At 41.1% G+C, this 144,179-nt stretch overlaps 1 long non-coding RNA gene across 1 annotated transcript; it reads left to right on the forward strand.

Moving 5' to 3' along the window:
* Positions 1-17,728: 17,728 nt before the first annotated feature.
* Positions 17,729-82,138, forward strand: LOC135973703 (uncharacterized). The gene is made up of 3 exons (XR_010590673.1): positions 17,729-18,084; positions 72,388-72,438; positions 78,686-82,138. It is a non-coding gene; the product is annotated as an uncharacterized LOC135973703 (long non-coding RNA).
* The last annotated feature ends 62,041 nt before the right edge of the window (positions 82,139-144,179 follow it).

Genomic DNA, 144,179 nt, shown 5'->3' on the forward strand with positions numbered 1-144,179 from the left:
AATCTAAAATGACACCAAAGTCTCTATAATACATTTAATACATAAAAACGTCACTCAGAACTTAGTAAAAACTCTCTTCTTCAGCACAGCATTAAAAGGGCAAAAATTGCCACAGATTTAATTACTACTAGGGATTAAGAAAATACTAAAAAAAAAATTGAGATGGTGATAAAGATTCTTTTTTATATAAAAGAGGTAAAATCCAGTGCAGTCTCAGAAACTGGAAAATTCTACAGTCCAAAGGATAATGAGGTAGCTCTTCCAATGCTTGAGATTTACATGAGCAAAAAAACAGATGTAAAGGACTTTTCCATATCTACCTTTAAGGATGGAAGTTTCCATGGTTTGGAATCTTAACTGAGTATAAGCCTTATATAAATGAAGATTTGAAAACTCATTCAAATACAGTTCAAAAACATGGGCCATCTTCAAAGCAGAAAACCAAAAAGGCAAACATAGAATCGCAAATCATAGCCAGATCTTTTTGTTGGGTAATCTCTGTCACTCTCTGTTTGGTCAGTTGATTACATTGATTAAAAGATATTGAGAAAAAACTGAGTAATAGAAATAGCCAACCTACTTATAATAAATTGAAGGGTCTTATACCATGGAAATAAGGAGTACACAGGTTGTTCCTCCATCTCCTGAAGGCAAAAATGGGTCAAAAGAGTACAGATCTTAGACCAAAATTTAGGAAAAGCAATACAAGCTCTACTACTTACAGAAAAAATACTTACATCAGCATTTTAAAACAAGGCAGAGGTAAAATTGGGTCCTGAATGATGGAACTTTATCCCTAAACAAGTAAAAGCAGATACTTGTTGTACAAAGTGGCATTCTATCTTCCACTCAATTTGAGAAGCGTGTGACGGGTTTGGTCACAGAGACCCCCTTGGGACTATTACCTGATGTGTTGAAACTACCTCTGAGCCCGTTTTCCCTATCAGCTTGGGACTCCAGAACCCTGCCTTTTTGAGCCAGTCATGCTAGTCTGCTGCAACACAGACCCAGGTCTGGTCCACGCCCCCAAAGCTGCAGACTTTAACCAAAAACTGCCCAGCAGGTCACCTATCTCCAGTACCCAGACACCCAGCTCCCAATGGGATCCAAACCCCAAAGCTTATACAGGGTAAACTCATAAATTGTCTGCTCTCTACAACATCGATCGAGAGATATGCACAGCTGTTTGCTCCTCCAGGTATTAATTATTTACTCTGGGTTAATTAATAAACAAAAGGGATTTTATTAAGTATAAAAAAGTAGGATTTAAATGATTTCAAATAATAACAGACGGAACAAAGTGAGTTACCAAGCAAAATAAAACACACAAGTCTAAGCCTAATACATTAAGAAACTGAATACAGGTAAATCTCACCCTCAGAGATGTTCCAATAAGCTTCTTTCACAGACTAGACTCCTTCCTAGTCTGGGCCCAATCCTTTCCCCTGGTACAGTTCTCGTTAGTTCCAGCTCAGGATTGGGGATTTCTCATGACTGGCCGCCACCTTTGTTCTGTTCCACTGTAATAGGTCCTTGCCGAGGCTCGACCCTTCCGGGCAGGAGGGGAGCCACACCGACTTACTACTGTGGGAACAAGCAGTCCGTTAGTCCAGAAGCTCCGGCCCTCTTGTGCAGGGGCGGAGCAAAGCCGACAGCTAGCTCAGGGCTCAGGCCCTCAGGCAGGGGCTGAGCAGACAACCGGGAGTTCGGGGCTCAGGCCCTCTGGTGCAGGGGCTGAGCCGACAATGGTTAATTCAGGGCTCAGGCCCTCTGGTGCAGGGACTGAGCCGACAGCAGTTAGTTCCAGGCTCAGGCCCTCTGGTGCAGGGGCGGAGCCGACAACAGTTAGTTCCAGGCTCAGGCCCTCTGGTTCAGGGGCTGAGCACACACAGTTATGGCTCAGGCCCTTGGTTGTAGGGGCTGAGCAGGCAAACAGTCAAAGAGCCCAGGCCCTGGATAAGGGCGGGGCACACACAGTTAGCTCAGACCCTTGGTTGTAGGGGCTGAGCAGGCAAACAGTCAAAGAGCCCAGGCCCTGGATAAGGGCGGGGCACACACAGTTAGCTCAGGCCCTTGGTTGCAGAGGCTGAGCAAGCAAACAGTCAAGGTACGCCTAGGCTCCTACAGCCGAGCGTTGGGTGAGGGGGAAGCCTGCCACCCGTGAGCGGGGGTGGCAGGGGGGAACGCAGGCCCACCCACTCCACTGCGTTCCAGCCCGGGGCCCTAGCAGCGGTTACTGCCGCTGCTGGTCAGTGGGGTATCCAGACCGCAACACACTGACATTGGCTCACATTCGTCTGCAGCCTGACCGGGGTCGGCTATCCCCGGGCTACTTCCAGGTTCCCCCTCAGGGCCTACCTCGTTCGTCGCACCGGGCTCGGGCCAGTCCAGCTGCATGGGCTCCTCTTGGCCAGGGCTTGGTGGCAGGTCCGGCAGCTCCATCGGGAAATCCGGCCAGTTGCACTCGGGCGGCTCCTCCGGGTAACAGCAGGGGCGGAGGGGTTCTGGTGTGGTCTCGCCTTCAGGGTTAGTGTGGGGGGGTTCCCAGGGTTCCTCCCAGCGACAGGAGCGGACGGGCTCCGGCGGCTCCTCCTCGTAGCGGGCCTGGGGTAGCTCTGGCCAGTTAGGGCTCGGAGGTCTCCCGGCCGGGAGCTCCCTGTCGCACGTCTGCTCCCTGTGGTGGCTGGCCGCTGACTGAGCTCTGGCGGCCGGCCTTTATACTTCCGGTCCCGCCCCTTGACTTCCGGGGGGCGGGAACAGGCGGCGGTGGCTCCACCCACTCCGGTGCCTGCGCGGGGGCTCCCTCTTCTGGGCAGGAGGGGAGCCACACCGACTCACTACATCCACCCCCTTTTATAGCTTTATAAGGTGGGAATCTTTTGTCTCTCTGGGTCCCTATCCTCCTACTAAAAGGAAAAGCACCAGGTTTAAGATGGATTCCAGTATCATGTGACATGTTCACATGTTCTGTGAGATCCCAGCCTACATTCTTCCTGGGCTGACTCACAGGAACACAGGAAGGTTGCAAGTAAACAGAACCATTTACAACTAATTTTTCTAGTTAATGGGAGCCATCAAGATTCCAAGACACCATTAATGGCCCACACTTTACATAGTTACAATAGGACTTCAGAGTAATACTTCATATTTCTAGCTTCAGATGCAAGAATGATACATTCATACAAATAGGATGAACACACTCAATAGATTATAAGCTTTGTAATTATACCTTACAAGAGACCTTTTGCATAAAGCATATTCCAGTTACATTATATTTACACTCATAAGCATATTTCCATAAACATATGGAGTGCAACATCACAGACTGTTCTTCCCGAAAATCTTGACCTTAGTCTTATAATTGAGAACTAGGTTTTAAGAATTACAATAAGAGGAAAAATGAGATAATAACCATCAGAGGCCTCTGGGAGTTGACAATAAAACAATCAAGTCATTGGCATATAACAACACTGGGATGGATTTAGCCTTAATTTATGGCTTAGAGAAATTTTCTTCCTTTAAAGCATCCACCATATCATATAAATTAAACAAAGGAGGCACTAGAAGGCATCGCTGGTGTATGCCTGTAGAAATAGGAAAAATGTTAAAACATTCTCCAAACAGTCTGAAAAACAAAAAAACAAATCAACTGAAAACTATTGGGAAATAATCCCACAGAATCTTTCCTCACTTTAGCCAGCCATGAGAGAAAGGCCACACTTCTCCTTTATGTTATACTCTGCCCTGAGCAGCCATGTGACCCACGAGCACTTGTTAACCCTTTACAGAATGCAGCACATGTACTTTGTCACACCCTCCCTAATTCCACAAAGCTTCCTTTTTCTTTGGTGATATTTCCATAAATGTGTCAAGATTTGCTGAGTAATCCTAAATCATTATAGCTCCAAACTTCCAACTACTCCCTGACCCCTGAAGAGCTCCAGAGACCATGAGATATGAAGACAACAGAAGGTTTAGAAGAGACTGCTGAAAATGGTAAGGCCTCACCAATGAATTGTGCAAGATTTCAGCAAAGGTAATGGAAGCAAATGAACTGTTGATTGGAGAGGGAATTACTTATTCAAGCATTTCAAGTTTGGGTTTAATTCCAATATTTTCGGCTAAGGTTCAGAAGAAATTTCATTTTTTTAAATTGATTTGCCTATCCCTACAACTCAGTGTACTGTAAACATTTCACATGCTACTTTCTCCCTTCTCAACCAACATGTAATTTAAACTGTTCCGTGTGATTTCATATAGAGGAATTTAGAAAGTTGCATGAAACATAGCTGCAAAATATAAATGTTTCACTACACTGAAGCTAAACACAAGTGTCGTCATGCAGCTCCCACATTCATACTCTTTTTGTGTGTATGTGTGTGTGTGTGTGCGTGCGTGCGTGATTCAGTGCTTGAAACTATATTAAACAGAATGTTGAATTTGAGGTTCAAACCCAAAAAGATAAATCTTCAGAATTTAGAAATCCTCTGTCTTCCTATATAAAGACATGGTTTTATTCTCATTGAAGGAGTTTGATCTGGTCCTAAATGCATATGATACATCTTAATTACACTGCTATATCCTACAATCCATTTTTAGTCTAATTATTGTATTCCTCCTATAGAAACCCACAGGGGGGTGGGGGGTTCCAAAAATCTATATCACACTCTGTTAAATTTCTGTAATCTCTGTTTCATTCAACTGGAGCTGCAGCCAGTGGTTGTGCAGGCATTAGAAATAACTGAAGAACTGTCAGACATCAGAAAAAAATGTTTTCTCCTTGATAAGAAATGGGTGTCAGGAATGTTGCTAGTCTGCCTCTGAGAACCTCTCCTCCCTCATGTATTGATGTGTGTGTTTTCATTGAACACACTCACTTGAGTTAAAATAATATCATCAGTGTAGGTCACAGTCTGTATCTGGGCATGTGGAGGGAGATACATTCTTGCTTCATGCTACAGTAGTTAGAGGAAACAAAGACAAAGTTCAAAGTCTGAGTGCTGTTGAAACTCATGGCTCCTGTATCGTGCATATGCTTCACAGATGCTGAGTCACTGAAGCCTCTGGAGACTCCCAAGCAACGGCACACCAGGGTTTTGCTCACTAGAGCCTCAAGTGATGTGACACTGTTGAGATGATGGTATCTACAGAAAGTATGAAAATTGGGGACTGATGACCTGAAAACTTCACTCCTCCAATGTGAACAATCTTATTCACTGCACACATTGTGGCTTATAATACAGTTGCTGGGTTATAGATAAAATTTTGCTTTTCAAGAAAATGCCTGCAAAAGCCTGCTATCAGGCAAGTGACCTTTCTTACGGTTGATATGATTGAAGTTCACAGCATCGTAGGTCATTATATTTCCATTTTATTTAAATTAGAGCAGTGTAGTTTATAACCTATGAAGATCTCATGCTAGAAAACTGAGGGTTTAGCCTCAGAGAAAATACACATCATTTTTTCATTTCCTTACTCTAGTGCTGTAGGTGGTCAGTTCCAATTGCTGGGTTTGGCACTGGGGGTTTGTTTAGTTTGAAGCCAAGTAAAACAGACAGTGGATAGCTAAATTGAAAAACTGAAATTAATATGCTAAGTATTATGGTGCAGTTTATATGATCTCAGCATTCCCAAGAGTTATGTATTATGGCTGCATTGTTCTTTGAAACAGATTGATATGAACCAGAAATGATTAAAGGGCAGGTAGAAACATTAGACTTTACTCTTGGAAGAAAAAAAGACCTTTAAAAACATTACAAAGCTAATCTAGTCGAGGAAGATGCTAGTGCAGAAGTATGTTAATGCATCTGATGGCGACTATGAATTTCCATACTGGCATAGCAGATTGTATCATAATTCACAGTAGTTTCAGGATTGCAAATGGCTTCTAGGTTTTAGTTCACCAATGAAAGACAACTTTCTTAGCAGGAAAAAGAGAGAGGAGAAAAAGAACACAGAGCGAAGAAAGACATATTTTAATATCATTAACTTGTGTCATGAAGTTGGAGCTACATAATTATGGCTATATCCAGTGGAATCAATGATATACTGTAGAACAAAATAATAAAGGAAAATGGATCAATGCAGTAGTTATTTGTAAATACAGAATAGCCTCTCTACAAATGAAGCGAATGGTGTTATGTAGCAGTCCACTGGATACTCTTTAAGACGTGAGCTTCTATCAAATTAGTGTTGTGTGATGATATGTGCAGCAACCTTCATATTATTCAGGCTGTGTCTTGGGCCTTCCTGCTGCTAATGAGTTTTATAAAATATTGCACAGTTTGTCTTGAGCTGCGAGAGATTGCAAAAAGGCATCCGGTAAGCAAAGCTCTGTGTTATAATTTAACATGTTTTGAGGGCAAGAGCCTCAGCTCCTGAAAACTGGGCTAGCTCCACTGACTCCAAAGGACTCAGAAGATTTATACCAGCTGATGATCTAGACCTGATTTTCTATCACTTGTAAGCTCTATTACTCGCCTCCAGCACTAACTTTGGTTCCAACAAACAGCATTCCAGGAATCCTCTTAGGCCTGATCTACACTCGGGGGGGGGGGGGGGGGGGGGGGGAGGATCGATCTAAGTTACGCAACTTCAGCTACGTGAATAACGTAGCTGAAGTCGACATACTTAGATCAACTTACCGTGGTGTCTTCACCGTGGTGAGTCGACTGCTGCCATTCCCCCGTCGACTCCACCTGTGCTTCTCCTGTACTCCACCTGTGCTTCTCACCGTCTAGACTAGATGCAATAAATCGATCCCCGCTGGATCGATCGCTGCCCGCCGATCCGGCTGGTAGTGAAGACATACCCTTAGTATATTCCCACCAAAGTGCTTTTCTCTGATTACTGCTTCACGCTGACCAATGGGAATTACCTAATGGGAATTCTTCCCCCTACCCTTCTGACCAATCCAATTTTGTATATTTTGTTTCTCCCTGCTCAGTAATGGCTCCCTCATATTCTGCACCCATTCTGCCCTAAATTTTTCTATCTCTGCTGACCCCACATTTGAGGCATTGAAAGGATTGTGGGCACAGCTGGGGAATTTCTTTCTTTCTTTCTTTCTTTCTTTCTTTCTTTCTTTCTTTCTTTCTTTCTTTCTTTCTTTCTTTCTTTCTACTGTCTCACTACTTAGCCCACTGCACAGGGTCACAAACTTGACAGGAATTTTTTCCTTTTGAGTCTAGGCAACTAAAAGCCCAACATGTGCTTAATGAGCAAATGGAAGGTTGAGCTTGGATTTTTTTTAGAGAGCCTTGAGGGGCTCTTTTACTAGAGTTTGAATATCTGGCTTGCAGATACGTAACAGCCAGCAAGTTCAATGAGTAGGAAAAGAGCTGGGACTAAGACTTGGCCAAATTTTCCATGACTTACACTAGTGTAAACGTGTTACTCCATATTTATACCAGTGTAAATGATGGTAGCATATGATCCTGTGCATTTTCATCTGTTTCATATTATTTATTCAATTTTGTTTAAAAAACTAAGGGTCCCACCCTGCGTATCTTGAATTCAAAGGCAAAAATTCCCATTGACTTCAATGGGAGCAGGATTAGGGCCAAACTTTGCTTTGTCCTATCGTTATTTAAATGTTAACTGTTATAAAGCTTTTCTTTTTGACATCTAAGCAGAATAAGAGGATGAGCAAATGATTATTCCAATCAGCTTAGAATAATGCTTTTCTGTTTAATATTTGAAAGTGACAACTTTGCAGTTCTATTCTCATTTTATCCATCATTCCTAATTGCAGACTAGAACTCCTCTTTCTCCATTGCTCTGCCACTTATTAGATCATTTACTCCAGGCAAAGTGGGTGTAAAACTACCAATTCTGAATGGCACAATGATCTCTCTCTCTCTCTCTCTCTCTCTCTCTCTCTCAACACATAATTTTCTCTATTGGAGGTTGATATTTATTTTCCTCATCTTGGTTTACAAAGAGTCTTAGCCCCAGACTGATCCATTACCTGAACGCATTCAGTGGCAACAAGACTAAAGGATATGAAAATAACTGCATTAGTTAAGAAATCAGAAATGTCAGTTTGAAGCACAATGTTAGCAGACTTAGCTCTGGCAGCTCTAATTGTACTCAGAGCTATTTCTCGTTTAGTTAGATTCGTGTAATGACCCGGTGATCATTTTTGAGCTAAATATCTCCTATGATTATGAAGGAGAATGTTCATTCCAGGTACATAAGTGGTCATTTGAAAAATAGACTTTAAGGTCAGATAGAAACAAACAAAAATTTTAATGCCCATTTCCACATTTTGAGTCCCCACCCAAGGAACCCAATGAATTTTGAACTACCAAAGAGCAAGCAATAATAAGTTTTTAAACTTATTTAAAGTTCTAAAACTTGCTATTTAAAACCAAAACCACCACATTATCTTAAAGGAAATAATTGTCACCTTTGCATTACAGTGCTGCAAAATAGAACACACCAGATCCTCAGCATAGCTCAATCAAAGCTAATTCCCACCAGCTGATGAGTAGGCCACATATCTTTGTATTGTAGACCTCACAATGGTGTGTGTCAAATATGAGGAGTGTGGGATTTCGTTCCGTGGTGCCATCACTTTGTTTCTGCTGTTCTGGCCCAATGTGGTCCACAAAGGGGTCACACCACCCCATAATCAATTCTTTCTAGCACAGTGGGAATCCCTGCCTAGAACAGCTGGCTCCACCAGCTCTCTGCTACCTTCAGAGAAGCCTCAGTGCAGAGGAGCATTCCAGGGCAAGGCCAGAGGGTGGGGCATGAGCAAACCTATGCACCAGCAATTTCCCTCTGCCACAAGTCACATACAGTCTATGGCAGTGGAAGGTGCAAATTAGAGTAGCCCCATAGATTTCCTAGTGGGCACCTTGATAGAGATGGGGAAGCACAAGCATTCTCCCTTTTATCCCTGTACCAGACCCAGCACTAACCAAGAAAGAAATCTGTGCCTATATTCAATAAATAAATAAACAATATTTCTCCTTTTGCACCCACAGCTGATGGTATTTGCAATAGTCAGATTTACAGTGAGTTAATTCCCTTCCCTTTGTGGTTTTGGTGGCTGAATGCATTGATTACATACAATGCAATTGCATTAACTGTCGCTATTATCAGGATTCATTGAATTGATTTGAAGTTGTCCAGATACTATGTTTTCACAAAGTGGTTGGAAATATTCTTTGGGGTTTTTTATACTTAATATCTACGTTATGTAGGGGACTCTGGATCAGATTTATTGATTGCAGGAATTGTGCCACAGTATCATAATGTCTATTTGACTTGTTTGAATTATCCCAGTGAGTACAAAACTGCTTCTGTGATCAGAGATGCTGAACCAGACCATGAGGTTGAAGTCAGCAGTTCTGCTCTGAGCAGCCGTCGTGGGTAATAAAAATGTTTCTTTTGAGTGTAACTATTTCTTTTAAATATGATTGGGATGATTTGTCACTGGTTATGCAGCAAATCTGTTCCCCACGTGAGCTAGTGAGCTCTTGAATCTAGCAGAGAAAGGTATAACATGATCCAATGGCTGGAAGTTGAAACTAAACAAATTCAGACTGTAAATAAAATGTTAATTTTTGACAGTGAGGGTAATTAACAACTAGAACAATTTACCAAAGGTCGTCGTGAATTCTCCATCATTGACCATTGATATGATGTTTTTGTAAAAGATTTTCTCTAGGAATTATGTTGGGGAAGTTCTATGGCCTGTGTTATACAGGAAGTCAGACTACATGATCACAATGGTCCCTTCTGGCCTTGGTATCTATGAATCATAATAAACATGACTCTTCGAAAACTAGATGTGGATGCTACAGTTTATGTACACTTTATTACCATTAGTTGACTGGCGACAGAACATAGTCTTTATAAGGTTAAAGGACCATCTGAAGATTTATTTGAAAGAGAATTTTAAAACATTCATTGACAACCCCTGATTTATACCTTTTGACAATTATTTTTATCTTTTTCAGAATATTTCTCCACTGCTAAAATTAGGCTCTAAAGATCCGATCCAAAGTTCACTGAAGTCAAGAGGAACCTTTCCACTGACTTCAATGATCTTTAGATTAGGCCCTAAAAGGCTAATAAAATATTGTGCCCCGAGGGACCAAAACCTCTCTGAACTGAGGGCTTGTCTACATGGGCAACTTACTGCATAGCAAGACTGGGTGTAAATTGACAGTGCACCAGATTGCCATGCTGTAACATCCCATGTGAGGATATAGTAAGCTGCGCTGCGCCCTGGGACTTTCAACGCACTATATCAGAGTTCACAAAGGTCATTATTATGCAACAAGCTGGTGCGCTATAGATTTACACCCTGGCTTGCTATGCAATAAAAGACGGTTACTCACCGTTGTAACTGTTGTTCTTCGAGATGTGTTGCTCATATCCATTCCAATCAGGTGTGCACGCGCCGCGTGCACGATCGTCAGAGAATTTTCTACCCTAGCAACACCGGCGGGTCGGCTGTGGAGCCCCCTAGAGTGGCGCCTTCATGGCGCTGAATATATACCCCAGCCGACCCGGCGCCCCCTCAGTTCCTTCTTGCCGGCTACTCCGACAGTGGGGAAGGGGGGCGGGTTTGGAATGGATATGAGCAACACATCTCGAAGAACAACAGTTACAACGGTGAGTAACCGTCTTTTCTTCTTCGAGTGCTTGCTCATATCGATTCCAATTAGGTGACTCCCAAGCCCAACTTAGGTGGTGGGGTCGGAGTGAGACATTGCTGTGTGCAAAACCGCTGATCCGAATGCAGCATCGTCCCTGGACTGCTGTACCAGTGCGTAGTGAGCCGCAAATGTGTGGACTGATGACCAAACTGCAGCTTTACAAATGTCCTGGATCGGAACTTGCGCCAGGAAAGCCGTCGAGGAAGCTTGGGCCCTCGTGGAGTGAGCGGTGAGGTGCGGTGTTGAGACACCTGCCAGGTCATAGCAAGTCCGGATGCAAGACGTAATCCAGGAGGATAGGCGTTGTGAGGAGACCGGTGAGCCTTTCATTCGGTCGGCCACTGCAACGAAGAGTTGCGTCGTCTTTCTAAAGTGCCTTGTGCGGTCAATATAGAAAGCCAGGGCCCTGCGTACGTCCAGAGAATGCAAACGTTGATCCTGGCGAGTAGCATGTGGTTTAGGATGAAAGACCGGGAGAAATATATCCTGATTGATATGAAATGGAGAAACCACCTTAGGGAGAAAGGCAGGATGTGGACGAAGCTGCACTTTATCCTTATGGAAAACTGTGTAAGGGGGCTCGGATGTAAGCGCCCTGAGTTCAGAAACGCGCCTTGCTGAAGTGATGGCTACGAGGAAGGCTGTCTTCCAGGATAGGTACAGAAGTGAACAGGTGGCCAGTGGCTCGAATGGAGGACCTGTGAGCTTGGAGAGAACCAGGTTGAGGTCCCACGTCGGAACGGGCTGACGTTGTTGTGGGTACATCCGGTCTAAGCCCTTGAGGAATCTAACGACCATCGGGTTAGAGAATACCGAGGACGCGAGTTCCCCTGGGTGAAAGGCCGATATAGCGGCCAGGTGGACTCTAATTGAAGATATCGCCAACCCCTGCTGTTTTAGGGAGAGGAGATATTCCAATATGAGAGGAATAGGTGCCTGTAACGGGGACGTGGCTCGTTGTTCGCACCAACAGGAGAACCGCTTCCACTTGGCCAAGTACGTGGCTCGTGTTGAGGGCTTCCTACTGCTCAACAGAATCTGTTGGACCGAGAGTGAGCATTGTTGCTCTGCCTGGGTGAACCATGGAGCAGCCACGCCGTGAGGTGAAGAGATTGCAGGTCGGGGTGACGCAGCCGGCCGTGGTCCTGAGAGATGAGATCTGGACATAATGGAAGCGGGATCGGTGTCTGAACCGAGAGTTCCAACAGTGTGGTGTACCAATGTTGTCTCGGCCACGCTGGAGCGACCAGAATTACCTGTGCCTGGTCTCTGCGCAATTTGAGCAGTACCTTGTGGACCAGAGGAAACGGAGGGAAGGCATAAAACAGGTGGTCTTTCCAGGGAAGGAGAAACGCATCCGAGAGGGAGCCCGGAGCTCGACCTTGCAGGGAGCAGAACACGTGGCACTTTCTGTTGTCTCGAGATGCAAACAGGTCTATCTGGGGAAACCCCCACTTCTGGAAGACGGAATGTATGATGTCCGGACGGATAGACCACTCGTGCGTCCGAAAGGACCTGCTGAGTCGGTCCGCTAAAGTGTTCTGGACTCCAGGGAGGAACGATGCCGTGAGATGGATTGAGTGGGCGATGCAGAAGTCCCACAGGCGAATGGCCTCTTGGCATAGAATTGACGAACGTGCTCCTCCTTGCTTGTTGATGTAAAACATGGCCGTGGTGTTGTCGATGAGAACTAACACACAGCGGCCACGTAGGAGATTGAGAAATGCCTGGCACGCCAGGCGCACCGCCATCAGTTCCCGAACATTGATGTGCAGGGCTAGCTGGGGTGCAGTCCACAGGCCCTGGGTATGGTGTTCGTTGAGATGGGTGCCCCAACCCAGAGATGAAGCGTCTGTGACCAGGTGCAGAGAGGGTTGTGGGGCGTGAAATGGCATCCCCTCGCAAACCACATTGTGATCTAGCCACCAGGTGAGGGAGGTCAGGACCGAGTTCGGGACCGTGACCACCATGTTCAGGCTGTCCCGATGTGGGCGGTATATCGATGACACCCAGGTCTGGAGTGGGCGAAGCCGAAGTCTGGCATGCCTGGTTACGTACGTGCAGGAAGCCATGTGACCCAGCAGGGTGAGGCACGACCTCACCGTGGTAGTTGGGAAGGCCCTGAGCCCTTGAATAAGGCTCGTGATGGTACAAAAGCGGTTGTCTGGCAGGATGGCTTGTGCATGTCTGGAGTCTAGGACTGCGCCGATGAATTCTATTCTCTGGGTAGGTTCTAAAGTGGATTTGTCCTTGTTGAGTAGGATGCCCAACTCGTTGAATGTGTGCACTATTATGTGGACGTGAGCTCGAACTTGCTCTTTGGTGCGACCGCGTACCAGCCAGTCGTCTAGGTACGGGAACACCTGTATCCCTTGCCGACGAAGGTATGCTGCCACGACAGCCATACATTTCGTGAACACTCTTGGGGCCGAGGATAGGCCGAAGGGAAGGACTGCAAATTGATAGTGCACCTTGCTTACCACGAATCGCAGGAAGCGTCTGTGAGGCGGGTAAATTGCAATATGAAAGTATGCGTCTTTCATGTCGAGGGCGGCGAACCAGTCTCCAGGATCGAGGGAAGGGATAATGGCCCCCAAAGAGACCATGCGGAACTTCAACTTTACTACGAATTTGTTGAGTCCGCGCAAGTCCAAGATGGGTCGCAGATCCCCTTTGGACTTGGGAATCAGGAAGTAGCGGGAATAAAATCCCCTGCCCCTTAACTCTAATGGAACCTCCTCTATGGCCCCCATCAATAGGAGCGTGGAAACCTCCTGTATAAGAAGTTGCTCGTGAGAAGGGTCCCTGAAGAGGGACGGGGAGGGGGGATGGGAGGGGGGGAATGAAGAAAACTGGATAGCGTATCCTCTCTCTACCGTGCGAAGGACCCAACGGTCCGAGGTTATAAGGGACCAAGCACGGTGGAAATGGGAAAGGCGATCCCGAAAGGAGGGGGCTGGATCCTGGGGGATGACTGGGGCGCCGTCCTCGACCGCACCTTCAAAAGTTCTGCCTGGGGCCTGAAGGTGGCCTTGGTGGCCCCTGGTTCTGACCGGGTTGAGGGCCAGTCCACCTTCTCCTACCACCTCGCCCCCGCCTTCTGGCAGAGTCCTGTCTCTGACGAGGTGGAGGGGGGTAGAAACGTTGAGGCTGGGGCCTAAATGGTCTGCGCTGGGGACCCGCAACATGCATCCCCAGGGAGCGCATGATTGTTCTCGAGTCCTTGAGGCTCTGCAGACGAGAGTCCGTCTTGTCCGAGAACAATCCGTGTCCCTCAAAGGGCAGATCCTGTAGGGTTTGCTGCAGTTCCGGAAGCAAACCCGAAACCTGAAGCCAGGAGATCCTCCGCATAGCGATACCTGAAGCCAGGGTTCTCGCAGCCGAGTCTGCTATGTCCAAGGAGGCCTGCAAGGAGGTCCGAGCCACCTTCTTACCCTCCTCTACCAAGGCCCCAAACTCCTCCCTGGAGTCTTGGGGAACCAATTCCTTGAACTTCCCCATAGAGTTCCAGGAATTAAAGTTATAGCGGCTCAGGAGCGCCTGCTGGTTAGCCACTCTAAGTTGCAGCCCTCCGGCTGAATAAACTTTACGGCCAAACAAATCGAGGCGCTTAGCCTCCTTCGATTTGGGCGCTGCGGCCTGTTGACCGTGGCGCTCCCTTGCATTCACCGATGACACCACCAGTGAACACGGCTGTGGATGAGTATACAGGTACTCATAGTCCTTTGAGGGGACAAAGTACTTTCTCTCCACCCCTCTGGCTGTGGGTGGAATAGAGGCAGGAGTTTGCCATATCATAGTGGCGTTAGCCTGGATCGTGCGGATCAGGGGCAACGCCACTCTGGATGGGGCATCCGCCGAGAGGATATTTACAATGGGGTCCTGCACCTCCACTATCTCCTCCGCCTGTAGGTCCATATTACGGGCCACCCTACGTAAGAGGTCCTGATGAGCCCGAAGATCTATCGGGGGTGGACCTGTGCACGACGTGCCCGCCACTGCCTCATCCGGAGAGGAAGAGGAAGATGCCTCCGGTGGTAAGGGGTCCAAGGGAGGGTCCTGTTCTCCCTGTTCCTGGGACGGAGCATCACCTGCCCTTGGGTCCAGGACGTCAGGTGGTGCGGGCACGGAAGTCTCCATGCCCCCTGGAGGAGGGCGAGAGATGGTGGACTCTGGGGCCCTTCTATCAGAGTGACCCGAGCGAGAGGCTGAAGTTAGTGGAGCCCCTTGCGCCTGATGGTACGCCCACGGGGTCCAGAAAGACCAGTGAGATGGGCCGTGAGCAGGGTCCTCTGCTACCTCCTGCCAGTGGCCTATATCTTGCTCCTCGGCTTGCCCCTGAGGGGGGTATGCCGATCTCGATATGTCCTCAGAGGAGCGAGACACCGATCTCGATGGCCATGGCGGTGCCGACTGCGCCGAGACGATTCCCGTGGGATACGGTGCCGCACGGTGCCGGTCTGGAGATGTTCTATCTCTGTGCGGCGCCGGCGATCGGTGCCGAGATCGCGATTGGTGCCGATGACCGCGCCGGTGCCGGGAGTCGGATCTGGACCTGAACGGTGACCTGGAGTAGGCCCGGTGCCGGGAGCGACCCCTCGACGTTGAGCGTCGATCGTAGCGGTGCCGAGAACTACGTCTCGATGTTGACCGGTACCGACGATCTTAGCGGTGCCGGGACGTAGAACGGTGCCGCGACGATGATCTTAGCCGCGAGTACGACCGGTGCCAAGGTGATATCCGGCGCCGGGACTGCGAGCGGCGTGGGGACCTGCTTCGGGACCTGGACCGGTGCCGTGGTTCCAGTCCCTGCGATGGAGGGCGCATCAAGGCAGGTTTCCCCCTGGACTGGACCGGACGAGTCAACGGTGCCGACGGTGCCGGTGGTTGGGGCGGTGCCGGCTCCGTGAGAGCGATCAAGTCTCTCGCCGTCGCGAAGGTCTCTGGGGTCGACGGGAGGCACTGTATCACCGCCGGTCGCGGTGGTGACCCTGTCTGCACCGGACTCAACGGCCTCGGAGCCGGAGTCGACGGTGCTGGAGGCACCTGTTTTTGGTGCTCCACAGGCGGACGCGGCTCTACCCCCGGCACCGGGGGAGCCGGCGTCTTCGGTACGGCAGTCCCCGTCTTATGGGATTTTTTATGTCCCGGGGATGATGAACGGCGCCGAGGCACTTGCTGTGAGTGCGGTGCCGACGGGGTCCGGTGCCGTGGAGGCTTGTCCGACGCCACTCGCGTAGTCGGAATGGTCGGTGCCGCCGGGGCACTGCGCACCGAGGCGCTTGGTGCCGGGGCTTGACGCGCCGATGGAGCGTCCGGGCTAAGTGCCGCCTCCATAAGGAGTTGCCGAAGCCGAAAGTCCCGCTCCTTCTTGGTCCTCGGTCTGAAGGCCTTACAGATCTTGCACTTATCTGTCTGATGGGACTCCCCCAGGCACTTCAGACACGAGTCGTGCGGGTCACTTGTTGGCATAGGCTTAGCGCAGGACGCGCACTGTTTGAAGCCGGGAGCCTTGGGCATGAGCCCGGCCACGCGCCGGGGGAAAAAGGGGGAGACAACCCCCTTAATCCCCTTTAACTATATAACAACTATTAACAAAGTGAATTAAACAACTATCTAACTATATACAACTAGAACTATAACTATAACTATCAATAAACGGAATAAGCTAGGGAGAGTGGAGAACAGCTACGCCGCGCTCCACAGTTCCAACGACCGTCAGGGGCGGTAAGAAGGAACTGAGGGGGCGCCGGGTCGGCTGGGGTATATATTCAGCGCCATGAAGGCGCCACTCTAGGGGGCTCCACAGCCGACCCGCCGGTGTTGCTAGGGTAGAAAATTCTCCGACGATCGTGCACGCGGCGCGCGCACACCTAATTGGAATCGATATGAGCAAGCACTCGAAGAAGAACTTGCTGTGTAGACAAGCCTTGAGTGACACCTCGCCCTCCCTGATTGAACTAACCTCGTTATCTCCGTACTGATTTATACCTGCCTCTGGAAATTTCCATTACTTGCATCTGAAGAAGTGAGGTTCTTACCCACGAAAGCTTATGCTCCCAATACTTCTGTTAGTCTTAAAGGTGCCACAGGACCCTCTGTTACTTTTTACAGATTCAGACTAACACGGCTACCCCTCTGATACTTGAGTGACAATGTGTATCACTGAGGTTATTCTTTAATATATACCTGTTTATTTCTTTTTCTACTGGCTTTAACTTTTTTATATGAGCTGTAACGTGGCATAGAAATCTAGAAAACTACTTTGCAATTACAATGAAAAGAGACAAATTTCTCTAATTGGTTTGCAACTTCAGCAGGTGATCCTGCCCCTTCTCTGTTTTATATTACACAGTTACCCTAAAAGTTCTTAGTTTTCTTCATGCATTGGCTGCTGATAGCACTGATAGCCTACTGATACTCAGCTTGAAATGCTTTCACTGTAGAAATCCTTAGTGATTTTCAGACGGTAATTGACATGCAAAGGTGCTTTTCACTGGTTATCAGTTTGAAATTTTATTAATGATCCTAGCAGGAATTTTAGTATCATTTTAGACTTCTAGCTCTGAAAAAAAAGCACATTATGGCTTATATTTTCCTCATTTGAAAGATGTGACCATGAGAATTATCCAGCATACGTTATCTTGTTGATGTTTGCCTTGTGAGGTGACCTCAACGAAAGATCAATAGATATTGTGAAAGGACCAAGCGAATTCATTTCACATTTCTCTTAAGTGAGAACATAAGTGGTCTGTGTGACGATGTATCCCTTAAGGCTTTATGGAAATATGCTTATGAATATATATGACATAACTGGAATATGTTCTGTGCTACATATGCCATGTAACATATCTATGTAAAGGTTATGATCTACTGAATCTATTAATCCTATTTGTATGCATGTATCATTTTTGTACTTAAAGTTATGAATATTGGCCGTGTACTGGCTTGATTTCTAAATAACCTTAGTAGAGCATTTGGTCAGTTCCTGGGGAAAGGAATTCGCAAAATTAAGTGCCCAATCAGGAAGCACTTAAGGAACAATGCATCTTGGAATGCTCCAATCCACATAAGAAGTCTTCCTGGAGACATTCAGGATACCATGTGGGCAATGGCTTCTGCTTGTAAAAAACTGAGAGTCATGCATGGACATGTGACTTGCTCAGGTGACTCCAGAACTCCATCTGGGAGCTGGACTTTGCATAGGAGAGAGGAGGGGGTATCCACCCACAAGAGAAAGTCTATTTAAACCTCCATTTTGTCTTCAGCTGACTAAAGAGAGAGCCTCTCCACCCCAAAGATACCTGAAAGAAACTGGAACAAAGGACAGTGACTGCAAGGGGTGTGAGTGATTGTTGGACCCAGACTAAAAGGAGATTAGTCTGTAAAAGGAAGCATTCTGGAACTGGTGAGGATCTTATCTGTATTCAGTTTCTTACTGTACTAGACATAGATTTGCGTGTTTTATTTTATTTTACTTAGTAATTCACTTTGTTCTGTCTGTCACTACTTGGAACCACTTAATACCTGGGGGTGGGGCAAACAGCTGTGCATACCTCTCTATCAGTATTATAGAGGGAGAACAATTCATGAGTTTACGCTGTATAAGCTTATACAGGGTAAAACGGATTTATTTGGGTTTAGACCCCATTGGGAGTTGGGCATCTAGTGTTAAAGACAAGAGCACTTCTGTAAACTGCTTTCAGTTAAGCCTGCAGCTGTTTGGAGCAAGTAATTCAGACCCTGGGTCTTTGTTAGAGCAGACGGGCGTGTCTGGCTCAGCAAGACAGGGTGCTGGGGTCCCGAGCTGGCAGGGAAAGCAGGGGCAAAGGCAGTCTTGGAACATCAGGTGGCAGCTCCCAAGGGGAGTTCAATGATTCAACCCATCATAGTCTGAGTGCCTCCATAGCTTGAAATATATTTGAAGTGATCATTAAAGTCTGACTTTCACAAAGAATGTAAAGAAAGGGATCTAGAAAGAGGTAACTGAAGGAATGACCAATGGGTAACTTTCTGTGAGACAGCATGAGAAGAACATTGATTATGGGAGCAGAATAACTAGATGAGAAAAGAGAGGTGTGAAATATCATTGTCTCCATCCACAGTCTGGACAAATCTTTGCCAGGTGCAAGAACTAATAAGAGGAGAAGTATGAATGAGTTGTTGGGCTTCGTCTATACTACAGAGTCTATGCCGACATAGCCCACTACTGTAGATGCTGCATATGCTGATAGAAGGAGGAGTTCTATGGTAAAGAAACACCTCCTCCCTGAACAACATTAGCTATGCCAGGGGTTCTCAAACTTCATTGCACCGTGACCCCCTTCTAACAACAAAAATTACTACTCTATCCCAGGAGGGGGGACCGAAGCCCGAGCCCCACTGCCCTGGGTGGGTGGGTGGGTGGAGGGGGCCTATAATCAAAGCTGAAGCTAAGGGCTTCAGGGGGCCTATAATCTGAGCCCCGACGTCTAGGGCTGAAGCTCTCAGGCTTCAGCTTCAGCCTCGGGTGGTGGGGCTCAGGCTTTGACTTTGGTACCAGGCCCAAGCAAATCTAAGCCAGAACTGGCAACCCCATTAAAATGGGGTCGTGACTCACTTTGGGGTCCTGACCCACAGTTTGAGTACCACTGAGCTATGCCAATAGAATCCCTCTGCTGATGGCATAGTTGCATCTACCCTGAGGAATTTGTCTTCATAACTATGTCGCTTGGGAGTATGTGGTTTTTCATATCCCTGACTGGCAGAGTTATATCAGTAAAAGTTTTAAGTGCAGACCAGGCCTAGAAATTTTATATCCATATCTTCCTAGAAAGACAGACTAAAACAGATACCATGATCCCCATTTTACTGATAGGTTACCTAGGTTATTCATAATGTCTGGATATCTCACAATGTTTAATATATTTACTCTCACAACAGTCTATGAAGTAGTGAGGAAAGTACTAATGTTTACATACAGAGCACTGAGGCAGAAAAAAACTCAATGATTACCTAAGGTCACACAGGATAATCTGTGGCAAACAGGCAATTGAACCTGGGTCTTCTAAGTCCCAGTCTTGGGCCCTGATCACTGGACCATCATTCCTCTCCTGTAAAAGGAAAACATTTTTAATAACTTACCCAAACGTCCTGGAACCCAAGCAAAATGGCAGGGAAGTACCATAGCCTGCTTTGCATCAGAGTGAATCCCTCTGGAAACAAGGAACCCGACTGGCAAAGGGATGGAGGTGTAAATGTATATTTCACTTCTCAAGTAAGAATGAATCTAAGGCCAATGTAATTTGTTATGGGTTTTCCTTCAAGAAACAAATTTGACGCTGTCGCTGTCTGACTGTGGTGTTAGCACACTATGCCAGATAAACCAGATAATATAATTTGCAAACATATGAGTTATAGTTAGGATATCAGGCCAATAGGTCACCACTAGATTGGATTACAAAGTGACATGCTACTGGTACAGCTTGCTGAATTGCATTAAATATTTGGAATATGTTGTTTTTTTTAAAACAGCTCCATTTTCAAATCCCTTAGAATTGGGTGTTTTCCCTGTAAGAAACCTAAAATTATAAACTGTTTGCAATTTTTCTATCCATTGGCAGCTCTGTAATAAACACGCAATTCTCTGTAAGACATGGGATACTCTGTTTATGCTAAGGCACTCTATGCTTTCCATGCCAGAAAATCAGAAAAGTGTGTGTTGGCATCTGGAAAGAACATACAGTGCTGATTCATGAAAGGAATGTACCAGAGTCTATTCTTGAACTAGTGGGGCTTCTGCCTACATCCTACCTACCCATGAGAACATTTATCTGTATAATGCAAAGTGTTTCACATGTAAAACAAAATGAGCACAACTTGGCTTTTGCATCACAGCAAAGCTTGGGCTGAATGTCATAGAAATTCTAAATGCTTCATTCATTTTTTGCCAGTTCTTACTCTTGTGATCATGAGCTAGGAGTCATCTTTGTGTCCTCCCTCTCTCTTGCCCTACACATGCAGGTTGTGTCCAGATCTTGCCACTTCTTTCTCCGTAACGTTCCTAAGACCACCATCTTCTTTCTGCTCACACAGCTGAAACTATCAGATAGGCCTCCATCATCTCCCATCTTGATTACTGTGCATGCTTCCTCTCTGGCTTTCCTAAAGATCACATCACCCCCTCCCCGTCAATGAGTTCAGAACTCCAATACCTAATTCATTATCCCTGTCCTATACCCCCTTTCTTCAGATCAGCCCTTCTTCCCTTTGCATTCACCCTATTTCACTACATCAAGTTTAGGCTTCTCATCCTTACTTTCCAGGCCCTTCACAATTTTGTCTCTCTCTACTTTGTCTGCTTCTGTCTCTTAAGGATAGCTCTTTAGAGGTATTTGAGTGCCTAAAGTCTATAGGCACCTAATTCCCAATAGGAGTTTGAAAATCTCACTAGGCATCTACCTGCATCTTTAGGCACCTAAATACCTTTAACAATCTAGCCCTTACTGCTTCAGTCCAAATGGCAGGCTTGTCAAAAACCAGCAGGAATGATCAGATTCCCCACTACCACATTCTGCACCACAAACACTGGCTGTTGCGTTCCAAAGATCTGTTTATTTGAAGGAAGCACATAATCCACCCACTGATTACCTTTGGGTCATCTGATAATCTCCTGTGCATATAGAACAACTGCAGAAATACAGTATCTACATAAAAAATCCTGCATGTATCCCCAGCAAAATCCTGTCCTAAACACTCACCCAGATGCTGGATTGGGAGGAAGGGAATATATCAGGAATGGCAGAGGAAGATCCACCATCCATCCACCTTGGGGCAGGGCAACATGATCTATAATACTCTTTACTGATCACTTAAAAAAAAAGCAACTATGTACACTGTTTTAGGGTATGTCTAGACTGCAAATAAATACATACACAAATAAAGACTCACAACAGCAAGTCTCAGAACTTGGATAAACAGACATGGGCTTACAGAGCTTATGCTGTAAGGCTAAAAATAGCAGTGTAAATTTTTGTGGTAGGGCTGGAGCCCAGGCTCTGAGACCCACCCCCCTCGCTGGATTTCAGACCTAGGCTCCAGCCTGAGTGGGAATATCAATGGACTCAGGCTCTGGGACTCACTGCCATGGGTCTTGTTTTGCAACGTAGACATACACCCTTAATATCTGCTGCCCACTACATTATGTGTCTGGAAGTCTGGCTGTAGAACTGATTGCATATGTGCAGCATATGGATTGCCAAGGGGCATTTTAACCATAGCCCTCTCCCAGAACTCCAGTGAGTGCTAAGCGCATATACTGTCCTCCTGTCCCCTTGTAACCTCTTCTCCCATTCCCAAGTGGAATCTTTTTTAAGGTTTATCAACTAGCACAACTAAGGAATTGTAAATAAGGAAGAGGTTAGCACCCCTTCATAGACTTAATATAGCCCCAAAGCAGCAACTTAAAAAGCAATGGATGAGGATGAGAGCTGGCCAGAGGATGACAATTCCATTTCACAACAACTTTTGAGATTTCAAAATTTGTTTTTGTTCCACATTGGAATGAAAACAAAACCTTGTGAAGGAGTTTGTGGAATGGAATTGTCAAAATGTCCATTTCGGGATTGAAAAGGTCAGGTTTACGATCTCTTGCTCATCCGCTAGAAAGTCCACTATGGACCCGATAAACCTTCCTGTTGAAACTTTGTCAAATCAATACGTGTTTCTGAAATGTTTTGCCTTTGACAAAACTGCAGATTTACTGCCCCTCCAACCACCGCCAAAAAAGGTTTTGAGCCAACTCTACTGAGGACATTCATTTCATTAAACCATATATGCATATACATGTGAAACAGTAGCTGAATTAGACATTTATTTACATAAATAAAGTCAACTTAAATATAGACTAAATTTATATTATGAAGTCAAACAGGACTCAAAGGTTGGTTGAGTAACAATGTTATATATTATAGTAACACGATTCTAACTTGATTCTCATTATAACATATCTATTAACAAAACTAATTGTGGTCAGAACACAAATGAATAACATTACCAAAAATTTGAAAGTATTTTAATAAATTTCCAATAAATGTGTTAGGATGATAGGGGAAATAAATGGGTATCTGGTGACCTGATACCTTCATCATATTCAAAACCAGAAAATAATTATTTATCAAAAGGATTCATTTTCTGCTGATTGTTAATATTAACCTTTATGTAACATATGAGAACCTAAAAATGGAGTAACCTGGGCTTGATTCTGAACTCACTAACACCAGTGTAATGAGGAGTAATTCCAGTGAAAGCAATGAAGTTACACCAATGTAAAACACATGTAAAAGAGACTGGAATTAGACCCTTTAAGTTGTTTCACTTTGATTAGTCTGTTACTGTAAATATGGTGTAGTCAAGGCTCCCTATTCTCAGTAAGGCCATCTGTGAACAAACACATGGAGTTTGCATCCATCTCCTGCCACATTTTTGGCAGAGTTCCTTCACCATTTTCCTTCTCTCTTTCTCTCTCTCTCACACACACACATGCATGTGTGCACACACACACACACACAGAAAGAGACAGAGCCACTTTCTGCCAGTCTGAGATCCCCTTCCTCACCTGTTCATGAGGCTCTATAATCTTTTGTGGCCCTTTCCCTCTTATTTGAACCAGAAAGGCAGATGATTAAGATGGAGCAGCATTCTCATGGGAGGAATGCTCAGTCTTTCAGAATATGCTGTAATTCCAATAGGCTTCTCTGTTCAGTCTCTCAGGTGGCAGCTTACCAACCAATGGAATGAAAATCTGAGACTTCTAGAACTGCTTCAGACTGTGTTGGAATATGCTGAATGTAAGATAAATAGAAGCAATGGCGATGCTGGTCCCTATAGCAAATCTCAATTCTCAGACCCTTACCTGCCTACCTATGCAGCAGATACCAGTTTGCTTTACAAAAGCATAGGTAGGGTGTATTCTGGCTTCACAACTGTGTTTGTCCCCAAGGACAAGTAACTAGGGACCCCTGCGATTGCATGGGTTGAAGTCCCTTCTTAAGGGATTACACCCCTCTACCCCTCTTGCCCTAGCTGCAGCCATGTGGTCAAATTATCCACAAGATCTCAGGGAGCTCCTGTGTGTGCCTGGCAGAGGAGAGCACCAACAAAAGTTTTCCCTGTCTGGCAGGAAGGGGCTAGGGAGAGAGAATCCCCACTGAGGCAGAGGTGAGTGCATAAAAGTGGATCACCATGTATCCAGGAGAGTGACCACAGATGTAGAAGATATGGCTGGGGCTGTAGAGAGTGAGTACTAAATTAAATTAGAGCATAAGCTTTCGTGGACTACAGCCCACTTCTTCGGATGCATCCGAAGAAGTGGGCTGTAGTCCACGAAAGCTTATGCTCTAATAAATCTGTTAGTCTCTAAGGTGCCACAAGTACTCCTGTTCTTTTTGCGGATACAGACTAACACGGCTGCTACTCTGAAACCTAAATTAAATTCTCTCTCCCATTCAGGCAGGAGCAATAGCAGGGAGCCAGGCTTGATCTCGCTCCTCTACTGACAGGATCAGCTGCTGCCTGGAATCTAATTGCTCCTTCTCCTCTGTGCAGAGGAGCCATAGCAGTAGCAGGAGAATGGACTAGACCAGGGGTCGGCAGCCTTTCAGAAGTGGTGTGCCGAGTCCAGGGCCAGTTCCAGCATTTCTGCCGCCCCAAGCAAAAAAAAAAAAAAAAAAAAAGCCGCGATTGGCGGCGGCAGTTCAGCGGCAGATCCTTCGCTCCTAGAGGGAGTGAGGGACCTTCCGCCCCCGAATTGCCGCAGGTGCCGCCCCTCTCCCTTGGCCGCCCCAAGCACCTGCTTGTTAAGCTGGTGCCTGGAGCCGGCCCTGGCCGAGTCTTCATTTATTCACTCTGATTTAAGGTTTCACGTGCCAGTAATACATTTTAACGTTTTTAGAAGGTCTTTTTCTATAAGTCTATAATATATAACTAAACTATTTTTGTATGTAAAGTAAATAAGATATTTTAAAATGTTTAAGAAGCTTCATTTAAAATTAAATTAAAATGCAGAGCCCCCCGGACCGGTGGCCAGGACCCGGGCAGTGTGAGTGCCACTGAAAATCAGCTCACGTGCCGCCTCTGACATGCGTGCCGTAGGTTGCCTACCCCTGGACTAGAGACTCAATCAGCCACTTCCAGCATATAAGAGGATGTGACACTGGAAAGGGGACAGGGACTGACACTGAACTCCCTGCCCTCTACCACCGCCAAATGAGGATCCGGAGGCGAGCCAGGGTCAAGAGACAAGCAGCTTTGCTGCAGCAGGTACTGAGGGATCAGTGGAGTGAGGAGAGTCACTATTCTGCTGGTAGGAAGCAGAGCATCTCCATTGCCAATGAGAGAATGGGAGAATGCCTGCTGCTCTTGGTGGGAAACTGCTAGGGCCTGCAGACTCAAAACACCATCTCTTCAGAGCTAGCTTTAAGAAAAGAACCAGAACCTTATTCAGACTGGCTTAGACCTGTATAGAGGGATGAGTCAGACTGGATCAGACCCACCTAGAGAGTAAGAGCGGTCAAAGACTATATGTGCCAGAGAGGAGAAGCCTGACTTTTTGGGATTGGACTAGTGGGGCAACCCTGCATTTGTGGGGGAGCCAAGATATGCCTGTTTAGAGTCACAAACTTTAAGGTCAGAAGGGACCATTATGATCGTCTAGTCTGACCTCCTGCACAACGCAGGCCACAGAATCTCACCCACCCACTCCTGTAATAAACCCCTAACCTATGTCTGAGCTATTGAAGTCCTCAAATCATGGTTTAAAGACTTCCAAGGTGCAGAGAATCCTCCAGCAAGTGACACGTGCCCCACGCTGCAGAGGAAGGCGAAACCCACCCAGGGCCTCTGCCAATCTGCCCTGGAGGAAAATTCCTTCCCGACACCAAATAAGGTGATCAGCTAAACCCTGAGCATGTGGGCAAGACTCACCAGCCAGACACCCAGGAAACAATTCTCTGCAGTAACTCAGATCCCACCCCATCTAACATCCCATCACAGGCCACTGGGCATATTTACTGTTAATAGTCAAAGATCAATTAATTGCCAAAATTAGGCTATCCCATCATACCATCCCCTCCATAAACTTATCAAGCTTAGTCTTGAAGCCAGATATGTCTTTTGCCCCCACTGCTTCCCTTGGAAGGCTGTTCCAGAACTTCACTCCTCTGATGGTTAGAAACCTTCATCCAATTTCAAGTCTAAACTTCCTGATGGCCAGTTTATATCCATTTGTTCTTGTGTTCACATTGGTACTGAGCTTAAATAGTTCCTCTCCCTCCCTGGTATTTATCCCTCTGATATATTTATAGAGAGCAATCATATCTCCTCTCAGCCTTCTTTTGGTTAGGCTAAACAAGCCAAGATCTTTGAGTCTCCTTTCATTAAGACAGGTTTTCCATTCTTCGAATCATCCTAGTAGCCCTTCTCTGTACCTTTTTCAGTTTGAATTCATCCTTCTTAAACATGGGAGACCAGAACTGCACACAGTATTCCAGATGAGGTCTCACCAGTACCTTGTATAACAGTACTAACACCTCCTTATCTCTACTGGAAATACCTCGCCTGATGCATCCCAAGACCGCATTAGCTTTTTTCACGGCCATATCACATTGGCGGCTCATAGTCATCCTGTGATCAACCAATACTCCGAGGTCCTTCTCCTCCTATGTTACTTCCAACTGATGAGTCCCCAGCTTACAACAAAATTTCTTGTTATTAATCCCTAAATGCATGACCTTGCACTTTTCACTATTAAATTTCATCCTATTACTATTACTCCAGTTTACAAGGTCATCTAGATCTTCCTGTATGATATCCCGGTCCGTCTCTGTATTGGCAATACCTCCCAGCTTTGTGTCATCTGCAAACTTTATTAGTACACTCCTACTTTTTGTGCCAAGGTCAGTAATAAAAAGATTAAATAAGATTGTTCCCAAAACCGATCTCTGAGGAACTCCACTAGTAACCTCCCTCCAGCCTGACAGTTCACCTTTCAGTATGACCCGTTGTAATCTCCCCTTTAACCAGTTCCTTATGCACCTTTCAATTTTCATATTGATCCCCATCTTTTCCAATTTAGCTAATAATTCCCCATGTGGAACAATAGCAAATGCCTTACTGAAATCAAGATAAATTAGATCCACGCGTTTATAGGCAAGCCACCAAGTAACCAGTCCTGAAGGTCAGGTCAGGCAGGAGCTCTTTAGATAGGCAGTGGTTACCAATGAAACTGAGGTGGTACAAACAGATGAGACTGTGCCACAGGACCTGGGAGGGGCAAATCACTGGTGGCCTGGGGTATACACAAGGTAGTTTTAAGCCGTTTTATAAATTTGTTCTGAATAAACTGATTGTTCTCAGAGTGCATTTGTGTATTCCTGGGTTGACTGTAGAATAACAGTCATTGCTCTGTGTGTATGGGGTGATCAGGCCACCATTCTAGAATTTCCCCTCTGGGTGAAGATTAATACAGTTCTATGCAAAGTCATTCTGGATTCCTCCTCCGTATAAACCTGGGAGTTGTTGCTGCTCTCAGAATTTATCTAAACATAAAAGAAAACATAAAAAGATTTGAAGTTCAGTCTGGAGAGTTGCCTTAAAAGTTTAGGATGAAATATTTTAATTTGGGGTATCTATAGGTGAGCACCTAAACTGATATTTAGGCACCTATATAAAAGAAGCCTTGTTTTCAAAGGTATTGAGTCACCTGTAGCTCCCATTTGCGGGCAATCAGTGCACCTGAAAAATCAGGACACTTATTTAGGTGCCTAAACTTTTAAATATGGATTCAGGAGCCTAATTCTAGGCATCCAAATTTGATGCCTGTATGTTCATACCAACTATGTGAACCTCTTGAGTGCGCAAAATAGATCTGGAATTGGCATGAGAAGATCCTTGTTGCTAGCATTTTGATGTTTCTGCTTCAGTTCCCAAATACAGAACAAGCGTGCAAATGAAATAATTTATAATAAAATTAATTGAACTTCTTCAGATCGCAAAGCTTCAGTGAAGTGTTGAATTTCTTTTTTTAATGTGAACTGTAAGCCCCATGGGGCAGATTCTCAGCTAGTGTAAGTCGTCATCACTCTATTCACAGCTGAGACTGTGCCTCCATAAACGTACATCATGTATACAGCACAGAACATTGTTTATACCAAAGAATTTAATTTGCATAATTTGAGGATACAGTGTAATTTTTCAGGAAAGAAACTGTGACTAGCCAGCAGTAATCTAAACTGTTGTTGAAACGTATCCTAAAACTGGAAATCTATGGAAGCTTAGACATTTACTTCAATAATCACAGGATTGGGACCTAAGTAAATCTTTGGCCAATGAGGTTGAATCTAATTGGGATTTTTTTTTTTTTTTTTGCAGTATCCACCCAGCTCCCTTCAAACAATCACTGTATGGTGATAAACTACTAGGAACATGGGGAGAATAGCCAGTCTTATGATTTTTATGGCCATGCCCTCTGTCACCTTACTTAGGAAACTCATGAATTGGCCAAGTCTATATGGAAAGGCCACATCAGGGTCACAATACAAAGGCTACCTTTTTTGTGCTGCTGAGAGGATATGTTTTCAGCCATATAAATGAAAGGGCACATGTGCAGGCAAACCAGGCACATTGAGGTGTGTGTGTTCATGAAAAATTGGGGAGGATATTCTAAAATGATGTCAGGATAAAGGGAGAAAAAAAGATGTGCCAAGAAATTATGCTATGTACCTACATAGAGTGTGTCGATTTTTCAGCCCACTGCTGGTCTTCATATGTTGTTTTGATGCTTTAATAAGGCTTCTTTAAAGATTGTAGGCCTGACATTCCCCATTATGTAGTCACTTAGACCCTCAGAGTACAATGACTTCACATGGGTGGACTACATAGAGCCCTTGATGTAGGGCTCTATGCAGGGACAGGGATCTGCCCACAAGAAGCTCATTGCCAGACTGGGCCTCTACACCCAGGCAATGTGGGTAAAAAGTTCTACCAAGTCAGAACAATAAGAGTTTTACTCTCACTTTGGTCTCAGTTTTCACCAGAGTAAATGATGGCACAGGCACAGAGCAATGGAGAATGAAGCCCTATGTAATGAATGTGTGCACATCTGACATGATGTCCAGTTTTGTACTAGATATTGTCACACAGAAATGCTTCCCAGACCAGCTCAAAACTGATGAACCTCATTCCTGTTGAACCACTGCAGTAATCAAATTGTTATCCCCAAAACACATGGTGCCTCATGATTTTGGCAGTAGATCCTGTGCTGTGGGAGATTCTTCCATTAATGAGAGCACAGATACTTCAAATGGGCATATAATAAACAGAAAATAAATTACCCCCTCTCCCTTCAAAAGAACTAATCAAGTACTACAGGAAAATGAATGTAAATAAAATATTGATTAAGAACTAAAAGGATTTTAATTATATTACTTACAGAAATAATTTAATTTAACCTAAACAGACAACTGGGAGCAGATATTTTGCCTAAGCATTTTTCAGATCACTAATTAAAATTTCCAGGAGGAAATTTGAGTTTAGTGTCTGGATCTTAAAGATAAACAGTGTTTGTGTTTCTTTTCATTACATTTTTATGAAGGTTTATGCAGGGATGAAATGTAATTTTGCTTGTGCTCTCTTTAAAATAATATGATGACCTGGATGTTTCATACTCCATGCTTACCTTTTAATACAGGAAAGTTGAAAAATAAAACAGGATTTGGATTGGAGATGTGTCACACATATTTCCTTTTCATGGGGATTTATATCTACATTGCTTATGGGATCATGGATGTAAAGGCTTTTTGTTTTGTTCTGTTTTTTGCAAGAGAAAAACAATTACAGCTTTAGGGCTCCACCTTGTTCCCAATGACACCAAGTGGGCATTTTGCCACTAACTTCAGTGAGAACAGGATCAGATCCTTTATTTCAAGTCTTAAGGATTTGATCCAAAGCACACTGAAAACTCATATAGACTTCAGCAGATTTTGGGTCAGGCCCCAAGTGCCTGAAGTGTAATGAAGGACATCAGTGAATCTATATCTTTTGTTTTATATAGCATTTGGCTTTCCATGCTTCCTCCTGCTTTACAACAGGTTATTTACTAGACTTCTGATTATTTATTTCTACATTACTAAATGGGAAAGAGAGTCAATAATAATCTAATAAATAGAATAGGAAAGAGTTGCATAAAGAGGCATCTCATTTTCAAGATTTCTTTAGGAATCCTTCATAGCTACCAGTTCTGTAGAGATTCTTTATCTATCCATAGCTGTAATTTTACAAATCTGAATAAATCTCTCTTCTTCCCCTCAGGTGGGGAGAAGTGCTCTGTAGCCTCTCATGTGAAAGGTGAATGATAGGCTTCTGTTGAGTTACTCCACCACTACCTCACACATGAAGAAAAGGTGAATGAACTCCCCCTTGTTACTCTGAACTTCCTTATCCTCAGATTGGGAAGGAGGTAACAAAGAGATTCTTCCTCCCTGTGGATGGGAAGGATGTAAAACTGAAGCCCTTCTGGAGTCCACCTACCATCGGGAAGGAGAATGTGAAGGGGAGACAAGAGGAAAGGGAACAAGGACGAAGAAAGGGGTGGGATAGGAGACCTTGAGGGGCTGAGGAAGAGGGGAGGGTACAGTCAGAGTACGCAGACAGTGGGAAATACAAAGAGAAGGATAGACAATGATGAGAGAAGATGGAGGAAAAAGGGAGTCAGAAGGGAGGACAGAGAGAAGAAAAGTGGTGAGAGAACATAGGGAAGGAAAGAGGAAAAGACCAATCAAAAAGGAACACAAAGAAAAGAAGCACAGGGAAGGAGGGCGCTGACTGTGTAATCTTTTCACACATTGGGGAACAAATGAAGAAGTTAGTCCCATTGAGTAAGTGCTCCTTATGTAAGGACTAGGCACTAGAGCTCAGGGATAGAAGAGATGGAATGTGGAGAAAGTGATTAGGAGAGAGAATCAGGATAGGGAGAGATGACCAGGAGAGGAGATGGAGGGGCAGCAGTGGAGGCCTATTAGTTCAGTTTTCCCTCTGGAGGGTACGAGATGCCCCCCCAGTTTTTTTCCTTATTGTATAGGTTCACACTATTTATTTTTGGTAGAGCTTCTTTGTAAGGCTTGTCCTGATTTGTGGGACACTGACAAGGATATGGGTTTTTTAATAGATTTTTTTTAATAGAAAAAGTAGGTCTTTGCTATAGTGACTAACATTTTTATTACAGTAGCGCCTAGAGGCTCCAACAGAGATTGGTTCCCTATTGCATTAGGTGTTCTGCAAACAAGTACACCTCTACCCCAATATAACGCGACCCGATATAACATGAATTCCGATATAATGCGGCAAAGCAGCGCTTCGGGGGGGCGGGACTGCGCACTCCGGCGGATCAAAGCAAGTTCAAAGTAACGCAGTTTCACCTATAACACGGTAAGATTTTTTGGCTCCCAAGGACAGTGTTATATCAGGGTAGAGGTATAGTACGAAACAATAATCTCTGCCCCAAAGACAAGACAAAGAAGGGGGGAGGGGAAATAGAGGGGTGAAGTGAATTGACCAAGGTCGCACAGCAGGTCAACAGCAGAGCCAAGTAGAGTACCTGTGGCCTTCCAACTAACCCAGTGCCCCATCCTCTGTAATATACTGTCTCCCACTAGACCAAACTTCCTCCAAAGACTAGATATGGGTAGCATATGCCATATTGCAGTTGACACATAATATATACGTTGTGCATTTTTAATGGAAATGCATAACTGTCTCAGACAGGCATTATATGAATCAGTAAAATCAATCAATTAATAGAACAAAGAGCATCTTTTCACCATTTTATCTGAACATGTTTAAAATAACTACCCTAGTGTGGTTATATCAGTTATTCAGCCTTCTGTGGTTTATAAACTAAATTCCATGAAGTCTTCTGTGTATGATACTGTCCCAAAAAGCCTTGTAAACACAGGTCCTCTCAAGGCAGTTTTTATTGATGAGAGTGTGGGCATAGGAGGGGTCACATTGTGTCCATGCCATCATCTGTCCCTCCGCTCAGTGTTGCACATTTTATTTTATGCTATTAGCTGCTGTCTTCGAATTCAAAAGGGGTTGCATTTCAGCTCTACTGCATGTATATAGTTTTATCTCTCTAGATGAAAGATACTACTAAACTAATACCATAGTGTTGTGACTGTAGAATTAATACTTGATTGAACAATACAAATAGGGGAGCTGCACCAGTATGCATTAGTACATTGCATGTAAACCAAATGTGCGTGTGCTTACGAACTTTGGAGAAAGGGAGAGCTGTTTAGTGTGTTGGCTGACTGTTTGTTGTGTGTTGTGCATGTACATGAAGCTGCAATGTTAAGAAGTTGAGAGTGAAGTTGAAACATGAAGTGTAAGATAAAGGAAGTGTTTGAACTGCTAGATCTTTAATGATGTGTGGGGAGTCTGAGATGTCATTTGCAAATGTAAGTTGTATATTCTGTTTTCTTTTCTTGACCCTGTCTGAAAAACAATATTTTCTACCACCAGCCTACCGCAGGCAGAAAAAAAAAAAAGAAGAGGCAGAATTCTCATATTTAAATCACATTTTCCTTTCTTCTTTGGGTCGGCCCCACTCCAATCTTTTAACTTTATCCGCCTCCCTTTGTCTGTGTGTTCTATACACACTGAAAAACATAATAGACAAAAGATATACATACATAATATAAAATATGGTTTGTATTTAATCATGTATGGACTTTTGTTAAGAAAGGGTTGAAGAAATATGTGGGGTCTTCAGTACTCCTTTTTTATTCAATATAAAGTGAATATCTATATAAACCAGTCACATTCTTCACTATGATTTGTGTGGCAAATTCAGCCCCTTTTTTTCTATTCATGAAAATTCCAGATCAACTTTCTAATGAATTTGATTTGGTTGTTTTGTTGTGGTGAAAAATTGTTCTGTCCCAACATTTGCTAGTGTAAGAGGGGGAATGGTCCCGCTATTATGGGGAACTTTCCTGGCTTATACACTACCCATTGAAATGGTATAGCAAAAGGATCTGAGTCCTTGCTCCCACTTCCTTTACCCTGAGGCTTGCCTGACCTCAAGGGCTCCCCTTCCACTCAGGGCCGGCTCCAGGCACCAGCCCACCAAGCATGTGCTTGGGGCGGTGCCTGGAGGGGGGCGGTACGGCGGGGTGCTCCGGCCCGAGAGCGGGGAGGCGGAGGTGCTCCGGCCCGCAGCGGGCTTGCCATCCTCCCCCCGGCGCTCTGGCCGGTCGGGGATTGCAGGCCCATGGCCGGGCTCGGCGCCCTCCCCTGCCGCGCTGGGGTGAGGGGGGCGGCTTTTTTTGCCTAGCTTCCACTCTCCCGTCTGGCAGAGTCCTCATAACCCCAACAAGGCTGGGCCCAGATTTCTGGGGGGCTCGACCCCCAACCTTGTCATAGTCACTTAGGGCAGGGGCTAGGGTGTCCCCACTCCGGGGTGCTCTCTCTGCACTGGATGCTTCCGTGACCCACTGATCATTACATATAGTTCAAAGCAAATGCAAGGTATTAAACAGCAACCAAAAGAAAAAAATGGGAAAGGCTAAAGGAAAACACGTCACCCCCCTCTGTGGCACGGGGACATCACAACCAGCGTCTCTGGAATGTAAGGGAAGTTCAGCCTGTTCCTCACAAGTCCCAGGCCTCCTGCCCAGGCCCTGGCTGGGCTGCAGGGATGCTGTGGGTCAGACACTTGCTCTGGAAGTGGCCACACGCTCTCAGGCTCTAGGTAGCAAGACCTTCTTCCCAGCTTCGCCCCCATACTGTCAGGGTTACAATCCCCCTCCAAGTCTGGCCTGCAGGGCCTCTTGTCTGGAGGTGTCTCCCTGCACTGGTCCCGCTATCCAGAGTCCCCCTCGCTCTCCCCAGCTGCTCACTGCACCCCACTCCGGACTGCTCCAGCCCCAGCTCCAGCTCTGCTCTGCTCTGCCTCAGCTCCAGCTCCACTCTGCCTCAGCACTGCTGCTGCTCTGCCTCCAGCTCCCTGGGCTGCTTCTCTGGCCCCTCTGGCTCTGGTTGCTACAGCCGACTCCCAGCACAGGCCTGCTCTGTGGGCTGCTTCTGTGACTCTGCTCCCAGCTCTGACTTGCTTCCTGGGCTGCTTCTCTGGCCCCTCTGGCTGGCACAGCTCTGCTCCCCAGCTCAGCTTGGGCACCTGCTTTCTCCTTAGCGAGGCCCCACTCTGTCTAACCCAGGCAATTCCACGGAGGACAGGACCCCCCTGGCCTCCTGACTCCCTGATTAGCCTGCCTGCCCTGTCAATCAGGCTGACCTGGAGCATTGGCCTCTCCCCATTGTTCCTGGGGATTGTCAGTCTCAGGCTCCTGATTTCCCATGGACTCTTCTCCTTTCTTTTGGTATAGGGAGCTAGCCAACCAAAACACCCCCCTGCGTTTTAGTAAGGGGAGAACAGTTCCCTTATACGAGCATACATAAGAGCAAAACTTCCCTCATGCAAAAGATCATTAAACATGAACAGAACTGAATCAAAATGCCATTCCGAATTCACAAAAATGTCTGCGAATGACTTCCATGCCCATTATAGCCCTAACTATATCCTTAAGTGCTGTTGCTGAATCGGGGCCTAATTGCTGAGCTCTAGTATAAAGCTTGATGGGAGAGAAGGGATGGTCCTGTGGTTAGGGAACCAGTCTTGGATTTGGACAACTGAGGTTCAATTAATTCCCTGCTCTACTACAGACTTCCTCATGATGACCTGGGGGCAAATCACTTAGTATCTTTGTGTCCACATGCCCCATCCTTAAAATGGGGATAATAGCACTTTCCTATCTCCAGAGGAACACCCACGTGTATTGTGGTGAGGATAAATATATTAAATGTTGTAAAGTGCTTAGATACTACTGTAATTCAGCCCAAACATGTACCTAAAATAGATGACCAATGACTACAACCTGCGCTACTAACAGAATATCACAGTACTTCAAAGAGTGCTTAAAAGCAAATGATGCAGCATGGTGGCTTGTGTTCTGTCCTTTGAACCTGATAAGATATAGCATGGAGATCATTCAAAGGGCCAGAACCTACTCAAGTTAAAGTAGCATTGATCTCAGTGGGAATTTTGTCTCATTGAAGAGAACCTAGAACAAACCTATGTATGCAATTGAGTTCTAAAGTGATCTACACAAGGTGGAATTTATTTTAAATCAAGTATGTTAGGGATTACAAGTTGGCTAAGAGAGACCATGGTAAATCACACGTAGCATAGAAGAAATCAGATACAAAATACAGTTTAACTGGCTGGTGCTACAGGATAAAGCTGTGTACTTGAAATTATAGTACCATTTTATTAACAGGATTAGTGGGTTTTTTGTACTTTTGAATTCTGCTACCATTCTGGTACAGCCTCTGATTCTGCTTATCTCTTGGTACAGGTTGGTGGAGATATGTTTGTAATTTTTCCTTTGAAATATTTGCACTTACGCACAAAAGTCAATCCAGAATTCAAATAAATCACTATAAGGATGTACTGGTTGACAATACGTCTTACCTGAATGTGCCTGGTTTGCCTGCACATGTGCCCTTTCATTTATATGGCTGACAGCATATCTTCTCAGCAGCACAGAAAATGTAGCCTTTATATTGTGACCCTGATGTGGCCTTTTCATATAGACTTTGCCAATTCATGAGTTTCCTAAATAAGGTGACAGAGAGCATGGCCATAAAAATCATCAGACTGGGTATTCTCCCCATGTTCGTAGTAGTTTATCACCATACAGTGATTGTTTGAAGGGAGCTGGGTGGATATTGGGGAAAAAAAAAATCCCCATTAGGATTCATTCACTCTTTTAAGCCAAATCGCTGTGATTGTATTTGCCTGTTCTCTGTAAATATCCTAGTGAGTGATTTTACTATCAGGGATATTATCATAACAGCAGACTTTGAGAAATATTTCAGACTTTTCCTGGAAAACGTAACAGAAGCCAGTCTGGTCTGGCTTTGGGCCTATCCACTGCCTCAATTCCCCTCTCTGTCAGGTTTTCCCAGCTTTCAGCATGGTTATTTTACACAGGTGCCTTAATCACAGGTTGCTTTTATTTTCGCAGAAGCATGTTCCTAGCAATGTGCTCCCCTGTCACATAACTTCACTAATTTCCTTCACCCTGACAGGTGAGCTACACCTGGCACAGGTGCAGCTGAGCTCTAGCCTGCTGGGAACTGGGAAAATATTATTATTTATTATCTGTATTCCAGTAGCACCTAGAAGTCTCAACTGAGATTAGGCCCCATTGTGCTAGGTGCTGTACTTATCCATAGTAAGAGAGAATCTGTGCCCTGGAAAGTTTATAATCTAAGGCACCTAAATAAGTACTTTCAACAGGATTTAGATACTTTTGAAAATGCCACCCTAGACTATCTTTCCAGCTTGAGTCAAATGGTGTAGTTTAGCCGTGCTTTAATGGCTGTGCAGAGTTCACTCCTTCTCAGAGCTCCCACGATCAGTAATTGTGCCCATTCTTTGCAGGATGGATGAAGGTGGGGAAGGGAGTTTCTTTCTGCCTCTCTTACACCATGCACCTACAGAGAGGTCAGACATAAGCTGGTTCTCTATATCCTGGACAGACCCAAGCACATTGCTGATGCTTACCTAATACATAATGATGATAATGTATTTAAGATTGTGAGTGTTCACACTAGAACTCTCATTCTGTGGTGTATGCTAATCCAATAAGGTGACAGAAACTTACCATGTGACATGTGTCCACTCAAAACAGGTTGAATGTTAAGTACTGACTATTCCTGAAGGAATGCTCACGAACAAGTTGCAGTTGAAAAAATATTTGCAGAAGTTATTCAGAGCCTAATTTCAAATAAGACATGAATAAGAGAAAGCTATTATTTGTTGGTGCACTATTTACAAACAGGAAAAGAGCTAAAATTAGTTTAATAAATTACTCACCTAGCTCTAGTGTGTTGGCCTTAGTTATTTTGTCATCTTAATTCCCTGTGCTCTGTCTTTTGCTGTTGAAAGTCAGTTTTCACATCCGGTAAGGCATGTTCTGAGATTTTAGCCGCCCCTGTGGAGCTATTATCTGATTCCTCATTGTTGCAGGTATGAATGGGGAAAAGTCAATTATTGTATTCATGACTGTAGTGGCTTTTCTTTCTGTATAAATGTCAATTAATCCTAGATCAGCTATATATACTTTTTCAAGGATTTCAGTGCTTGTGTAAGCGGGGGAATGGTCCCGCTATTGTGGGGGAACTTTCCTGGCTTCTGCACTACCCCGGTGAAGTGGGCTAGTGAAAGGATCTGAGTCCTCGCTCCCACTTTATTTACCCAGATGTCTCCCTGCCCTCGAGGACACCCCTTCCACTCTCCTGTCTGGCAGAGTCCTTGTAACCCTAACAAGGCTGGGCTCAGGATTCCTGGGGGGCTCAACCCCCAACCCTGCTGTGGTCACCTGGGACAGGGGCTAGGGTGTCCCCACTCCGGGGTACTCTCTCTGCACTGGGCACCTCCCTGACCCACTGATCATTTCATACAATTTAAAGCAAATACAAGTTGTTTAATTAACAATTAATTAAAAAAAAGAGTAAGGAAAAATGAGAAAAGTGAAAGGAAAACACATCACCCTGTTCTGTGGCAGGGAACATCACAAACAGTGTCTCTGGACATCAGGGCACTTCACAGTCTGTTCCTTGTAGGTCCCAGGTCTCCTTCTCAGGCCCTGGCTGTGCTGCAGGGATGCTGCAGGTTGGACACTTGCAATGGTGGTGGCCACACACCTCCGGGCTTTGGGTGGTGGGACCCTTCTTCCCAGCATCAGCCCCCCATTGGGTTAAGATCCCCCTCCCAGTCTGGCCTGCAAGGACCCTTGGCTGGGGGTATCTTTCTGCACTGGGCCCTTTGCTCAAGGTCCCACTCTGGCTGGCGCCAGTTGCTCACCACACCTGACTCTGTGGCTGCAGCTCTGCTCCTAGCACAGGATCTGCTCTCCCTGGGCTGTCTCTGGCTCTGCTCCCAACTCTGACCTGCTTCCTGAGCTGCTTTTCTGGCCCCTCTGGATCTGGCACTGCTCTGCTTGGGCCCCTGCTTTCTCCTTAGCTCGGCCCCACTCTGTCTGACCCTGGCAATTCCAGCTCACATGGAGGACGGGACCCCCAAGCCTCCTGACTCCCTGATTAGCCTGCCCGCCCTGTCAATCAGGCTCAGAGGCTGAGGCTGACCTGGAGCATTGGCCTCTCCCCATTCTTTTAGTACTGGGAGCTAGCCAACCCAAACACGCCCACTGAATGTTAGTAAGGGGGCAACAGTCCCCTTACACTTGCTCCTTAGCTTGTGTGGTTGTCCTAGAGATCTCCCGCAAGCTGTGTAGGCAAAATCCTCAACCAAGAAGGAAAATTCCAGAATTTATGATTTAAAGAGATTAAAATTTAGTTTGTAAAATGATGACCAGACTTAGATACTGTGATTTCTTGTAAGGGAGCCATCAACCCAGATTTGTAGCAGTGTGGTTTGTTTATGACCTCCTAATGATTTTACAATTGGTTTCAAATCTCCTTTTTGTGGCACAAGATGGCTATTCTACATTCCTTATTTAAGATGTGCCAGAGAAACTCACCCATGCTCTTTAATCTCTTGCTGTAAATGATGCATTTCTTAAACATTGCCTTCCGTTTTCTTAGATTTTTTTTATGGGACTGTTTAGTCTGTTTACCGCTTTGCAATGTGTGTGATTGTCATTACATTTTGTCATTACATTTTCTCTGTGCTCTTATCGTTGTATTCAATCGACAGTGATTGCCATAAATAAGATAAGAAGAAAGGAAAATTGATTTGAAAAATAGCAGCAAAGACAGATACAGTATTGTATGAAATGGAGATAGTTGATCATGAAGGTCTAGTAAAACATAAAGATGAATAAGAATCACTTTCAGAACATTCAAAGCCATGTCCTTCTGCTATATGGGGGTCAGTGAATGCAATTTTAACTGCCATATTTCATGCCATAACATTATAATGGTCCTGAATCCCCTTTGTATGCCTGAGTGATGAAACAATATAATTATATTATACAAGTAGTAATTATTCAAGATACTAGAATTTTAGAATGCTAATATATTTCAAGGAACTTAAAATAAAAAGAGGGTTTTTAGTTATATAAATAGAAAGAGACTAAGGAACGACAAGGTTTGGCAGCTATGCAGTGTGGATAGGAAGGTGTTTAAAACTAATCTAGGAATGGTTCAAAAACTAAATAAATACTTTGCCTTGGTTTTCAATAAGAATGATAATATGGAACATGTGCATGAAGGCAGTATAGCTGATGGAAACGAGTGTCTAGAAATAGAAATTTGCACACCTGAGGTAGAAGTATAGCTTAAAGAGCTCAATGCATTCAAACTGGGTGGACTGGATAATTTCCATCCCAGAATACTGAAAGAACTGGCCTGTGAGATCGTTACACCAGTATCAAGATTTTTAATAAATCTATCTATTCTGGGGAAGTATCATAAGATTGGAGAATAGCTAACATCATACCTATATTTTAAAAAAAAGGGGAAAAAGCCATGTAGGTAATTGCAGACCTCTTAGTCTGACCTCAGTAGTAAGCAAGGCTTTAGAACGAATTGTGAAGGAAAAAATATTTAAATGAATGGAAGTAAAAGGTAAAGGGGATGTAATGAAAAATGGGTTTACCAAAAGTAGGTCATGCTAGACTAACCTGATTTCCTTCTTTGAGAAAATAACTGATTTTTTAGATACGGGAACTTCAGTGGAACTAATATACTAGGGGTATACACTGCAATAAAACACCCGTGGCTGGCCTGTGCCACTGGGCTCAGGCTGCAGGTCTATAAAATTGTAGTATATGTCCAAGCTCTGGGACCCAGAAGGCAATGGGTTGTGCTGAAAGATGAATTATTGGATTGGAGGGAGGTTACCAGCAGAGTTCCTCAAGGATCAGTCTTAGTCAATATTTTAATTAATGACTGTGGCACAAAAAGTAGGAGTGTGCTAATTAAATTAGCTAACAATACAAAGTTGGGATCCATTGTCAATATGGAGAAGGATCAGAATATTATACAGGAAGATCTGCATGACTTTGAAGACTGGCATGACAGAAATGGGATGAAATTCAATACTAAAAAGTGCAAGGTCATGTATTTAGAATCCAGTAATAAGAATTTCGGCTACAAGCTGGGTCTCATCAGGTGCAGGGCCGGCTCCAGGCACCAGTTGACCAAGCACGTGCTTGGGGCGGCACCTTAGAAGGGGCGGCCAATGTTGGGGTGGCAGGGGGCGCTCGCGGTGTTTTGTTGTTGTTGTTGTTGTTGGGCGGGGTGGCGCTCGAGGTTTTTTTTTTGTTTTTTTTGTTTTGTTTCGGTCGGGCAGCGCGGGGGGGGTGTTTCGGCGGCGCGGCACTGGGGGGCTTCGGCAGCGCGGCGCTGGGGGGTTTGGGCGGCGCGGCGCGGGTTTGGGCAGCGCGGCGCTCGGGGGCGGGGGGTTGGGCGGTGCGGCGCTCGCTCCGGGGGTTTGGCCGGCCCGGCCCGGCGCTGGGGTTTGGGCGGTCCGGCCCGGCCCGGCCCAGCCTGGCGCTCCAGGGGTTTGGCTGGTGCGGCGCTCCGGGGATTTGGGTGGCGCGGCGCGGCGCTGGGGGACGGGTTGAAGGGCCCGGCGCTCTGGGGGTTTGGGTGGCCCGGTGAGGCGCGGCGCTCGGGGGGGCGGGGGGTTGGGCGGTCCGGCTCGGTGGGGAGTGGGGGAAGGAAATGCCTCCAATAGTATATAGGTATTTCCAGATATAAGCACTGGGATAAGTCCTCATTTGGAATACTACGTACAATTCTGGTCACCCATGTTCAAGAAAGATTACTTTAAATTGGAATAGGTAAAGAGAAGAGCTACTGGGATGATTAGGGAAATGAAAGGCCTATCTTATGAGAGGAGACTAAAAGAGTTTGGCCTGTTTAGTCTAGCAAAAAGAAGGCTGAGAGGTGATATGATTGCTTTTTATAAATTGAGTGTGTGTGTGGGGGGATAAACACAGAGAATGTAAATAACTGATTTAAATTAAAATACAGTGTTGGCACGAGAACAAATGGATATAAACTGACCATGAACAAATTCAGACTGAAAATTAAAAGATGGTTTCTAACCATTAGAGGGGTGAGGTTCTGGAACAGCCTCCCTCCCTCCCCCCCCCCCGCAGGAATTGTGGGGGCAAACTACTTAATCAGTTTTAAGAGACAACTGGACAAATATATGAGTATGATGGGGTTGCTTTTGGTGGTAGAGGGCAGGATTCATTAGCCCTGGGATTCACTTCTGATTTCTGTCTTATGTTTCTAAAAGCTCATGCTTCCGGGTTTCAGCCTGCCACAGGAGTGGTCAGCAAGGGATTTTCTTACCACCCCTAATGTATTCTGTTGTTGCTGGTTTTATTATTAATAATTTTGCCCTGGGTTTACTGGAGGCCATATCTATGGTAACCCCTACCTTTCATAGCTATGTCTGACCCTTGACCATCGACTTGGCTCGGACGGTTAGGGATTACATTGAAGTGGTGCTATTTATAGGAGTGGGGTGTGTCATTTCCCAACTCCATACACTGCCCATATGATTATATTTCTGTTCGGTTATCCGTGGGCACCGGGGTGGCTCTAGGCAGCAGCAAAGCAAGCAGGTGCTTGGGGCAGCCCATTTGCAGGGGCAGCAGCCGGCAGGGATCCAGCCTAGGAGCTGAGAACCAACAGGGGACCCTGGGAGCTGTAGTTCCTTGGTTAGCTCCCTGCCTATAGAGCCAGCCCTGGAGCAGGGAAAGAACCACATTTCCCACATTCCCTTGGCCACTATCAACAGAAAAGGGAGGGGGAGGGAGTATGGTAGCTGAAACCTCATGCTGCAGCTTGCTGTGAATGGAGAGCTCACTGCTAGAGTGAGGTGGCACTGTGAATGGGGAACAAGTATGCCCAAGGAGTAGAAGGCTTTGGCCCAGATATCCCCTTCAGAAGACATCCCCAGACTGGATTAGGGATACTGGTGTGACCTCACCTTGCAGCCCCCAAAGAAAGAATTGGGTGGACTAAATGGACAGTGCCCCTCTCTATCTGAAGCCTAGCAAGGGAGGTATGTGGATCCCACTAGAATTTAAAATGAAAAGTAAGGGAGGAGAGGCTCTACTGGACCTGGGCAGCTTTAGATACAGTACCAGGCACATAGGAGGATTTCCACTTCTGAGCCATGGAAGCAGAAATTGACTTTTCCTTTCCAGATTTAGCTAATATTCAGAAAGGGAATCTAGCATCTGCCTTCCAGATTTGAACACCTCAAAATTCAGGAGTGCTCAAGCTCAATTTCGGCAGCTGTTACTTGATTTCTCCCAAATCAAATATACGGATCCACTGTAACTTGCCGTAGAAAAACTAGGATAAAATTGAGCAAGAAATGCTTCCCAGTGGTTTTTAGGACTGGAATTGCTATTTTCAACAGCCATTGCCTTTTTTTTTTTTTTTTTTTTTAGTTTTATTTGTTTAAAAGGAAGACAGTGATATTGCATTGGCAAATTCCCCATAGAAACAAAGAGTGGAACAAAAGAATAATAAAGGCACCTCAACTTTTCCTCATGTATGGAGGACTGTCTTATAATATGCATCCAGATATCCTCCAATCACACAAGCTGAAAATTGTTCCACTTTACTGCAGTTCTGTAACCATATGGAAATCAATCCTGTCTGTGTTCTGTGCACATCCAAAATTCCTGCTGAATGACCCGCCCTGGGGGCAATTACCAGTGACCCAGGGCTGGGGCGGCAGGGGGTGCGGGTGGGGGGAGGCGCAGAAGCGGCAGGGGGTGCAGGTGGGGGGAGGCCCAGAGCTGGGGCGGCAGGGGGTGCAGGTGGCGGGGAGAGCCCAGGCTGGGGCAGCAGGGGGGTGCGGGGGGGAGCCCAGGGCTGGGGTGGGGGCAGCCACATTTTTTTTTGCTTGGGGCGGCAAAAAACCTAGAGCCGGCCCTGAGTGGGCCTGTTTAGAGTTATGGTCTTCCTTCAGATCCATTTCTTCTCTTGTCCTCATTTATAAGAGGATATTATGTTACACTAATGAATGACATCAACACCCATAATGACAGCTACCAAAATTGGTGAGCTCCCCTTCTATTTTGTTTAGCTTTAATCCAGTCTTAACAGGGTCAGCCACAATCTGGCCATTAATAAGCTGTATACAAAGTGCCCATTTACACCCTATCCAGCAAAGCACTTAAGCAATGCTTAACTTTAAGCATGTGAGTAATTGTTTATTGAAGTTCTGATTATAGATGGAAAAGATCTGTCAGAGTCTCTCCTTGCATGTAAATGTAGGATATAGAGCCTGACCCAAAGGCTGCCATGGGTTTCAATGGGCTTTGGATCAAGCTTAGAGTCCCCTGCGAAAGGATGTATTGGATATTAAACTAATACTGCAAGTAATCTTAATCAAACTTACTATGACAAGGCAAGATGAATTCTAAGTGATGCGGGGGCGGGGAATAAAACAGGTCTTTCAGCACTTTGTGTCTCTCACCAGTGAAGGTTAGAGCTTGCACACATATATCATACAAATATCTGGTAGTCTTTTTTTTATTTTTCTTTTACTCAAAAGCAGATTAATCTTCTTCCAATTTCTGCTCTTATTACAATCCTGAATTTATCATAAGCATTAAAAATGCAGTATGGATATTTTTCTTTTGTTGTTATAGTCCATCATAAAAAGGCATTAATGTTGTGCCATTCTTCACTCTATTTTATATAGTATATATATTATAGTATATCTATATTGGCCCTAAGAATTCAGTTTCAGACTGTGAACTCAACATAAGAAAGAAAATGGATCCAGGAAAAACAAGTTTTATGAGAAGGATCGTAATGGGAAAATGGTACAAAATTACCCACCCTCCTCTATGGCAACTACTGCAAAGAAGAATCTATTATTGTAGTTCTCTTTCAATGCTGTAACAGGGTTCTTCTCAACAGTTTGTATGAAAGTATGTTCAGTTAGTTGCTAAAGAAGAAGCAGATTATAACATTCTTTTACTAATCTCCTGCCTTTAATCAAAACAAATTGAAAATGTAATTAAAAAAAGCCATTCACAGAGGAAGCCAATACTATCGTTCATTTTCTAGGGTCTTATCTTAAGCTTCTGTGTACTCAGCACAATGAGGTGTAGCAATCAGTAATTCAATATAATTTTCTGTGGTTTTATTCTTTGACTAAGAGAAAGGTAAATTAATAACTGACGGGGGTGGTGAAATTGTTGCTTTATATGGAGACTCTGGAGGAACTGTTTTATTCAGGTAAAAGATGGCAGAATAGTGATGTAACAAATGGTATATGTACAGAGCTAAGAACAGAAAAATCTAAATAAACATTGCAAGGTAATTTTGCTCTGTTAAACCAGCAGCTAATACTATCCATGTACACCAGGGGTCGGCAACGTTCGGCACGCGGCTCGCCAGGGTAAGCACCCTGGCAGACCGGGCCAGTTTTATTTACCTGCTGATGCGGCAGGTTCGGCCGATCAAGGCCCCCACTGGCCGCGGTTCGCCTTCCCGAGCCAATGGGGGTGGCGAGAAGCCGCGGCCAGCACATCGCTCACCCGCGCCGCTTCTTGCCGCCCCCGTTGGCCCGGGATGGCGAACCGCGGCCAGTGGTGGCCGCGATCGGCCGAACCTGCCGCATCAGCAGGTAAATAAAACTGGCCCGGCCCGCCAGGGTGCTTACCCTGGCGAGCCGTGTGCCGAACGTTGCCGACCCCTGATGTACACTATGTGTCACAGTCAAGATCCTTACGGTATGTCTACCCTGCAATGTAAACCCAGGGTTAGTAGAATTTGAGTTCGCAGACCCTAGGTTTGTTAACATTGGGCTTGAATATCTACACTCATTTGTAACCCCAGTTTAGGAATTGTTAAACTCTGGGTCCCGTCCTGGGGCTCCAGGATCTATACTGCATTATGGGGGCACGAGTCCAACCGCCCACATCTCAGACTTCCTAGTGACCTCCCAAAATATGGCCACTCTAGCCCTTTATTCGTGGTGCAGTGTGGGAAAACTTGACTGTTCAGAGGACAAAGAAAGTCAGCCCTTGGGATTGTGGGATACTTTTGTTGGACTTCCAGCGAATGAGTCCAGTGGTCTGCATCTACATTGCAAAGCAATAGGACTTGAATCCTGAGTCCTAGCTTGACTTGGGCTCTGACCCAGGGTTTGAGCCCTGGGTTAGCATAATTTGCATTTAGATGGAAGGGGAGGGTAGGCTTGAGTCTGAGTTTAAACCCTGGGCTTACACTGCAGTGTAGACATACCCTATGTATTCTGTTGTATGTTGGGGTAGATTCAATCTCTCTCAATCTGCAACAAAATATAGCCTGGATTCTGTGTCATTTTGAACTGAACAATCTTACTCACCTTTTAGTGTAGGAGTATAAGAATTCACTTATGTACAAAAACCTGTGTGTTAGAAGATCATATATGGCCCTTAGAATTTTTTTTGTTTAAACTACAGAAAATGGACAATATTCTCTGCTTGATTCCAGTGAAGTCAATGCAGTTACACAGCAGAGCACTATGTATTATATGACTAACCAATATGGTTCAGTCTGCAAGAAAAGTGAATATGGTAAATAATGACCTTTTTATTGAATGTACAATTTTCCGGATTGCTCAACCACATCCAGTCAATTTTGAGGCTACCTGTCCCATTTAATCTTGCAGCAAACTTTGCTGTAACCATCATGTAGCCTGATCTTGCTCCCATTGGAGTCAACAGCAGTTTTGCCAATGGAAGCAGAACTTGGAACCATGATGTAAATTTCTCTGTGTGTTGCATTAATGAAAATCACAGCAAAAAGGCCTGTAAATATTTTATATACTTTTTATAATTTGTCAGCAGCTGGAGAGATTTTTGAATTCATTTTAATTTTGTAAACTCATGCACATCTCCCTCCCTGCTATATGTTAGGACTGTGGAGCATAAAATATGAACATCTAATTTTTGATTAACCACGTGCATGGGCACAATGAAAGCAGCTTCAGTGCTGGGTGATCTTCTTGACAGAGGGGGGCAGGTGTTAATTGCTGCAAAGCAGGTTCTAGGAACATTGTAAAATATTTCAGCCCTGGCTACTTTCTGAATAATTCATTCAAGGAGGCCCTTGTGGAAAAAGTGGTATCTAGGATCTGTGACATAAAAATCACACAAGAGGACAAATGAATATATTCAAAACATCATAATAACAGTGAAATCTATGAAAACAAGGATGTGCTGCATTTGCAGACTAATGGGGCCCTGACTGCAGTATAATTGAAATCAGATTTTTTTCGGCCTAAGCAATAGGATACTACAGCCTGTGTGATAGTATTAATTAAATGAACACCTCTGGTGCAGGGGGTAATTCCAAGGTTTTTTTGATACATCTGAGAAGCTCAATACTCAGCAGTTTCACACAGCCTGAAGAGTCTAATTATGGTGGTGGACTACAGCCAGGATTTATACAGTATTTTTATCAAAGATGTGTCCAAAATGGACCACTGCAGCCAAACCACTCTGAAGTCCAGGGAAGTTCAGATCCAGATCTAAAAAACATGTCTTTTTTTGTGTGTAGAATGAGCCAAAGGTGAGAATTTAATGCAAATACCTCTGAATTTTGGATAAATTTAGATTTGGATCCAAACTCTGCATGACTGGGATCCTCTCTTGTCATTATACACTGGATCACACAATACTCTGGAGCCAGAAGTAGTAAAGGAGGGTGGCACTATAGAGTTGTGTACTATGACATTTATACGTGGGGGAAATGTGTATGAGGATAGAGATAATGAAAAGAAAAAGATGAAATTAAAAAAAGCAATACAGTTGTAATTAAGCTTGAGTGCTTAGCTACTATGGTAATGGGTATTCTATAAATTGGAGATGGTGTGTGTGTGTGTGTGTGTGTGTAAAAGTTCAATAATTGGAAAAGGAATTGTGGGTGGTGCTTGGTGTCAATCATGGGATAAAGAGGAATTTTTTTTTCTTATTCTTTAAACTTCAACTTTGAGTGAAAAGTAAGAAATGATCGTGCACCAAGGGGCTCTGTTTCCCTTAACCCAGCACCACTAAACAGTCAGATCCATATAGTGATTGCATAAAAGGATATTCCTCTTACAGTCACTGGAGTGGTGTTTCCACTCCTTTTAGTTTGAGTGGTTTAGGCTACGTTTTGGGCTCAAGTTTAATTAAGGACTCTGGATTACACAGTGCTGGTCACTTTAACTGTTCACCTGATATGTCTCCATATGATGAACATCTTCCTCTTAAACACTGGAAAAATGGAAATTTGAGCTTTATCTAAACCAGAACTAGCAAATAGACCCCATCTGGATTTGGGTCCAACCTGGAACCCAAATCAATAGGTTGAGTTTAGATCCAGAGATTCAAAACTTTAAATGCCTCCCAACTCTAATGGGTGGAACTTTGGCAATGTGATTTTGGCTCATCTCTGATATTTTCCTTTATATCGTCTGAACTCTGTTATTTAGGATTAAGTAAACATGAAGCTGTTCTGGTTTTTTTGCTCATAGTTCATAAATTGTTGGGTTTTTAAATCAGATTGGAGAAATTTGTGAACCTGAATTGTAATAACATTTAACCAAGCTGTAAGAGTACACTGCACTCCAGAGCAAAAGGCTTGTGTCTCATACAGGGATCACAGCCCATTAAATATTATTTAACTAAGAACCATAGGCAGCAAAAGCCAGTTAATGAAACCCCATGCGCATTTCATTTTTATCCACAAAAACAAAACAAAAGCCACCTGACAATACAGCAGCCTGTAATTATTACATGAGTTGAATTGTAAGATTTTCAAATATACTTAAGACTGGGTGCAATTTAACTGCTCTAGTCTATCACGCAAAAGACAGCCAATTAGCACCTCTTTCAAAGTGCTAAGTGAATGTGCTCCCTTTGAAGTTAGAAATATTAGGGGAAAATTGGCTAATTTAATCTGGTTTCATACTTTCCGTTTAAAGTAAAATATATACAAATGTAGAGGAGGAAACCTGGTACATGCTGAAACTGCAACTCCAGATCAATCTCTGGCCCACTAAGCATCCCTTATTGTTAGGGAAAAGAGAGAATTAAAGGTATTTGTGATCTGGCAAATTTTTCAGCACATTTAAAATCCTAAACATTTGGGTAAAACCTTTTGAAGTCTACCAGGGCCAGTTAGTAATAACATTTTAAAACTTTATTTGGAGACCCCAGAGAAGAATTCAGCACAGACACAAACACAGCCAAACCACATGGCTCATTCCCGAGATCAGATTCCAGCACTTTATTTGAAGTCCATAGTTTCCATAATAATAATACTCTGAGAACCCTAATTTACACATTGCCAGTGAGCCACATTGTGTTATTCCTTGTAGCACCAGGGTGCATTGTTCATGTCACATTACATTTTGTGATACAATTAAAGTCATGGGCTGAGTCTGATGCAGCTGTGTGTGATTGTCAGAGTACCTCAAGTATTCAAAAAAAAATTTTTTTTAAAGGTTAACTAATAAAAAATCTGTGGGTTTTTTCCCCTCAGGGTGGGATACGTTTAAAAGAATGGTTTTTAGTTAAGAACAAACACAGCCTGGGTCTCATGAGATTTTCAGCATGTTATTTCTTGAATAATAATGTTTTACTCTCATATTACACTTTCATCAAGGATCTCAAAGCCATGTACAAATGTTAATTAACAAAGTCTCACAATCTAAGAATAATCTGATGGAATTAAGAAAGGGAAAATATTGGTATAATATCAAAAACACTATCTATCCTGTGATCAGTTAGCCTCTGGAATAGTCTCCTAAAGGAAGTAGTGGAAGCCCTTTGCTTGGTACATTTAAAACTAGACTCACCACAATAGTAGTAAATGTACAATAAAGAATTATCTCTCACTGATGAGCTGATGCCTAATTTTCTTAACCAGAGTCTGATTCTATAATTAACTCTGAGAGGTAGAAAAGAATTACTTCCCCCATTTTACATATAGAAATCAGAGATGTCGAGGGACTTATCCAAGACTGGGTGATGACAGCACACATAAAATATGGATTTTAGTAATAATAAGTACCGGTAATTAATTATAGTTATGTATATCAGTCGTGATTATAGGCCTGAATCCCTGAGAGAGCCAGCAGAAGCTGCTCCTGTGCTTTGCAGAGATGTGATTTCACATTGAAAAACAGCTATCTGACAGACAGCAGATTACTGGGCTGAAATGCTGGCCTCATTGAAGCCAATAAGAGTTTGCCATTGATATCAACAGGGTCAGGATTTCACCTCTGGTGTATTTGTGATGCAGGAATTACCCCTTTACCTCTTTGTGTGCTGGTTTAAACTGAGGTAAAAATGTTTTAAACTTTTAAGATATATATTTCTTATATGTGTTTTACTTGACACAGTAGCCTGGTGAGACAATGTAGAAATTTCATAGGAAGTCAAACTTATATAAAGAACAGGAATAGATCAAAGTTACATAAACTATATGGAGTATGTATTTATTTTTTTAAATTAGACACTATCCTTTCGATACTATCCTTCCAAGGATTAATACAAGAGGAAATGTTGCTGTTATAAGATCATAACGACATATTGCAATAAAATGTAATTGTTAATTTTAAATTATGAATGGACTAAGATATAACGTTGGTAAATGAATACACTTAACAGATAATGACCATTTGATTAAAACCATTTGAAGTCAAAATATCTTTCTCAAAGGTATGCTAAATCAAACAAGGTGAAACATTTACCCCGTGTTAAAATCTTCAAGATAAACCCAATAAAAAATTGTTGATACAGAAGTTGAAGATTTATATAGCTGTTTCATAATGTTGTAAGTTGGTAGCGTTGAACCAAGCTTAGGCCCAGGTTGTGATTCCCTTACTCGCGTTGGCCTTATATCGGTTATATTACTAGTCAAAATAAAGAGAAATTAGAAATAGCTTTGAATCATCAAAAGTGACCCACTGAGAGGTGAAGACTAGGGAGAGGGGAGCAGCCTTGTGTTGTTTGAGTTTACACAATTTATTTTCATATTATCTTTCAAGACTGATTTCCATTTTAAATAACCACATGTAACATGTTTCCCCAGCATTTCCCCTTTGCACCAGAAAGCTAAGTGGCCCTCTTTTGAAAAAGGAGGGAAGGTCTCTAGAACTCAGGGCTGAGTTGGACCTACTTAGAGGAGCTAGTACTAATCTGACCCATTTCTGGCTTGTCAGGAGCCACCTCCACTTTCTGTAACCTACATGTGTCACAGTGCAGTGATTTCAGAGCTTACGCTCTGTAACTGATCAATGAAGTCTCTACTGGTAGGCCATCTCCTCCCTTGTGTTGGGAAACAACAGGGGGAGGTGGGGCAAAGAAGCAGCATTGGGAAGGAGTTTCTGGCACTCAGAGTGACTGCATGCAGATAGAGCAGAAATGTATAGGGAGCATGAGGCTCTCCACTCACTTGGGGTGGTGAGTGATCCAGCGGATTCAGGGTGAGGCTATGGGCTATTCTTTTTGAGGGCAGAAGGAAGAGTGGGGAACAATGGAGTGGAAGGAAGCGCTCTTGTTTAGGATTAAATTAAGGTGAAATACCCAGAACGAGTCTATTTAGCTACAGTATCTCAGTATAAAATTCTGAGCCCTCCATATCCTGAGCAGTCCTCACCTGCTTGAAGCTGTTAGGAGAAACCTGACATTGACACTGATTTCATATGGTTCTGCCCTAGTATAAGTGGGCATAACTCCACTGAAGCCATTGGCGTTGCATCCATTTACACTAGTGCTGAATTTAGCCCATTGTGTCAAACAGGCATGCCATATGGAAGTTTTAAAAAAGAAAATCTTGCAGAAAACCCTAGTTAGGGCTGTCATTCTCATGCAACATTTGCCTATAAAATAGTACTTGCTAACTATTCCTGAAGCCATTAACCTTGAGTTGCATATCAGATAATGAGCAATTGGATATAAAAATAAACACTCTGCCCACAGATTGGTAGATATCATAGTTGTTGGAGGTAATTGGATTTTGGACCAACTATTTGGTTTCTTCCTATTGTCAAGGTACTGAAATATTCTGTCATGTTTAGGGATGGTGAGTCAGCTAATCATGACTGCATCAGATGCTAAGTGAAATTAATCATACTTTCTATTATAGTAGTTTTGAATTACAAAGCACAGATCTTTGTTCTTGAAAGAGATAAGTAGCAGATAACTGTGTTACTCAATCAATGTTTTTCTCACTGAAGTATCTTTCACAAAGTATATGGATACAGGGGTTTTGGTTTTTTGCCCAGAAAAACTTTTTTTTTTAAATGCATGGATATGTTTAACTTTCAGATATCGTAAAAGGAAGAATCAAATACCTGGCTTCTAGAATGTGATACAATTGTCCAAAGGAAAGACTTAAAACAGTGTGTGGTATTCTAATGTGTATGCAAATCCCTAAATCTTGCATTATAGTAGATAGACTTTGTAGATATTTGAACCAATTCGTATATTCAGGTCAAACATATGAACCTGAGAGAAAGAGATTTAGGCAAAAAAATCATGATTGCAAGTACTGTAAGTCTTATCCAAGTTAACGGTTTTGTCACAGGGAGAGCAAGTTGAAGACTAGGTTAGACATAAAACAGATCTAGTCTATTAAAGGTTTTCAGAGGAAATGGGAAAACGCTGGTGGATTTGTTTGGAGGATAGCAAATCTAAATCCCTTCCATTCCACCCCTGTTATCTTAGGCTCAGTCTTTAAAAATTATTCAGCTGAATTTCAGTGGTTTTGATCACTGTGTCTTATCTCCAAAGTAGCTATGTTTCTATAAAATTCCTAAGTCTAATTTCACAAATAGAGAACCAGTGATGTTTCATAAAGGGAATACCCACTGACCTGTTGTTAAAACTCTGTGTTTTGATAAAACTGTTTTGGTAAAACTGTATGAACTTGTATTTCTCCAACATCTGATGTGGAGTAGACTTCAATACTTAATAAAATTAGACAAACAACTCTGCAAAGTTATAACTAGTGTTAAAAAATTCGTTTCCCCTTTTATTCCTGTACATTCTCTTTAGTTAAGCAAATGTTGATCTCAACAGTGTAATTGCTGAAGATGTTGTGGCTAGAGATACTAGGCCTGATTTGGCACTTCATTACTAAACCCTCATTTCAATGGATTTACACCAATATACATCTAAAGTGTTACAGTGGTGAATCAGTGCTACTGTATTTTGTGCAACATGGCAACATTTTGTAGGCCTCCAAATTTGGAAGCACATTTCTCAGTTCAGTTTACTGAGGACAGGGTAACTGGTTCTTAAAAAAATAAGGGTTAAATGGTTAAAATAGTTCAGACAGGCATACAGATTTTGGGAGGTTTAGCCAAACTGAACTCAAACTGCAAATTAGGAGTGGATATAAACAGAAAAGCTAAAGGGGAAAGGAAGGTTTGGCATTCAAATCTTGATCCAAAGGTCATGGCTACGTTCTATTGCCATATGGGACAGATCCAGTAATTCAGATCCGGATTTAACACTACTCTGAAATTTTTGAGATTTGCTCATCCATCCCTTTAAAATTACCAGAAGCAATATGATCTAGTCATTAGCAGTAGGGACTGTGACTTTGAAGACCCATGTCCTAAGTTGAGCTCTGCCATTTAACACTGTGTAACCTTAAGCAAATCTCTTGGACCCAAATTCTCATAATATAGCCACTCTTTGTGTTTCACTTAGTGGAAGCCCAAATGGGGAGACATTGGTTCTGATTTTCAGAGGTGCTGAGTCTCAGCAAATCCCACTGACTTCAGAAGGAGTTATGGGTATTCAGCACTTCTGAAAATCAAGACTCCGAGGTTTTCAAGGTTGGGTACCCAAAATCAATGGCCATTCTTGTCTCGGTTTCTTCGTCTGTAGAAAAGGAATAACAATAATGCAGGTGGATTGTGATGCTGTTTGTAAAGTGTTTTGAGATTTCTCATTGGAAGGTGTTATTGAAGGGAAAACTATTTATTATTACTATTAGAATATTCAGTCTCCTGTCTTCTAACTGCACTTTGTGAGCAGAGATCCCGAATTCCATAGGTGGACAACTTTTACCTATCACCTGCTCTTCAGTGGTGATATGCCAGAGCCAGCTGCAGATGAATGATCACCTCTCTCTGCTTCTTCTGGTCTACAGATGGGTTCTTGGAGATGACATTTCTTTTGGTCCAGCCTGAAGAAAGCACCTTGCCCATTCCATTTTCATAGGGGATGAGGCTATGAAATTTATGCACTAGTGTCATGGCACTGTATCACAATGGCCTGAAAAGTTCCATCTAGGGCTTCATACCATGCCCCAGACTGTAGTGATGGACCAAAGATGATAGAAGCATAAAGTCTAAGTCCATAAGGGATCATTAGATCACCTAGTCTGACCTCCTCTAAATCACAGGCCATCAATGCTCCCCACAACCAAAATTACACCAAAGTCTGACAATCCTCAGGAGACCAAGTTGATGTGATAATAGCCTTGGTCTACGTCTTCCAAACCAAAGTCAATGTTTAGGGGGAGGTTAGCAGATCTGAATGCAGCTAATTAAGCTGAGCTCAGGTTTGCACTCAAACCTCTTCCCAGACTGGCCACTTACACACAGCTAGTTTGTTTTTCCTCCAGTGCAGCCAGGTTGTTCAGGTATTGAGATCTCATTACACTGTAAATGATATGAGTAACTTTTGCTGGTCCCTGCATTAGGGACTAGTTTTAAAAAACAAAATTAATCTCTGCCTTTGCAGGGGTTGAGGTCAATACTGATATAGTACAAAAGATTGTGCTTTCAAGAGCAATTTAGTTCCATTAAGTCAAATACAGTAATGAACTAGAACAAGCTAGTGAATAATTTTCCAGTTGCATTCTTCTCTTTAGTAACATTTTTCTCTCTCAAACTTCTGATTCTCAGAACAACTCTTACCAGCAAAACTCGAATTCCTCTGCAAACGACAACTGCAGTTTCTCGATTTCATTAGTGTCTCCAGCCAGCCAGCCAAACTGGCCACTTTGTAGTTTGTCATCATCCTGGAAACTAATTTAATATTGCCCCTTGCAAGGACCCTTTACTAGAATGCATTGCACACCTGCCATGGCACATAGCTTTTCCATTACAGACACAATAGAGATCATCTAATCACAAAGGAAATCATGAGAGCATTGTCAATGTCAGTCATGGGGGGCATTTTATACTAACTCATGCCAAAAGTGCTTTGAGTATCCAATAAAGAGCAGTGTTTCTCCATGATGTAGAAAATAATCCAGTTTAAAAGAGAAACCAATTATATAAACCCACTCTACATCAGTTGTCACCTCATCATCAGGCAAAATTAATTTTAGCTGTTCATCCAAACTCTGCATAGGGCAGGTTCTGGCATTTTAAAATCCCTAGGAAAGTAAAGCATACTTGGTGTTAAAAAGAAGACATGTAAGGGGCAGAACTTTGGCTCACGTAACATGGGAAAGTTGCTGCTACTATTTGAGGGATACATGTTTGTAACATTTGTGTATGGCAAACTGAGAAGAGGAGCAGATGCTTATGATTCATCCCTACATTTCCACAGAAATCTGTTCTCTCTGACACTATATTGGAAACTTAGTTTTGAAACTTTTTTTTTTGTTGCAAAGAGCTGAAATTGTACATTCATTATAAAAGCTATAAAATTACATCGCCACTAGAAGATGATACAGAGGAATGAGCAGGCAGTAACCACAATAAAAAATAACGATAATTAAACTGTGCACTGGGGCCTGATTATTTAAGAGTGATGAGTGATTTCAGGTGCCTCAGTTTCTGAATAACTAACTTGAGATATCTCAAAAAAGGGTCTGATTTTCAGAGGGCAGGAGCTCAGAACTCTCTGAAAATCTAGTCCCTTAGGGGATGCCAAGTTTGGCACCCCAAAATTGGTGGCATCCAAAATCGCTAGCTTCTTTCACAAGTATAGGCAAAGAAACATAATTGAATAGTTTTTCTATTATTGAGTATTATTACAGCATATCAATATGTATAGAGAGAATACGTAGCATGGCGGAATGATATAAAGGTATTCCCTGTATGACTTTGGGATCATCCAGCAGCTGCTATTGGCCTGACGGTGTTCTTGAAATCAGTGGGAGGTGCTGGATGCTTGGAATGTATGAAAATCTGCCACTTATTAAAGTGTCTAAATATGGATTTCAGAATCTAATTTTAGTCACCCCCCCTTATGAAAATCTTGGTCTGTGTTTTTTAGATTTGTGGACTGAACTGATTAGATCAAGTGAAATGCTGACATTTGGGATTATAGTGTTTTTCCAACATTCCATTATAAATATAAGGATAATGGATATTTTATATATATAATATCTTCAGTTTAGTTCAAAAGCATTATAAAAGACAGTGGAGTAAATTATTCTAACCAAAGGGTACATCTTCTACATCTGCATTCACTGAATTGCAACACATCCTTCTGTAACAAAGTTATTTAGTAAAATATGCTCCTTTTCACAGCGTTACATCTGCTAAAGTGAATCCATCCTCAAATAGGTAAAGGTAATGGCAATCTGGGGTTCAGTAATCAGCAAGATGCTAGTGGAACTGACATTTGAGGTGGAAGCTTTGCCAGTATACATTTTCTACCATAATCTGGAAAGCTGCAGGGGAGAAAAACCTGGAGAATATGATCACATTTAAGTGTAGCAGTTTTAGTAAAGCAGAAGTGCAAAAAGCATCTGAATAATGGATTTTATAATGGAAATGACAACAGGCTGAATGATAATGGGCCAAACAAAATCATTATAATTACCCATCCCAGATGTAAAATGAGAAGCTCATTAGACAATGCAATAAAGGTTAACAGATATAGTCAAGATTATAAATATTTTTGCACAGGTTAATATACATATTTAAAGCAGTTTTAGAATGCTTACCTACCTGTAATGCAGACAGCGATCAGCAGCACAGTAATTGAGTTCTACTTTGTGATGGTTTCCAATAAGCATTTAAAAGAGTGTTGATTGACCTTTCAGATATTGTCTGACATTGCATCACTGTGCAGCACAATTTAACCCCATGCACTAGGGTATTCAGAACTACCAATGCTCAGTGGGGAAAAAAGCATTGACATTTAGGATCAGAAAATCCTGATTGAAGGCATTGCAGAGTGATGGAAATTTAGTTTGGGTAAAAATGCATTTGAAAGTTTTGAAAAATGTTTTCTGCCTCCAAATATGGACTGGGCAGAAGGCTATGGCTAAAATTTGCAAACGTGCCTAAGTCCTATTGAAAATCAATGGGATTTAGGAGCCTTAGCCACTTAAGCACTTTTGAAAAATTTACCCTGCATCTCTGTTGATTAAATGGATAACTAATTCAGAATAGCTTGAAGAGACTCATTATTTCAGGTTGATTTTAATAGTTTTTAATAGATTTAAAAGTCTGGAGGCTTATAAGAATCTCCTTAACTTGAATAACTGTGATCACAGCCAGAAACCAGAAATGAACAAAAATTTCAAATCCAGATATTTAATAACTGGAGTAAATTCCCTTCACACAACATAAGTACTTCTTGCTGGTATAGACAGAAGGGGGCTTTTAGCTTTTTATTATGGTATATTGTACTTCTCTTGACATATATGGAATCACAGTCCTTAAACAGGAGACATTTATTAAAGGAAACATCAACAAGCACAGACACAAAGAGGCTTCCAGCAGCTTGAGTTTCAGCTTTGTCTGCCTTGTTTACGAATGACCGCCCTTTATATGGCATTCTGTGCAGCACACAGAGTCATCTGTTGACTGACTAATATACAGCAAGTAAACATAATTGCAGTATTCTGTAGCCTAAATTGGGCCAAAGCTGCAGTATCCAAGTCATGAAATTGGTGAGCCCAGCAGAGAGGAGCAGGTTTGAGTCCTGCTGCATGAGACTGAGGAAGGTTTTCTTGGGGCTAATAGGTCATAAAACTGCTCCCGAAGAAGGTAGGAGGCTGGGTTGGACAGCAGTTGATCACTTAAGAGAGAGCTCCATGAGCTTCTAGAGGGGGCTGCCTGCCCACTACCTATCCTAACCCCAAGAGGAGGCCAGACAGAGATGGAGTGGGCCTGGTGGAAGTTTCATAAAGGTTCCGATTATTCATATAAGCAATAGTTTGGAATGCACCTCTAAAATGATGCAAATCTCTGAACTTGTTGAGGTGTGCCCATCCCCATAGCTAATCCCACTCAACAGCTGTGATGCAAGAACAAGCACTACAGTGATTCATGTGAGCAAGGGAGACACTGTCGGCAATAAAGTTCACAGGGTTATTTTTTCCCTTTTGATGAAAGCATGGATAGGTTATGTAAAATAATTCAGCTGGTGATACACTCATGGGAACATATCACTGATGCATCACTACCATTTTACAACAGGCTTTACAAATGCTATGAGGAAATGGGTATTTTGTTCTTCTGCTTATGGATTTATCTTTCCCACAGATGTTTTAGCCAGATATGAAGTAGGGCTCATATACCCCCACCTTCCTTTTGTCCAGGAATCCCTATTGTAAACTGGACTTAGTTAGCTAGCCATGCAGAGGTTGGACACTTTTTAACTATTAATGACATGTTGCAAAGATTTATTTAAAATAATGACTGCACATTAAACCCTAAAGGAAGGGGCATGCTACATACGGGCTTAAATATAGTGAACGCTGCTACACTGGGCTAAAATATTTCCTGGCCTTTGTTATATCATATACAGTTTAATTAACCTTTCCCTTTTCAGTAGAATCTTTCATTCAGATTTAGCAACATTTAACTAGCATTTACCAAAAATCCCTCTCATTAGAGACATCCTCCTCAGATTTATTTTTTCACAAAACAGAGAATAAAAGGTAAATGTTAACAGTGTGCAGATTAATTTAGACCGAGGTTAACCTGAAAAGAACCCTTTTGTCATCCCGTGCTTTCTGGAAAACTACAAAACCCTATTTTTAATACAGTAAACCTTTTCTCTTTTCCCAAAATTTAGTTGACCTTTCAGCTGAGAACAACTTTTGCAATGACTGTCAAACCAAAAGGAGGAGGGAGAACGTGTCTGAAAATAGAGGCTTAGGTGGTGATTTATGCCTGCACTGAAATAGTGTCTGCTACAGAGGCAAGGTGGCTTGTGCCTAGAGATGCTGGGGGATGAATAAGCCCCCAGCACAAATTTAGGAAGCCCTCAGTTGTGCTCCTTATGGGCCATTACAGCATCCCAGAATTGCCAGGGTGGAAGAACACCCTAGACATTCTCCCACCTGTTCCTGATATGCCCCATCCCCTGCATCCAGACCTCCTTCTGCTGGGGCCAGGGCCCTCTGTGACCACAGAAGAGGGACAGGACTTTGCTCAGCATTCGTTTGATATTTTCTCCTTATAAGCATTAGTAATTTGATAAATGAGTCTTTTAAAAAGACCTTAAATTAACTGAGTCAGCTCTGGCAAAAGCTGCATTTTGGTTTTCAGCAGATGTCTCTCTGCAATATTGATTGTGTCAGCTTACTAAGTTACACACGTTAAGATGCTAAAAATGATGCATCATAATGTGGCTGGTTACTGGAGCTGTGGGGAAAGCTTTGCCCATAAAGCAAAACTGTCATATATTTTGTTTTCTGCCGAGTTTGTGAAAAGATGGAGTGAAAAAAATCAGCTTTTGTTGCCACATTTTTACCTCGTGGACTGACAGTCAAAGGATCAATTCCACTAGCTACAACAGGTTTTCATGAACTGAGTCTTGCCCACGTTATCAGCAGTGCTTATACTTACAATAAAAGAGTTAGAAAGGGAGGGAGAAATTATTTTATAATTAATACACAGCAAATATCCAGAAAATCCACACCCCACATGGAGATCTGGGAGGAGTGTGACATGAGAAGAAGAAGAAGAAGAAAAAGAAAAAGTTCTAATCAGGCTCTTAAAATACAAATATCCTTTACAGCAAGAGAACAAAAGACAGCTCAGTTAGAATCTATTTAAAGGACCAGAAGGTGGAAGGCAATAACAGGATTGAAACCAACTTTATGATATATCAGCATATGCACAATGTGCCCATCCTTTTGATGGTGTCATCATTAGTCAGGTGGAGAGCCAGTAGCCTGCTGTCGAAATAAGTCAGTAGGCACTCATCAAGAATATGCATAGTCTGACATTGACCGCAGCTGCATTGCGGGTCATTAGAAAATGACCCATTGAAGAGATTGGCTGCACAGTTCCTGTTAGAAACTGGTTCAGAGATGACCAGAGCTGCATTAGCAGGTCAAAACCTGGTGGACAGATGGTTGAGTAAGTGAAGAGAGAGTGATTAATGTTTGTCATCACTAACCACTCATTGCAACAAGCAGATTCCACCATCATGTCCTGTGGTGGCATAAATGACCATAAAGGGTGTCTAGAAGACAAGCGAGCTGACAGGTGGTTGAAGAGGTCTGTGTACAAAGGCAGGTCGCTATTGTCATGAATCTTAGCCAGCAGCATGACAGAGGCCTCCTCATCGCGAATATGGGGCAGTGCTATGTTACTAAGTATTGGTAGCCATGCCAACGGAGTTGCCTGTGAAGTCCCAGTTACAATACACATAGCTTTGTTAAGCTCTACATAGACCAGCCTGCTCTACATAGACCAGAGTAACGTGAGACAAGTGTCACCAGATAGGAGTACAGTAGTCTGCTGTTGAATAGCAGAGGGCAAGGGCTGATGTTCTAAGTGTCCAGACACTCCCACCCCAGGTTGAATCGGCCAATTTTCTGAGCAAGTTGTTTGAAGTGCTGACTTTGGCTGCCATGTTCCTCAAGTAGTTGTGATATGTTAATGACCTATCCAATGTTACACTGACATAAACCAGATTTGGATCACACTGCTGGCATTGGACGTTGAGGAAAACGTTGAGGAAAATGTTTAACTCTTGGCTTGTGCTTGCATTATGCAGATTAAATCCACTAGAAACCATCTTAAAAAAGCTCGGCTACAGGCACCATCGACTACAATAGTCTGCCATGAGCTTCATATCATCATTCAAGACTTGTCAATTTCTCAGCAGGACTGAGCTTGGTAGCTGCAGCAGATGTTGGCATAGATAAACTTGTCTGAGAGCATAGCTGGCAGGTCGTTAATGTACTCATTGAATAATATTGGCGAAAGAACTGAGCTTTGAGGAAGACCGTCGATCTGCCACTGCCAAGAGCTACAGCAGTTGCCCGTGTGTACTCTAAAACCACCTGTTTCGGAGAAAGAGCTTTACTACTTTGACCAGAGAGTTTAAGCAAAAAGCCTCTGCGATAAATAAGCAGTTTGAAAGGTGAAGTGAACATTTATCTTGTGTGACAACCTCAGAGCAGTTAACTGAATTGCGCCTCAGCCTTGATTCTGCATGTCCTTGGGTGCTGCACAGCAAGATATTCCAACATAAGTGGAATGGAAGCTATCTGAGGCTGCAAGCTTGGATAAGGATAAGGTGCAGTCTTCCATACTAATCAGTAGTAGGCCTCATGCTCCAATGTGCCTGCTTCTGTACTTGTGAGCCTGCAGGGCGGTGAGGAAAAACAGTGGACATGGGTGGAGAACTGGAAACCATCTGTAATGAGGTACTTATTTTTGCCTTTCTAGGCCCCAGTCCTGCAAGCAGCTCTGCATAAGTAAACACCTCCATTTTTGTGGATCCCCGTTGACTTTGATCATTGTATAGTTCACCCATACTAGCAGCTTGCAGGATTGGGGCCTTAGTCCTACTCATTGGCTGGAAAAACTTGGGTGACAGCACACTCATTAATGCAGGATCAAGTTTCTCACAACTCTTTTTACCTTGCACTTAAATGTGTAACACTCTACACACACCAACACTGGAGATCAAGCACCCACAGGCTTTATCTTCAGAAGGAAATAAGTTGTGTGCTTATATTTGAGTCAAGGGAAAGTCCAAGGTAGTTTATAGGTTTCACACAAGTTAGCAGGACAAATTAGAGATTATGGGGAAACCTACAGTTTACCTTGACCTGCCAACTCATGTGAAAATTCAAGCCCCCTTGTCTAATTTTCCCTCCAGTTAGTTGACTCATGTTAAGATTACACCTTTTTTTCCTAGTAAAGGTATAGCCAACATGTTAGCTGTAATTTTATTTGGTTTCTTACTTTGATTGTGAAAGTGCCCAGTGTTGTTTCTCTGTTTTAATGCAATTTATTATTATTATGGGTCAAGACAATCTTCTAGGTTTGGATCAACCATGTTCAGAATCTCCAAGTATAGCAGGTCCAATTTATTTATAGGAAAAACCAGTAATTTACTACTTTAACATCACTAGCCACAGCTGACTGTTCGAGTAGTGTGGATTTTCTTCTGAATTAATCCTGAAAAGACAGCAAAGATTTTATGAGCTGCAGATTCTGTTCCAGCTCCTGCCTCATCGATGGGGTGGAATTTTCAAATGGGCGGAGGTTCTATTGACTGAAAGTTAATGAGAACTTAAATCCCTTAGGAACTTTTGAAAATCCTACCTACAATTGTTTCAATCAGTGAGACTGTGTAAACCCATTGAAAGCAAGGGGGCCAGGTAGGTATCACGGGGAGTCTAATTTGGGGATAGGTATCAATGAGAGCATAATCTGGCCAGTAGGACTTTTATTTCTGTTGATGTTGAGCCAGGTGGGGGGGAAAACAGTTTTATTCTCAAGATTCCAGACTGAGTTTTCTGGGCTAGCACTTAGAAACAAATATATTTTTACTTGTCAACTAAGTACATTTGTCTGGAGTCACTGAGAAACATGAAGTCTTAAAGAGTATTGTTAAAGTCACTTTTTGGAGTAAAATTGCATTTTAAGTAGGCTTTGTCCTACTGTTTTCTGGTTACCAACTCAGTGCTCCCTTCTTAGGACATCCCTATGATAAAAGGACCATTAAAAGCATTTCCCCCTCCCATGATGGGAAACTGATCAGTTAATAATCCATTCTTTCACTTCTCAAAAGAATTCCAATCTCTTCAATTCGCCTTTCAGGAAAAACACCACCACCACCACCAACTAAATTACAAACAAATAATAATTTAAAAAAATGCAGGGTAAAGTCATATGACAGTGACATTCTCTGATAAAGCAGTGACACAGATGAACAACATAAAGAGTCTACTAACTCTTCCCCCTTCTCCTTTGAATTGATTGTTAAAAGATCAAGACACAGAACCATCACAGAGTAAAACAGATCTACAGAATTTTCAGTAGGTGTACCATCTGCACTGAACTAATGCCACCCTAAGCAATCTGCCACCCAGCTGTGCAAAAGGGCTAACAAGCTTTTCGTGACTCAGAATCAGAGACTTGAGATGGGAATGTGGGTTATTGGCTCCCTGACTCTGTTAAAGAGAAGGATTATTATTATTATTATTCCAACTAGTGCCAGTGGACATGGCCAGCTCCCCAGCTCTCTGTTCATATTGTCTACATTCTGCCAAGTAGCTGGAAAATGCCAACTAAAGCATGCATGTATGCTACTGTTGAAACATCTATCTCTGTTGAATTGCTGAAGGGGACTCCAATCAGTGAAAACTTATCACAAAATGATGGCCAAATATGTAGCACTTGCTGTACCAGAATGATAGCACTGGCTAATATACAAACATACCCCTGTCTACATACTGCTTATATTTGTTCATCACAGTGAAACCCTGCTAAATGGAATATTCAAAGGAGATCCATACTTGTCTTGGTAAAATCACCTGATGCTGCTACTGATTTACCTCAAAATGTTGCATTGTGAGTTAACACCATACTGCAAGCTACATTCTATCCTATGCCTTTCAGAAACATCAACATTGACTCCTTCAGAGGTCTGTTTAGGTGTTCTTAGGCAGCTTGTACCAGTTCACTTGGTGCACCAGCCTTGAAGAAGGCATAGCATAGTGCAGGTATGTCCAGCCAGCACTATGGGCCAATCGAAGAACTATGACAGCCCCTTTCCTCCCATCCTTCCCTGTCCCCTGCAAGCATCTAGTACTCACATGTAGATTACAAAGGTATTTTCTGCATCAGGATTCTGGCTATCCTCTGTGAAACAGTGCAAGAAGGATGGAACCCCTTGGTACCTGTCTCCTCTTGTGCCCTGAGCAAAGTCTTACCAGACTATGGTAGTGATAGATGAGTCTTACATTGGAGTGAGTTGTAATGTGAGCACAGTAAAACCCATTTGAGCAGTTCTTGTTAATGGGCTGCAAATATGACAACAGACCTATACTCTGTGAAGGCACACATTTATTCTGAATCATTAGAATACTCTTTCCAAAGCTAGCACGGTCAGTTATGGGTGGATGGGCTTTTGAGGGTCATGAGTTATCAATCACAGAGTAGTTTATATGAGTATTATGTATTTACCTGAAAAATCGGTTACCACACTGGGAAGAAATAAGCTTGTCCTCACCAGTCACCAGTCTGGAATTCTAAGAGCTACTTGGGAAAAGTCTCTTGGCAAAATTAGGACCTTATCCATATGCTTAACTTTACACATCTGAGCAATCCTGTTGAAGTCACAAAGTTTAATATATGTGTAAATTGATTACAAGCTCAGGACGTAACAGTGCTTCAAAACGTTGGTCGACCCAGGATGCTGACTTATGAGGTGACAGTGCATTCATTTGCAGCAAGACACTAACTTTGTTGTAACTACAATGACAATTATGTGGTAACCAGCTTCAATCTCATTGTGCTCTATACTAAACACGCTTAGTGACATTTGGCATAGCTACATCAAAGTTAGTTCATGTCAATTCATTGTGCTTCATGCTATGATGATGGCAGCATTATATGCAGATGGGAACACTTTCTACAGACCCAGCAGGTCATAATTTGTGAGTTGACCTGGACTTTTTGAGTTGACAGATCACTTAGTTACCTGATAAAATACCCGCTTTTAGGCAGTGCAAATAAGGGAATTTTAGTCCAGGGCTTATTGCTATAAATTATTCAGAGAAGAAAGGAGCATGCATGCACCAGCGTGATCTTCCTGGTGATTGCCTAGATTATATGGTTTTATTTAAAAAAAATACTTAGGTCATAACTGGGAAAGCAATTCCAAAGGTATTAATATAAAAAGATAATAGTTTTACCCTAGGATAAATGTAGTTAGGAGATGAACACATCAGGTAAACACAGCAAGTGTCAAATCTATTATAGACAAAAAAGTAGATGAAGGAATTGAAATAAGGGATTCATTATATTTAGATTACATGGGTGGAAATTTCCTTTCTTGTATGATCTCATGAAATAGGCCAATCTAATAATCTTCCTAGATAATCACAAAAGTACATTGCATTCTGGTTTTACCTTCTCTTACTTGTACAGTTTTCCAGTCCAATGGTTCTTAAAAATGTACACAATTATCTACTTGGCTATCTGAACTAATACATTGGATACAGTCAATCAATTTCTAATTCTGTTTTCGGGGGTAAATTACAATGCCTTTATGCCTTAGCTGTTCACATGTGGTATGTGTCCTGGCATAAAGAAAGTGCAAATAAGAAAAGTCAAGTGTGTTCCTGAGAAATGGGGTATCGATCGGCATGCAGTTGTGCGCACAAGGGACTGATCCTGCAGCCATTTCATAAGCAAATTCCCATAACTTCAGGCCTCCAAATTTCCCTGGTTTCTCATTGTAATCTGATAACAGATTCACCATTGGCATTTGTAGCTGAAGTAATCACATGTATGATGCACTGATGAAAATATTGTGATTAATTTGTACAACCAGCTATATATGAAACTGCACATTATAATGCATGTGAAATGTGTTATTTGAAAATGTAGCCCCATGAATATAACTTTCTTTAGTCTGACTGTGGTTATTTGAAATGATGCCCAGTTCTTTAAAAGAAACTAAGTTAAGGAGAAAGTATCTTTTTCACAATGTGCCTTATATTCTGCACCCACACAGTGGGGATGCTCCCGTACTTTCCCACCCGGGCTACCCACATTGGGGCAGCACTGTGTTGGGAACAGCCCCTACAGGAGTTCTACTCCCAGTCCAACACGGGTGAGCAAGGGGTGGGCAGACAGATTCAGGAGGTGGATGGAGCTGGATTGTTCAGAACTTGGAAAATGCCAATCTGTATTGCAGTGTTAAGGGTGGTTGTTATTAATATATGCAGTCTGGTAGTACACAAATGCACAAAGACTACCCAAGCATTGACCTTTGTCCTTCTCATCTCCTTTGGGAAGGCAAGCCCACAGATCCCTCTGCACTGGCCAGTGGAGCTAGGCTCACACAAGGGAGAGAGTGTGCTACAGCCTTCTGCAAAGAGCTGCTCAAGCTCATGCAACTCCACCACCCTTCAAAGATTTATGCCTGACTGAGATTTGTAGAGGTATTTCAACAGATTTTTAAAGGGTCTTAGGCACTAAAGATGCAGAAAAGTGCCAAGTATGATATTCACAAGAGTTTGTTGAATCCTAATATTTTGGCTGAGGTTTGTGAGGTTGACTTGCTCTCAATCACTTGTTAGTTGCTTTTTGCAACTGTCATTTAAATATTTCCTTTACTCATTCTGTGGCATTTCTCAGCACTCTTGCCTTGCTTTAGAGTGCTCCAAAAGTAACAGTCCCATATAATTTGTATTGTCATCTACAGCTGTTACCTCCATGAGGCATTTCCATAATAAAAGCTTATTCCAAAGACCAAAAGAGTATGACATTTTAATCTCAGCTCCCATACTTCACAGACAATGGTTTGAACTGTTCACCAGAAGTAATTTTAGTGAGTAGATATGCCAATAGGCAGGCACAAAAATTGTACAGACCTACTGAAAGAAGAACAGCTCCTCCTAGTCCAGGTGAGTGGCTCTTTCCCCCAGGGAGTCAAGAAGGACCATCCTTGAAACTATGGCAATCTATTCAGTGCAGTGATACTTTGCATATTTATATATTCAAATGTGAATTGGTGATGTGGTTATTTGGCTCATATTACACATGAAAAAGTAATGTGCCAAAATTATATTCTGATTCTACAATTAATATATTATTTGCCCTTATACATTGACTTTTAGCAGAGGATTTCTAACCACTTTACAAACTATTAAGTGATACCACAGTCCTTAATCCATCTGCAAACAATTCACCCAGCACTGAAATTGAGCTATTTCTGGATTAGCAGAATAGAGGAACACTCTACAATACTGCAGCAGCATGTACCCACAGAGCATTACAAATAGTCCTGCTCCCACCAGTAGTCTTGTTGAAATCAATGGGACTACTCATCTGAGTAAGGACTACTCAGATGATCAGAAGGCTGCAGGCTGAGACCCAGAAACAGCAGATGAAGTTGGGGGCAGGGTTGGATTTTGTTGGGCAAATTATACTTATGTGCCTCTGAATTTGGCCCCAACAGCAATTTATGAAAAATGCGATGGGATCCTTGAAGATCACAAGGAGTGAAGACCTTGTTTTTACATTTCTTAGGAAAGGTAACATCTCCAGCAGTGCAGTGTCCCCTAACTACATGGTACCGTACTGGTGTGGTGCTGACTCAGTGCCACCTATTGAATTACCAATACTGCTCTCCATTAGATTGAGGGGCACTTTGGAGGACTCATATCCAAGTACTAATCCATCCTAGAGTGTATGAACTGACAAGATCACAGCAGAAAGTAACAAATAAGTCTGAAGATATCTACCATATGCTTCCTGCAAGAACCCATATTTGTTGTATTTAGTTTAATCTCAAGTGAGCTACAGTACCTTACCATATTAGTTCACAAAAGTCACACATCTGATGCTAGGCATACCTGTAGAAATGTATCTCACAAGTCCTTTTAAAGGTTGAGCAGAGCTGGATAGATATTGAAATGCTCAAATCTCATGGGGTCTCTGGGGGAACCAATATATAAAATATGTAAGTGACCTGCTTGGTACCTGAAAAAGTGTGCCTCTGATGTTTATGTATTTGGACATTTTCACAATATTTTGCTGAGATTCAGCATCTCTCTAGGCAACAGTACGGAAAATTGCATTATGCCAAACGCCAGTAATTTGTGTAAACTAGTGTTTCGTATTTTGAATGATAAAATATAGTGTTTTCAAAAAGTCAGGTGTAAGCAAGCTAATATAACTTATTTCCAGGCCTCCAGGTACTGGATTTGGTCCAAATATATGAAAGATGCAAAGCATCTGCTTAGCCAAAACACTTCCTAAATTTGTCTTTTCACCAAATGAGGCCACCTAGAAGATTAAAAGCTTTTTCCTCTTCTCCCTTAAAAAACATAATTACATTCTAATTTAAAACTCTAATTGAGTGCACTTGTATTGGTAAGATATTCATTTTCCCTTTAGGGACAGTATTCCTATTAGTCACACAAGCTGTCTAATCATTTCATGGTAAGTCTTTTTTTCAAACCTTATACCTCTGCTACAAATGAGAAAGCAAATGCCTGTCATTTTTAAAAAAAGTATCTCAGTTCTGTCCTTATAATGATCAAATGCTTGAGTTAAAAACAATAAGCCAGATCTTTAGCTGGTGTTCACAGCTTCAATGGACTGATGACAATTTACACCAGCTGCAGATCTGGACCAAAGTGTTTAGAATACAGAAATTCTGAAAGGACTTAAAAGATGGTTATTTTATTCTGTTCAACCTAGATTCTCTCAAAAATGTTTCCTGAATATAAAAACCACAACAATCTATTTTATTATTTAATTATTAGTGTTTATTCATTAATCAACATTTAAAAATGGTTAGCCAGGGTGCATACTACCCAGGCTGTATGATGTACAAAGTAATAGTATGTTTTTTACTGGAGAAGAGATTGTATATCTTCTCAATCTCAAAACAGCATAACATGGGGAAACATTGTCACTGAATCAGAGGGGTAGCCGTGTTAGTCTGAATCTGTAAAAAGCAACAGAGGGTCCTGTGGCACCTTTAAGACTAACAGAAGTATTGGGAGCATAAGCTTTGGTGGGTAAGAACCTCACTTCTTCAGATGCAAGCCTAAGAAGTGAGGTTCTTACCCACGAAAGCTTATGCTCCCAATACTTCTGTTAGTCTTAAAGGTGCCACAGGACCCTCTGTTGATTGTCACTGAACTTTCCTTTGGCAGGATTGTTGAGTTCGTTTGAGCTCTGATCCCTCAATCAGACCTAGTATTGCAGACTTCTGTGCCCACACAGTCCATTGCTGTTATGTAGAATGTAGCTCACTAGTTCTTCCCTCCAATTACTATTGTTTTCTGTGAAACTTCACATAAGTGTAGGGGTCTGCACTAACCAGGCTGAGGCTTTACTAAGTTCTTTATTAAGGTGACACAGTTCATCTGCAACCGCAAGGAAATATTAATAATAGAATATTAGTAGACTGCATTGTTTTCTTTGTGCCAAATACCTTTAAAATCTGTGTATCCGTAATTCCACGACAGTGAAAAGTTTAGATATGTCTTTCTGATTTCTATAGTCAAGAGATGAGTTCTGGCCTCTATATTCATTCCCTGTTCTTTTGAAAAAGAAAAGACATCTTAACATTTAGGAATTATCTTTTATTATTTTCAGTACTATGCCTGGAGGTCTTAATTCATAAACATCATCTTTGTTCTAAGTTTAAAGCTTTTAAGGAGAAACAAACCTAATTACATACAGTATGTAGAAAATTCTGCTCTTAACCACTAATCAGTGGCTTGTGATGCATTTGGATGGAAGGAATTTAAGGCTGTAAAGTGTCATGTTTCTCATCCCTAACTGCATTGACTGCAGGAGTTCCAGGATTTTTGAGTGAAACTAATCATTTAGTTACATAAAAAAGAAAATTATCTGTCAAGGGTCTTCAAAGCTTTGGAGATCTCACATTTTTATTGTGCTTTTCTATTTAAAGACTATGGATGAGTGGGGTAAAAATCAAGAACCCAAATAGTTTTTAGAATAAAAGCTCCAGCTAAGAGATTTTTCTTTAATTCAACACTGATCTATATTCATCTGTAAGAAATCTGAGGTTTTCTGTTTGTGGTGCTTTGATTGTTGTTATTGTTAAAAATAAAAAGCAAAAAAAAAATCCTTTTCAAAAAGCAGATCCTCATGAGGCCAGATCCTCAGCTGGCATAAGATGACATAAACTAGTGTAAATGGAGCTATGCATATTAGGGTGACCAGATAGCAAGTGTGAAAAATCAGGACGGGAGTGAGGGGGCAATAGGCACCTATATAAGACAAAGCCCCAAAGATCGGGGCAGTTCCTATAAAATCAGGACATCTGGTCACCCTAATGCATATTTACACCAGCTGAGGATCCAGCCCAGAATATATCGATAGTTTTCTATCATGCTGCAAGGATGCCAGCAATAGCTATCTCTGTTTGGTCAGATTTAAGGGTATTTGGTCTTATCTTAAATAAGCACATCTGGCAATGAATCTAAACAATATGGTTTGTTTCAGAATCTGAACCCTCCTCACTAGCATATATGGACCCTGAGGATGTTTAATGCTATTAAGGAAAAATTTCAAGGCTGTAAGAGAGGCTAAAAATGAATAGTATTTTAGATTGTTAGCCCAGGGCTGTAGCATTTAATTGAATTCATAGAATTTCAGCTAAGTAGGCAACTATCTTTCTGACCTGGGGGAGGCCTGGATATATCAATAACATCAGTGTTATTAACAAAGAAGCTAACGTGGCACTAAAGACACATTAGCAAGTTTTATCTTTGTAGGAAAAAAGAATACTCTTGAGTGATGTGACTCCTGATCAGTCATTTACAGCTTACTGTTGTGACCTCATACTCATAGTTCTGCTTGTTTAGCTTTAATTGCTATAATGTATAATTGCCATGTGCTGCATACCATTGCCTATGTTGTACAATGACCATTTAAAGATGAGCATGCTTAATTAACATTAGAAAATTCTGTCTTTATAGAAACCTTGGACTGATTCAATTCACAAAGAATCATTTGCAGTTTAGTTCTTGTAACACTGTTCAGATGAAAAACGCTGGCCATTTAGAATCATTTGCTAGAGAGCACTGGGTGTTGCTCTATGCTAAGCAACAGGCATTTGGCAGATGAGTGGCAGGGTTTAAACTTTTGCATGGTCATAAATTGGATATTATTGTTGTCTCCAATAACTTCCAGATCACTATCATAAAAAGCTATCAGGGGAATAGTTTAATTTTTACCTGTTAATATGCTCACTTTGGTATGCCTATGGAAGTCAAGAGATGTAGAGTTCAATTAAGTTGATAGAGAATGAATTACCTACTGAGCTCACCTCATAGTACGTGCTGGGTTGGGAATGTTTAGAACAAACTGACAGGTGCTAATTTTCCAGAATACTAGTGACTTCCAGTAGTCTTCCATGGGAAACACTTCATTTGCCTAAATACTGTAGCTCACTCCTGTGAGCTGACATAATTGAGTAATGATGATGATGCCTCTACTCCCCATTGGGTTCAAACTCTATTACTGGTGGTCTTAAAGAATTACTGTCCTCACCAAAAAGAACAGGAGTACTTGTGGCACCTTAGAGAGTAACAAATTTATTTGAGTATAAGCTTTCGTGGGCTACAGCCTACTTCATCAGATGCATGTAGTGGAAAATACAGTAGGAAGATATATATATATACACAGAGAACATGAAACAATGGGTGTTACTATACACACTATAAGGAGAGTGATCAGTTAAGTTGAGCTTTTATCAGCAGGAGAGAAAAGAAACTGTTTGTAGTGGTAATGAAAATGGCCCATTTCCAGCAATTGACAAGGAGACATGAGGAACTGTTGGGGGTGGGGAGGAGGGAATAAGCATGGGGAAATAGTTTACTTTGTATAATGGCCCATCCACTCCCAGTCTTTGTCCAAGCCTAATTTAATGGTGTCCAATTTGCAAATTAATTCCAATTCCATCATGTGCCAGCAATGCCCCTCTGCCATGTACATTGGCCAAACCAGACAGTCTCTACGTAAAAGAATAAATGGACACAAATCAGACATCAAGAATTATAACATTCAAAAACCAGTTGGAGAACACTTCAATCTCCCTGGCCACTCGATTACAGACCTAAAAGTCGCAATATTACAAGAAAAAAACTTCAAAAACAGATTCCAACGAGAGACTGCTGAACTGGAATTAAGAATTAAGTATTCCTGTTCTTTTTGCGGATACAGACTAACACGGCTGCTACTCTGAAACCTGAAACCAAGGATTTGAGAGACTACAGAGATGTTCCCAAAAAGCTATCCTCACTCCTGTGATTCCAGTCTTAGAAGAAGGCTCCAGGCTTTTTAAAATCTCCTGCAGAAGGATCTATTAGGAAAGGTCACTGTTTTTTTGACAAGGGATATGCCTGCGAATGAGATATTTAGACATGATTGTGAGATGTAGGTTTCGTTTTATAAATACACTGTTGCTTTGCTATGGAATATAATTGGTGCGTACAATAACTGCACAGTGGGTATCTCTCAAGACAACAGGCTTAATTTTTACCTGTGAACTTGATACATTTGGAATTCTAAAGAAGCCATCAAAGGCAGCTGCTGTTGGTATAGTTGATGGAGAATCTGTCACTGATTGGGCAGTAGAGACATAAATAGATAAGTGCTCACTTTTCCCTAATGTGTCTCACGTTCACGTATTCTTTTTGGTCCAGAAGTTTTGTTTACTTTTACAATAATTTTTAAAAGCAGAATAAATTGCATTATTTGTTGTTGAGAGTGTTGGGGGGAATGTTTTTAGGGAGGAACAAACTCCATTTTTCTTATCCTTGTTGTATAGTTTGTGTTTAACAATGAACTGTTTCTATAAGTTGTCAATATCAGTAGTAGTTTATGGAGGGTCATTTTCTCATTACATTAGCATCAATGGACTCATGATAAATGACTTGGCAGTTAGCTCTGTTATACTGGTACCAAATCTCTTCTCAACCATACAACTCTCAATGGATTCAATGCACTTGATTAGGTTTTATTTATCTCTGTTGTGATACTCTAGAAATGTACTCTATACACCTTTAGCTTGTATTTGAAATGTCTTTGAGATGTAATCCTTGTTCATTATACAAGGGACTGCATTCTCTTTCATCATTAAGCTTATTGGAAGAAATTAAGTCATTGTAGATATGTCACGGTGCACAAATAACTATGTGGGTGTTATGTCGTAAAACCCTGCTTATTCTTTCTGCATAACAGAATCAATGATATGATGATTCAGGATATAATTTATAATTTGCTTTAAAATAAATAGGATATTTAGCCATACTGAGCAAAACTCATCCCACTGAAGTCAAATGGACTTAAACAAACATTGTTTGGCCCAGTTACTTCTTTTTATTCATGTGAGTTAAATGGCCATGCATTTTTATATTGACTATATTTGAAACCTGATGGAACATCAGTTATGTGATATTCAAAGTCAGCAGACAGTACACAGGAGATGTGAGGCTGGAGACAGTGTGACCTCATGTGAATCATTCAACTTTCCTGCACTTCAGCCGCCCTAGTAAGAAAATGGCAATAATTTTGTCTACCTACTTTTGTAAAGTAGTTTGAAATCTTTGGATAAAAAGAGCTTTCTTTACGTACTGTTTATATTATTATTCAGTATGATAATCGCAGTTGCCATCTCCTTTAATTATAGTGTCGAACACTCTGTTATTGTTCTTCCAGATGACAAACTAGGACTTGTGGATCAACATCGACATTGCAAAACAGCCCCATGTAAGTTGGTTGCTAAAATATTATTGCTTATGCAGAGCCATAGGCTGAATTATGTCTTGCTAACATTGGTTTCAACGTTACCCTTTTTTGTGTTTATGATCAACGCACACACCAGTTACATTTCTTGTGGTAGATTGTAGATATTTGCAAGGATTTAGCAAATATTTTATGCTAACAATTTTCAGTCTGTGGGTTTTTCATAAAATATTTGCTTTGACCATTTGTTATTCATGGTGGTTACCTAAGTAACATGTGACTGTTTCGGTTCCCTGGGTGAATTGGACTGAAACAGAAGAATAATGAATGCAAAATAGCACATGATAAACAATTGTACTTTCTGGATGGATTTTTAGGCAAACAGTCATTACTGCTAAAATTTGTGAAGCAAACAATGAATAGTAGAACAAATGACAGCAAATCAAATGTATTGCTTTTATTCATGAAAATATTTGTGGATCACTTTTGTGTGTGATGCGCGTGTGTTTTAATTGATGAGCTCTACTTACAGATAATTTCTTTCCTGAAATGACTTGGATACATTCAGATACCTGTTGTCATTTCTTTCTTTCTGTCTGTCTATAAAAGTTGAAAGAGCTATGTTAGTCCCATTTATTTTGCAATATTAGTTTACAACTCTGCCCAGTGTTTACATATTGGTGTATTGCATCCACTCATCACCTGAATATTAACTAGGGCTGTCAGGCAATTAAAAAATAATTGATTAATCGCATGATTAAAAAAAATAATTGTGATTAATTGTGTGATTAATTGCACTGTTAAACAATAATAGAATACCATTTATTTAAATATTTTGGATGTTTTCTACATTTTCAAATATATTGATTTCAATTACAACACAGAACACAAAGTGTATAGTGCTCATTTTATATTTATTTTTGATTACAAATATTTGTGCTATAAATTTATAAACAAAAGAAATAGTATTTTTCAATTCACCTCATACAAGTACTATCATACAATCTCTTTATTATGAAAGTTGAATTTACAAATGTAGAATTATGTACAAAAAATAACTGCATTCAAAAATAAAACCAGGTAAAACTTTAGAGCCTACAAGTCCACTCAGTTCAGTCAGTCACTCAGACAAACAAGTTTGTTTACATTTGCAGGAGATAATGCTGCCCACTTCTTGTTTACAGTGTCACCTGCAAGTGAGAACAGGTATTCACATGGCACTGTGATATTTACGTGCCAGATGCATTAAAGATTTATATGTGCCTTCATACTTCAACCAGCATTCCAAAGGATGCTAATGAGGGGTTCTGCTTGATAATGATCCATAGCAGTGCAGACTGACGCATGTTCACCTTAATAATCTGAGTCAGATGGCACCAGCAGAATGTTGATTTTCTTTTTTGGTGGTTCGGGTTCTGTAGTTTCCACATCAGAGTGTTGCTGATTTAAGACTTCTGAAAGCATGGTCCACACCTCATCCCTCTCAGATTTTGGAAGGCACTTCAGGTTCTTAAACCTTGAGTCGAGTACTGTAGCTATCTTTAAAAATCACACATTGGTACCTCCTTTTCCGTTTTGTCAAATCTGCAGTGAAAGTGTACTTAAAACGAACAACATGTGCTGGGTCACCATCCGAGAATGCTATAACATGAAATATATGGCAGATTGGGTAAAACAGAGCAGGAGACATACGATTCTCCCCCAAGGAGTTCAGTCACAAATTTAATAAACACATTATTTTTTTAATGAGCGTTATCAACATGGAAGCATGTCCTCTGGAATGGTGGCCGAAGCATGAAGGGACATACAAATGTTTAGCATATCTGGCACGTAAATACCTTGCAATGCCGGCTACAAAATGCCTGTTCTCACGTTCAGGTGACATTGTAAATAAGAAGCGGGCAGCATTATCTCCCATAAATGTAAACAAACATGTTTTTCTTATGATTGGCTAAACAAAAAGTAGGACTGAGTGGATTTGAGGGCTCTAAAGTTTTCCATTGTTTTGTTTTTGAGCGCAGTTATGTAACAAATAAAATCTACATTTGTAAATCTACGTTGTATTCTGTGTTGTAATTGAAATCAATATATTTGAAAATGTAGAAAAACATCCAAAAATATTTAATACATTTCAATGGGTATTTTATTGTTTAACAGTGTGATTAAAACTGCGATTAATCACAATTAATTTTTTAAATCACGATTAATTTTTTTGAGTTAATAGCGTGAGTTAACTGCGATTAATCGTCAGCCCCAATTAATACCCCTCTTGACTTTTCAAACAAAAACAATCTGGTTCACTAGATAATTTAAATTACTCACTCCCACCATGTCTGATTCAGCTGACATATTAACTTATGTATTGATACTTTTCATACCTTTTGAATGAAACCAGGCTGACGAAGTTATTAACTTTTTTGAGACCATCAGTAGGGCTTTTTAAAAAAAAAAACTGTTCGCAAGGTACAATATTTGTTATAAAAATGCAGTTCAGCCAGTTGTCTGATTTTTCTACTTGATCTCCAGCTAGTCAATAACAATGCCAAAAAGCATGACTATGATTACTAATTCAATTTTCTTTTTCCAGTCACAAACCAATCTGAGATTCTAATTTCTGCCGAACAGCTATATTACTGAATTCCTGAAGAGGCTCACTGTCTTTTCATGTAATTCATACTCATGCAAAATAATGCACCACATTTTGACAAGCCAAGCAGTCAAAAGCTCGAAGAAATTAAATAAGACTGATGAATAATGGTTTGGAGAAGCACGGTTTAATAATCTTTCTACGAGGTTTCTTCAGCAAAAAATCTGAGTTGATGAAAACCAGCCTGCTCTTCTTTTAAACATATTTAGCCAAACCCTGAAGCCCTTACTCGATGATAACTCCCATTCACTTCAATGGCAGTTTGGAATAAGTATATCTGGAATGGGCCCATTGATTCTGTTCAGCATGATAAAAGAAGTGGCATCAGATCAAGCTAACTGTCTCATCACTAACCTTTAACATCTCTTCTCAGAAAGAAAAATTCAGTTGCTTTCATATGCAAGAGATTTAATATATAATAAAAGCAAATAGCTCTGACCAACTGCTTGTTCTAGTTACTGTTTGTCTGACCTCAGGATTTCTTGGGCAGGAGGTGGACAGATTCTGAATCTCTAATGTTTGTCACTTCTCATTCCTTTGAAAATTTTCTGGGTCAGTTTTATCAATATTAATTTTCCTTATGACTTTCTAGTAGTTTTTCAGCATAAAATCTAACTGGATGTTGAGCAAAATTGAATATATTTATTACTTAATTGTTATTGAGTATATTTGTAAAATTTCAGGAATTGTTTACTTTTAAAATTTATTTTCCTAGTATCATGTGACATTTGAAAATCTATTCCCATCCAGTAATGAGTGTATCTTCTGTTACATATTTGCTCCATTAACTCAAATGCCGATATGAAAAGCCATAAAACAATCCCCAATATCTGCTACAAAAATGTTTTCTTGCTTTCCTCATCCTTCCTGCCTCTTTTCTAGGGAAGCCTGATCCAAAGCCTATTGAAGTCAATGGGAGTCTTTCCACTGGCTTCAGTGGTTTCAATCAGGCCCTGAGTGCACAGTACATGGGATAATGAGTGACATTACATTTGGGATCATAGTGTGGTTATTTTCCTAATGAGAGAATCCTCGACAACACACCAACCAGATTCAAATTCAGCTCTCAACCATTGTAAATTGATATTGTTCCATTGGCTTTAATGGAAGTATGCCAATTCACACCAGTTGAGAATCTTCTCTGTAATTATACTCCTGGGGAAGAACACTGTCACTTTAACAACACAAGTTGCCCGCAATAAAGATATGGCTGGTACATGATATTTCTATAAATAACAGACGAACCTTGAAATTTATTGTCTTTTTAAAAAAAAGAAATATTACAATTTGTAAGATGGAGAAGAATGATGTGACATAGAACAAGGGACTCACAGTGCAGCTATATGAGAAAGAAGAGAAATTAAAATAGAATAAACTGATTTATAGGCAAGTGTTTTTGACTGTGCAGTCAGATCTAGTAATGCATGCAACCACAATACAAATAAAAATATGTCCAGTTATCTGGAAAATATAACTGACTACAAATTCTATAGCATATGCAATATTGATTTGTTTAGCTCCAGATTTGTTTAATTTAAAGTAAACTGGAGTTTACAAGTGAATTCCTAATCCTAATCAGATCTGACAATGTGGCATATTAATCCTCTATTGTAGGCTAACTGATCACAAATGGAGTGTGGGAGTATAAAATAAGGGCCTGATTCTATCAATAATGCAGGCATACAAGTATCCATAGTCTGATTTGAAAAAAAACATACCAAATCCATCTGACTCTGACAGCAGAATTCCTGGGCTTTTGTGCCAAGACTAAGAGAATACTCCCACACAACTGGAAGTACAAATCATTGATAGCCTCCATTCTGGTTGCATACAATTTCACTCTGTGTCTTAAAATAAAAAGCCCTCCCATTAATTTATTATCTTATGTAATCATGAAGGGTTCAAAGAATGGTTTGTCCTTGTGAGGCTCCTAAAGGTTGCATTGGGTATATTCTTGAACTAACCAGAGTTATTATTTATGGAACAGATCTATTACTGTGCCACATAGTTTCTTCTTAAAAGTCCTCCCTTTTTCCTGTTGTGTACTATATACATACTGTTCACAAACTAAGCTCTGTCAAAATATTTTCTTCAGAGATATGATGGGGAGGGTGAGTAGCTTGAAAAGGGAGAATTCAGTTGCTGAATTTCTTTGCAACATCTACATTCTTAAGCTTCTAAGTACTAGAAAGCTATTTATACAGTTGAAAGATAGTTGGGAGGAAGGAAGAAAAGGACAGACAGTGATTAAAAAGACACAACACAACACCCCCCCCCCCCACACACACACAAACACGCAACTCCATACACAACAAGAGGAAAATGAGATTCCAGGAGGATGTACTGATAGCTGTAATATGTGTATCCATGTAAAGAAAACATCATATAAAGTGTGATACTGCTTGTTTCACTGAGTGAAGTTAAATTTCTGTGAAAATTTGGAGGAAAATACTTCATTAGAAAGCATACAAATTCTTTGCTCTTAATTACTTTAATGGATTGCAATATGCAGATTTGTCCTCAGCATTATTTTGTTATGTCAACTTACATCTGTGTGGTAATGTCTTTTTTTCCCTTTTTTTGGCAGATGTGTCCAAACAGTTATGTTTAAAGAAGCATGAGCACTTGGAGGCTAGCTAACTGAGTAACAATGGCAGAAACTACCTGTGTAGCTGAACTTAACACTCATTAAAATAAATATTTCTTTATATAAATGTAGGTGTGAAACTAGGGCAAGGACAGCCCATGCAGAGCTTCAGTTACACCAATGGTACTTGGGCACAAGGATCTGCCTGGGAAGGTCAGATTGTAGTACCGGGCAGGGCCTCTATGTAAGACATTGTGCAATGGATTGCAACAACAAACAACCAGAGTCTGAAGGGAGACACAGGCTGAAGGGAGAACAAAGTTAATATGACAAGGAAAGGGTCTGTTGTATCTCCATGTCTTAGGTTTAGATTAAGTGTTCCTCTAAAACTTGTTCCTAAAAACTACCCAGTAGCTTCTATATGCTACACTTAGTTGGACTCCACCCACTGTTGTATTTCTGTCCCTAGAGACAACTGAGAAAGATAGAGGAAAAAAGGCTTGGGGGTTCAGCGGTTAACCACAGTTTTCTCTTTTTCCATATAACATAACATATCCCTTCAGAATAAATACATCTTTATTCACCATTCCAAAGTGCACACTCAAAGTATGGTCATTTTAAGACAAATTGTACCTTCCAAGATTTTTTCTAAAAGCTTAAAATAGCAAATAGTATTCCAGTGACATGCTGTTATTATTAAGGTTATAAAGTACATTCCTATTAAAAATCAATACAGGATAAAATTGGGTAAGAAGGGCTTGTTCCAAGAAGGTTTAAAGGGATTATGATTTTGTTTTTAAATCAAGCCCTTTCTAAATTGGGAAAATGCAGCCTGCCTTCCAGCTGGGGATCCTGCTTCCACCCCTGAAAACAAAATGGAAGAAAATTGTTTCAGTTAGGCCTGGGGAATATTCCTGGTGAAACTTGAATGTGCTTAATCTGCTGAAATCAATGGAACGTTTTCCAGCGACTTAATTGAGCTTTAGATCAGACCCAAGCAGAGCTTTTATTTTAGATTCACTTTGTTTTGCAAATAGGTGGGGCATCCTGCGAACTACCTTTCCCTAACCAGCCAGGTGGGCTCCTTTTATCTCACTGTGTTAATTCCTGGCATAACCACTTTACTAGAGGCTCCATGAAGACGTGTTGGCCGTCTCCAACTGGCTGCCCCTGTTGATGATGGGTACTCTGGGGGCTACAAAGCAGGGCCACGCAACCACCCAATCCCAAGGATTTTGTGGAAGCCAGGGTCATCAGAAGGTCCCCAAAATGGGCTCTGCACTAATCCCAGGGTCAGTGAACTACCTGGTTACGTAACCCTCAGGGTTCTCTGGAACTCTGTGCTAAGAAGTGTCATATTAAGAACTGTATCTAAAGAGCCATACACAACAAAAAAGAAGTCACATTGATCCTGCACAACCCAAGAGTTATGATGCATATTCTAAAGCACCGTCTATTGGCACCTTATTCATTAACTATTTGCATGTATACAGACATCTGATTTATAGATCATTTTTGTAGCATACAGACCAGCTTTAACTCCTATCAGGCAGATGCTGATGGTCCTCTAGGCATCACACAAAGTATTATCCATACCTGATTTTCATATAGATCTGATTGTCTGCAGAGGCTGAGTATTTCATTTTCTCATTGCCATCTCTGGAGATAATATGGATGTTAGGCCTCTTCTTGGACCTTTCCAAAGATCCTTGGGAAATGGTCAGCGGGCATCCCCTGAAGATCCTGCGGAGGAAGCCTCAGTGAGATGGAATGAGGCACTGGGTCTCTCTGAAGTGACCAAAGATGATTAACCCAGGGAAAATATGCTGAGCATGTCTGGAGTGGAATATATCCCATATATGAAGTAAATCTGAAAGGGAGAGCTCACAACTAACCACTGTACACTGAATTGCAGGCTGTGAATCTCAGACCCAGCCTTTGCACTTCTGTCATTGTAACTGTTTTAAAATACTCTTGTATTATTTATTCTCCAATCAAGAATATTGGCTGTCACATTACACTGAAGTTTGACCCAATTATCTGTCATTTTCTGTCTGTCAATTTAAAAAAAATGAATTTGGTTTGTATGTTATGTGCCTGACATTTTTTTTTACATTGAAATCTATATTTATTTTTTCCTTTTGGAAATTATTGCATAAAGAGTTATGAAACCCATTGAAATATTGGAAAATGGATTATGTAAATGTCATCAAGCTTTTTACATTGCATGCAATGAGCTGCAGAATTCTTCAGTTGTATCCGCTATAATCACGGTAAATTCTCCACTCACTTCTTGACATATTTCCCCATAAAAACATAATCATGGCTAAAGCTGTGAGTCTGTCACTGAAGTCTTGGATTCTATGACTTTCCGCAACCTTCGTGACTTCTGCAGTGGCCGGTGCAACTGACCCCAGGGCCGCCCAGGTAGCTCGGGCAGTCTTGGGCCACTGTGTGTTTCCCTACCTCAGCAGCAGTGGTGGTCTCGGGCTGCATCCCCACCCCTCCTGGAGCAACAGCATCAGTCTAGGGCTGCACATCGTCCCCCCCCCTCCCCAGCGCCAGAGGCAGTCCTAGGCTGTGTGCCGCCACCCTTCACCCCCCCACCCGCCCCACCAGAGCACCAGCGGTGCAGTGGTCCCGGGACACATGCCACCCTCCCTCCCCCTGGAGCATCAGCAGTGGCCCCGGGCCGCCCCCCAGGGCCAGAGCACTCACGGCGGCCCTAGAACCTCCCTCCAGAGCAACCAAGATTTAGTCCTGGGGTATATAGTATAAGTCATGGACAAGTCACGGGCCATGAATTTTTGTTTACTGCCCGTGACCTGTCCATGACTTTTACTAAAAGTACCCATGACTAAATCTTAGCCTTAATCATGGCCTTGAAACCTGAATATATGAGACAAAGCTACAATTGTGAGAAATACAATGTTTAATGAAGTCATTCATGCCTGGTTAATGAATTACATCGAATTGTCAATTATGTTCCTCTTTATATCTGCCCTTAGATTGTGAGCAGAGTCCATCTTTCTTGAGTGTTTGGAAAACATGTAGTGGGTAAATAAATAAGACAGTAATAATTATTAATGATTTGTGTCTTTATGGGAAGCATTATTTGATTTTGTATTACTGTTCAATACTGAATTAGGCATATTTTATGAGAAAGAGGGAAATAATTTAGCTAATGGATATTTTAATATTTAGCTGAGAGGCACAAACAATGATACATGATATGAACTTAAACGGCGCAAATGTGGTTTCCTGGAAAAAGTTCAAGTTGAGTACTGAGCCTGCGTAAATTGTTCATCTGGATTTGTAAGTGGTATATCCTGGATAGCTCCTGCCAATTTATCTTCTGAGCATATATTACAAAGGATACAATAAACATCATAAGTCAATGTAACTAAAGCTCATTTGGAATAATTCAGTCCAGTCTTGGAGGGAGGGAGGAAAGAAGAAGCAGAAGAAAGAAAACAGCAATGAATTTAGTGCTAGTGAAATATGCCAGACTGAAACCCCTTGATATGGCAGTCCTCTTTTCAACTACAGAACAGACACAACAAACCCCATAGCATGCCAAGCTTTCCCACACTGCTCAAAATGTTCCCCAGCCCTTTCTGGAGAGACCCCCCCTTACAAGGTCAGTTCATTCTCAATGCTTGACTTCATGCCTGACATTGCCAAAAGTATGACAAATTTGTACAAATTATAGTGCTTTTCGTGATGTGGTCACTATCCATTAGAAACCACCAATTCATTTCACATAGGTGGCTAACTAGCTGCCAGATATTACCTGCTAGACACTACCAATATGGACTTAACCGGCATCCTAAAGCCAACAGGCTCTTTAGCCCATTTTCCCCGTCAGCCATACACTTTCGCCAATCCTTTCAATTATATTTTATATAAATGTAGGCAAGTTCTTACAATTTGCTAAGCCTCTGCTTGAGACACCTGGAAACAAGAAGCTGTGGGCTTACATCATTATTGGTAGGTCACCAACAACACTGCAGAATGAAAATTAGATGCTTCGCTTGTGTTCAAAGTTCAATGGAACGATTATATATGGTACATATATTATATATTTTGGGTTGTTTTGACAAAATTAAAATGTTTTATTTTAATTTTGACCATTTTAAAATGTTTTTTATTTTTTAAAAAAACAAAGATCTTTTCAAAGAAACTCAGTTCAAACAAAATAAAATCAAACCCATTTGTTTAAAAAATGCTGAAATGAAGCATTTTGCTATTTTTGGAATGTTTTGAGACACACGCTCGATATGAACAATGTGGTGAAACTGATGCCTCTTCATAAAATATTTGTGCCACCAAATCACCATTTTTCCTTAAAAAAAAAAAAAAGAGAAAAATGTTGCCTAGGTGTACTTACATATTACTATTTAATCAGGTAATTTATTTGGGGGGAAACCGTTTTTGTTGATTGCTGAAAACTAATGTAGCACAACTTTCTTTATTAACAGTTTTCAGCCCCCTCATAATCAATTTCTTCTAGGAAAAGTATCAGTATTGGTTTAATCAAAATAGCTTTCAATACATACATTTTTAAAACGATTTTGCTCATCTTTTGCACATCTGAAAGTTGTGCATGTTGTATTGTACTGTAAATTTGAGTTATAAACTGTTTGCTGTCCTACTTTACTTTAATGCTTCTGATTAAAAATGATCTGCTGAATAATGAAAAATACTGGTTTAAACAAACTGGAAATGAATGTTTTAAAATGATGTATATTAATTGTGATGAAACAGCTTGTATTTAATTTATATTAAAAATTGATTCCAGAAACAAATCATGATATGTATGAATATTTAATTACAGTGAAAAGCATGAGTGTAATCCTAAAAAAGCGTCGGACTTTGTTTTGAAATATTTACAATGATATTTGAAGGACAGTGTTACAGACACAAAACAAGAGCACAAGAAAATTGCTTTAATTCTGTGCTGATTTTAGGGCAAACAGTATTACATATTAATATTGAAATTAGCTAAGCTCATCCATGCTTTAAAGTCTGTTTGTGTGTGTTTATTTACACATGCTACATACATATATTTCATAATGTCCACTCTCCCACCCATGCACCCACTCATCCACCCACCCAGATCTTTAAAAGAATATTAAAATTGCACTGAGGCCCTGATAAGGTAGAAAATGCTAGAATTAAAGCTGCCTGTGGAACTTTAATTCTGCCTTCTTATGCGTATGCATCTTTATACAGTTTTAATTATGTGATCACATGATATTTTTCCACAGGTCCCCTGCATCAATCAATGCACAGGAGCGACTCAGTGCTCAATGAGTGAGGCAGCTGTTCAGTATTTCTTTTTATCCTCAGTGTTCAGTGTGTTGTTCTATGCTTTATTTATTTCACACTGGACTGAAGATAGATTTTTAAAAATGTCCTTATCATTTTTTCTATTGAGCATGTCCACTGTGTGTCAGGATTCCTGAGGACTAGTTGTAGCTCTGGGAGGTGGTGTCCACGTGAGAACTCTTGGGTGCTATTTATTTGTTATTGATGCTTCACATTTCTAAAGGGCTAGGTTGTGACATGCCGTGAAGGGAGTGAACATTCTTCTTACACAGGCTTTGGGTTTGGGCATGCAGGGCCAGTGGAGCTAGGTGCATGCTTACTTCCTCCCCATAGTACGTGGTCAGCAAATGTGCAGAGCCAGGATTCCATCTCCCTTATTCATTGGCTAGAACAGCTGAGCTAGTGCAGCAGTTGTCATAATTTGCAACTGGCCTATATCTAAACCTATTTCTTCACACCCTGCCTTGGAGCAGAGGAGGAAATTTGACTTGGAGTGTCTCCCTCGTTTAAGGCTGTGTACAAAGTCACAATCTAGGACCCAGTGTTCATTCATATGTGGGTCACAAGGAACCATGTGAAGTTGGGTATGCAAGAGTAGACTGGCTTTATAGACACTATAGTCAAATACATTTATGTAGTTTATTTTATTCTGTGACACAGAGTGGCTAAAGGGATTATGAGACTGGGGCTGGGGCTACATTCAGTCATATGTCACTGGCCCTTTGTACCTGAGCTAGGTCCTGAACCATCGCTCTGTTCTTCTTCCTGGTATAGGGGGCTGGGACAAGTCGTGACAGAGCAGAGTTCCATTATGCCTGTCTTCTATTGGCATACGGCCCATTAAGAATTAGCAGCCATCCCAAACTCATGCCAGTAAAAGCTTTGTGCTAAAGCAAGCCATCTTGTTCTCTCTAAATATGTGTAGAGGGGGAGACGTGTACATATATGCATAAACACCATTGAGGAAAACAAACTAATAATAAGTAAGGTGTAATACAATTTGTATGCAACATAATCACTTTAACCTCATTCCAGTTGCTTAATGCTGAATCGTCATGGCATAGTTTGATTGTATACTCTGCCCAATCAGACACTCATTAAGAAAGACAAAGATGCTGCAGTTTTTAAAGTTACTTTTCTATTAATGTAAGACAACCTCACCGATCTATTAGAATTTTCAAGGGTGTAAATAAACATGCAGGCAAGGGTGATCCTGTGGATATGCAAGATAGTTAAGTCGAAAGCAGACTGTGAAGAGTTACAAAGGGATCTCACAAAACTGAGTGACTGGCAAGAAAATGGCAGATGAAATTCAATGTTGATAAATGAAATGTAATGCACATGAGAAAATATAATCCCAACTATGCATACAAAATGATGGAGTCTAAATTAGTTCTTGCCATTCAAGAAAGAGACTTTGAACTCATTGTGGATAGTTCTCTGAAAACATCTGCTCAATGTGCAGCAGCAGTCAAAAAAGCGAACAGAATGTTAGGAACCATTAGGAAAGGGATAGATAATAAGACAGAAAATATTATATTGTCACTATATAAATCCATGGAATCCCATACCTTGAATACTGTGTGCTGTTTTGGTCACCCCATCTCAAAAAAGAATTGGTAAAAATACAGAGAAGGGCAACAAAAATGACTAGAGGTATAGAACAGCTTCCATATAAGGAGAGATTAAAAAGACTGGGACTGTTTAGCTTGGAAAAGAGATGACTAAGGGAGGATATGATAAAGGTCTATAAAATGGCATGGAGAAAGTGAATAAGGAAGAGTTGTTTACCCATTCACATAACACAAGAACCAGGGGTCACTCAATGAAATTAATAAGCAGCAGGTTTAATATGAACATAAGGAAGTACTTCTTCACACAACACATAGTCAACCTGTGGAACTAAGTGCCAGGGGATATTATGAAGCCCAAATGTATCATTGGATTAAAAAAAAGAATTAGATAAATTAATGGAGGATAGGTTTATCAATGCCTATTAGCCCAGATGGTCAGGGACACAACTCTTAATCTTGTTCTGTTCATTCTCTCTGAAGCATATTGCACTGGCTACTGTCAGAGGACAGGATATTGGGCTAGATGGAACATTGTTTTGACCCAGTATGGCCATTTTTATGTTCACCATCTATGCCACCATAGATCACTTTCTCATATGTCAACCTAAGAGATTCAGCTTCAGAAAATCTTCAGAAAATTTAGATTATTATAAGCATGGTTACTTGACAATTAATTCTGAAAAGCAAATAAGACTCTCACACTCCTTTAATCACACACTTTACATATATATAAACAAATTCCAAAGCACATTTCCACCAAGAATATTGAGAGCTCTCTGGTAAAGCTCCTCAGCTGGTTCAAATAGGTGTCACTCCACAAAAGTCAGTGGAACTATGCCTATTTACACCAGCTGAGAATCTGGCCTTAGAGTTTTAGCACATTTGTACTGGTAATCTTTTGGTGGAAAGTATGCAGAGCCAAATCTTCTAGTCCTTGCTCAAAGATAAATTCTCTCCTGAATGGAAATAACTCACATAAGGGGCAGGTAAGTGAGAAATTTACAAATTTCAACATATGGTGATTCTTCTGTTGAATAGGTTGCGCCACTGTCACGCTGTCTGAAGTGGATCATGACCGTGAGTGCCAAACTCAGGGCAGATTCTCAAAAAGCAGCATGGCAGATACCTCAAACTGGTGATATGTTCTATAATTAGATTCCACCAACCCAGTAACAAATGTGAATGCCTGAAGTACTATAACTGTCTTACCAGGGAGTCACAGACAGTCCCCATCAGGCACTTGCCACTCAGACAAACTGGACTTAGTAATAAATGGTCACTTATACCAAAGATCACAACATATTCAGGTTGCTCCCAGTCTCAAGAGCCCAGTCACTTACCCCAGGTGAATTTGTACCTTAGATCTCACTCACCAAAGACAGCACTTGTAGCCACTCCTGTAATAAGCTAACTAAAGGTTTATTGACTAGGAAAAGAAATGAAAGTTACTTACAGATTAAAGCAAGCAACATATACACACAAGTGAGTTTCAGTATATGATTTAAACGGTGACAGTTGTAGTAATCTGTCAATTCAAAATGTCTTTCAGGGCTAACCCATGCCAAGCAGCATCTCTTTGCCTCTGTTTAGGACTCTTTGCCCCGTAAGTCCGGACAGAGATAAAACAGATCTAGTTTCCCCTTGACAGAGATTTTTATCCCCTCCATTCCAGAGTCCAAAACTGATTGGATGAGTTCATGTGTAGGTCCCTCCTTCCAGGGGGTGGTTGGGGTTAGGAATGCAGTCAACAGTCTGTACTTTGATGCAACACAATATCCCATCAGCTTTAAGTTTCCATTCCTCCCTCCACACTGACATTCCATTAAAACAGCTCAAAAACTGTTCCCGCAGACCCAAATCCTCCTTCATCTCTCAAGTAACTTTTATAAAATGGTAATATCTAGCCATGCCTGTGATGGCACCTGCAATCCAGGTGCAAAATGCCTGCCTTGGGGCTACCACCTGGCAGGAAAGCTATAATGGTAGAGTGCAGCTCACAGAGTGTACCTTATCTGAAGGAATAGAGCTATCCCCACCAGATTGTTTACCTCAGTTTTTAGGTAGGTCAGTGGAGTGGAGCGCTCCTCCATTTTATCCTCCACTAGAGGTATCCCAATTTTTCTGACAGGACCTGAAAGGCATCCTCAGGTTAATAGACTCATCTATATTTGCCCTGCCCATAAACAAAAAGTCACTTAAGTAACATACTAGCTCTTAAACCAGCTTCTTGCATCACTGCCCAGTGTAGCATAGTACTAAATTTCTCAGATGCCGAACAGGATGTTGCACAGCCCATGGGCTTAGCTTTATCAAAATAAAACTGTCCTTCGAAAGAGAATCCCAGAAGGATGCACGGCAGCAGCTGAAAAGATGACTTCATATCACATTTGGCCATCAGCTCCCTGGGCCACAAGACCGAACCAGGCACACCGCCTCATCTAGGGAGGAATAGTGCACAGAACACAAGGCTGTGTCTCTCCATCCTTAACTGAGCTATCCTGTGGGTGTGATAGGTGGTGAATTATGCAATACTTGTCTGGAGCCTTCTTAGGGGCCAAGTCTCGGGAAGAAACCCATAAATTCTGTATAGATAAATGATTGTATGGCCCTGCTACTTTATTCTCTTTTAATTCTTGTGCAATCTTTATTTTCACAATATGACCTATTCCCACTAAGGACTTCACATTTTTGGACATTACATGACTTCTTTCTCCAGTAAAGGGGATATTCTAAACTCCTACGTAAACCCATCCTACAAACATGTCCTCTCTCTCTTGTTAGGGTCATCTCAAAGGAGCACCCTTAGAACCTCAAGCTTAACTGGAGCTGGTGATCTTATCCAATCCCTCATTTTCAGCTCATCCCCATACCTCAAACTGTTCCTGAACCCAGGGTCAGTGAGTGGCACCTGACTTATTTCCCACACTCTTTCCCCCACTGTGGCCCTCCCCACTGCTGTAGCAATTGGGGGTTGTATAGGCCCCCCAAAGCACATTTTGCAAGCATGCCTAAATTTGCAGAAGCTACAAAAACACCTGCTTTCGTTAAATGCCCAGCAAAGTCATTATGAGCCTTAGGTCTCTGGTGGGCTTGCTGCAGAATGAACAGGTTTTCACTGTCAGAGTGAAAACCTGTTCCCCATGGTGTCATCCAGTCAAACCACAGCATGTGATGAGGTATGTCCCACCAACTTCTGTCTTATGTTGCTGTCCGCAATCTAAACTGTTCTTCATAGTTAAACCAAGCCACGGCCTCAGACATATTAGTTGCCCTCCTGATTATATCCCTATATTTGAATAATACTGGGCTTCTGTCTGCATAAGACTCCCTAATAATGCTTGTATATACAAGGAAGATCGCTTCCTGATTTTCCCATGTTCTAGCCACACTGGTTGGCCACATGGGCATTTCATTGCTCTGCTTAGTCTCTGTGCAACAGTGATAATATGCCTATATAGTCACCTCAAATTTTTATCTTTAATAGTACCAAAAATGTGAACTCCCATTCAGTCAGTCATCCCAGCATACCCATAGTTGTGACTGGCCACCGTGACATCCTCAGTGCCCTGTTACCTCTGGGGCAGCAGTTCTATCCCACACATTCCTATTCCCTATCAATGGGTGCGTTGTAGGGTGCTCAGCAATTCCCCCCCCCCTCCCATAAGGGCTCCCACACTGATAAACTAACTCATGGTGAAGGGTACATTTCTCTCTTACTGTGAATAATCTTACTCCAATGAGTTAAATGAAAGTTCTTGTCAGTGTAGAAACTTCCATTTCTCTTTCCAAATTATGTGGTGTATGTGTGTATTTTTCTCTCTCCTACACTGAGGAAGAAGTGGAAAACCAGGGGGAAATATGCACAAAAAAACCCAGCAGCAAGTTATAATGTCACACAAATGAGATTTCCTATATTACTTATCACAAATGCTGTCTTAACACCTGTTAGCTAATTCTGAGCTAACCTCTACCTAAGTTAGACAAACCCTTAGACAGTAGTAAAAATCATTAATCAATGTTGACGAAGCAGTAAAAACAACATTATAAGCTGCCAACTGAATTAGAGAAACACATTTTGAAGACTAATCACTGGATAACTGACACACTTAACCTGTACAAATGTCACGCCTGATGGAGACTGCAAGCACATTCATAATAGTTAACAGGTCCGAATTAACTTTTGCTTGCAAAAATTTTCTGCTATGTAGCCTTTTATTCACTTCAGGTCAGATCTAAATCCTACAGAAGTTAATAGGAGTCTTTCCATTTACTGTAATGTGCTTTGTATTAAGCTGTACATACCACTTCACTAAATCTGATACAAATGTTTAATATTTTCTACTCTGTTCATTTTTAAAAGCAATTTATGAAACAGAAGTGAATATAAAACAGTGGAATTTATCCTATCAGCCCTGTAATTAGGTTACTTTTCATGCTTTTGTTTACACTATGGTCTGTTATGTCAGCTTTGACTGTATTTAAAAATGTAAAAATAAGATGTTTATTTATCAGTCTCTGTGTAATTTCCATTAAACTGTATGGATGCTGATCAAAAAGAAAACATTATTCTAATTGTTCTTTAGAAAAAACTGCTTTTGAAAATGTTTGATTTAAAAACAACCCCACTACTTGCTGGGCCAGATCCTCAGCTGTTTTAAATCACTGTAACTTCATTGACTTCAGTCAGTGAGCTGTGCTGATTTACAGCAGTTGAAGATTTTATTATTTAAATTGTCTGCTAATCTCCCAAACTGGTAGTTGTCCGGTGGTATGTGTTCTCCTTTCTGAGGGCAGAAGTAAGAAGAAGTAAGAAGAATAGAGTTTTGGGCTCTCTATACATTTCAAAGCTTGGTATCTGGTTTGAATAGGCTCTTCTAATTGTTCTGTGTCCCTAGCCTCTGTTTGCCAGAAGCTGGGAATGAGCGACAGAGGATGGCTCACTTGATGATTATCTGTTCTGTTCATTCCCTGGCACTGGCCACTGTTGGAAGACAGGATGCTGGGGTAGATGGACCTTTGGTCTGACCCAGTAGGGCCATTCTTATGTTCTTTTGTTCTTAGTGCTAAGGAGTCAGCTGTGATTTTTAAGCTTCATCCTGTGGTGAGGGCTGTGAGAAGCACACTGTCCCCGTCCCATCCCCCCAGCACTTCCTAGAAACATTGTGATTGAGGTAAAAAGTGCCGCCAGGAGTGCTGAGAGGCTCACACGGAGGTAGTCATTTCTACACTTTAACAGGGTACAGGCTGCATTCCCCCTATGTATGCTCAGCTCCAGCTGCATAGTACAGAAGGAGGAGGGTCCGTAGCCCAGTTCCTCCTCCTCTACATTTTACAGCAACACCAAAACCAGCTTGCTTTCCTGGTCTTTGCTCAGGACTGGGAGAACAGCCCAGACCTATGCAGTGGCAGAAGAGGAGCAAGTGCCCTCTTCTCATTCCCTGTGCAACGATTCAGGGCTAGTAACAATCTAGCTATAACTAGATTGTTAACTACAACAAGTATCTGCCATCCTTCTTGCTGAACATGCCCGAGAAAAGGAAGTATTATTTTCAAATAACCAATATCAAAACTAATGGATGGATATTATAAATAGCCATTTCTTGCACATTCAGCACGTAACCAGCTCTCCCTCATACAGCGTAGCAGAAACTATTTTCAATTACAGAACCAGTATGATTAGTGCATCTGACCTACGGGTGGGCCTGGTATGAGCAAGAACCCCAGCTATGCTTGCAACCCAAGAGCATTTCTGTTGGCAAGACCCCAAATTTAAATCACTCTAGTTCTAGTAAACATTTTCATTAAAGTTCATAACTAATACTGCTGATATATTACATTTTCCCCTCATGAATGTGTGAAAAACAAACAAAAAATTGAATAAAATAAGAAACTTTGAAGAGTAATGGACAAAGTTCACTTCCAACATCTCTATAGCATTCAGTGATTTCCCTAGTGGTCTTTGAGGTCACTTTGGGTGGCATGTTTTAAGTTTATGGCAAGTCTTCTGCTGGCCGTCAGGTTTTTAATTTCATATTGCAACTCAATTCAATGTACAGTGGGGCTGCTTTGTCATGTAAACTTCTGTTAAGAACACTGTATGTTGTTACTGTTAAAAATATGTTGGTCGTGGATATATAATGTATAGAATTCCTGTATAAATGTCTGTGTAGCTTGAGGTGTTGAAAATGTGGTCCAGTTTGTCAAAAACACAGCTGCTTTCCTTGGGGTTTCAGAATGCTCATAACAAATAGATTTTTTTTATGACCTTGTGAGAACACCCTGAGGAAAACAGCTGCATTATGGTAGAACTCATGAAATCTCAGATGAGATTGAACTATTGTAATTTAAATAAGAGTGCTATTTTCAGGCATATATATATGTTACACAGGCAAATATGATGGCAAATATTTCCAAGCTGGCTGGGACTAAAATACTAGCACTTAAAGGTTCTGATTGTCAGTGTCAATAACTAAGCTTCACCTTTTGATATGGTTCCAAGATCAATATTTGTCAATGTGCTCTGATAATTAAACAGCAGTTGTTTGTGCTATTAGGGACAAACCCTCTGTCCAGCACCCAAATCCAAGTAAGCAGCCTGGGTGTGGACAGATATAAGATGTTGTGTGGTTGATGGAATTACTGGTCCATTGCTCCACAGGCCTGTATGTCTCCCTCTATTTGTTTACTCCTTCTCCCCTTCGATGGCGCAAGAGGGGAGGATCCATGCAGCTGTATACCACCTCTCCTCAACCCACCAGTGCCCCACAGAAGAGTTTTGACAGTGTGTGAGGTTCGGAAAGATGCTTCCTCATTTCTTTGGCTTCCCTCAGCCTTCCCCTCAGCCTGGCCAGTTCTGCAACCAATGCAATCTCCTTGCCCACAGAGTATGGCTGGATCTGGCTCTTGGGGCAGAATGAACCTCCAAAACTGAAAATTGTCCAGCATTCCTCCCCTCCCCCCAGTCTCATTTGTCACTCTCCAAATTAGATGCATTACTATAACAAACCATTGAGCATACAAATGTAGGTTCAATCATGCAAATGTTTATGCATAGACTGTCTGCAGGTGAGTAGATGGCTGCAGTGGCTTACTCTACAGTGGTGCAAACCCGACCCCTGATCAGGGAGACACTCCCCAAGGTGTTCTTTTTCAGAAGATGTCTTTTCCTATGCTCCCTTCCAAGGTTTACTATAGGAGGACCAGGCCCGCTGTTTTCTCTAGATGCCTAATTAAGTCTCTCTCCCAAAATCACAGAGCGGCTCTACTGGTGACTGGTTAATAAAACTGGGGACTAAGAACTAGCAGTTGTAGGCTTTCTTTCCCACCTCCGAACTAACTTTTCCTGCACTCTTGGCAAAGCCAGTCACCTCTGTTTAGTCATTTGTAGAAATGAGCATGATAATATTTAACATGGGACTTGTGAACCTTAGTGTACTATGAGGTGCCGATTAATCTCTACTCAACAGTATATGAACCCGAATAGAAGAGGAATAGTTGAGTCTGATCCTCCAAACTCATATTCAAGTGAGTTTCCCCATCGTCTTGAAGTTGGCTAATTGCATGAAGACCTATTCAGGTGATTAAAGATTTCCAGGATGGGGCAATAAAGTGCTTAGTTTGTAAAGTTCTTGGAGATTCTTGGATGGAGGTTACTGTAGAAGGAAAAAAGTATTCTATGCAATGAGGAATTATTTCCTCATGGTTTGAACGGCCTGGTATGGGGTTTGGCAGGTAGCATATTACCTGACAGATATTATGCCTCTATTTATAAATATACAGGCTCTCTGTGGGCACAGGATGAAGAATGATGAAGAACAGTGAAATCACTTCTTCTTAGCCAGGTCCTAAAACATATCTGACAGGAGCATGATGCAGTAATTACAAGCTATCTACAAGATAAAGATTAGGCAAGAAATAAAATTAATGTTGATTATTTTATTTATTTACAACCTATTTAATTAATTTACAGCCAGCAGAAGAACTAAATGGCTTTAGGTCTCTTCACAATGGCAAGCATTAATCTATTCAAAAACATCTACCCTGAGTCTGCCCATTAGGAGTGAGCCAGCAGTAAATCAGCTTGCACCATTATTAAGTATGGCATTATATGGGTCTGTTGTGCTGAGGTGTTAATTTAATCAGTCTGATACTGGAACTTGGCTCCAGCTAGCATATATTTGGCAGGTACATCTGTAGCTGCTTGTGGGTGAAAGTTCCATGACCTAAACTGCTAACATAAGTTACTGTAATTCACAAGCTGACAGTCTTTTCTTTCCGCAATAAACTCTACGGCCATGCATCCTTTTGTTAAGGAAAGGTGGGTACACCACACTTCCACTGGAGGTTACATGTGCCTTACCTGAAAGTGAGACTCTGGAGACAGGCCCTCAAAGAGGGGAAAATCTTAACTGAGAGGGTTTTATTTTTTTCTTCGACCCTGGCGAAATACAAGATAACACAAATTCAATATTCCAGTTGTGCTAAGCTTTGCATTGCAAATTATTATTTATTACACCTGAGATGAGGGCCCCATTCTGCTAGGCACTGTACATATCATGCACATAGTAAGAGACAATTTCTGTCCCAAAGAGCTTGCAATGTAAATAGACTAGACAGACAAAGAGTGGGAGTGCAAATAGAGGCACAAAGTAGTGAAGTGACTTATCCCAGATCACACAGCTGGTTAGTAGAAGAGCCAGGAATAGAACCCAGAGGTGAGATGATTCTGTGCTGGGCCCGGGGGGGGGGAAGCACAGAACTCACAGTCGAGGGAAAGAGAAGTGCTAGAAAGACTTTAAATTACCTTTGCACACTCCCAATCCTGGACTGCTCTGGGGACTGCAGAGGCCCCCAGTGTAATTCAGACAGTCCTTATGGGACACAGTGCTGTATGGAATCTCTGCTACGTCTGGCCTGTCCTAACCCCCAATAAATACCTTATGTAGGGCTTGCAAACAGATCCTTAGGGTATATCTACCCTGGACTAAAAGACCTGAGACATACCTATCTAATAGAACTGGAGGGGACCCTGAAAGGTCATCGAGTCCAGCCCCCTACCTTCACTAACAGGACCAAGAACTGATTTTTGCCCCAGATCCCTAAGTGGCCCCATCAAGGATTGAATTCACAACCCTGGGTTTAAGCAGGCCAATGCTCAAACCACTGAGCTATCCCTCCCCTCCTATGACTGCAGCTGGCCCAGTTCAGCTGACTCAGGCTGTGGGGGCTAACAGTTGCTGTGTAGACATTCGAGCTTGGGCTGTAGTCTGAGCTCTTGGACCCTTCCCCTCATGGTGTCCCAGAGCTGGGGCTCCAGCCCAAGCCCGAATGTCAGCACAACAATTAAACAGCCCCATGAACCTAAATCAACTGACCCAGGCCATCTGTGGGTGTTTAATTGCTGTGTAGTTGTACCCTTAGAGGACAACCTTACTCCTGTCTTCCAGTTGTCTGTGCTGTGGGAATCCTTCTTTGGCTAGATCTGGGGGTTTTAGGGTCACTTCTATTATGCAGCGTCAAGGCTCTGGAGCAACTGTGAGAATCTTACTCCAGGTATTATCAGCCCTAGTGCAGGGCTGTTTGAATTAGATCACTCTGCCTTTTGAATTCTACTACTCACCAGTTAGTGGAGACATACTGATCAGAAATGGCTTCTTAAAGATTAATCTTAAGGGAAATAATACAAACCGGTTTTATTTATTAGGCCAAGGTGTTTGTGCAGTAGTGTGCCTTTTTCTTGGCAGTGTCTTGATGTAATCAGATACTCTGAGGTGGTGGCTGTGGCAGTATTTTGATCAGAATTCAAACTAAGAGGCCTGGCTTTATTTTATTTTAAATATTTATTTCAAGCCACTTCATTTGGCTAAAAGTATGTTTATACAAGAAGTCAGCACTATCAAGATGCACAAACTCAATATGAACAGCAACATATGGGATAATAAAATTACATACTACAAGAGAAAGTTCTGCCTAATCATCTCTTGCCGTGCTAGTGCGTTTGGCATAGCTTAGTGCTAAAGAACAGAAGAAAACAAGGAGATGGGGAAGAAAAGATTCCTTTATTGCTGTGCTATTGGTCTGCTTTCTGAATGTACTATAAGTAGGATTCTAGCGCTTCCTGTCAGAACTGCAGTTCCTCACTCACTATAGTCCTGATCCTGAAAAGCACTTAAGCACATGTGTAACTTTGGTCACACGAGTGAAGATCTCCCTCGCTTAATTCAAATCCATTTCTAAAACCCCATGCTTTTTTCTGCAACAATCTTCAACCATAATCCTTCTAAATCAAAGAGATGATTAAAAACATCTGCACAGCTGGACCTTAACCTGCAAGGTAACAGGCCAGGTCCTCAGCTGGTGTAAATCAGTGTAGCTCCATTCAGTTCAATTGCCAGAAAGCCTGCAAGAAAAGTTCTTTTCATGCTATTTCTGGCTCAGACCAGAGCAGAAGTGCCAGAAACCTCATGAGAGAGCCTGTTGTCACAAGATTTCTAGTTCAGACTGAAGAGGTTCAGAAGGATCAGACAGCTCCAGGATCAGAGGAGCCACCTTTGAACCCCTTCCTGAGCTCCACTGAACACTCGTTGGCCATAGCCCAAGAACAGGCCCTATCTATGTTCGGTAAAATCCTGTAGCTAATTTAATTTCTAATAATAATATGTCCTATTATTGCACTTTCCCCCCTAGGATATCAGGTTCTTTACAAACATTAATTAAGATCTTACAGTTCCCGGGGAATGTAGGTAAAGTGAGAACTATACTCATTTTAAAGACGGTTACACTGAGGCAGAGAGGGGTTAATTGATTTACTCATGGTTCACTGCCTGGACAATGACTTTGGTAACCTGAGGAAAATGCTTTTAGGGAAGAAAGAAAATAAAGATACCAAAGAGGATTCAGCCAGAGAGCACTGGGGAGAGAGCAAAGCAGTGATGAGGCATTAGTGACTCCACTTCAGTGAGTCCCTCAAGTAGGATTGGCCTAGTGCTAGAGCCAGAGCAAGATTCTGAGGTGCAAGCAGAAAGCCCCTCTGGGATTTGCCAAGCTGAAGTCAGTGTATGCAGTCAACAAGGTTACTCATTTTGTTTACTGAGAAGTAGGAGCCAGGATCTCTCGCTCTCTTTCTGTCTCCATAAAAAAACCTCAACGTAATTCTATTGCAAATACCAGAAACAGTACTCAGTGGAGCATAGTGTGCTAAGCAATGGAGTGCATCATTCAGTTGGCAGAGGCTGGAGGCAATTTATCTGCATAGGGCAGCAGGCAGAATGCCTCTAGGACACTGAGAGAGTACACTCCCCACTATCCCTTTACTACACCTTTAGAAATGAAGTAGCTTTTACTCATCCCAGTACTATCTTGTGTGCAGGGAGTGGGATTAATGGCCATGTCTTGTGCCTCTGGTGGCCATTCTAGTACCCCCCCACACACTTGTTCTTGGGGATTTCAGCATTATGACTGCCTCTTTCACTGGAGTGTTGGGTGGTAGGGAACCCACATGTAGGAACCATAATTTTGCTCATCATCATGAAGTGTGACTCATTTCAGCACTGCAAATAGCATAAACCACTGAGCTGTTTGTGCATTTAAAAAGAAACTAAACAGAGAACACATCCTTGGAAGAAGCCATCATCAAGGCCAAACCAACCACTACCAATGAAATCCATGAGAACCATTTTAGCCAAGCCAAAGACTTAGCATGTGCTATTTAAACAGATGTGAACACACTTTTGCTTCTGTGGCTACAGGTGCTGCTAAACTCACAACTTATATCCCCTCCAAGGCCTTGACATAGCCAATGGAATTTGACGCCACATTCCAGGGTTAGCTTGACATCGATTATAGCAACACACTGTATCATTTTCTTTCTTTACATGCCTGCTGTTTTTAAACTCAATATGTTATGATCAAGACCTAAATGGCAGATGTCCGAGAATCAGTGCACAGCCCTACAAGCAGGTGCTGTATAAACGGAACTATAGTATGCACAGCACTGAGAATAGGATGATGAGAACTTCAGTGCTTTCACCTCTGTAAATTCTAGTTGGGATTTTAAATTCAGTCCCCCTTAAGCCCCTGTTCCATTTAAAGAAACACTCTTTGAAGATGAAGTAATTAGAACAAAACTTTAAACCAGTTTGCCAGCTTTCAGAATTATGGTGAAACTTCCTGAGCAATTAAAAACAATGGGATTTTTGCTTGAGTAAAGCCTTCAGGATTTGTCCTTTTCAGACAAAATTCAAGTAGGGCTTGGGAATGCAGTTTATGATCATTGTATATTGTACCAAAATAATTATTGTACTCTAAAAACGATTCTTATATTTGTTTTTTGGGGAGGTTGGAAGCGAAGGGGAAGGGCCATGTTTTTTGTGCCAATCAGATGCCTTCAGTTCGCAAGTAAAAGAATGCTGTTTTTTTTTAATTTCTAGCCCCAAACTCACCCCAAACTCCGACAATCTGTCTCCTTGCCATCTCATGTGCCATGCTAACTTTAAAGATATTGCAGCTTATACACCTCAGCTGTAATTTCTTCATCCCCACTGTCTTCACATTATGTCCTCAGTGACACTTGCACAGCCCCAAAGATGCACCTGGCTTTGCATCATTCGCTGTTGCAAATCCTGCTTACCTTACTTTGGCAAGTACCCTATTAAATACAACAGGACTACATGGCTAAGTAGGGCTTATCTACATGATTAGTTACTGTCCTGCAAACCAGGGTGTGAAACTACCATGCACCAGCTTGCAGTGCAGTAGCATCCTGTGTAGACATTGCTACAGTGCAGTGAAAATACTGGAGTGCAACACACTCCAGGACTTTGCATTGTTCACATGGGATGATATTTCTGTGCCACAAGCTAGTGTACTCCAGAGTCACACCCTAACTTGCAGCACAGTAACTTGCCATGTAGACAAGTCCTAAAGCAAATAGGATTTGGCTGCCCATGTAGCAATAATTGCATTAAAGAAGCAAGCTAGCATATTTTAATTATATAACAAAATAAACAAACATTTTATATCAAAGGACAGTAGTGTTCAGAGCCAGAGTCTCCCCTCAGAGATGTACTTCTGGTCTCCAGAATTTGGTTTACTTTTGCATTTATGGGTTTGATACCTACTGCATGGAGTTGAGTATCTGCCAATATCCTTTTGTCATCAACAAAGTATAGCGTTCCTTACATGCACTTCTACATATCTGATAAAGCAGAATCCTCCCAAAGGGGAGTCATCTTTTCTAAACCAAATGAGGCAGATAAAAACAAAAGTAATTTGCATGTTAAGAATTTAAATAAGTAGATCTGTGGGTCATTTTGTGAGTATGTGTGCGCACATAAATTAATCTTGTCTCTCCTGGAGTATCTTATGCTCTGGAAGGTCTTCAGAGGCATTGTTAGTAGAAAGCTAGCCAGCTGCATAGGATCTTCCACATTTTGTTCAGCTAAAACAATGATCTAAATTGAAAATCTGTCACTTGGGGACAGCATGTGGATTTGACACTCCTTAGAGAGTGTGGTTCCCTAAACTGAAAAATAGATTTTAGTGGCTGAGTAATGCTGCTTTTTTTCAAAATACCGTAAACATTTTCTTCACATGGAGAAGAATTTCTTATTTTTTGAACTATCAGACATGTGGGCAGAGCAAAACCAAAACAGTTTTCCTTTTAATTTTATCAGTAAAACAAGTGAGAAAAATCTCAAGAAAAAGAAGGAATTGTTTATACAAAAGTTTGCACTATGGAGCAAATTAAGTATCCGTCTCTATGGTTGTGGGGGCTCACTGGCTGGAAGCCAAGGAGGATATGGAGGACATGGGTTTAATTGTCTCATGTAGGGAGTTTGCCACCTCTGCATGGACTGGAGCTGTATGCAGGAAGTAGGTGGGACATACAGAGGCAAAGGGTTTGTAGGAGTATCTGCAGCTATATTCTCCCCACTTCCTATGGGGTGTGGATCTCAGAAGGCCTACAGAGGCTACTCCAGCCAGTGGACTGAAATAGCTTCACAAATCAGATCCCCAGCCTAGAGATAAAGATTCCTCCCGTTAGCCTCTGACATATCTGGCCTGCTTACTCAGGTAGGGTGCTGGGCTCAGGACTTGGGCCTATATGTCACTCATGTATACAACACTGCTTTGTTAAATGCATTTTGTGAGTCTAAAAATTCTAAGGTTTGGGCCCACCAGTTTCAGTTGCAGAGTTCTTGTAACATTAATTAAAGCTACAATGATGGCTGTTTTATGGCTTGTAAAGGTAAAGGTATGAATTAGAAAACCTTTTCTGATTTGGGCAGGTACAAGACAGTAAAACAAGGAAAGATGTATGACTAGTTAAGACATAGAGTATATTTGACACACGTGCTCATACAGAAAATCCAACTACAGCCAAATCTTCATTCTGCTCACATCGGCCTGTGATAGAGCTGAAATGATTTAGAGTGGTAGCTGTGTTAGTCTGTATCAGCAAAAACAACGGGGGGTCCTTGTGGCACCTTAGAGACTAACAAATTTATTTGGGCATAAGCTTTCGTGGACTAAAACCCACTTCATCAGATGCATGGAGTGAAAAATACAGTAAGTGTAAGCGGGGGAATGGTCCCGCTATTGTGGGGAACTTTCCTGACTTCTGCACTACCCCGGTGAGGTGGGCTAGCGAAAGGATCTGAGTCCCCGCTCCCACTTCCTTTACCCAGAGGCCTCCCTGCCCTTGAGGGCTCCCCTTCCACTCTCCTGTCTGGCTGAGTCCTCGTAACTCCAACAAGGCTGTGCCCAGGATTCCTGGGGGGCTTGACCCCCAACCCTGCTGTGGTCACCTAGGACAGGGGCTAGGGTGTCCCCACTCCGGGGTACTCTCTCTGCACTGGGCACCTCCCTGACCCACTGATTATTCCATACAATTTAAAGCAAATACAAGTTGTTTAATTAACAATTAATCTAAAGAAAAGAACAAGGAAAAATGGGAAAGGTTAAAGGAAAACACATCACCCCACTCTGTGGCAGGGAACATCACAAACAGTGTCTCTGGAACATCAGGGCAGGTCACAGTCTGCTCCTTGTAGGTCCCAGGCCTCCTTCTCAGGCCCTGGCTGTGCTGCAGAGATGCTGCGGGTTGGACACTTGCAATGGTGGTGGCCACACACCTCCGGGCTTTGAGTGGTGGGACCCTTCTTCCCAGCGTCAGCCCCCCGTAGGGTTAAGGTCCCCCTCCCGGTCTGGCCTGCAAGGGTCCTTGTCTGGGGGTGTCTTTATGTGCTGGGCCCTTTGCCCAAGGTCCCCCCTTGGCTGGCCCCACTTGCTCACCACACCTGGCTCTGTGGCTGCAGCTCTGCTCCTAGCACCGGATCTGCTCTCCCTGGATTGCGTCTCTGGCTCTGTGGCTGCAGCTCTGCTCCTAGCACAGGATCTGCTCTCCCTGGGCTGCATCTCTGGCTCCTCTGGATCTGGCACGGTTCTGCTCTCCAGCTCAGCTTGGGCCCCTGCTCTCTCCTTAGCTCGGCCCCACTCAGTCTGACCCAGGTAATTCCAACTCACACGGAGGACGGGACCCACCCTGGCCTCCTGTCATGCTGATTAGCCTGCCCGCCCTGTCAATCAGGCTTACCTCTCGCCATTGTTCCTGGGGACTGTCAGTCTCAGGGTCCTGATTTGCCATCGACCCCTCCCCTTTTAGTGCTGGGAGCTAGCCAACCAAAACACCCCCACTGAATGTTAGTAAGGGGGCAACAGTCCCCTTACATAAGCAGTATATATATACAGCACATGAAAAGATGGGAGTTGCCTTACCAAGTGCGGGGTCAATGCTAACGAGGCCAATTCAATTAAGGTGGAAGTGGCCTATTCTCAACAGTTGACAAGAAGGGGTGAATATCAGGAGAGGGAAAATTACTTTTGTAGTGCTAACGAGGACAATGCAATCAATGTGGACGTCGGCCATTTCCAACAGTTGACAAAAAGGTGTGAGTATCAGCAGAGGGAACATTACTTTTTATAGTGACCCATCCACTCCCAGCCTTTATTCAGGCCTAATTTGGTGTCCAGTTTGCAAATTAATTCCAGTTCTGTAGTTTCTCTGTTGAAGTCTGTTTTTGAAGTTTTGTTGTTGAAGAATTGCTACTTTTAAGTATGTTATTGAGTGTCCAGGGAGATTGAAGTGCTCTCCTACTGGTTTTTGAATGTTACAATTCTTGATGTCTGATTTGTGTCCATTTATTCTTTTGCATAGATATTGTCCGGTTTAGCCAATGTACATGGCAGAGAGTCATTGCTGGCACATGATGGCATATATCACATTGGTAGATGTGCAGGTGAATGAGCCCCTGATGGTGTGGCTGATGTGGTTACAGCCTATGATGGTGTCCCTTGAATAGAGTTGGCAACGGGGTTTGTTGCAGGGATTGGTTCCTGGGTTAGTGTTTTTGTTGTGTGGTGTGTACTTGCTGGTGAATATTTTCTTCAGGTTAGGGGGCTGTCTGTAAGTGAGGACTGGCCACTCTCCCAAGGTCTGTGAGAGTGAGGGATAGTCCTTCAGTATAGAAAATAAGAACATAAGAATGGCCATACTGGGTCAGACCAAAGGTCCATCCAGCCCAGTATCCTGTCTACCAACAGTGACCAAAGCCAGGTGTCCCAGAGGGAGTGAACCTAACAGGTAATGATCAAATGATCTCTTCCTGCCATCCATCTGCACCCTCTGACAAACAGAGGCTAGGAACACCATTCCTTACCCATCCTGGCTAATAGTCATTAATGGACTTAACCTCCATGAATTTATCTAGTTCTCTTTTAAACCCTGTCATAGTCCTAGCCTTCACAACCTCCTCAGGCAAGGAGTTCCACAGGTTGACTGTGTGCTGTGTGAAGAAGAACTTCCTTTTATTTGTTTTAAACCTGCTGCCCATTAATTTCATTTGGTGGCCCCTAGTTCTTATATTATGGGAACAAGTAAATAACTTTTCCTTATTTACTTTTTCTTCACTGCTCATGATTTTATATACCTCTATCATATCCCCCCTTAGTCTCCTCTTTTCCAAGCTGAAAAGTCCTAGCCTCTTTAATCTCTCCTCATATGGGACCCATTCCAAACCCCTAATCATTTTAATTGCATTTCTCTGAACCTTTTCTAATGCCAGTATATCTCTTTTGAGATGAAGAGACCACATCTGTATGCAGTATTCAAGAGGTGGACATACCATGGATTTATATAAGGGCAATAAGATATTCTCTGTCTTATTCTCTATCCCTTTTTTAATGATTCCTAGCATCCTGTTTACTTTTTTGACTGCCGCTGCACACTGTGTGGACGACTTCAGAGAACTATCCACAATGACTCCATGATCTCTTTCCTGATTAGTTGTAGCTAAATTAGCCCCCATCATATTGTATGTATAGTTGGGGTTATTTTTTCCACTGTGCATTACTTTATATTTATCCAATTAAATTTCATTTGCCATTTTGTTGATCAATCACTTAGTTTTGTGAGATCTTTTTGAAGTTCTTCACAATCTGCTTTGGTCTTAACTATCTTGAGCAGTTTAGTATAATCTGCAAACTTTGTCACCTCACTGTTTACCCCTTTCTCCAGATCATTTATGAATAAATTGAATAGGATTGGTCCTAGGACTGACCCTTAGTTACCCCTCTCCATTCTGAGAATTTACCATTTATTCCAACCCTTTGTTCCCTGTCTTTTAACCAATTCTCAGTCCATGAAAGGATCTTCCCTCTTATCCCATGACAACTTAATTTACATAAGAGCCTTTGGTAAGGGACCTTGTCAAAGGCTTTCTGGAAATCGAAGTACACTATGTCCACTGGATCCCCCTTGCCCACATATTTGTTGACCCCTTCAAAGAACTCTAATAGATTAGTAAGACATTATTTCCTCTTACAGAAACCATGTTGACTTTTGCCCAACAATTTATGTTCTTCTATGTGTCTGACAATTTTATTCTTTACTATCGTTTCAACTAATTTGCCCGGTACCGACGTTAGACTTACCGATCTGTAATTGCCGGGATCACCTCTTGAGCCCTTTTTAAATATTGGCATTACATTAGCTATCTTCCAGTCATTGGGTACAGAAGCTGATTTAAAGGACAGGTTACAAACCCTAGTTAATAGTTCCGCAATTTCACATTTAAGTTCTTTCAGAACTCTTGGGTGAATGCCATCTGGTCCCGGTGTCTTGTTACTGTTAAGTTTATCAATTAATTCCAAAACCTCCTCTAGTGACACTTCAATCTGTGAGAATTCCTCCGATTTGTCACCTACAAAGGACAGCTCAGGTTTGGGAATTTTCCTAACATCCTCAGCTATGAAGACTGAAGCAAAAAATTCATTTAGTTTCTCCGCAATGACTATCATCTTTAAGTGCTCCTTTTGTATCTCAGTTGTAGATCCTTGATGATGTGCTGGAGAGGTTGTAGTTGGGTGCTGTAGGTGATGGCTAGTGGAGTTTTGTTACTTTCTTTGTTGAGCCTGTCCTGAAGTAGGTGACTTCTGGATACCCTTCTGGCTCTGTCAATCTGTTTCTTCACTTCACCAGGTGGGTATTGTAGTTTTAAGAATGCTTGATAGAAATTCTGTAGGTGTTTGTCTCTTACTGAGGGATTGGAGCAAATGCGGTTGTATCTTAGAGCTTGGCTGTAGACAATGGATCGTGTGATGTGGTCTGGATGAAAGCTGGAGGCATGAAGGTAAGTATAGCGGTCAGTAGGTTTCTGGTAGAGGGTGGTGACTGAAATGTTTTGTTTTGCTTAGGCTGAAACATTTTATTTGAACTTTATTTACTCAACTTTTATGTTACATTCAACATTATTAAATTTATATTAAAATAATGTATTATTTTTATTTTAGTTTTGTATTATTTTATACATTGATAATTGGATTTGAAATTGGTCTTTCATTGGTAACTATTGGGGTGGTAATTGGTATACATTGGTAATAATTTATTTTTGTAATTTCTATAAGAAAAAAATAAAAATAATTTTAGTTTTTAATTATAAAAATTACTATAGGACATTACCAATTAGTAAACCAATTCCCAGTTAAAATACCAATTACTAATATAAAATAAAATACAACAGGCAAGCTAGGCAGCCAGGGTTCCATCCACCTGGGGATCCAGGCTGCCCCAGGAGCACTCCTGCTTCCCAGGCAGAGAACTGGGCATCTCAGTGAGCTGGCCACCAGCGAGTCTGGCAGCTGGCTGGTCAGTGAACTGGACATCCCACTCACTGTCTGGCAAGTGGACTGGCTGTCTGGCTACCTGCCTACCTGGTTTCTACCAGAAGTATTGAAAGCACTGATATGTTCCCTCAAAATGTTTTGATTCCATTGTTCCTCTAGAGTTTGGTGAAAATTTTCTAATCTGTGAAAAGCAAAGGGAAGGATTTGGTAGATGCTCTGTTGTACCACGATGCCTTCTTCTGCATTTTTTTCTTAGCGGCCTGCGCTGCTTTCCACAGCTCCCATTTGCCAGAATGACACTGCGGGTGGCCGTGCAAATGTAAACAAACTGTCTGGTGGCCTGCCAGCTGATTACCCCAATGGGGCACGTGCGGCACACGGGCTGCAGGTTACCCACCACTGATTTACACTGTCAAACTTATCTTTCCAAGTAAGGCCCAATCCAACTCACAAGGAGAGTATTTATAGAATTGGGTGGAACTTTCAAAAAACCCCATGTGTTGTAGGAGCAGAAGTCCCTTTGGCTTTCAATAGTACTCAAACTTCTATATCACTTAGGCACTTTTGAAAATCGGCATATTCCTCAGATCTGTATTTCTACTGAACATTCCCATGGCTTTTGCATTGTTAATGTCTTTACAAAATTTAGAGACAGCAAGTGTAAATTGGCAAATCCTCACTTCTAGAAGTGCTGGCATACAGTTCAGCCACTAACGGGTAGTACATCTATAACACTGAGGTCTAGTAGACCCAAATGCTTATCAGAGATTCTGAAACTTCGGCCTTGGCTGACACAAAAGAACTGGCTTCAGTAACAATTAACACTTTGACTAAGGCAAAGGAAGCAATCCTATTTTGAGGACTGACATGGGACTTAGGCTAAGTTCTGGTTGGCTATAGATGAGTGAGTTTCATCGATTATTAAATTTTTGCAATATTTATTTGTCAAGACTCCTGTGTATTTTTAAATGTAAAGATAATGTAAGTAATCAATAATTATTAAACACAGCTCTAGCTTGATAGAAAACCCTGGGAGGTGGATTTGGCCACTTTTACTCATGGGACAGGGAGTAGTGGTTCAGTAAAGGTTCCTCTCCCCTTTGCATTGTGGCAATATGAGCAGCCCAGGCATGAGTGCAAAGGGGCACATTATTCCCCCCTTCTTCTCTCACTTGGATGTGCCGGTCTGCTCCTGACTGAGGCCTCCACGACCAGGAAGTTGCTACTCTGAATGAAGGTGGCACAATTTCATTTGGAATAAACAAATGAAGCTGGGGCAGTACAACAGATATGGTACCATGAATTCACTCTGAGGAGTTGATATCAGTCAGCCTATGCAGTAATCAGGAATAGAGTGTAAAGTAATTGCTTCATTTCTTCTAATAGGTTCTGGTCTTCATTCGTTAGTCTCTTCAGTACACCTTGCTTTTTTTGCCTATAAGCAGATGAGATGTTACACAATTTAGATTTTCAGTATATCCACACATTCTTCTTGGTCATTCATGCAGTATTCCAGGTGCATCATATGGATATTTTTATGTAGGCTGGCAAAATTCATTTTTTTAAATAAGTTCAACCAATAATATTTATTTTAAAGCATTTTTATTGTTGACTTACATTTTCACAATTGTGCAAAATTATGGATTTTAAGCTTTTTAAAATTTTTATTGGTTTACATTTTCACAGTTGTGGGAAATTATGTGGCGTTCAGACAATAGGTGGGGTGTGTCAGACAATATAGTTTAACGATACTGAGTTTCCAAAAGTTAAAGCTTTATAACGATTAAAACACAAAATTGTCAATATCATATGTCAAAATACACAAAGTATCTATACTAAAAATTGAAGTGATATATTCTCAAGCAACATTTTTCTTACTAAATTTTGATTATTATCAATGGAAATATTGTTTCGTGTGTTTGTGTGGATGTGGTGAAATTGAAGTTTATCCACAGCTACCGATAAAAATTTATTCCTTCCAACCCAATTTTTATAATAGAAAGAGACATATTTTCTTGGCTTTACACAAATATTTCATTATAAACACATCTTGTGATGATAAACTGGTCACAAATAGATTTCTCTACTTTTATTAAGCAAAACAATCATTTTTTTTAGGCAAACTCTATAAACTCTGTGCTTAAAAGGAATTACTAAGTTAAGCACTCTACATTAATGCCTAAAGAAAGGATTAATATAGCCAACACATGCTTTTATAAAGGCAAGGACAACATAATGAACTACTCAATAAATTGCAATTTGCTTGACCTAGGAATACACTGAACAGGAAGTTTCAAGGGATTGTGGGAACACATTGGTTCTTCCTTGGAAAGGTGTGCTAGGAAACAGATGGGGTGAAAGTGTAAAAATTCAAGCTCTCTCTTTGAAGCGCTAGATGGTCCAAGGGAAACCCATTCAGTTCTCAAGGCTCCTTTTCAGGTTAGAACAGAGGGAAAAAAAAGATGTTTCATTTTAATTCTTTTCATGCTGTCATAATTTATGGGAAAGACTATAATGCAAGTTCAGGGTCAGTGATCAGAAATGTAGACATGAGTTATGGTCTCAGCTTGTACCCTGGCTGGCCCTAATTTAACATGGCCTAGCAGTCACATCCTCCCAAGCACTTAACTTTTAACCATCCACCTTAAAAGACATAGCAATTAGTAATAAAAAAGAAGAAGAAAAAAAAGAGAATGACTACATTCCTGAAACATCTGGGGAACAGGAGAGGCCTCTACTCAAGAATATTTACAGACAGTGGGATGCCTAAAACTGGAAGGAATAAAGAAATATGGGTTTAATTTATATAAAAATAAACTTAACAAAACAAATTTTGCAGTGTTAACAAAAAGTCTTTCATAACACAAATCTTCCAATTTCTCCTAACTTTAAATTGTCAGCCCACTTGTAGGGACAAATGTTTATGAAAGACTTTATTTGATTAACAAAAATGATTTTTAAAATTCATTTTCATTAATCCAGAAATCTAGCATTATGTAATCATAGAAGTTAGGGCAAGGAAAGACAATTAGATTATCAAGTCCAGTTCCATGCAAACATAGAATTTATCCCTGAAGTACATTAATCTAGTCTAGCTTTAACCACTTCAGGACTTCCACTACTTTCCTGGATATATTATTCCACAGTCCTATAGATCTGATTTTTTCCCCAGACAATCTCCCTTCATTTTCCATTTCTTAGTTTAAACCCATTACTCTTCCTGTAGCTTTATTCCCACAAGCCATACTAAATAATTTCTCTCCTTCCTTGGTACTCACACCCTTTGAATATTGGTAGACTGTTACCCTGCTGATCTTTTCCTGATAGAGAGGGAGTTATCATATCTGGGATTCCTTTTGAGCATGCACCCCCCAAATTGCATTCATCATTTTTATAATCATATTCCACCTGAAACTTAGTTACTCAGTTTTGACATGGGTTTTCAGTGGGCCAATGTGATTTTGGACTACATTACATTTTTTCATTATTACTGGATGTGTCGTGTCTTTCTTCCCTGTTCAAGTACTCCAACATAACACATCAATTAAAATTAACAACAAACACTGTTAATAAAATAGCAGACCTGCCAATGAGACAGAAAGAACAAACCTAGATTTGCAGGCATTGGAATCTTCTCAGCATACATTGATAATGATGTGAAGATTTAACCAGCACGGACACAAGATCATCTGTGTGAAATTTTTAATACAAAACTTTTTTTTCTGCAAAAAATGCAGATTCTGTGACATCAAAGCATTTCACAAATTTGTGTCAGTATCACCAAACAATGACGGTCAGGAAAAAAATCTAAAAAAAATCTGAAAAATGGAAGTTTCATATTTTAAAAACAAAATATTTCAAATTTTTTGGTTAAAACAACTTTTTGTTTCAAATTTTCCTTAAAAAAACAAACAATCAAGAGTGTTTAAAAATGGTCAAAATTGAACTGAAAACAGGTGTTTTGTTTCAAAACGTTTTCCCCCAGAATTGCCACCAAACTAAAAAAAAAAATATTATTCACACACCTTTAGTTGTGTCTAATGCAGCATGAGGATTTGATCATGATTTTTTTCTTAACTAAATTCTTTCCATATTAATAATTTCTGAATTATCTGGTTAAAGTTGATCAGAATATGGGGAAATGTAAAGTTCCTATAATATATGTATCTTTTCCTTTTTTTCAATCCAGTTTTACCCTAGTCTGCTAGTCTCCTGCTAGTCTCCTGATTCCTTTCATAAACATAGGACCAATGACATATATACCCTGGTGCACATCCATTAACTTCATACCTGGGTTTAAATCAGGACAAAATTTAGCCCCAAATAACTGTTCACTGATAATGACAAAAAAATCAATGTTTTACTACTGTGTGTTTTCAAATTTTACTACTGTGAGAGAACCGTCTAAAATGGAGATGGAAAAATATTTGTCTATTCATCATATTCAAATCAATATTTTTCTGTTATCATGTCTGTTTATTACATGAAAAGAGTGAGAGAAATGTCAAAAGAATTGTTATGCCAAACAAAATTAAGTTATTTTGACAACAGTTTAGTTTTCTGGGGTTAAAATGAGAATATTAAATATACTACTAATGTGTATCTCAACTAACAGCAGGAAGCCAACTTGCAACTGAAATTTCCCAAACGTTACCTGGACTGGGCCAGATTAAACTGATTTCATTTTAGAAGTGTCATTCTCAAAGGACTAACAAATTACTGCGTTTTTTATTGTTTTGATTAATCTATGCAGTGGAATACTTTCAACATTTTACCCATGTAAAGCATGCATCTAAGGAATGAAAAAAATGTATGCACTTTATGTTTCTGTGTATCTTATGCTGAATTTCAATAACAACCCTTTAGAACACTAAAAATGTAGGGTTTTATTGTAGCTGTCTTTTGGGGTTGCAAATTGTTAACATCTGTCTCTTAGTATCATTTTTTACAATAGTCTGCTCTCTAGATATCCTTGTTAATGACTGTAATTTTCTAGTCAGCTGCTATCTGTCAAGGTAGTTTAAAGGTCATTTTTTGCTATGTTTAAGAGAACCTCATGAAGAAAATAGGCATGAATTCTTTGTAGCAAAGTGAGCTTATGTTTGGATTTGGTTTTGTATTTGAAAACAGCGCTCAGCACAGCTAGGCCATGTCAATATCTGTATTTCGCACAGCTTTGCTGTTTGATCCTTGCTCAAACACATTTCAATCCATATTTCTTCTAATGGCCACCTTGTTGTTTCTTTGTTACCCCTGCTATATCCATGGATTATCCCTTACTCATCTATGTTGAATGGCGGTGCTGGATTAAACTGAAGAAGTCATTAATTTCTAACCCATCCCCCACTTGGCTAACCTCATTTTCCTCTCCATTTCATAATGTCATCATTTTGCAAATAGCACTGAATGCATGTAATAAAATAAATAATACTAATAATTCAGCATTTTAGATCCTAGTGAGTGGCAGCTACCCACTAAGACTGCTATGAGGGGAAACCCAGCCGATTGCTCTGGTTTCCTGGTGTGTTTCACGCTGCTAGAGCCTCAGAAGGCTGCAGCACTGGTTCCCTCCTCAGCCTCTCTGGCATATTTCCCAGGCACTGATTCTCAGTCTGTTTTTGCTTCTCAGAAATGGGGTTCCTCAGCCCACCTGCCTTAGGCCCCAGGAACAGCGCTGACCCCTGAGATACCCCAGTTACTTAAACACATCCGAAGAAGTGGGCTGTAGTCCACAAAAGCTTATGCTCTAATAAATTTGTTAGTCTCTAAGGTGCCACAAGTACTCCTGTTCTTCTTTAAACACATCCCTGTCCGAGAACTCCACCGGAAAGGTTTAAAGGTTCTAGTTTACCATAACACTCTCTCAGGGGCACACTGTGAATACAGTCAATACACACATTCATTATTTTGCAGAGTCTAGCACCTTCATCCTTTTTTATACTTGTTATGTAAAGCACAGGAAAGTACAGATCACACCAAAAAATAAACACATGTCTCTGCCTTAGTTTCCTCCAAGGTATCTTTTTGGGCTGGGGTCTGAGTCCCTTGGATTATTCAGAGAAAGCAGGCAGGCCCCCCTTTAAACATGAGGCTGCTAGATGCCGTGACCTCTCCTCTTCTGAATCCCTCACCCAGCTTCTGTGATCTTGCTCTCTCCTGACCTACACTTCCTCTTTTAATGTCAACCCCCTTATTCTTGTCTGTTTCTTTAAAACCCCTTCTAGTCACTTAGTCCTTTTTCAAGTCCTTGTAAGTTTCAGCCACTCCTACCTTCCCCTCTTCCCTTTAGATGAATCAGCTAAACTGGTTTTCTAAGGAGGCAGCTCAGCTGTTGTCCCAGACAACCTGAATAGGGTTAAGTCCCAAGCACCTTCTATTCTATAAGTCTGATAAATCCCTTCTACAGGGCTGGTCAGCCATGGTGGATCCACATATAGGCACTCCTAATACAGCAGTTTTTCATAATTCAACTTCACAAGAGCAATCAGAATTCAGAAATTGTACAGACATAGCCCCAACTCATCACCACTTAAAATATCCTTTTTCTTCATGGCATAAGATTTAAAAGTGTGCTAGAAGAACAGGTGTTTATTTTGAAAGATCTGGCTTGTATATATCATTATTAACTCCAATGAAGTGTCTGGAGTTATACCAGTGTAAAGCCAATGTGAGATCTGAATCCAACCCTTATTGTCCTAGTCTTGAGTATTTGATACTGCAGCAGGAGAAGAAAGAAGGTGGCCACTTAATCCTTCTCTAGCAACTGCAAACTTTTGAAATGTGAGCCACTGTGCTTGGAAGGAAATTGAAACCCTTTTGAACATATTTATTTAACATAAGAAAAAGCCAACCACTGATTGAAAGGGGAATAAATATGGTTAGGCAAGACATGAGTATTAGAAGAAATAATGTTTTTATATCTCCCTATTTTGTTTTTAAAAACCCACTAATTAGAAAAAAAAACTGTTTTGGAGATTCACCATTGTGTAATCCTTATCTGAATGGACCACATCTATGAAATGGTACGTCCATCTCCATGCTCATTAAAATCTTGGCCTCTCAGCTATAGAGTTGGTTCTAATTGCTGTTGCGGTGGTTTGTACGATGTGGACAGCTGGCCACTGGGAACTAGTTATGCAACCACAACTTCACAAAGATCACTGTAGAGAACTTGCAATCACTACTGAGCCTAGAGAGAGACCCTTAATTCCATTAGCAGTTCCTTAAGACAAAGACAACATTTTCAAATCTGTTGATTATTTTTCATTTCCATTTTCTACACATCTTATTTCAAATTAATATACAAACCCAGGAAAATCAGGAAAGCTATTGACCAATGCCCAGCATTCATACACACTGCCTTAAAATAGACAACATGTTACAATTGCCTCTCATTATTGTCTGGATATGATCTTAATCATTTATTCATTGCAACTAATCTACAGCATAAAACTCTAAATGTCATATGTGTCATTGTCTCCAAGTACTCCAATTAGCTTAAGGTTACTGTACCTGGGATGCATCAGACTGAGAATGCCACATTCAGGGCAGACTGCAAGAATCAGGGCAGACAATCCCCCCAAACTGGTGGTTTATTTCATAATTAGATTCACCAAGTCAATAACAAAAGAGCTTCTGCAGTACCACACTGGCTAACCAGAAGCCAAAGACAGTCCCCTTTAGACATTCCAGCCCTTGGCCCCCATCTAGACAAACAGGCCAAATATAGTGAGGGGTTATTGAAAACCTAATTCACCATATCTGAATTTATTACTAATCCCAACGGATCAGACACTTACCTCCAGGTCAATATATATCTCAGATCTTACCCAAATACCACAGTGTCAGCCAATCCTTAGTAAACTAACTAAAGATTAATAAAAGAAGAGACTTATAAACGGTTAATGGATCATATACACATAAATGATTGCAAAATCCTTGTATCAGGTTTGTAGTACTGATATGACTGTTGGCTTGCAAAAGTCTCTCTGGTAACTTCCAAAAGATTGGAAGTTGCTCAATCAGTAGTTCAAGATTTTCCTTTTAGTTGTAAATCCACAGTCCAGAGATTTAGAGCAGAAAAGCAGCAAAATGCAGATCTCAGGTGTCTTTTATGTACTTTGCCAGTGCATGGAAATTTACTGTCCCAAACAAAGCTTCTGTGTATAGAAAGTTACTGGCCCAAGATAGAGTCCAGGGTCACATGAGCATATCACATGCCTCTATGTGTTTTTCTGAATCACAGGGGGTGACCATTGTCTCCTTGCTGCCTGAGGCATCCACAGGAAGACCCACTGGGCAGGATGAGTTTCTTCAGTGGCCCATTGTGAGAGTGGAGTGTCCTTAATGCGCCATCAACACATAGCTGTCTAGCCCGGATGTAAATCTATTTGGGGAGGTGTTACCCAGGAATACAACACATGTTTAAGATACAAGTACATAGCCATTATTCATAACTTCACATACAAAGATGATAAAACAGGATAATCATACTTAGCAATTCATAACTTTTCCATTGATACCTTACAGCAGTGGTTCTCAAAGCCGGTTTGACGCTTGTTCAGGGAAAGCCCCTAGTGGGCCGGGCCAGTTTGTTTACCTGCCGCATCCACAGGTTCGTCCAATTGTGGCTCCCACTAGCTGCGGTTCACCGCTCCAGGCCAATGGGGGCTGCGGGAAGGGTAGCCAGCACATCCCTCACCCCACGCTGCTTCCCGCAGCTCCCATTGGTCTGGAGCGGCGAACCGCGGCCAGTGGGAGCTGCGGTAGGCCAAACCTGTGGACGCGGCAGGTAAACAAACTGACCCAGCCTGCCAGGGGCTTTCCCTGAACAAGCGGCAGACTGGCTTTGAGAACCACTGCCTTACATGACATACACAATTTCCATAAGTCATATACAAAGTAACAGTGGTAACAACAGTGATATAAATGGCCACCTTTCTTATACACAGCATCACAGTTATAGCCTCTGTAAAAATGTAGCATAGAGCAAACTGGGAGATGAGTGGGAGAAGTATTGTACTGTGGACAGAGGAAACTAAAAGAAAAATCTCTCTTTGGGAAAGGAATGTGGAAAAATATGTCCTAGTATACAAGTTCTATTTCTGCCATATAGTAAAAAGAGTAACCATTAAAATCTTGTAAAGGATCATTGTCTATTTCAAACTTGACTACTGCAGATAATCTATGTCTATCCCACTTGTTATGGGAAATGAAATAACCCTTATACACAAATACCTATTTTATGTGGCATGGATACTGGTTAAACAGTGGCATTTGTGAATATTATCACTCATGGAAAGCAAAACTGTAAGACTGGTTATACCTACTTTAGGTCCTGATCTAGCAGAGTCCTTTAGCAGGAGTATAACTGTAAGCATGCTAGTAGTACCATTGAGACTCATAACACGTGTTTGAAGTTATACAAGGGTCAAAGGGCTTTTGCATGTAAACCCATCACTATACCCTATGATCCTGTAGGCATTAATTCACTTGGAACCTCTCCATCAGTGGAATCGCCTGTAAAAGAGTGCTCCATGGGCAGAAGCAAATGGTGGGGGAGTCCTGGCCAGATCACTTTCACAGGGTGTTGGAAGCCTATTCCAGTGCTTAACTATCCCTACAATTAGAAAGTGATTTTTCCTAATATCTAACCTAAATCTCTCTGGCTGCAAGTTAATCTGATTACTTCTTGTCCTACCTTCAGTGGACATGGAGACCAACTGATCACTGTCTGCTTTGAAATATTTGAATACTTTTATCAGGCCCCCTCAGTCTCTTTTCTTAAGATGATCCAGGCCCCGTTATTTTTTAACCTTTCCTCATAGATGAGGTTTTCTAAAACTTTTATCATTTTTATTGCTCCCCTCTGGACTCTCTCCAATTTGTCCACATCTTTCTTAAAGTGGGGTGCCCAAAATTGGACAGAATACTCCAGCTGAGACTTCACTAGTGCTGAATAGATTACCTCCCAAGTCTTACATACAACATTCCTGCTAATAAACCCAAGCAAAATATTAGCCTTTTTCACAACTGCATCACATTGTGCACTCATATTCAATTTGTGATCCACTATAGCCATCAGATCCTTTTCTGCAGTACTACCACCTAGCCAGTTATTCCCTATTTTTAGTTGTGCATATGATTGTTCCTTCTTAAGTGTAGTACTTTGCAGATGCCTTTACTAAATTTCATCTTGCTGAATTCAGACCAATTCTGAAATTTATCAAGGTCATTTTGTATTTGAATCCTGTCCTCTGAAATGCTTTGCAATCCCCTCCCAGCTTGATGTAATCTGCAAATTTTATCAAAATACTCCCTCATCCATTATCCAAGTCATCAGTGAAAATATTGAATAGTACTGGACCTAGCACAGACCGCTTTGGGACCCAAGTGGACATGTTCTTCCAATGTGACAGAAAAGCATTGATAACTACTCTTGAATACTGTTTTTCAACCCTTTGTGCACCCACCTTAGAGTAATTTCATCTAGACCACATAAAAATGATACGTGAGACTGTGTCAAAAGCTTTACTAAAATCATGATAAATCACATCTCCTGCTTTCCCCCTACTCACTAGGCTAGTAACCCTGTCAAAGAAGGAAATTGGGTGATTTGGGGTGATTTGTTCTTAACATAAACCATGCTGGCTGTTACTTATCATGCTATTATCTTCTAAGTGCTTACAAATTGCTTGTTTAATAATTTGTACCAGTATTGTTCCAGGTATCAAAGTTAGGCTGACCGGTCTATAATTCCCAAGCTTCTCTTTATTTCTCTTTTTAAATATAGGTACTATGTTTGCCCTTCTCCAGTCCTCTGGGACCTCATCCATCCTCCATGAGTTCTCATAGATATTTGCTAACTGTTCCAAGATTGCTTCAGCTAGTTCCTTAAGTTCCCTAGGTGAATTTCATCAGGCCCTGCAGATTTGCATACATCTATCTTATCTAATAGTTTCCCTTAACCTGTTCTTTCCTTATTCTGGCTTATGTTCCTTCCCCATTCTTGTTAATATTAATTGTGTTAAGCATCTGGTCTCAATTAATCTCTTTAGTGAAAAGCAACAGAGAGTCCTGTGGCACCTTTAAAACTAACAAATGTATTGGAGCATAAGCTTTCGTGGGTGAATACCCACTTCGTCAGACGCATCTGACCCATGAAAGCTTATGCTCCAATACAGCTGTTAGTCTTAGAGGTGCCACAGGACTCTCTGTTGCTTTTTACAGATCCAGACTAACACGGCTACCCTTCTGATACTATCTTTAGTGAATATCTTTAGTGTCATCTGTTATTAGTTCTGCTTCCCTACTGAGTAGTGAACTTCCACTTTCCTTCATTTTCCTCTTGCTCCTAATATAGTTATTAGGGCTGTCAAGAGATTAAAATAATAATCACAATTAATCATGCGATTAAAAATATTAATTGTGATTAATGACACTGTTAAACAATAATAGAATACCATTTATTAAAATATTTTTGGATGTTTTCCACATTTTCAATATATTGATTTCAGTTACAATACAGAATTCAAAGTGCTCACTTTATATTTACTTTTCATTACAAATATTTGCATTGTAAAAAAGAAACAAAAGAAATAGTATTTCAAGTCACCTAATACAAGTACTGTAGTGCAATCCCTTTATCATGAAAGTTGAATTTACAAATGTAGAATTATGGACAAAAAATAACTGGCTTCAAAAATAAAACAATGTAAAATTTTAGAGCCTACAAGTCCACTCAGACCTACTTCTTGTTCAGCCAATCACTCAGACAGACAGATTTGTTTACATTGCAGGAGATAATGCTGCCCGCTGCTTGTTTACAATGTCACCTGAAAGTGAGAATAGGCATTTGCATGGCACTGTTGTAGCTGGCATCACAAGATATTTACATGCCAGATGTGCTAAAGATTCATATGTCCCTTCATGCTTCAACCCACCATTCCAGAAGACATGCGTCCAAGACACTGTTCAGATAAGATCAATGCTTCCTTTATAGTGTCAGCCATTTTTCTTGGTGGTCCAGTGAGAGAATGTTTGAAGAAGAAAAAAACTGGCTGACACAGTCCAAGACAATAGGTCAGGTGTGGTGGCAGCGTCACTGGAGAGGCAACCTGGGCTAATATCCATCAAGAAATTCACATGCATGGTAAGGAACTGACCAAATATTTCAATATAATGAACAGAAGCAGTGTGTTGAAGAATCCTTTTCTCAGCAGTTGTCTGAAAATGATGAATGATAATAGATTTTGCATATTATAACTAATATATGCAGGATTCAGTGTTCTGGGACTAAAATGAATTTCATAAAATTGCTCAGTTGTTAGCTGAATGGCATTGATGGCTGATCTTCTCAATCCATATTTAGAAACTCACAGATTGGAAAGGCCATGCTTTGTAATTGTCACCTCTCATTTATAAGCATATTCAACATCACACTTACAAATGAGGTTGTTGTTTCCAGATTAATAAAAAAATGACAACAATGACCTCACTGCTCCTGGGAATACAGTATCTTGAGAATGATACAGATCTTTTGAACTCTTTGCATAATAACGGATATTTGAATATTCCATGGAATAGCATTCAGTCTTCAAAACCTGGTCAGTAGAAAGCAGCATAAATTGAGGTTTGTATCACATAATGTGCCCAGTAAAAATACCAACCTCCAAGTGAAGCATTTTACTAGATTTTAGCAGAACAGATATCCATTTAAAGTTGTTTGGAAATGCAATATTAGCCAACTCTTGGTAAAATCCAGTACTGTGTATTAATGTCTGCTTATCCTACCTATCTACTTTAAAGTTTCTTTAAAAAATAGTACCCCACTATAATATTATTAGTTGATTAATTAGTCTACAAGTAAACTAGATTTTTTTATTAATACCGATAGTAGCATATAAGGTAATAACAGCAAGGAGAGATTTAATTTTTTCTGTAAAGTGTTTTAAATACCTGTTATAAATTATCACTATGTTTCAGTAGCACAAAAACAAGTAGTAAACTAGTAATGATTTTAATAAACCCTGAAAACTCTAATAGATACAGTAAGTCCACAATGATAGTATCTTTTAACATATGGGACTGTAAAGCCAGATTAAAAGCAGATGTTTATGGGTGAAATAACCCTTCATAGGAATTAGCTATTAGGTTCCAGTATAATATTAAATTTATTGTGGCTCTGAACTTGGCAAGAAGTTTTTTGGCAAGGAGACCAGCTGTTGTTTATTCATATTAAACCTGGGAATATATGTATATATTGTAGAGAATTAAACTAAACTCTGCAGTCCATACACTAGAACAACCAGTAGTGGAGCAGAATGCAAAATAGGATTCAGACTAGAGAGGAGATAGTATCTTTGTAGCTTAGAAATCATACTGTGTTGTACAAAGGAAGCATTAGCCTTTGGCCTATCTGACTTCTTCTCTCTCTCTTATGCTTCTATTCCATGCGGAACATATGGCCTTCACCACTGCTTTCCAACTTTGCCTGTCTCCTGCTGTAGGCTTAGCTTCTTCCCATGTCATTTTTATAGGCTTCTATTGTGCATTTCCATGTATCCTTGGTCTGCCACGTTGCTATTTGCTGTAGGGGTTCCACTCCAATGCCTGTCATGTTATGTTATTCAGGTCTTTTCTCCATGTATGTCCTAGCCATCTCCATTTTCATTCTGGAATTTCCTGTCCCATCAGTGTCTGTTTTGTCCTCCTCCACAGTTCTTTGATTGTGATATTTTCTGGCCCTCTGCATATTGAAGATTTATCTAACACAGCTGTTTATGAAAACTTTAAGTTTAGATAGTAAGGTCTTAAGTCTCCAAGTTTCAGCACCATATAGTAAGATTGATGACAATGGTATTAAATATTCAAAGTTTAGTTTGGAAGGCAATATTTCTGTTTCTCCAGATCAGCTTTAGAGTTAGAAAGACATGTCTGGCTTTTACTATTCTGTCTTTAATGTCTTCATCTGTTCCACCTGTTGTACTCACAGTGATGCCAAGATATGTGAAATATTTGGCTTCTTTTATGTCAATCCCAGAAAATGTTATTGGTATTTTTTTCTGTGTGTTGATTCTCATGGTTTTAGTTTTATTGGTATTGATTTTCAACCTACAAATTATGCACAGACCTGGAGACAATCTGTTTTGGCTTCCATGTCTCTATAAGTATGGGATAGCAAGTTGATGTCATCTGCAAAATCAAGGTTCTCTAACTTCTGTGTGAAAGTCAATTGCATGCCCCTTGGATGTTTTGTCTTATTACCCAATCCACTACCAGAAAAAAGATCATGGATGACATAAAACAGCTTTGTCTGATATCCATAGTGACCTCGAATGGCTTACTCAGTTCACTGTTATGTATTAGTTGGCATGTTATATATTCATAAAAGCTCTGAATGATGTCCACAAATTTTTAAGGGATTCCATAGCAGTATAGCAACTTCCATAAAACTATTATACCTACTGTATCAAAGGATGTTTGGAAATCTATAAAAATCATATAAAGCAATGACTGACATTCAATTGACAATTATATTGTAATACAGAGCATTACTGTTTGATCTATACATGATTTCTCCTATGTAAACCCTTTCTGTTCTTATCATAACTTTGAATCTACCTGTGATGGGTTGGGTCACAGAGACCACCTTAGGACTGCCACCTGATGTGCTGAGATTACCTCTGAGCCCGTTTTCCCTGCCAGCTTGGGACTTCAGTACCTTGTCTTGTTGAGCCAGACACGCTAGCGTGCTGCAAACACAGACCCAGGTCTGAACCATGTCACCCAAAAGCTGCAGACTTAACTGAAAATGGCTTAGAAAGTGTTCCTGTCTCTAGCACCCAGATACCCAGTTCCCAGTGGGATCCAAACCCCAAATAAATCAATTTTACTCTGTATAAAGCGTATACAGGGTAAACTCATAAATTGTCCACCCTCTATAACACTGATAGAGAGAAATGCACAGCTGTTTGCTCCCCCAGGAATTAATTACTTGCTCTGGGTTAATTAATAAGCAAAAAGTGATTTTATTAAGTATAAAAAGTAGGATTTAAGTGGTTTCAAGTTATAACAGACAGGACAAAGTAAGTTACCAAACAAAATAAAACACGCAAGGCTAAGCCTAATACATTAAGAAACTTAATACAGGTAAATTTCACCCTCAGAGATAAGCTTTTTTCACAGACTAGACTTCTTCCTAGTCTGGGCCCAATCCTTTCCCCTGGTACAGTTCTTGTTAGTTCCAGATCAGGTGGTAACTTGAGGATTTCTCATGACTGGCCACCACCTTTGTTTTGTTCCACCCCCTTTTATATCTTTGGCACAAGGCAGGAATCTTTTGTCTCTCTCCCTCCCTATCCCTCCTACTAAAAGGAAAAGCACCAGGTTTAAGATGGATTCCAGTATCATGTGACATGTTCACATGTCCTGTGAGACCCGAAGCCTCCATTCTTCCTGGGCTGACTCACAGGAACACAGGAAGGCTGCAAGTAAACAGAGCCATTTACAACCAATTTTCCTAGTTAATGGGAGCCATCAAGATTCCAAGCCACCATTAATGGCCCACACTTTACATAATTATAATAGGACCTCAGAGTTATATTTCATATTTCTAGTTTCAGCTAGAAGAATGATTCATTTATACAAATAGGATGACCACAGTCAATAGATTGTAAGCTTTGTAATGATACCTTACAAGAGACCTTTTGCATGAAGCATAATCCAGTTACATTATATTCACACTCATTGGCATATTTTCATAAAATCATATGGAGTGCAATGTCACACTACTGTTACCTTTATTCTGTCTAGAATAATACATGCCAATACCTTATTTGCGATAGACAGCAATTGAAGGCCTCTCTAATTCTTACACAGACTGAGGTCTCCTTTCTTTGGCAGTGTCACTATATTTTCCATGCTTTTGGTGTTTTTTCTTCTTCCCAAATCTTTTGTAAGATCCTGTCAAAATGTCTACTATATTCTTACAATCTTCCCTAAGAGCTTCCGTTGTAATGTTATTTGACCTACAGTATGTTATTACATGATACAGTCTTCAACATTCAAGGACCTTTTGTGCATAAGCACAAGCCACCAGCTATAACTCTACCAATATCACTGCAGAATGCACCACAAGAGTTGGGATAGGCAGGCTGGTCACCAGTGAGAGAGATCTGGATGCTGTTCCACACATCTTGGGCCCGATTCTCCACTGCATTACACCAGTTTTATTGTGCTGTATTGAGTGGAGTTTGTACCCAAGAATAAAAGAAATCATGTATATTTAGGAGATAGAGGTGAAATATAAGTATTAGTATTGTAACACAGGCGTTACAGGTTGCAGGCTTGAGATATTTAGCTTAGCCAAACAAGGCCTCAGGTCTAAAGATATGTTGACATGAGTAGCTAACCAGTGAGTGACCCTATATCACAAGATGAAACAGTCACCAGAATAGAAGTGTTAACTTTCTGGTATTTTGCAGACAGATGGTGTCAGTAATGAGCTAACCACAAGTTGTTAGAGTGTTTGAGTGATGTAAATGTTAATGAGCATAAGGGGAACTAATAAGCCTAGAAAATCAGGGCACCCCAAGGTAGTGGGACATGGAAGTTCAAATAAGGAAAAGGAATTGAAGCCTTCATAAATATGTATGAACCCAGTAGGCATCAGCGTCACACATTTAAAAGCTGTATCATTGCCTACATGCCAGGATGACAACCACTGGTGATGATGATAATAGTGAGAATGACGAGGATGAGGATGATGACTGACACTTGGGAGTTCTCTGCAAAAGATGGTATGAGTAATGCAATGCTAGATGTTCACTATTGTTCTCTCTCTCCTTTACCAGATTGCGATGTTTGTATTGTTGTTTGGCTGGCTAACTATGACAAAAAGAGCACACTGTTGTCCCCGTTGTGCACCATAGGCTCCAGCTTCTATTTATAACCTCTCCACTGCAGTCGATCTTGGGGCTGAACTCTCACATTTCAAGTAGGTGTAAGCCCTCACATTGGGGTGGATAATTAGTTAAAGTAACTCATAACTATAAATAAGGCTATAAGCTACACGGGTGTACAACTGAAAGAATACAGCTGAGAATTAGATCTTGTACATTCATATTAGGGGTCTATGTGGCTGCAGAGGGTCAGTCTGATAGCCAGCTGGCCTATTGGTCAGGCAGTGGCTTCACTGTTCTTTCCGACCTTGTCATTCTAGAAGGGGCCCTGGCTGAGTCATATGTGGTGGGCCTCAATCCATCCTGAGCAGGGCCGGCTCCAGGCACCAGCTGAGCAAGCTCGTGCTTGGGGCGGCAGATTCTACGGGGCAGCATTCTGCCCAATCCTAGGGCGGCACGGCCACTTTTTGTTTGTTTGTTTGCTGATCCAGCCGCCCCGTAGGGGGCAGCGGCGCGGAGGAGGGGAGCGCCCTGCTGGGAGCAGGCTGCGAACTCCATCTGCCCCAGTTGGTGCCAGGTCTGTAGCAAGCCCGGCAGGGCAGCCTGTGTCCTTCCCTCCCCGCCGACCGGAGCGGCATGGAGCCCTCCCGGCAGGCGGTGTGGCAGTCGGGGCCGCGTGGCGAGTGCCCCGCTGAAGCCCTGGCCGCCCCCCTTTTCTCTCTCCCCCGCTCCCTCCCACTCCCCCCCTCTAGCCGGTGCACATCTGCAGTGCAGAGAGTCCCCTGGCTCCGGGCGCCCCGCAGGTTTGTTTTTTTCCTGGTTTGCCACTCCGCTGCAGGTTTTTTTTTGCTTTGCCGTTCTGGCCAGCCTGATTTTTTGTTGTTGTTGTTGTTGTTGCTTGGGGTGGCAAGAAAGCCAGAGCCGGCCCTGATCCTGAGTCACTCTTCCAAACTCTTAATAGTCTGCCATAGTCAAGATACAAAAAGGATCCAGACCTTATCATTCCACCGGGTTCCAACCCAGGGCCCTAGAGGGACATTGCAGTATCTAACCACTTGTTAGTCCACCCCAAATTAGTCCACCCCATGGGTCACTTCCTACCAGGCTGAGATTCCTCTGTTTGGGGCATAGTCACAGGCTCAGGAGTATCCACTTAGTGTGTCAGTGGGACGATGTCCCATTCCTCACAGTCTCTTGTGAATCTGGATCACTGCTTTCTGAATAACCTTAGGAATTACACTGTCACTCCTCTCACAGCTCCAGGCATCAGCCTCACTTCTTGGTGCAACCTGTAGCTTCTTCCTGCCCTGCCCCAGGCCCACCAGTGCCTTTATAAACTGTCCCTCCACCTAGAGCTTGCCCTGCTGATGATGAGGGGTGGGGTTTCCCAAGCCCAGTGCTTCTCTATGCCTGGCCTTGATTTAGTGTGGGTCTGTAAACCCCATCACACAGACACAGGGCGAGCTGTGCATATAACTTTTTATATTTAGATTTTTTTTTTCAAAGTTATCAAGAGGCATTGTGGCCTGCTGGAGAGAGCACTTGACTTTTTGTCAAAATACCTATACTTTGTTTCTGGCTCTTCCACCGATCTGCTAAATGACCTTGAGTAAGCCACTTCACCTCTCTGTGTTTCTGTTTCCCCTTCAGTTCAATAGGGATAGTGATAATTACTTCCATTATAAAGCACTTTGAGGTATATGGAAGGGAAAAGGGAACCAGCACAGCTCATGGAGTATTGATGTGAAAGGAAGTTAAAGGGTTCTTTCCAAACAGTATGTCATATCCATCTGATGGTTATCAGCTGGGCAGGCAGAGTTTATAGTATAAAACATTACAGAACCTATAGTACAGAGAACATTATGGAATCTATGGTATAGTGAACTTATAGAGAGTTGTAGTAGAGCAATATTTTACTGGGCATACAAGACATATTCAGCTTCAGAGCATCAAACTATCTGGATCACTGAAGAGCAGCTTAAACTCAAGTGAAGTTGGTCCAACAAGAATGGAGGCTGCAGCACCGCAAGGAATCAACTATCCCCAAAGCCAGTTGGTGCAACCCACAAGGTAGGCACTATAGGAAAGGAAAATGACTTACTGCCTAGGAGATGCATTTTCTACAGAACTTCTGCTAGCAAAGTTCCAACTGTAAATTAAAGGGTCTCACTGCAGGCAGAATTCTTGAAGAAGTGGGACAAGGGCGCCACTACATATCATCCTGTGAAGTGCATATTTACTATGCCACCAGCAGGTTAAATCTAGAACTGGCTCAACAAAATATGAACTTAGAAACCTTTCTCAATGTTTCACTTTTTTTTTTTGGCCTGGGGATTTAGCCAGTAAAGTCTCATCATCCGCTGCACTCTTAATTCAAACATGGGATGATTTTTATAATTATATTTAACAATGCCAACTGAAGACCAATCTACAAGTATTGCATACACGTCTGGCCTACAAATTATTATTATTATTGTTACCACTACAAGGGGCATGACAGCAAACCTCATAGTAAGTTTGTCTATCAATTTCTATTACAAAAACAAACAAAAAAAAAATGACTGGTTCTGACATTTTCTAAAGAACTTTAATGCCCAGTATTGCCAAATCCAAGTATTCAAAAATCATGAGTCAGGACTCAAAAAATCATGAGATTGGGTTAAAATAATAAATGTTGGGTTCTTTTTATTTGTCTTCTAGTTTGTTAGTCTATAAGATGCCCATGGTTCATGTTTTCAAACTTACTTCCACAGTGATGAAGGCTAGAAACTTACTTAAAAAAAATACAGTCAACAAATAACTGCCCAGTCAAATTATCCAGGGTTTTTTTCTTCAAGTTATGATCATCGCCAGGAGGTAGAAATGGTTCTGATCCGATTTTTGTGCTTGCATTCAGCAACAGCAAGCATTGGGCACAGATTGTTTCTGAAAAGAATTTGCTTTAGGTCTAGAAAGAGAATAACAATCTGCAGTACCATACAATGTTTAGCAGACTTGAATTTTTACAGGCCGTGTTTTTTGCAAAGAAGGGAACTAAGTGCAAAAGACCATTATTATAGTATTGTAGAGCTGAGCAAATAATTCACAAATGAATTATTTATTTGACAAACTTCCCCACTTTTTCTGTTCACTGTCCACAGGCACCTCATAGATTTTTGAAACATAATCATTATTCAAAATAACAATGAAATGTATCACTAGTTTCTTCCAGTTCGATACATAATATTTGAAATTTGAGATGTGCTGCACACTAGGGCTACTCAGAAAACAAGAATTCAATATGAAAAAAAAATCAGTGCTTCAAAATGTGTTTTTGTTCTACATCAGAACAAAAACGAGACCTTTTGAAATTTGTCAAGAAAGAGAGACACACCACCCCAGAATAGCCAATAGCCCAATAGTTAGAGCACTCATTGGCCATGTGGGGAATCCAGGTTCAAGTCCCTGTTTTTCCTGATTTAGAGCAGGGATCTGAACTTCAGGTCTCCCATATCCCAAGCAAGTGTTCTAATCACTGGGGTTTTCTCTCTCTTTCACCAGAAATTCCATTCTGGAACCAAGAAACCTTCCTGATGAAATTTAAAGCTATATGTTTTTTTCAAAAAAGATCTTGTTTCAAAATATCAGTATTTTACAACGAAAAAGCATTTAATTGAAACATTTCCAGCCAGCTCTACTGCACAGTTGGAATTGGTCACATAAATCACATGGGTTTGGTTTTGTCCTCTGATTGGATGAGTGTAACTCCCATAAACAACTCTCTGATGCAAATGCTTATGGAAAGGAAGTTAAGGCCCTCATCTGCAATGAGCTCAGTTTGTCAGTGGGGATCTGTATGGGTACAGGGGTCCACCTGTGCAGATCTTATTAGGAGATTGGGAACTAACTTTGTTTTTTTTTCATGAATATTTGAGCATGCAGTCTGTGAAATGTCTGCTATTAAAACTCAGCATGGAGTAGTGACTAGGGCAACAGACAAGGATACCTGTGTTCGATTTCAGGCTTTGCCACCTGGGCAAGTCATTTTATCCCACCGTGCCTCTGTTTTCCTTACAATTCTTTATCTGCCTTGCCTGTGACTGTGAACTCCTCAGGACAAGAGAGTGTCTTGCATGATGTGTTTGTATAGTGCCTACCACAATGTGGTGCCAGTCTTGGTTAAGGTTTCTCTCAGTACTACTGTGATATAAATAAATCAGTCATGATGTGATGTACCTGTATGGATTTCTGAACATAAGTTTTGAAATATGCCTTAATGAACACTCTTAGAATTTTCATTTATTTCACAGACTGTTAAATTGCAACCTCACACGTCCTAGCTTTATTATAGTGCTTGACACCATGGGACTCATCTGTAGTCCCTTTGATTTCCTAATTATGTGTGTTTTCTCCTTCCAGTACTGAGGCCCTGATTTTAAAGGTTTACTCTAAGTATGTAAGCAGTTCCTCTGAAATACCTCAGACAATTCACATGCTTAAATTTAGACACATCAGAGTCTGAGTATCATCTGGCTTTTAAAAACTGATATTCTAATTAGGCAAAAGTGCTCAGTGTATGACATGGTCCTTGTGGCCTAGAGAACAAGACAACCACAGGTTGACATACTGTTCTGTATCCAGACTCTCCATAACTTCTGTGCCAATGCTATACTCAACAGCTAAAAACTCAGCTTTCATTTCTGCCTATCCTGACTAATATCACTCATTTCTGTTATACCACCTCGATCTAGCCTGCTTTGGTGCTTTTGACTATTTCCCTTTGAACAAATAAAGCTGAAGAAAGATTCATATCCTAATATCTGGGAACCAAAAATAAAAACATTTACTACAGGATGTGGTGAGATTATTTTCCCCACCATGGAACTAGTATAGATTTTATCCAGAGTACAGTATGCTGTTGTAAAGTTCTTGTTTATTTCTCACATGAGATCTATGGATAAATCCAACAGAATGACAAACATTTCCATAGAGTTTTAGCCCTACTTACAGAATTCTAAATACTCTATTATTACATCTTATTACATTATATAGGTTGCTTTAAGCATGATAGAGATAAGATATCACTACCCATTAAATTCTATCTTTTGAAAAGTAATCTCTATAGAACTCTACTGCTTTCATTCCTATTAAACTTTATAGATTTTTTCCCATATGAGCATCAAACAATAATAATTAAAATCCCACTAAAACATTACCACACTGATCATTGCCTAAGAGAATACTATGCTGATACTATAGTGGACTTTGTCAACATGTTTCCAGTTTCGTTTCTGCCAAAAGAACATTGAAAAACTATAAAGTGACAGGAATTACACATCTTCCAATAAATAGCTCCACTCCATTTTGGGAGTTAGTTTCAGTACCGCTCACCAGAAATAAGGTGATGAAGGGCAGACTGCCAAGCAGCCATACAAGTTTTTACAATCAATAGCCCTTTAGAGAAAAGAGAGTGTTTTTTTTTCTTTTAAAAATCCTTTCTTCCTGAAAGAACCAAGCACCTAGAAAGGTGACTTTTCCATTCTACGACTCAAAATATAAAATTTTTTACAATGCTTCTGTATGATAAAATAGGTAATAGACTCGCCTGATTGGGATCACTCCCAGAAGCCACTGTTACCAAAACAAAACACATTGCGGTCTTGTTTTTTGAAATCACAACCATGCCTTGGCTTCTTTTGTAACGTTATCTAAACTGAAGGGATACTAGAAAATATACCCTCAGTCTGGCTTGTGGGGGTTGATCACAAATGGAAGTTAAAAATCTGCCAATCCAAAGGAGCTGAACCATGAATGACAATGAAAGCCTCTTTCTTTCTGAATGTCATAAGTATTAGAATTTAATTTATGGACTCCTTTTCCTGAAGTGCAGACACTTAATCTGAATTCACTGACAGGCTGGCTGTTTTAACAGTGAGTTGGATTTCAAAGTTCCTGTAGATATAGAGGCAGTAGAGTAGCACCTTCCCTGATTGCCTGATCAATATTCCACTTGAGCTAAGATACCAGTTACTGGTTATTGTGCCTCCTGACTAAATGTTGCAGCTTCTTGCTTAACATGTAAGCTGTGTACATATCTATTGCAAAGCTAGATGTAGAGAGAGATATTGACTTTTTTCAAAGTCAATGTGTGTACAGCATTTAGGACAATATAGCAATAAAATTGTTTAAATTGTGAAAACATATAAGGCACTCAAACTCTCTTATCTCTCTTTGTTTTGAGAGGAGTCTCTTATTCATGAAGATGAGAACCAGGGAGTCCCCTCAGTCTTAACATGCTTGGAAGAAGAAATGATGGCTTTGAGATTAAAGCAAGCAGCTGGGAGACAGAAGGCCTGCTGTCAGAGATATGAGTGTATACCTGAAGTGCTTCTACTGAAGTCAATAGGCAGATACAACAAAGCACAATTCGACAACTGGGTTCTATTTGTGGCACAGATACAGACTTCCAGTGTGACCTTGGGCATGTTACCTCAACTTTCTGGGCCTCGGATTCCCAGTCTATAAAATGAAGAGATGAATTCTGATCTGACTCTCAGAGGTGTTGTGAGGCTTAATTCATTAATTCATTAATATTCAGAAAGGGTTCCAAGTTCTGAAAAGGGAAAATGCTATAGAAGTGAAAATTATTACTACTACCCTCTGGCAAGCTTTTATATTTTCAAATATTGAAATATCTTAGAAGCTAAAGGGTGGTTTGTCACATTGGAAGTCTGTGCTTGACCCCAAATCCCTTTTTAGGACCAGTAAGCAGCAGCAATGTTCCATATTATTCTTTTACCCTGGCACTAAAAACAGGGATCCCTTTGCAGGATCAGGGGCTTAATGAACAGACATCATATTACAGTCATGGTGAGCAGGACTTTTCTAGTTTTCATCATGCTGGGTAAAAGGAGACATTATTGGAATTTCTGAGGTTAAGGGCAGAATAGGGAAGATAGGATTGGAGATAGCATATCTGAGTAAGCAGACTTGTTTTGTAGTAAGTTATGTGAATATTAGATCAGTGCTGGTCATTGCTGATACGAGAAATAAACAACATATGGTGATGTCATCACTGACACCCGTCGACACCATTGAATCTCACTGAGTAAGTAGCCTGGGGAGAGCTTGAATAAAAATGTATGGGAAGAAGTAAAATGAAGAAGAAGATGGACATTCCAGGCAGCTAGCTGACAAGGTTAGAGGTGACAGTCATACACATTTTAAAAAGCAGATAAAGATTGCATTGTCAGAAGTGCTAACAGATTCTGAAATGCTTTTTGCTAAGAGTCTGCCACATGTCTAAATAAATCAACACACACTGGGGCACCACTGGTCTAGATTATTTTCCTGCTATAATAAGCATGCTTGATTGCCAAGGCCTGCCATTCCTGGGGCCAAATCAAAGATATGATATTAACTTCTTTCAAAGATGCAGCAAGCAAGGCAATAGAAGAATGCAAATAAATCAATTCTGCATGCTTAAGCCCATCTCCGTTTCATGCACGTCTGGTGATGGGAAATGATTTTTTTCCATCCTGCCTTATCATTCTGAGGTATGAAAAATAGAATTTGTCACAGTAATGAAGCACAGGAAAAGGCTGCTTGTTATAAACTGATTACAGTGTAGATTGAAGGGCTGGTTCTCATTAGCTTTGTTAGATTGGACATGATCCTTGGACTGGAGTAATTATTGCAAGTAAGTTTTGAAAGAGAGGGTGGGCCTGCTAGTGCAATGTACTATACACAATTGCAATAAAAAGAAAGACAAATCTTTCCTTATTGAACAATTCCAAAGCTGGATTAGTTTAAACTTTCTAAATTTCTTATTAAGATACCCAACAAGGAAAACAGGCCTTTGGTTGGAGCATAAGCACCCAGCAGTTTTGCACTATTAGCATATGCTCTGTATGACAGATGTGAGAGGTGGGAAGTGTAAAGAATTCAAATGACTATATTGAAATGTGCCAGACAAGCATGGACTTTTGGGACAATACCTATTAAATGGGAATCCCTGGGGAGCATTTAATGCAAATACCACAACACCGGTTATGCAAAACAAAACCAACCAAACAAAAAACCTACAACCTTTTGTAGCTATACCCTGAGGAGAGTGGCATCGACTGGTGATTACCTGTTCCCAGGGACTGGAGATCAAAGGCTGGAGTATAAAGAAATGGCTGATCTGCCTGGCCTTGGTTCCTGATCTAAAAACTGAAATGAACTTGTAACCACAGGGAAAAGCTAGTTGTGGGATTTGAAAGACCGACACCTACCACAGCCCTAGGTTGGAGTTGGGGGTGACCTCTTGTAAGCTTTTTAGCCTATGTGCAGGTTCCTTTTTTTGTTTTTAGAGGCTCTCTGTAATGCTTTTACCTAAAGATGCTTGCTTTAGGAACTGTGTGGTAACTTGTAACTGCTGGCAATACACTGTCATACACTGGCCTCAGAAAGTAAGTAAAGCACAGGTGCTGGCCTTTTAGGCAGACTGGCTTGCTGAGGATATCTCAGTATAGACCAGGGAGTTGTGGAGTCTTAAAACCCCAGGCAGAAGCGAGTGAAATGTGTGTCTCTGCCCAAGAGAGGTGATGGCTGGGAACAAGAAACCTTTAAGCAGATGGCTTGGAGGGACCACAGAGGGGAAAATACAGGTGCAGTTTTCCTAAAACTGTTACAGTGATACTAAGTGTATCCTTTGTATTCTGTCATTCAGCATGCATTCATTCCTTGTTGGAAAGTCAGACCTGATTGTGATGCAAAGAAGGCAAGTTTCATTCTAAGCTGTATGGATGGTGCTGGAAAAAAAGAACAGTTGGGAATAACAGTGTGGATGTCAAACAGCCTATTTCTTGCTGCAATTAACCATTCAGTCTTGAATGCATGAAAATGTCTATAGTTCACCTATTTTTGCATCTCTACTTATTCATCTCCTCATGGCAGGAGTAGAGTGTAGGCCTAGGCCATTGTCTGGGTGGACTCTAGAAGCACACTCAGTTAAGTTAACCTTCAATCAGAAGCAGAGTGCATGTTTGCATCTGACCTCCACTGAAAATGTTTGCTCTGCAGAGATTAGTCAATTTTGACTGTTATAAAACTAAAGAAACCAGTGTTGGCTGCTGGCCCCTCCACTTCTCTCAGGAAGAGACTTGACAAAAGATCTCCATTTCAAACACTTAAAGAAACTCTTTAAAATTTTTGCTTACTCAGAAATATTAGAGAATTCCATTCTTTGCCTAAAGGACAAATTGTTCATAAAAGGAGAAGCAGTTCTCAATAAAATAGATTAAAGGTGCTAATGATGGCATCGTTAATTCTCCTACAATTCAATCTCATCTTTATAGAAAGCACCAGCCCTCTCCACTCTATTATGTTTTAAGGCCTGATTTATGAATCAATCCCAGAAGCATTAATGATGCCACAGGTAACTGTTGTAATATTTCAGGTGGTTTCCAGCACTGCTCTATCAATAGAATACATTTTGTTTCAATTCCATTACATCTTAATCCTCATTTTGTAAATACTTGCTTTGGGGAGTTCTAAGCAATATATACATGGTTTCAGTCACAACGCTTCAGACATTCCTTTTCCTCTACACTTCATCCATTTGTTTTATTTTCTAGTCCTCTCACTTTACTCCTCCCTTTGGCTCCTTTTTCACTCACACCTTCTATCATGCTGCATGTTTGGAATAGTCTTCTTTTTCCTGTGACTTTCTCCAAGTCCTCTACCGATGCTTCCCGCCTTATTCTCTCATCATTAATAACCCCAAACAGCCTCCTTTTCTTGAAGTGTGGTTCTGTTTGTGTCTGTTATGTTTAGACTGCACAGTATTGCAGGAAGGGACCATGGTTTGTGAGGCAGAATGATGACCTAGTGGACAGGGCACTAACTGGGTTCTAATGCTGGTTTAGCCTCTACTCTATTACTGTCCCTTCTATTACCTACTGTGTGCCCTAGAGCACATCACTGTACCTCTGTATACCGTCCCACCTTCTACCTGCTCTGTCAGTAATCTCTTCAGGGTAGAGACTGTCTCTTACTATATGTTTGTACAGTGCCTAGCACAATAGAGCTATGATGTCCGTTAGGTCCTCTACACTACTGTACTAAAACAATATATTATTAAAGTTTTCTCTGTGTTTATAAAGCACAAGACCATGTCAAAGTGATGGTACTATATCAATGTTTTATAAAGTATCACTAGTTTAATAAATGTTACAATTGTTTTACTGTTTCTATTTACACTTGACAAAAGCCTGGAACGTGGAAGTGAACATTAGTTTTACAGCTGTATATATGCTGCGTTATATCTGTGAGAATGTATATTCTCAGGAACAAAAACTGAAAACATTACAGGATGAAAGACACTTACCAACTAACATCCAGTGGCTAGTTGCAAACAGGCCACTTTAGGCCTGCAGCCACACGTCTGTGTCTGTGCCAAATTTAGTGAGAGCCAGCCACAGAAAGGCATGCTGGGAAAGAGTTCCTATGAACGGGCAGTGCTGCACTATGTAAAATTCCTCAGCAGTTGCTTTCCCAAGCAGTCCCAGGGGAAGGTTCTCCTGGGAAAGCAGTCCGCTTTCTTGTGAATGTCCAGCCTGCAGCTTAAGGTCAACTTGGCCAAAACAGAACTCTCATTTTTTTCCCTCCAAGCTCTCCTACTTTCTCTTTCCTTAGTCGTGGCAGTGAACACCTTGTCACTCAGGCATGTAACCCAGGCGTTATCTTTGACCCTGTCTTTAAATTCCCAGGTGCAGGTCATATCTAAATCTTGCTCCGTCTGCCTGAATTAACATCTTTAAGATCCAGCCTTTCCCCACCATCTACACAGCTAAATCTCTTATCCAGGCCCTCGTCAGCTTAAGTTTTGACTACTGCAGCCTCCTTCTCTCCGACCTTGAGAAATACAATCTTGATTCACTACATGCTTATTGCATCACCTATATCACTGCTCTCTTTGCTTTCCTTCAGTGGCTGCATCTTCTATATAACGTGAAGCAAAAACTACTTTTCTTCACTTTTAAGGCCCTTCATAGTCTATCCAAACCCTACCTATCAACTCTCAGATGTTACTAAGATGTTGACTTTCATACCTCTGTTCTGCCAATGGTGCCAGATTTCATCACCCCCTTGTTTAATTTTCAAGGAAATACCTTTTTACTTTTCCCCTAGGCTGCTCCTCAGACATGGGAGAAGTTCTCTGTAAATATTTGCAAAGTTACCTCTTTGTCCTCCTTCAGATCCTTCCTTAAAACTCTTCTTTTGTGGTGATGCCTACAAAAAACGACAACATTTTTTAGGCAGCTGGTATGCTGTGACTGCTGCTGTGATGTGATGCATACTGACCAGTATTGTCTATTGAGAGGTCCCTGTCCCTGTGATGTCTCTTGTCTTATGCATAGATTGTAGGCTCTTTGGGACAGGAGCCATATTTTTGTCAAGTATTTGGATATGACTTTGGTCCATGACTGGGGCTCCCAGGTGCTACCTCAGTATATATAACTAATAAATAAAGAATAACTATTATACTAGTATAGGCTGCCTCTGTAGTAGAGATAGTGCTTCTACCATCACTATATCATGGTATCGTCACTATTATGCTATGTATATCAATGTAGAGTAGGCACCAGGATGTAGCTGGGTGGCTCAATGTTTCAATGTTCACTATCTCTAGTAATTTTCTACAATATATAAAACATGACAATTAAGACATGACTATGGTCTTTAAAATGTATACAATTCATAGCCCTATACTGCATCTAATATGGATGATACATTCATACCTTTCAGTTCTAAAGAGATGGTTTACAGCAGGGAATTTAGTTAGGCTTCCATATTGAAGTCTGACTTGAAAGTCAAAGGCACTGCTTTAAATCAGCTGATCAATGGCAACAAGTCTGAAATACAGCTTCTGGCCTACAGAGAAGAGACAGGATTTCTGTGCAGATTCAATAGAGAGACTTTGCCAAACATGCTGAGGCTTTTGCCAAACCAGCACCAGGAGCAGTGGCGTGCTAATGGCAGAATAAGAGCTCTTTCACACTAGTATAAGGACATGAGGTAGCACATTTCTGCATTCTCAGTCAATTTTTTTCCATTGTCTCTGGAACAACAGAGACTGCATTTCACTATTTCTCAATATAATAAGAAAAGGTGGAGATTTTTGTGCCTCTCTCTCCTCCCTCTCTCCAAACTGACCATTCCAAATACTATCCACTGTGCACCCAGTAAAAGCAGTGGGCCAGATTTATCTCTGCATGGGTAGTAGGGCTAATGCCAGGCCAGCAGTGGGAGGCTGCTTACCCCTACCTTATTCCACAGTTGCGGGGGGCCAGGACATGGGCCAGAGGCACCATGTGGATTCCCTAACCTGTGCCTTTTGCTCCCATAATTACTGGGGTGAAGCTCTGGCCAGGCCATGCTTCCTCCCACCCTTGTGTAAAGAGCATCCCAACACTAGAGAGCAAGGGGCTTACCGGTGTCAGGTAGTGAGTTTCAGCTCATTGCACCCAAATTCCCTTATGTCATAATCTGTAGATATATAGATATCATTAGATATCAATAGATATAATTGGAAATCTAATAAAAGACTGATGTGTGATGTATGTACAGTAAACACCCAGAGGACTGTGCAAATGTAAAGGAAATATGGTACTAAAATGTGTTTGAATGAAACAAGTCTGGGGAGTGGGTAAATAGGTTATTTTTCCAGGCAAAAGAAAGGCTGATGCCTCCATCCAGGTACAATCACAGACAATTGGCAATCACAGTCCATTTATTAGCATATCAGAGTCTGAGGGACACATCAATTTGCACTGTAGGAAGCACCAGAGGGAAAGAAACCAGCATGCAGCCTTCTCCATCAGCCTCCATGGCACTTTTCCTCACAGCAGGAGAACTGAATTTTGTGAAGGGTACACTTAAAAAGTTCACTGTAAAAGAGAGGGGCAAAGAATCCCAAGTTATCTTTCACCTAATACAACAAAGGAACAGAGCACTTTGGACTTTGCGGGAGATCCTGACCAAGGTGGTTGTCAGTCATCTTGTGGAAAAGCAATATGGTAAGAATCTTACCTGGAACCAAGACTGTAATTTTGTTAAGTCTTAGTCACTAAAAAGCATTTTTCGCTTTTATTTGTTTGTAACCATTTTTGACTTTCTCTCTTATACCTGAGTTCATTTAAAACCTCTCTTTTTCTGATTAAATAAGCTTGTTTTACTTTTATTCCAAATCAACCCAGTACTGTGTTTAACTGGAGGTGATTATTAATGCCAGTTAAAGCAACAAGCTGCTATGCATTTGTCTCATTAAAGGAGCAACAGACCTTTGTTCCAGGAGAGGGCTGGAAATTCAGGCCTGGGGATATGTTCAAAGTCACTTGCACAGTAGTAACCAAGGGTGGTGAAGACCAGAGCATGACTGTGATATAAGAAGCATCAGGAACGGTCACTAATAAATAACAACCCTTTCATTTGATACAGTGACCTTTATTTGATGACTTAAGAGTTTTACAAAAAATAATTGTCTCACAACATTCCTGTAGAGTAGGTGAGTGATATTCCCATTTCATACCTGGATAAACTAAGGTACAGTGAATTTAATAAAAGAGACTAGAATAGAACCCAGTAGTCCTCAGCCCCAATCCCTTGGCTAACACATTAAGCCACTACATGAGACTATGTAATTTTCTATCAGTTTTATCACTCAGTCGTTATTAATGACCTGGATGTAGGAATAGAGAGCATACTGATCAAATCCGCAGATGACACAAAGCTGGGGTGTGGGAGGGCAGGTTTGCCAATACTTTGAAGGATAGAGCTAAAATTCAGAAGGATCTTGATAAATTGGAGAACAGGGCTTCAACAAAGACAAATATGTGGTGCTACACTTAGGGAAGAAAAACCAAATGCACAAATACAGAATGGGAGATAACTGGCTTGGCAGCAGCACTGCTGAGAAGGATCTGAGAGGTGTGGTGGATCAGAACCTCAACATGAGTCAGCAATGTGATTTGAGGTCGCATTAACAGAGGCATGGCATGCAAGTCATGGGAGGTGATAGTACTGCTCTACTCAGTGCTGGTCAGGCCTGAGCTGGAGTACTGTGTCCAATTTTGGTCACAATGTATAGAAAGGATGTAGAAAATCTGGAAAGGAGTCAGAGGCGAGTGATGAAGATGATCAAAGAGATTGAATGCAAGCCACATGAGCAAAGACTGAAGCAATAGGGTATGCTTAGTTTGGAAAAGAGGAAATTAAGGGGGAATATGATAGTCGTCTTCAAATACTTCAAATAAAATCATTCCCAGAGAGTAGTTATCAGTGGTTCACAGTCATGCTGGGAGGGCATAACTAGTGGGGTCCCACGGGGATCAGTTCTGGGTCTGGTTCTGTTCAATTCAATATCTTCATTAATTATTTAGATAATGTCATAGAGAGTACACTTATAAAGTTTGTGGACAATACCAAGCTGGGAGGGGTTGCAAGTGCTTTGGAAGATAGGATTAAAATTCAAAATGATCTGGACAAACTGAAGAAATGGTCTGAAGTAAATAGGATGAAATTCAATAAGGACAAATGCAAAGCACTCCACTGAGGAAGGAACAATCAGTTGCACACATACAAAATGGGAAATGACTGCCTAGGAAGGAGTATTGATCTGGGGGTCATAGTGGATCACAAGCTAAATATGAGTCAACAGTGTAATGCTGTTGCAAAAAAAGAAAACATCATTCTGGGATGTATTAGCAGGAGTATTGTACCCAAGACATGAGAAGTAATTCTTCCGCTCTACTCCGCGATGATTAGGCCTCAACTGGACTATTGTGTCCAGTTCTGGGTGCCACATTTCAGAAAGTCCAGAGAAGAGCAACAAAAATAATTAAAGGTCTAGAAAACATGACCTATGACGGAAGATTGAAAAAAATGGGTTTGTTTAGTCTGGAGAAGAGAAGACTGAGAGGGGACATGATAACAGTTTTCAAGTACAAAAAAGATTGTTACAAGGAAGAGGGAGAAAAATTGTTCTTCTTAACCTCTGAGGATAGACAAGAAGCAATGGGCTTAAATTGCAGCAAGGGTGGTTTAGGTTGGACATTAGGAAAAACTTCCTGTCAGAGTGGTTAAGCACTGGAATAAATTGCTTAAGGAGCTGGTGGAATCTCCATCATTGGGGATTTTTAAGAACAGGTTGGATAAACACCTGTCAGGAATGGTCTAGATAATACTTAGTCTTGCCTTGAGTGCAGGGGACTGGACTAGATGACCTCTCAAGATCCCTTCTAGTTTTATGATTCTATGATTCTACTTGAAAGGCTGCCGTAGAAAAATGGAGAAAAGTTGTTCCTTCTTGCCACAGAGAGCAGTACAAGAGGCAATGGGTTCAAACTAGAGCATAGCAAAATTTAGATTAAATCTCAGGAAAAACATGCTAACTGTAAAAACAGTAGGTCAATGGAACAGACTATCTAGGGAGCTTGCAGAAGCTTCTTCACTGGAGGTTTTCAAAAAAAGGCTGGATAGCCATCTGCCTTGGATAGTTTAGATATAACAAATCATACTTTGTTGCATGGGGTTAGACTAGATGACCTTTATAACCCTATGATTCTATGATAAAGAAAATTACTTAATAATAGGGGAAATACTGCACTTGTGGGAACTTGATTTTTGTGTATTCCTTGTTTGCTTCACTTTTATTTCCTCCTCTCTGATAATACTGTTGTATTTGTTACGCAGAAGTGGAGTGCTAACGACTGGAAAGAGGCATCAGGCTGAGCTCCTACTTCTTATTAATTTTTTTTATTATTGAATTCTTCTCTTATAATAGGTATCACAGAAACCTGGTGGACTGAGGACAATCAATGGGACACAATCATTCCGGGGTACAAAATATATCGGAAGGATAGAACAGGCCATGCGGGGGTGGGGAGAAGTGGCACTATACGTGAAAGAAAATGTAGTATCAAATGAAGTAAAAATCTTAAGTGAATCCACATGTTCCATAGAATCTCTTTGGATAGTAATTCCATGTTCTAATAAGAATATAACATTAGGGATCTATTATCGACCAGCTGACCAGGACAGTGATAGTGATGATGAAATGCTAACGGAAATTAGAGAGGCTATCAAAATTAAAAACTCAATAATAGTGGGCGATTTCAATTATCCCCATATTGACTGGAAACATGTCACCTCAGGACGAAATGCAGAGACAAAATTTCTCGATACTTTAAATGACTGCTTCTTGGAGCAGCTGGTATGGGAACCCACAAGGGGAGAGGCAACTCTAGATTTAGTCCTGAGTGGAGTGCAGGAGCTGATCCAAGAGGTAACTATAACAGGACCGCTTGGAAATAGTGACCATAATATAATAACATTTAACATCCCTGTGGTGGGAAGAACATCTCAGCAGCCCAACACTGTGGCATTTAATTTCAAAAAGGGGAACTATGCAAAAATGAGGGGGTTAGTTAAACAGAAATTAAAAGGTACAGTGACTAAAGTGAAATCCCTGCAAGCTGCATGGGCGCTTTTTAAAGACACCATAATAGAGGCCAAAGTTAAATGTATACCCCAAATTAAGAAACACAGTAAAAGAACTAAAAAAGAGTCACCGTGGCTTAACAACCATGTAAAAGAAGCAGAGAGAGATAAAAAAGATTTCCTTTAAAAAGTGAAAGTCAAATCCCAGTGAGGTAAATAGAAAGGGGCATAAACACTGCCAAATTAAGTGTAAAAATGTAATAAGAAAAGCCAAAGAGGAGTTTGAAGAACGGCTAGCCAAAAACTCAACAGGTAATAACAAAATGTTTTTTAAGTAAATCAGAAGCAGGAAGCCTGCTAAAGAACCAGTGGGGCCCCTCGATGATCGAGATAGAAAAGGAGCGCTTAAAGACAATAAAGTCATTGCGGAGAAACTAAATTAATCTTTGCTTCAGTCTTCACGGCTGAGGATGTTAGGGAGATTCCCAAACCTGAGCCGGCTTTTGTAGGTAACAAATCTGAGGAACTGTCACAGATTGAAGTGTCACTAGAGGAGGTTTTGGAATTAATTGATAAACTTAACATTAACAAGTCACCGGGACCAGATGGCATTCACCCAAGAGTTCTGAAAGAACTCAAATGTGAAATTGCGGAACTATTAACTAGGGTTTGGAACCTGTCCTTTAAATCGGCTTCTGTATCCAATGACTGGAAAATAGCAAATGTAACGCCAATATTTAAAAAGGGCTCTAGAGGTGATCCCAGCAATTACAGACCGGTAAGTCTAACGTCGGTACCGGGCAAATTAGTCAAAACAATAGTAAAGAATAAAATTGTCAGACACATAAAAGGACATAAATTGTTGGACAAAAGTCAACATGGTTTCTGTAAAGGGAAATTGTGTCTTACTAATCTATTAGAGTTCTTTGAAGGGGTCAACAAACACATGGACAAGGGGGATCCAGTGGACATAGTGTACTTAGATTTCCAGGAAGCCTTTGAAAAGGTCCCTCAAAGGCACTTATGTAAATTAGGTTGTCATGGGATAAAAGGGAAGGTCCTTTCATGGACTGAGAACTGGTTAAAAGACAGGGAACAAAGGGTAGGAATTAATGGTAAAATCTCAGAATGGAGAGGGGGTAACTAGTGGTGTTCCCCAAGGGTCAGTCCTAGGACCAATCCTATTCAATTTATTCATAAATGATCTGGAGAAAGGGGTAAAAAGTGAGGTGGCAAAGTTTGCAGATGATACTAAACTGCTCAAGATAGTTAAGACCAAAGCAGACTGTGAAGAACTTCAAAAAGATCTCTCAAAACTAAGTGATTGGGCAACAAAATGGCAAATTAAATTTAATATGGATAAATGTAAAGTAATGCACGTTGGAAAAAATTACCTCAACTATACATACAATATGACGGGGGTTAATTTAGCTACAACAAATCAGGAAAAAGATCTTCGAGTCATCGTGGATAGTTCTCTGAAGACGTCTACACAGTGTCCAGAGGAGGTCAAAAAAGCAAATAGGATGTTAGGAATCATTAAAAAGGGGATAGAGAATAAGACGGAGAATATATTATTGCCCTTATATAAATTGATGGAACGCCCACATCTTGAATACTGCATATAGATGTGGTCTCCTCATCTAAAAAAAGATATACTGGCACTAGAAAAGGTTCAGAGAAGGGCAACTAAAATGATTAGGGGTTTGGAAAGGGTCCCATATGAGGAGAGATTAAAGAGGCTAGGACTTTTCAGCTTGGAAAAGAGGAGACTAAGGGGGGATATGATAGAGGTATATAAAATTATGAGTGATGTGGAGAAAGTAGATAAGGAAAAGTTATTTACTTATTCCCATAATACAAGAACTAGGGGTCACCAAATGAAATGAATAGGCAGCAGGTTTAAAACAAATAAAAGGAAGTTCTTCTTCACACAGCGCATAGTCAACTTGTGGAACTCCTTGCCTGAGGAGGTTGTGAATGCTAGGACTATAACAGCATTTAAAAGAGAACTAGATAAATTCATGGCGGTTAAGTCCATTAATGGCTATTAGCCATGATGGGTAAGGAATGGTGTCCCTAGACTCTGTTTGCCAGAGGGTGGAGATGGATGGCAGGAGAGAGATCACTTGATCATTACCTGTTAGGTTCACTCCCTCTGGGGCATCTAGCATTGGCCACTGTCGATAGACAGGATACTGGGCTGGATGGACCTTTGGTTCTTATGTTCTTATGTTGTTGGAAATAAAAGTATGTTATAATATCCCAGGCAGTGGATGTCACTCTTCCCCTTCGTTTAACAAAAATGGTAGCAGAAATGTTGACTGTTCTTCTATCGCAAGTTCAAATGGCACTACTGATTGGGGAAATGATTACAGTCACAATTTACGTCACTGAAGAACCAAAGGTGCTGGAAGAATTTAACTCCAAAATATCAGGCGACCACACTTCACTTTTTTTCTGGTCCGTCATTCCCATGGTGCATGACATTGTGAAAACAGAGGTCAGGGTCTTATTAAAAGAGGCTAAGGAGGCTGAAGAAAGCAGAATTCATACCACCACTAACATTAGGGATGATGACCGTATCTGCCTCTCACTGCCTATTGCTTATGTCAGACCTGGTCACCAGTGCCACAATCAGAGCAATTTCGGTGCCGTTTTGTACTCTGTTTTGACAAAGAAGAGTGTAGATTTGCCCTCTGTATGATATGTCATAAATCTGTAAGTTGTTCTCGCTTTAATACTGATTTAAAATTGCATTCAGCAAAAAGTTGGCTCTAAAACATAAACCTGAACTTATCACACCTAACCCAAAGGGAAAGACAAATGCAAATCAGCTGGTGTTACCTCTGCCAGTCAGCACCATGTCTGAGAAAATGGACTTCGTGCCCATCTGAATATTAAAAAACAATGAACACAGAGATCATAATTGAGATGTTTTGTCAAGGCCTGCGTTATTAGCTGCATCACCCCATACCAGTCTGTAGAAGAAGAGTCACAATTCGTTCCATGGTTGCTCTAGCATACAAAGTAATCTGATACTGAGTCATACAATAATTTACTGGCTCTTATTCTCCTGCATGGTTTACCTGCATCATCAAACTGTGCACAGGGGAGGACAGGTTATGTGGGGCACCTACCCTTCCCAGGTGAGAAGGAAATGGGTAGAAAAGGTCAGGGGAAGGTTGAAATCTTGGGTCTGGTCTCCAGTACACCAGATATCCCTCACCCCTAGTTGGGAGTACATAAGGAATTATACCCTGGGGTGTCAGGGAGATGTCCAGGAAGAGGTCAGTGGTATCTTTGGCAACAGCCGTTTCAGTGTATTAGAGAGTGAAAAAAAGCAGACTGCAGAAACCTAGCAGAATACATGAGAATGAATTGGACAGTGGGAATAGATTGCAAGAAATGAATGGTTTCAGAGTGGTAACTGTGTTAGTCTGTATCAGCAAAAAGAACGAGGAGTCCTTGTGGCACTTTAGAGACTAACAAATTTATTTGGGCATAAGCTTTCATGGGCTAAAACCCACTTCATCAGATGCATGGAGTGGAACATACAGTAGGGAGGTATAAATACATAGGATATGAAAAGATGGGAGTTGCCTTACCAAGTGGGGGGTCAATACTAACGAGCCAATTTAATTTAAGTTGGAAGTAGGCAATTCTCAACAGTTGACAAGAAGGGGTGGAAATCACTTTTGTAGTGTTAATGAGCCAATGTAAACAAGGTGGACCGTTTCAAACAGTTGACAAGAAGGTGTAAGTAAGAAATGAATGGTAATTGGAGAGGCATATGGGGTCAAAGGTTTTCTTTTTGCTTTGTCTGTATAAGGTCTATTTATCTAAATTCTTATATGGCCCCATGACTGTAGTACCTGAACAACCCAGGGGTTAGAAGCTAATAGACAGCAACCAGGACAAGAAGGAGCAAGAGAGTAGACAAGTAAAGTCAGGATTCAGGAGAGGGCAGGACCAAAGTGATAGGTTGATGGCTTAGAAGTTGATAGTAAGAGATGCTTTATGCTTATTCTTTCTCTTCTCTTGGAACAGATCTTTTTTGTTTCAAAATCTACATTCTATGCTCATGAAGATGCAAAGTTTAGATGCAAACTTGACAGAATTGGAGATGGATTCCTTCTATTTACATAATTACTATTTCAATTAAGCAACAGTTATTGCTATTACTCGGAAATCAGTTCTCTGAGATTAAGCAGATTCCTGATTAAGCATGTCCCGATTAAATGGAATATACTATATAAGTATTTTATTATTATGTAGCAGTGAATGTTTTGAATTGCTCAATTAAATGATTCAGAAAGAAACTCCTTCAAGAGTAACAATGAAAAGGTTTTAGTAGGATGCCACTTCCTTTTGGGAAAGGGGGCATTAAAATGCTTAGCTGATCAAGAGATGCATATATGTGCAATTTACAATATTCAAAATAATGTTCCAATAACTGCAGTATTTGCAGATAGAATTAACAAATCAATGCTGAAGTGTTAAACATACTGCTAATAACCCAGAACACTTTTCAAGCAAAACCCATTTTAAAAGGATCTGTTTTAGAAAAATACCCATTGTTTTATAAACGTACTACACTGTTATTAATATATCGATACTGTACCTCTTGAAACTATTCTCTTTCATTCTCATTTATGTTTTATCATAATATTTTCTTCTTGTTTGCTCTGCTGATACTGATTATCTTGATTTATGATCACAGCCAGAGCAGTTGGAGGAGTCAACTATTTTTGTTCTCCATTACAGCAAGGAAGCTAAATATGTTAAAAAAAAAAAAAAAAAAAAACCTCCAAACTGCTGGATGAGGAAAATAGATTTTCTCAACCAAAGCAATGATTATAGACTTGGTTTCATAAAACAGCACGCAATATAATGACCTCTCAGCTATCATTCATTGAAAGAGATATCAACATTTTCTTTAGTCTCCAACAGAGCATTTATAAATGGTATTGCCATTTTAAAATAGTTTAACAAAAATAAAAGGCAAAATATGGAAACATTTTGCATAGATTAACCAAATGGAAGAGGTGGAAGTTATGTTCACACTGGTTAAATAATTAATGTAAAAAAAGCAAATGTAATGTGGCTTGCATTTTAAATATATGGGCCAGATCCTCAGTCTGAACAGGCATAGCTCCATTGCAAATCTGCCCTATGTATTGTACCAGTATAGTGACTGATATGTAAATTGTATATTAAATCATTATAAGTATTGATAATTTTAAAACAATACCCATATTTGAATTTGGATGATTACATTCTGCCTATCTAAAACTCCCTTAAAGAGTTTAAGATGAGTAAAATATTAACTGCTTGACTTAAACTGTTGAATAGTATTGTTGTGTGGCTCTAAATTGTTGCTGTATTTTACCCCACAGATGACAAACGAATTCCTATATAGCTCTTAACTTCATCAATAACATTTGTATACCGCTTTAATTTCACGATGGAATTCTTTTGAAAGAATGGCATTATGGCCCCAAATCAGCAAAGCACTTAATTTTAACCTTGTGAGCAATCCTATTGAAGTAACATGCTTAAATTTAAGCATGTATTTAAGTGCTTTGTTGAACTGGGGTCTATATAGATAACATTCCACTATGCAATGTTTTGAATTCTGTTGCTCATGGGATTGATTCTCTTCTCATTTACATCAGTTTTACCCTAGTATATTTCCACTTATTTTATTGGAGTTACTCTTGATTTACACCAGCATAAGTGGGAAGAGAATCAGGATCCATATTTATAATAGGGATTTAAGATTATTTGCCATTTCCATAGGAAAAAAGATGATTGGCATTGAAGGTTTGAATCTCAGTTATTGAAACAGAGGATGTTTTCAATTCTTCCAAAAGCAGAAGGAAAGTGTGCTGAATAAACCCATTATCTTTTCTGTGTGCCTATTTTCACTTTGATATACAATAAAGAAAAAATGAACTGACAATTGTAAAATACAAAGACACCATATTGTTGTCACTCTGCATTCTTACAAATCTGATCCACTCATGCTGTTTAAGCTGCTGAACTCTTTGAAGTCAGAAAATACTACCACATGATCTTCTAGCATTGGTAATTAAGACATAGTGTGGAAAATCAAAAGCGACGTGCTACCTAGTATCTGCAGTTCCTTCCTAAAAAAAATGCGAGCTGGGAGTCATGATAATAAATCAATTGGCTCTGCCTTTCAGTAGGAAAAGACCTGTAACTTGTTATAATATAACTCAATCCCATCTTGTATCCAAGATCAATTCTTCTTTTTCTTCATGCTTTATGATCTTTGAATTTCTTTTTCTCATGACTAATTTTTCTTCCTAAGAAAGGGAGGGGAATCCTGTGGTTTTGGAAAGAGATCCTCATCATTTGTCTTCTCAGTGGGGAGAATGGGAGCGTTCCTCCCACTCCCCCATGATTCTTTTTCCTCATGCTGCTGCTGTTGTTTTCCCATAAATTTAAGCAGGTTGTGCTTCTGCAGCTCTGCTATCAGCTGAACAGGCAAAATATAGTCTATAAAGATTTACTAGCACAACTGGTTAAGTAATGTGTTTGAGCCTCGGGAGCCTTGTGTTCCAATTAGTAGACTCCCTTTACATGTCATACTATATTTAAAATATAAACTATGCAACATTTACATAAAGATAAATTGATATGTGCTCTAATTGGAAAGATACAGAAAGCTCACTGCCATATTAATTTCCTTACTACAGTAAACCATCACAGGCTGTATGGATTCTGGCTGAGACTAAATCATGGGAATCATTAAAATGTCTGGACTTTCTTCCTTTTTTATGGTTTTGCTTTTACTTCTGGATTGGTATGGGATGGATATATATATATATATATATATATATATAAGCAAATATTACATACACACATACACACACATCCCAGTGGAGCAAGGGAGGTTCTGTTTATTTGTTTCTAAAAAAAGCAAAGCAAGTTTCAGTGCTTCAATATCAGCCAACATTTGCAAACCTGTGTGCCTATTCTTGGGCTCCTTTATTTATGGTTAAGTACCTAAACGAACATGATTGATTTTCAACAAGTGCTGAGCACCTGCA

The sequence above is a fragment of the Chrysemys picta genome, chromosome 9, assembly GCF_011386835.1.
Source record: "Chrysemys picta bellii isolate R12L10 chromosome 9, ASM1138683v2, whole genome shotgun sequence".
Taxonomy (NCBI): domain Eukaryota; kingdom Metazoa; phylum Chordata; order Testudines; family Emydidae; genus Chrysemys; species Chrysemys picta.